A 116724-nucleotide genomic window follows, 5' to 3' on the forward strand; every position below is an offset into this window, starting at 1 on the left:
TACATTTAGGTTTAATTTCCCACTCCCATGTGCTTAACTGGAAGTGCTAAAATGCCTGTGTACAAAACAAGGTGCAAAAAGTGGTAGGAATCTCTTTTCAGATGTGCACAGCTCTAGCTGGTAATGGGCATTCAGCTTCATGGTTTATGCTACACTGCATATGCACACATTTACAGAGCAAAGGATATTAAATCCTAGAGGAAGATTTTTCTTTCACTTTCTGTACAGATCTTATTCTAAACTGTAGGCCCAAATCTACCCTGACTCGTGTCCTGTGTAGGAAAGTCAAAAATGATATGTGGAGGTTAAAAGTCATTTTAGAATTCGGTAACCAAAGGCAAAATTATCATCTTGGATTTTTGCAACTGTATTTCCTCAACATTTGCTAGACTAGTCCTGATGAGTAAAATTAACTTTCCTCCTGATGGCAAATATCACTGAAACTGTAATTTTCTTGGAGATTTCTGAAAAGGTTAGCAACTCCGTCAGTGTTAATCTTTAAAATCTGTTTTTTTTTTCTGCCTTCCTCTGAGGTGAGAAATTTAGAGGAGAAAAAGTCTCAAGAGATTTATATTTGAGGTGAAGGGAGATCGAGAAAAAATGAAAGTGGAAGAAAATAGTGTTGTAAACGCCTTGAGAATTTGTCCTACAGAAAAAAGTAACTATTTTTAGGTGTCTGCCATCAGCAGTGTGTGGCAGTATCTCTATTAAAGATACAGTGACACTCAAAGGTTTGGATCTTTTGTTGGTTTTTTTTTTAATTATTATTAATAATTTTTATTTTTTGTCTATGTTTTTCTTATTTTAAAAAAATTCTGAGCAAATCTGCAAACACTTCAGGAAAAATAAATGCAAAACAATTTAAATGAAGATGCTTTGTCATAAAAACTATTCAATACATAAGAAGGTGGAAAGACTACATATTTCTTGACTCCTTAATTAACTCGTGTTTTTGTTTGCAATTTCATAGTTTAGGAAGAACCTTATGACTGGCAAATGAGATAATTCTCCTGTAATCCAGTTGATTATCAGCTGGAAACACACTGTTGAAAATCAAGACCTGTTTGTTCTATAAAGATACCAGATAATCCCATTACTTGGCTTCTTTGCCAATATTTCTGTGAAATTCTGATGACAGCAGAGTACCCACAGAGCTACACACCATAGCAGTAAACACATAAGGCCAGCCTGAAAAGTAAATCTGAAAGCTGGAATCACAACTGATTTTTCTACAGGTGTTCATTACATAAGCTACAGCTCCTGCTGTTAAAGAAATGTGGCTGCTTCAATCATGTGATGCACAGGACTTCTTTGCCAATTGGTTGCTCACCTAAAATAATTGGAAAATGTGTTTTTTTTATTCATTAAGATATGCTTATGATCTCAAAGATATTGTAAATAGGAATCGTGATGCACAGGCTGTATGTAACCACAAAAACAATGCTACTTCTCGTGATATTTTGAATTTGTACTTTATCCAGATCTTCAATAAAAGTACTGTTAATATTTCATGTATCAAAGTAATACTATTTCTAACATAGCCAAACTATTATTTCTAAAATAAAAGAAGTAGTATTTGACATTCGTCCTTTTGACAACTGTTCAAACCACTTACATTCAATTCTAAACAGACTGAATTAAAGTGGTATGCCAAACTTAGTGTACAAATTACACAGAATTCAAAGTTATTGATTTCTGACAGTGTTTAAAGGTATTAAGCAATAATTTTTCAGCTATCTGAAATAGCTCACTTCAGTGTAGAGACAGTATATTGAAGGGAAGTTGAACATGTTTTGACTGACCAGTCAATATTCATTTAACTCTGAGGTTTAGAGCTTTGAAAAATTAAAAAAAAAAAAAAAAATAAATGTTTCCCTTTCTGAAATGATCTTTTAGCCCATGGCATAATATGATGATATATAATTCCCATAGGTAAATAACGTGGTTATTCCTCTGGAAAACAAACAAGTACAAACAAGTGCTCTTCCTTCAAGATTCCCACTTTATGTGGAAGGTTGATGAATATTGATGAAAATGCTTGAAAGAAGCCTCAAGCACACAGAAGTTCCCCTAAATCTGCACGACTTCCTTGAACATCTTTAACTTGTGCTTCGAACATGAAGCTCAAGTAGGTCCTAAACTGAAAGTGAAACAGAATGGCTGTAGAGACTGGTAAAAACTTGGGCACAGGCTAACAGTGGTGCTTTTCCCGCCTTAAGGGAAAATTAGAAAACGATTTCTCTGAAATAATATTATTTCTAAAATAAAGCACTTGCTTTCTTGGTTGACTTTACTGTAGTGAGTACTCACAAGACAAGAGTACCTATGCTTAAGCTGTGTATAAATAACACTATGAAATAAGCATAACATTGGGCTCACCATGCAAGCACCATAATACCAACACGTTCCTGTGAAGAAATTTACTCTAGCTGTCCACATCCCTAGAAACTTAGATGAGGCACTGGCAAGAACACCAGATCACTAGAAATCCTCAAGAAATGCCTAACAACTTCCAATGTGTTTGCATAGACCAGAGGTTAGTTTGAGAAAACACAGCTTCACACCTGTTTAGGCAAAGCCTACAGATATTGCTGGGATGGAATGCCATCTGAGCTACTAAACTACTACTGTATTTTGGGTTTAATTTTGTAATACTTTGCTCTGCTTTGTCTGAGCTGCACGCTGGTCTGGGATCAGAAAGAAAGACTATAGCTTGTTCCAAATGCAGTGTTTGATACAAGAGGAAATAGAGGCGTCAGGGAAACTGGGGCAAGAGTTCCATGACACCAGCGACAGAAAACAGCTCCATAGGAGGCTGAGGAGCGAGCTCTAAATCTGGAAAGCAACTGCTATGGGGAGGAACAAAAGTTAAAGGAAGAAATAATGAAGCCTATAATGAACTAAAATAGCAAAGAATAAGAATTTGGAAGCATTCTCAAGACTTTAGATACATTTTACACCTCTGTTGATGAATGCAATATTGGAAGCAGATCATCACAACCAGTTGCATTGCACCTTGCTTGTTCTTCTTACCCCACAACAGTGGTACAACCTGCTGTCCAATACTGCAGTCTGAATGTACACATGTACGAGGACAAGAAGGTAGCAAGCTTTCAGCCTACAGGCACTGGTGCTTTTTTATCAGCAGGTTTTATTGTTTGGTTTTTGGTTGGGCTTTTTTTTTTTTCCCCTTTGGTATCAGGAACCTAAAAGCTTCCCAAATCTTTGTTTAGGTATCACAGTTTTCCCGTGACACAAAAGCAAAATAAATGTCAGACGACAATAACTTAGATAACAGTGAAAAGCAGGGAGAAAAGCACTATTTTCCATAAAATACTAAAGTGAAAAAATTTAACAGGGTAACTTTAAAATTTCATTTTTTCCAACTAAAACTTAAAAGACAAAGTTAAAATGACTCACCAGAAACTTTTTAGCTTGAATTTAATCACACAGTTTATTAGGAAAAAAACATAACTGTTTTCAGCTGGATTTATGTATCTAAGGTGATAAAAAGAGTTAGCTTTATTTTATTGTTGTTCCAGATGGTAGTCAAAAGGGACTGAGAAGCGTGGGAGTAACTGCTTTCCATTTACGTGGGGTTTGGATTTAGAAAGTTACATACACCATGCAACTGCCAACTCTTTCTTAAAAGGTTCCATGGCTTGTAACACTGGACTCCACAGAGACAATGCTACAAAGAAGAAAGAAAAACTAATTCTGTGTTTTCTGTTAGCATCACTAGCTGAGAAAGCAGTTCAAAGGAAACGCAACCTGAGGATTTGTGGAGGACTGGCAGGTTTAAAGACATTCATTTTCTATATGTGATTCAGGCCATTTCTACACCAAGAGATAATTTATCTGAGCTTGTCAGGATAGGATTCAAGAAAAGAGATACAGAGTAGATCTGACCTGACTTATGAATCTGCTATTTTATTTCTCTGTCAAGAAGTATAAGGAGACGCACAGACTGAGTAGCAGTAGATTATCCTGACGCTTTGTAATCTGCGCTTTAAGAAAGACCTTTGAACTCCAGCTTCCTGGATTGAAAAAGATAAGCCACATCACAGAACTGGTACATCGATATCACTGCACAGGCTATGAGAAATAAACTGCCCAATTTCAGAGTGCTATTATTCATAATTCAAGAAACAATACAGTGATGAACAGAGTAATCTTTTTTCTTACTAGTGGCAAAAGTCTTCATGGCAGCTACAAGCACAGTTACCAATAAATCACACTGAATTGTCTAGTAGGTTTTTAACACCACTGTGTTTGTTGCTTCCAAACTAAATACCCATATCTGTGTAGACAACAATCTTTAGGAATAAACATTAAGTACATTTACATCCATCTAATTGTATGCACTTGACTATAATAGGTGTGTTAGCAGCCTAGTTGCCTTAGATTCTTCACACATTTGATGAGATAAAGCACACCATCATCACTTTAACTTTTCAATCATTTTCTTTTAAGTAGAAGTCAAGAAACCAAATCAGGAAGGAAAACTTTAAGGTAATTACAGACAGTGTATGTTTTATGAAGGCTGAAGAACTTGAATTCTTTAGCAGTGTGATAAAGCATCTGCAAGAGACTTTGTAGAATACATAAAATGGAAAGTACTGAGAATCCTGGTTAACAAAATGTGTTTTTTGGGTGTTTTTTGTTGTTGTTGTTGTCATGGTTTCAATTATTTGAGCTAGAAGTATTAGAGTCTCAGGAAGATCTGGACCAATGATCAATTTTTCATTTCAAAACTTACCAACACATATGAAGTATCCCTGACTGCCTTCCATTCTGCTCCATGCTACCTCAAGAAGCTAAGATTTTCTTACTCAGAAGAAATTCTTGGAAGATCTGAGAAAGAAAACATTAAATCAATTCTTGTAGCATACAAAAATAGCGCCCCAGATAATTAGACTCCCTCTTACTGCAGCAGAATAAATAAAAATTGAAAACACCAATTAGTCAGAGAAGGAAGATGCTGAAGTAACGGAATTTCTTGACCAGACACAACTTAAAATTCTGAAAAAGCAAAATTTTGTACCTCATTCCAGGGGGCTTATGTTAGAGAGGAGAGCAATCTCAGCCAATATGACTTAAGAAAAATTACCTCCTGGCCCAAACCAGTTGATTGTCTCAAATCTAAGCATATAAGCAAGTTACATCCAATTAGTATCTGACATCCTAACCAACAGCCATTTAAGAAAGGGCAGTCCCCTTCTTACGTACTACGCACTAAGAAGGAACATCAAAATCCTGATGGAATAGGAGAAGCCCTAGCAAAAGGTCTAGTTAAAAACATTTCTTCTTAAGAAAAGTATTCAAACAAGTTCCCCATTAAGCTTCTCTAGCAATGTCAGTAAGTACCCAAAGCTTTATAGCACAGGCTTTAAATTCTGACTCATCATTACCTCACTGTGTCACACATACCCCTTCATTCATGTCTAAATTTCCATATTGAAGTAGTTCAGTTCTCTGCCTCTGTGACCTTGTCTGGAAAACAGTTCAAGCTTCACACAGATTGCCAAGATTCTTCTAAATCTCTCATTTATTCACAATTGTTTGTATGTATCTGATCTTGAAATAGTGCTATGCTTTAACATAACATTCCCATCACATCTACCCCCACACGTACTTATAAAGATGTAACCATATGCCCTTTCAAGCTTTGTTTTGCCAGATAAGCTATTTTCATCTCAGCTGAGAAAATAGGTACTTCTTTCTTCTATCCATCCCACTCTGCACCTGCTGTGAATTAATGTGGGTCATGAAAACTGTAAACAACATTCTGAGAGGTTTTTTTTTTTTTTACCCGTGCTTTGTAAAACAATGTTAACACTTTATTGCCTTAGCTAAAAATTTTTTGTCTTCTATAATGACAATTTACTTAATGACCATGACATAACCACAGCTCATAGTCACCATAACAGATTAAACCTCTGCTGTTGGGAGTGATTATCAAGTCACCAACTTTTATCAAAAGAACATTATAATTATCCCCTAGTAGTGCTTACCATACTCTTAGGTTTCCATTCTGTCAGGCCATAAAGTAATTTGTTCTCTTATACCATAGAACAGTTTGGGTTGGAAGGGACCTTTAAGATCATCCTCCCTCTAGACCAGATTGTTCACAGCCCCATCCAGCTCAGCCTTCAATGCCTCCAGGCACAGGGTGCCCACAACCTCACTGAGCAACTTGTTCAGTGTCTCATCACCCTCACAATAAAGATTTTCTTCCCTCTGTCTAGTCTAAACCTATCCAATCTAAATCTACCCTATTCCAGTTTAAAGCTGACTCCCCTCATACTGTTGCTGCATATCCTGATAAAAAGTCCCTCCCAGCTCTCCTGTAAGCCCCCTTCAGATACTGAAAGGCTGCTATAAGGTCCCCCTAGAGCCTTTTCTCCTCCAGCCTGGAGAGGTCCAACTCTCTCAGCCTGTCCCATAAGGAAGGTGATGCTAGTCTTATTTCAATTTTGCTAAATCTATAAACAAACAAACAAATAAATATAAAAATTCCATAGGCATTTTCCTCATTTAATCAGGATTAAAAAAAACATTATTTAAATCAGGCCAAAGACCTAGAGAAATTCTACTATCACATCCCTTTCATTTTGATATTCCTAATTTTAACTTAACCCACTGTAATACGAAGGAAAGTGCAGCAATGACAGCAGAGTAGTAAAGCCATAGACTACAGCAAGTGGAGACTTGCTCAAATACAACAGCAGTAGGCAAAGAAACAAAGGAAAGAAGCTGCTTACCTTTAGAAGACCTCAGGTAAGTAGAAATCTCCAGCAAGATACCCTACACTGGCAACCCTTAAATGAGATCTGGGTAGGAGTGGATCCTGGTTCCATCCCTTCCAGTTACTCAGGAAAATTGCATGCACTTGAGCTCCCCTGGGTTGGCCCTGCCATCCCACCAGGTGTTCAGTCACTGTCTCAAACCATGATTTAGCATTTCTGCTATACCCTCTTTTAATATAACTCTTTAGTCAGTTTCTCATCCATCTTTATTTTTTCCTTTCCTCACAATAAAGCCCATCTTCTCCACCTTAAGTGATGTCTCACTAGGAACAGTATAATGCCTTATTTTGATCAAGGTAGATTAGGTTCACTGCATTACTCTTCTGCAGGACAATTATCTTATCAAAGAAAGTTATTAAGTTAGTCTGACATGATCTGCTCTTGATAAAACCGTATCGTAGTCTATCATGCTTTACATTTACCTCCAGTTCCTTGTTGTTGTTTTTTTTTTCCTTCAAAATCTATTCTAAGACCTGCTTAGTGTTGAGGTCAAGCTCCCAGGTTTGCCTTTTGTTTGACCATCACTTTTTCCCTTTTTTGAAAACAAGGAATAACTTCATTCTTTATCTGGATGGAACTAGCCCTGAGCTGAACACGTAGGCTTAGAATTTCAGCAATTGCATTCCCTACAAACTAGCATTTCTATTTGCTAATTCTTTTCATACTCTTAAATAATTATTCTGTAACCCTCAATATTTCATCATATTAAGTAGGCTATGTTTAGCTGCTAGCTAGCGTATGGAACCATTCATTAATCTGACTTAATTCCCTTTAAGTATATTTTTGTTATTCTTAGGCACTACATTATTCCCATTGAAAACAGACAAAGTATCCATGTGCTATTTTGAACATTCCTAGATTTTTTTGTAATCTCTGTTTTGTTTCTGGTATTCTGTGTTTCCTTGTATCTTACTTTTGTGCTCCCTCTTACATCTGAGAAACTATTTCATGCTTGGTTTAGTTGTGTGAACCAACTCCACTAAGTTCTCATCTCTACTCATAATCCTGTATCGCTCTTGAAAAGATCCATTATGAATCATGAAAGAATGTAGAATAAGATACTCAGAACACTGACACTTTTCTGTCTCTTGTTTCCTTCAGTGCTCTCCAGAAAAGTGCCTAAATGCAGAATTACATTAATTTCAACAAGTAAGGAATATTGGCTAGAATACAGAAATAAAACACATACTAAATACTAAAAATTTATGTATGGTCATGCCAATCAAACATTATCATTTTCAGATTACAGATTTGCAGTGATACTTTTGAATTGCTGGAGCCTGTCTTAAAGAATGTGCGGAGGAACTGGGAAGTTCCCAAAGAAGTATGGAGGACCAAACTTAATATTCTTCTTTACTGCTTGGCACAATTTTGCAAAATACAGATTAAGTTTTGAGAGAGGTGCTAAGAAAATTTGTTAATTAAACTGCAGATACTTAGAAGACAAACAAGCAAAAATAAACCACTGGTCAACTTTGGTTTGCAACAAACAGATCATGTCATGCTATTGTTATTTCCTTCCCTGAAATGCCAGCTGGCTAGATGGGTGAAACTGAATCAGCACCTGTGTTGTAGCTGAGCTCTGGTAGCTGAGCTCTGGTAGCTGAAGGATTTTTACATCAATACTGGATCTTTCATACTTCCATATACCATATTCTTATAATTAAATGAATTCTTAAATCCGAATGGCTGTAAAATAGAAGACCATACTGGGGAAAGTGTGAGCTCATCTATTTTCTTATATCTTTTCCTAGGCTTCCACTTTTGGCCATTGTCACAGACAGGCTGGGTTGTCCTTTGATCTGTGTCAGTGTAACTATGACCATGATCTTCCATATGGTCTACAGTACTTGCTTACAGTACACAGTTGATTGAAAACTTGCTCTTGGTCAATAGTTTCCAATGTCTGATTATCCAGGGCTTCACTAATGGGATCACACAGGAGCGTGAGCCAGGCCAATTCTAGTCAGTGCTTTTATTAAAGACTTGGAAGAGTGTGCTAATACACTGTGTGTAGCTCAGTCTGTAGTCTTGAGGAGGAGAGGAAGAAAGAAGGTATTTTGGAGGAAAGGAACACAATTCCAAATACCATGAGAAATGGGAAAACTAGTGTGGAACATTCACTACAGACAAGAGGATCACAAGATATTTAATAACAATCAATTTAATTCTCACATGCAGGCTAAGGAATGTCTACAAGCTGCCCAGCAGAAAATGGTCTAAGAATACGAAGAACAAAACAAGAACCTAGAACACAGGACAACCAGGCTGGACAGCAGTCTTCCTGGTGTTCCTAGAAGTACTGTCTGTGCAGCTGTTCCCTGGCCCCACATATGAGGCAGACAGTCCTGAGTGCATTTTTCTGCCCTAATTGTAGAGTTTAAATGGACGGTCTCCTGCCATGCTTTTCAGCATTCCATGCCCAATTCTGATGTCATCTAGTCAGTAGGTTTTTACTGGATCATTCTTTTAAAGATTACAAAAAACAGTGTCTGTATGTTGGACTCTTCATCATTAAGTCCTTTGATTAAATAACTTTTTTTCTTCTTTTTTTTTCTTCCTTTTTTTCTGGCGCTGGGATATCTAACAGTGTTCACCATCAACAGCAATTACTTCTCAAATAATATTTAAGCCATGTTTATTTATTTTAGCAATGAAAGAGGAGTGTTAAAAATACCATCAACAGAAGCATAATTATGATGTGATTAAAAAAAAAAATGAAGAGAGGCAGGCCAAAATATGTGAAAATACACTCAAAACCACTGTTATTCACTCTCTTTTATAACCTCTGCCGCCTCAACTACAGATACCACTTTTGTATTCATAGAACTGACTTGCTGAAGGCATTTTAAATATTCTGATTTAATTCTCGAAGTAGGAAAAATGTAATTATTTCAAAGGAATCAATTTTTTTTTCTATCTATTCTAATTCACTTTCTTTCTGTTATCTTCTTTCAATAAGCTTTAAAAGACAAACCCACAAGAATTATTTACATGCATTTCACACAATCTGTGAATAGACATTTAATGCTTCTGAAAGAAGTCACTGTAGTATCAATGCAAATTATTAATTTATGAATGTGATTTTCTAGTTGAATTTAATGTTTTTATTATCCTGACTATGCACCGTGTCCTGGAATACATATGCAAAAGTATGCCTTGAAGCCTTTCAAAATTCCAGCATTAAAGGCAAGTAATCTTCCTGAAGCATTCGTGGAAAGGGATACGAATGGGATAGAAGTATGACTATAGGTCCCTTTTATATTCCATGTTTAAAAAGGATGAAATCTATTTAACCTAACATCTGTATCAACAGGCAGTTACATTATTTACTGTTGTTAAGTCTTCATTGAATATGTTCCTCCCACAAAGGGCTGTAGAAGCATAGAATGAAAGATTCGTTAGAGTTGGAAGGAACCTTTAAAGATCATCTGGTCCACATTCCTGCCGTGAACAGAGACACCTACAGTTTTATCAGACAGCTCAGAGCCCTGTCAGCCTGACCTTGAAGGTCTCCAGGGATGGGGTATCAACCATCTCTATGGGCAACATGTTCCAGTGCCTCACTACTATTATTGTAAAACATTCTTCCTTATATCCAATCTAAATCACTTTTCTTTTATCTTGAAAACTTTTCCCCTTTCCCTATCAGAACACACAGAAAGATATATGGAAAAGAGGGCAGTTTGGGTCTTTTTTTTTTAAGCTTGGATTTTACAAAACAGTTTTTACAACCTGGAGATTGGTCAGACCTTTTCTACAATATTTAGGAAGAAAAAGGGATTCTGAAAACTGCTCTGATTATTTTGAAGGAGTAGGGACTACAGCTTATGTCCGAAAAAGTAAATAGAATTGGAACCCTTCCTACAAAATGGTTTGTAACTGAAAAATATCATATGGCCCAATTTTGATGAGAGGTTTTATTAGATCATTAAGTTTCAGTTGTTACGCTAAGAGCAAGCTTTCAGTTTTAGGATACATATTTCAGTCAAACTGAGATTCCTGTTCCTCATACAGGTGACATTTCCTTGGTTTGGGCACTTGGTCGTTATTGCTGCCTGACTCATGCCATCTGCATTTCCCAAGTGTGTAAGGAAGCTGCCATACTTATAAGCAGGAACGTGATAGATGGAATGATAACATTAATCTTATGAAAAATATTAACATAGAGATCTAACAGCATGTAGACAAATTCATTTGGCCTTGTAATGGATACCATAAAGGTTCAATAGTTGTCTAATCTTGCACTAAATACCTCTCCTGTTATGAATAAAGATAATAATGCAGTTCTAGTCCATCAAAAATATTTTTTTCCCTACGTTGGCAGTAGCAAGTAGAAACAAAGCTTAAAGAACCAACAAAAATAATTTAAAGTCATATATCAAAGATCAATCCTTTTGATTTTAAATGGCACATTATAAAATTAATTTTGAATGTAGACTATGTATTATGCTTACTTATGCGAATAGTTACTGGGTTACTCACTGTTTGCGGTCTCCCTCTGTCAGCACTGCAGCTCAACACCACGTTCCACATGCGTAGTGCACTTTGTTACGTATATATGCTGTTTTCCCAGTACAGGATAGCTCAGTCTTCAGCCCTGAACACAAAATGATAATTGTGGATTTATGCTACAGAATAGTTTGGCTTTATTCCTTCATGAAGAGTGGAAAGATATGTGGGTAAATAGATGACAAACACAAAAAGTCACCATGAGCAAAAGAAGACCAAGGAGTTGTAGGCTGCAAAGAAATTTTGGTGTAAATACGGCAGTTCAAAATTAAAGAGTATAATTTGTAAATGAAAACATTAAAAATTAATGTTGCTAATGTTAGGAACAGAAGAGGAAAATGATTTGTAACTACAATCCAGTGATTTCTAATTTCCACTTTGTATTTTTTTATATGAAGACCATAAGGCACCATCTAATCTGTAACCTGCCATTGTTTTACCTTTGCCTCTTCTTCAGCTCTGAGAAAATCAATTTTTGAAATAGTCTGAGCATGTAAAATTTAGAAATAAATTACACTGATAAAATTTTTATACTGACCTGAAATTACACACAAAATCTTTCTTTCCTTCTTCCTACACAAACAAGAATAGAAACTCATAGAAGAAACTTTACTATTAGCACAGAAGCCTGATTACAAAGGGCAATTACTAATTTTGAAGTACACAAGAAAGGCATGACCTGATTACAGCATCGTGATTAAGATACAGATATAGATTAAGATTAGGATGCACTGATATGACCGGAAGAGCGAAATTAAAGTCACCTTTCTAACAGCTAGTGATTTACAAAAGGTTTATACTATGCAGAAGTCAAGCAAAGGTAATTCACATTTTACTTTTATTCTGAAACATTTAGGTTCATACCATTGCATCCATTTCTGTAAAAGCTAGGAAATTGCACACCTTTAAAATAGTGGCCCTTATCCTGATTCTGAAGCATTTGTACATGCATGGTTCACTTAATATGACTCTGAACTGATGAGTTATTCACAATGTTAAATCAAGCACATATCTGCAGGAGTCAAAAATTATCAAGTCTTTTTTCAAAGACTGGTGCCACTTTGATTTTTTTTTTCAGTATCTGAAGGAATCTTTCACAGAACTGTTAATGGTGCTGAATGGTCATTCTCAGACAGTGAGAAGTATAGTTGGAGCCAGACTCTTCTTTCTAGGATGAGCAGTTCCTTTGCCACAATTAGACATTGAAGCACCCTTCACAAAAAACAGTCGTTTCTTTAACAAGTGACACTGAACACTATCCCAGCCTAGAGCAGCTTTTTCAGTTTGAAATACAAAAGCAGTCAAGTCTCAAAAACTTCAAAGAATGCTTTTCATTTTCTTTTCTCCTTGATCCACTGATAGAGCAGTTCATTTTCTTGAATTTTGTGAAATGACTTTTTCAGTCATCAGACCTGTGTAACAAATCACTGTCTCAATCACCAGATGCTCCCATTTGACTCATCTGCTTTTGCTTTGGCCTTCGGGTAGGAAGCCTCATTTCTGTAACATTTTCTAAATTCACTTTTGTGAACTCTTCTCCTTCAGTTGCACTTTGCTCCATTTTAAAAAATAATTGCATTTCCTGCAACATAATGTGTTAGTCTCAGGTTTTTACATTTCACCAGAACCCACATTTTCCTTCTTACATAGGGCAATGTCTTCTTTTTAAAAGCACAATTTTATAGCATGCGACTACTATAATTTGTGGTGCCTTTTAAGTAGTAAATGCTACAACATGGCATTTGTACAGAATTCTTAGTTTCATTCTACTAACTTAGAACTGCACTAAGGCATTTGTACTCTCATGTATATTGCTTTGCTTCTTGTAGTCAAAGACTTCCTAATTTCTGTTTTTCTTCTTCAGCAGTCTACTCTAAAGACAGTATCTCCTTTGAGGAAAACTCTAACAAGACAGACTGTCAATAATTCTAATCTTTCACAACATGGAAAATGCTGGAAGGATATCAAGTTCCTTTCCTCCAGGCTTTTTCTGCCTCAGAGCAAATAGGCCAACTTCGCATAGGTTTGCCCTGCAGGGAATGTAGTTAGTCTTTTTCAAGGTGTAAGAACAAATCCTGTAATATGAATTATATTCTCAACCAGCTATTTACATTTCCAGGTATTCGATCCAGTGATGTACAAATCAAAAAGCTGCAGAAGCTCAGAGCACAGTAGTCTCATCTGCAAGGCTGCCCCAGAATAGCACACAACGGGCTGGGTTCACATCTTTGTGTACAGAGCCCGACTGGGAAAGAAGTGCTGTCATTTCCCATTAATAGTGATGCAGCTGAGTTGAGCCTAATCACTTTAACTTTGTTTTTATGTAGTCAGTTTTCCCATTTTCTTGGGAATTGTATGACAATTGCAGAGTTTAGCCTACTTCCTTAACTGCTAAGGTTAGGCATCAATCTTCAAAAGACAAATAAATCTGAACAGCTATGTTATTAAAAATGGATGGTGAACACTCCACAGAAAAGGAAGATAGAAGAAAAAAAAAAAAACAGCTTTTGAACACCACGAGAACAGTATAAAGCATTTGGCCCAGGAGAAATAAAGTCAGAGCCGTTTGATCAAAAATCCCCGAATTCTAAGTGAGAATCAAGGGCTCAGAAACGCACACAAGTTTGACAAGATTCAGATGGTCAGAGGCCTTTTGACTCCCCAAACATCCTTCTCCTGCCCCTACTCTACTGCCCCTCTGCCAGCCCATTTCCATCTGTGTGTTTCCTGGGTGCGCTCCCTCAGCACAGCTGTGCCATTGTGCTCTTCCTGACCCAGTTGTTCATGTTTCCCTATCCTGAAGTTTCACCCTGAGCTCTCACTTCTCACAGTCTGTGGTCATCTTTCCAGGTGGCTTCCCTGCACAGTGTGCACAGCTCCCCCCAGAGCCTTGGAGCACCACCAGTGGGGAGGCTGAGGCTGGAGAGCAGAGCCAAGGCCTGGCAGCACTTGGGGCAGAGCCCTGAGGGAAGGGCTGTGTGTGGGAAGGGCTGCGGGAGGGTTTACGCAGCTCTGTGTATCCTCTGGCTTCAAGCAGCCAGCCCTGCACGGAGCAGAGAGCGCTCACACACCTGGACCTGCCCACAAGTCAGAAATGAACCTGGATACTTTGTTCCAACAAATTGAGCTCACAGGAAAGAAGGCAGGCGAGAAGAGGCGCCTCATACAACAAGGTCAGCCGCCATCTTGCATGTCCCACAGTGTCGGTCGCTGTAAATGGCCTCTCCGTATTCCAGAGCATGCCAACAAAAGTGGAGCAACACCACTGTAAAATCATGAGGGGAGTTTTGCTGGAAAAGCTTTTCAGGCAGACATTCCACGACTTCTTGCCAATGCCATTGCTTTGTAAGAACAGAACGTCTACAAACTGACCACACTTGCTTACAGGTTTTCCTTGTTTTGCAGTTAAATTTGACATAAACAAATATAATGAAAAAACTAACCAACTAAAAGAAGAGCTGAACACTGCAAAGATAAAATTAGAAACTAAGGTAAGTAGGAATGTTCATAGTACAAATAAGAAATACATTACAAGCCTATGAATTATTCTTGTTGGAAATAAATTCATGAACACTTCCAAGGCGTATGCTTCACCTGCTGGGATAGACAACATTTAGAAAATGTACAGTCTGCATTTCTGTGATGATCACTGCCAGCGAATCTATGTGCTTCTTGTGTGCAAAGTTCTGTCTGTAGCTTTCATAGAATCATAGAATCACCAAGGTTGGAAAAGACTTAAAAGATCATCCAATCCAACCGTTCACCTATTACCAATAGTTCCCACTAAACCATGTCCCTCAACACAACATCCAGTCTTTTTTCCTCACCAATCCAGCCCTGCAAGCTGACTATGTGCTCACTGCCTTGCTCACCTCAGGGTAGGCATGTGCCCAGATAACATTCCAAACCCTGGGAGCACAAAGACAGCAAAGGTACAAGAAAGCCATGCTGCTCTCCAGAAAAGAGCTGGGCAGGGAGCACATGAGCTGTTTGGGGATGGCGTAAGCAGCTCTTGGAGCTTCTTACAGCATTTTTTCATTTAAAGGATGCATTTATTAGAGGTTTGGAAATCATTCCCGTGTTGCCCACTGCCATTCCTTAAAGGGCTTATTTGTTTCACAGACAATATCTGGAAACATTTACTGTATTTACTTCACAAGATCTTGAGTTATATACTAAAGACCTTCCTGTGAGCCTGGGCTCAGCATTGTGCCAGGCCTTAGAGTTTTGCTAGGGACACTCTAGACAGGAGAAAGTTTCCAAACCTATTCAACACTTTTAACATTTTATTATGATTTCTGTTTAACCAAAGTGCAGTCATAAGTTCAGAATAACCATTCAATTTTGCAGAGTTCTTTCACCATTAATACCTGTAAGTACAAATGATTTAAAAATCCATTTGCTTGTTGCCTGAAAAATGAAGTCTAGTTATCATCCCCATGTGTTTATGTATCCATGCTGATGGAATGTGTATGCACAACAGGAAGCCTTACGGAGTCTCCTTTGAAGTTAGAACTGTTGTGCATTTAAATAAATGTCTTCAAGAACCTTCTGGGGATTACCTCACATAGATGTTTTGAGGACGATTATTATCTTTCCAAAAACAGATTCTTCTGTAATTTTTAAGGGATATTTTATTTACATATAAATATATACACACATAAACATTACTATGACAGGATCAGATAAAGAAATTCATAAGCAAATATTCACTGGTTGTAAAATGGGACTATAATCTTGCAAGCAGTTGGTCATGTATTCATGCCACAAAAGACCTTTAACACAGTAACTTATTTAGCCAACACATTATATCTGAGTGATGTTTGTTAGATAAAGCCTTTTGTAGTATTGCTCCTACATTTATTTATGAACACTGTTTTATGTTTATACTGCTAATTTGTTATTGATGCAGTGTGATTTACAATCAACATTTACGTGGAAGGTATAGAGCACCTGAAGAGAAGAGCTATTATTGTACGTGACTAATGGGAAGAGCTGAAGAACTGTTCCTAATTAAATCTTAAGTGCCTTAGCCGCCTAACATTCTATCTGGTATCCACAAAAATCTATTTTGTTTGCCTGTTTATTCTGACATTGATTCATTTTTAAATAGAACATGATACAGAAAATAAGTGGAATGGAAAAATGTGTTGCAATCAGACTGCATTTATGCTTAAAGATTACATAAATATTGAAATTATTAAAAGCAATTTATTTTTCAGTACAGGAATTAAGTTTACATGTGTCTACAATATTTAATGTAATTCAAATAGCATTAAGTAATGTTGTTCAGTAAGGCCGTTTAATTTGTCCCACACCAAATAACTGCACTTTAAAAGCACGGACATCCAAGCATGTACATGCACAGGGGCTTATGCCTGAGCAAGCAGATGAGCCTGAGTTCAAACATGTTTTGACATCTATTTCACAGAGACTGCCCGTGGTCAATCAAAGGTTCCCAGGAAATGCTATTTATTTTTTCTGTTCAGTAAAATCAGGTAGCATGTAATTAGAACCTGAATTATAGCATTTTGCCTTTCATGCCTCAATGACTTCTTCCAAAAAAATCTATTCCAAATGCATAGATTAAATAGGCATCTTGCAGATGGAGAACCTACACTGCAGTTAGTTATGTTCGTTAATATAATTACAGAGATATAAAACCATCTACTCTCTTAGAATTAGTATGCAACATAAATACTGCTGAGGCAAGCACCTCCTTGATGCTTAGCATGCCAGACATATCAGGAATGAGGAAGTCTGGCCTTTCCCTGTCTGATTGTCTCACTCCAGTCTTAGCACATTTGATTCCACTGTCCTCCTCCTTTTGATATCAGATGCACTTCCTCTGTGCTCTCTCCAAAATCATCTGTATTATTTTTCAAATCTTCTGATTTTCACCTCTAATATCACTACCCTTTGGTTTTTCTGTTTCTGCACGTGCAAACCTATGTAACACCTTGACCATCTAGTTTACTTCCTCTGTGCCTCTAAAGTCTGCTAGCAGTTCTGCAGTTAACTTTCTTTTCCCTAATTGTTCTGAGTATCACAGTCTGAGTCATTTTTTCTCCAGTACGTCAAATGAATGATTCTCATCCTCTAAGACTTTTCAACACTTAGCTGTTCCCCATTTATCTGCTGTTATATTTTCTCATCTGATATCAACTTCGGTTAGATAATGATGCAGAAGATGCAATGGAAAATTGAGAGGAATTCTTTAGCAAATTCTGAAAATGCAGTGGTTGAAAGGTATATTTTTCTATCAGATAAACTACTGGTTACAATGTATAAAAATCCGTTTAAAACCATATTCAAAATTAGAGTGTGAGTTCTGGGGGAGCTTACAGCCTTTATTCTATCAGTAGTTTTACTGTCACACTTCTTTGGCTAAGAATTTCAGCAACTGTCGTGAGAAAAACATGAGCACCTTTCTCATCCTTTCTCCTATGCAATACTAGCATTGCCGAGCTAATCACATCTGAGCCATTCAGATAACTCCAGTCAGAGCAGTGATGTTGGACCTCTATTCCACTGACGTTGTCTGATTTGATACGAGACGGCCTGTATGCAGTAAGACGTAGGCCTTTGTGTCAAGGTCGGATAACAGATTTTGTGTGATCAATATCTTTCCCCTTTTTAACCTGAGATTATTTTATATGAACTGCATTGATTTAAAAATACCATTTTGGGCAGACTGATCAGCAGCAAATTTGTCTTTTAAAGAGAGGACAATTTCTCAAAGTACAGTGGTAAACTGGAAGATTTTGGGTGAAAGTGGGGGGAAGAGCCGCTATGCTTTTTCTAGTCCAGAATCAGTAGCAGCTATGCCAGCTGTGTTTTAACCAGACCAAGATCCTTATGTCCAATATAAAAATATATGAAATAAAACACCAATAACCTATTTCATAACTTTTTGTTTTCTTTTGGAAGGTTCAACAGCTGTCTGAAAAAATGTTCTTCTTAGAAATTTTGAAGAAACATGAAGACAGCTTAGAGAAACAGAAAGCTGAACTTATAAACCAGAAAAGCATTCTTCTCCAAAACTTAGTATGTTTCCAGCTGTTGTATTCAAGTAGCTCATTTGTACTGTACAAGTTTATGCAGCCATAAATTTTGAAAAAAAAATTATAAATCTGAATAATCAATTTTTCCTTTCACACCAGCTTACTAAAAAATGTAACTGTAGTTAGATCATTGCTTTGACATTTAAATTTAATTCTCATTTTAATAATCTAAGTAATATATACTGCAGTTTACCTACAAAGCTGATTTCACATTCTTAATTTCAGTTTCTAATGTCTGCTATTGTGTGACTGAGTTCCATCACTGTGCATTTCCTTTCTAAAAGAAAAGCAGAAAAATCTCACCTTCAATTGGACTGTCTCAACCACTGTAAAATATACTGAGAAGTATCAGAGCAGAATCTCAGGAAGGCCAACACCACATTTCAGGAATCCTGGCATTCCACACTGTCTCTTTTAAACCAAAAACACTTAGCCCCTTTTGAAAAGTAGTTACTGCAGTGTATACAGGCAACAACATGTTCAGTTCACTGCCATGCTAACCCGAATATTGCCTTCCTCTTTCTGCTTGGTGTATCCCTGAGTCTTTAAGTAAGGTCACACAAGAGTAGCCTTCTCTGCGTATGTATTCATATCTCAAATCAGCAGATCTGAATTTTCAACATTTAGTATGAATTACCATGAAGGCCTTACTTTAATAAAGTAATATTACTTCAACATTCAAAATATTCCCTACCTTAAATATAGGAAGAAAGAAAGAAAAAGAAGTAGTATAAATATCATAGAAAAGTTCCTCCGAAGAAAGTATTCTCTGAAGAAATGTGAAATTTGATTAATTTTAATTGTGAAGATTTGAAATGTGGATAATTGTTTCTTTCTTCCTGTATGTAAAGCTGCTGCTTCTAATTTAATTTGACCAGCATTTTTTAAAGGAATGTACTATTACCCTTGTCTTTAGGATTACTTTTTCCAGAGAATGAAACAGCTCCCTATCAACCATAGCTGACTTAACAGTTAACAAGGGAAATAAAGCAAGTCTGCACAGGAGTAAACGACAACTTTATTTAACAGCAGACTGAAAAATAGTGGCCACAGTATGCTACGGACTTTAAATAGAACTTAGCTGTAATTTCAATAATGAGTTGCACGTAAAATACACAACTATATAATTTGACTTAGTGAATTTCAATATTTTTTTTTTAAAGGAAGAATATATCCTTCACTCTATAAGGAAAAAAGGTTAAAACAGCAGACAAAATGGTAGAACCGTAGGCCACGTTCATGTTCTGCCAAGTCAGGAAATGTGAATACATAACATATATAAACTTTAAGCATAAGCAACAAGCATGTTTCCATGTGCTAGCTTAACAAAGCCTTCATTTTTTCCACTTAAGCATTCAATTTGTCATTTCTTTTTTCAGACAGATGCAAAGAGAAAAATGACTGAAGAGGAAGATAATTTTACTAGGGAAGTAACAGAGTTTAATGATGAGTATGGACTAGCAAGCAATAGAGAACTTCTGATTAAAAAAAAAGTCAAGACTGAAATAAATGATTTAGAGAATGAAGCTGCTGTGTTAAAAAATGGTAAATCTTATATTAAATTATCTTACTGGAGAATGCAAATCAGTAAAATATAACTCTGCTAAACTATAATTTTAACCCATTCTCCTGCTGTCTGAAACCACCTCTTAATACAAAACTGAAAAAGAGTGGCCTGGCATACCACATTATATAAAGATTATTAAAGCCTCTTCTACTCTCCAATCTTTTCAGACATTTCCAACCATGTTTATTTGTGTTAAGAATATGAGATTTCCCAGAAATGAGAGTTAGACAGAGAAGCAATCCTTCAGCAAGGACATAGGAGTCATCACAGATCTCAAGCTGAACATGAGTCAACATCAGAATACCAGCACCATACTAACACATATAAACAAAATTCTAACCACTAAGATATGCAAAATAATCCTTCATTGTATGTAGGCCAGTTAAATTCTTAACTGGTGCTAAGATGGATGTTGCATTTCAAGAAAAAGCGTGCATGCACTAGCTAGACATAGTCCTCATGGGAACAGTGGGAATGATCAGAGATCTGGAGGACATGAGAAAGGAACGGCTGAATGAATTGAAATTATTTAACCTCTGGAGGAAGAGTGCTGGAAGATGGGTATCTCTCTTCAAATGTTTAAAGGTTTCTATATATGAAGGAAAGTCATTATATCACTAAAGTAGCTGTAAAGCAAAATATTTGTAATTATTTGCATGCCCAACAAACTGAATGTGTCAAACATCCTAGGAACATTAAAATAATTTATTTTCATAATCAGCAATTAATTATATGACGTGTGATTTCCAGTGAACTGCTTTTAAGTCAACTACTTTTGGTTATATTTATGGTTCTTTGTCACCAAATGAAAAGATGGGTAAAAGTAGTCAGGAAAATTGAAAATTATATCACGAAGACTAAACTACAATGCCTTTAAATTTAAAATATAATTGTTTACTTCCTTAGAAATGGAGACAATGGAACATAAGAATGTTCATTTAAATGTGCTCCAGCTGCAGAAGAATGAATTAAAGCAGGAATTATTTACTCTGAAAAGTGATCTCGAAGGTGTGCTTTATAATCAGTTGTTATGATAATTATTTCTGCCTTGACAAATGATTCCAAAAGATCTTTTCTGTCAAGTTATTTTTCTTAGAAAGAAATCATAGAAAAAAGATTTTATATATTTTACATTATGCAATAAATCATTTTAGGATGAGTATAACAAAAATAGTGGACTTCATTAAGATTTATGCTGAATGTCTCTGATACCAAGATGTACAGTTTTGCTGAATCATAACCTATAAATATGAAAAATAAAATTCTACTTTTGCTAGTAAAATATTTACTTACCTGGAGAATTAAGTGTTTGAGAGTGACCTTAAAATCAACGTAAGTCTTGTTTAAATACCATTAACTTGTAATTAAAGAATGTTATTAAAATTTAAATTTTAATAATCAACAGGACTTAGGCTGATAGAGACAGATGTGGCTGAGGTGATACAGCTCTGATTTGTAAACTCCATATTTGTTTTCTGACATTTGTGCATTATTATATGAAAGGCAATGCATAAAAAAGGAGCCTACATGCAAGGATGGGGAAAATGTGCTAAATAAACAAAAACACCTACAAAATAAGCAAGTAAAAAGACGCAGAAGAAGGAAAAGTTCTGTGTCAGTGGGGCTGACAGGCAATAGAGTGATTATTTCACAAACACGTAAATAACATCATAGTACATGAGTTAGGAAAGATAGACTACATATATGGTCACAGATTGTGTGGGAAAAGGAATAAGACTTTATAAAAGATTGCAATGAGTATCAATTACAGTACTAAAATCATGCATGTTCTTTACTCAGATGACTTTTCCCTACAAACAGTTAAACAGCAAAAAGTGTTAGCTAAATTTAAAGAATGCAGACCCTCTTTGAATATGGATGATTAACATATATTTGTAAGATCATTATTATTTTTTTAGACCTTGAGAAATTAATCAAGGAGGCTGAAGGAACAATGAAAGATTTAGAAGCAGAAAAAGTCCAAGTGACTGAAAAACCTCAGACCAATCCAGAATGTTTAAGGTAAGAGTCTTGTGTTAGTAGATGCTTAAATTTAAGCTTAGCTTAATAATTACAAACCAGTTCTGGTGGTAGTGACTGTTTTGTCTTTCCTATACAATATTCACTGGAAATCAGGAGTATCAATTGTGTTTGTCACAAGCTACAAACGCCTGTTGTTTCTTACAGACCTTTACCCTTACACGCATGCTGCAACAAACTAAAAACTGGAAGCAGTTGAAGGGAAGTCCCAGTCAAACTTGGAGGAAGAGCAAACTTGGGCAGTAGGCAAGTTCTTCCCTTTTTGGAAGAACAGTAGTGATACAAAGAATGTCAATGAAGTACCCCAATGCTACATGCCCTAAGTAACTGAAGCTTCCACAGGTGATGGTGATAGAATGGAGGGCCCACAATAACCTCTTCAGCTCAGCTGGGTCTTGCATATTGGACTTACTAAATGCAGATTTTTTTCTTTACCGTCCCTAACTTCAGTTCTAGTGCGACTTCTAGTTAAACTAGTTTAGAACAATATTTTGAAGACTTAAACAGAAGACAGAAGGCCTTTCACACTCTCTTAATAGTGAATGTTGCTTTCTAGGAATTGACCTCACACGATTCATTTGTTGTCTGTTTGCTCAGACTTGACATTTGCATTTTCACCATACACAACAGAATGTAACGTTCAATGCAAAGAAACTCTTTCTAGAAAAGAATTGGCCCAAATTTTTCTCTAAAAAAGTTATTAAGGAAAAAAAACAACTTTTGTTAACAGCGCAGTTTGTTTCTATACATTTCATAAGTTCTTGACTATAATAAATAAATGCAAGGTTTCTTTTCCCCTGAAATCTTTCAGTGGAGAAATAAAATGTTGCAGGGAACACTGGGGATTTTTCTGAATGATTTGTTAAAGCCCTATATGTTGTTGAATGCCAGTTTCTGAAAGAAAATGATATATCAGTCCCATTACTAACTCTCTTAACCTCTTACATGGTGCTGAGACATGGCCAAATTTCCTTCAACATAAAAATTAATTAGCTCACAATTCTGCATACAGTGGCAAAAACTTTGCATTCAACATATACATAAAGGACAATGTAAATAATAATAGCAGTTGCAATTCTGTTGCAGTTGTAAGACAGCCTGTTATAATTCACTCCCTTACATTATTCATTCGATCATGATATGTTAGGTTTTGTGATATATGAGACTGTCAACTTCTTTCTAAATAACACATTTCCCTTGGAGTAGTTTACTGCCGTAATGCCACTTAATATTCAAATTGCCATAATTAGTTTTCTGTAATGGGTTTCCTGTGTATAAGCTACAGAAGTAGCAGACATTAGATTACTTTAAATCCCCAGCTCTGCCACTGATTCACTCTGAGATCCCAACCCATACACACCTGTCTTTCTACTCAGATCTCTGTGGAACTGTACTTTGGTATCCCATAGGTGGAAGATGCAACAGGGGATAAAATATTCTGAATTTACAACCGAAGAAAGAGGGATGATGAGATTTTTTTTACTTCATAAAATGCCTAATATTATGGTCAGGATAACCTGGCACTGTTTGATAGCTGCACGTAGTGCAAAATCTAAATAAAGTGCCGCTACTGTTACTGCTGCAGCAGAGCATGTGCTCAGTCAGTGCCATTAGTCCCTCTGCAGCAGATTCTTGAGTGAACCATGCTGCCCACTCCTCCAGCTGCCCTCACTAAGAGAACCTGAGAATATAGAAGCATTTCTGTAGCAGTGGCAAGACAAACTGGAGTGATCCCCAGGACCCAAGCAAACAAGGAGGCCCTCCCAACAGGCTATATGCATCACTGGCTCTTTTGAAGGATCTTCTGCAGTCAAAGTTCTAATTAATACAATCTTAGATACACTATTGATTGTACACACTGTGCTTGAGAAGCAATATTTTGAAGCCTAATGAGACAAGTGTTTTCTTTAATTAAGGTTTTTTCCCCTCTTATGGAATCTATTGTAGGAATGTATTTTTCACATTTACTGAGCGCTGCATTTAGTATATGTTATTCAGAGAAAAATTCTTTGACATAAGACAAACAATGTTGATCAAAAATACTTATTTTTTCTGATAAATAAGCACGAAATTTGATTTTCTCTATTTTGAGTAGGAAACCACACCACTTTTTAAATGGCTAAAAATACCAATGTGTTTAATGCTTCCTTAGAACAAATGTGAGAGACAGTCAGCATCAATAACCTGATATATGTAGCTCCCAGGCCACCCTGTAACTCTGTTACTGTATCACATACCTAGTCTCAGCTTAAAAATCAATATCAAAAGTAGCTGGCAAGGCAAGAATCTTCATTACAATTAAGTATATATCTTAAAGTAAATTGTATTTCAGCTGAAGAATGTAGCCAGCTAATTCAAATTACAGCAATTTATCTTTGATCTGAGAAAAATGCCTTATACCATATCTGCAGTTTCATAAAATTTCTCCCAAATCCATCAAAGAATTACAAAAGGTCACAAGAAGCACACGCTGCTAATTCCAACTATTGGTGCTGCAATCACAGCTAGTTCTAATACATGAGATACTGAAAAAATCTAAGCAAAATTTGAATGTTGAGCACAGATGTAGCTATGGATAAGGACTAAATATAAAATAAAATTTGGATCTGGGGGGGGCAAGGTATGCAACTCTTCCAAAAATTGTCATATTTGGAGAAAAAATTAGTGGTCAGGCACTGGAACAGGCTGCCCAGGGATGTGGTGGAGCTACTGTCACTGGAGGAGTTCAAGAAGGGAGGCATGGTGGGGATGGTCAGTGGTTGGACTAGATGATTGTAGAGGTCTTTTCCAACCTTAATGATTATTAATGAATCTTAATGAAAAATATATTATGGTTTATATGTGATATAAACAATTGCATTATATAGTATGTTTTTTAAGAAATATAACAGCAGTGAAAATCAGTACTTTCAAAATGCAGCGTCTTAACATCTTGCCGAGAGGGAATGTTCTTCTTCCAAAATCCTGCCAAAGACACGATTTCCTTTTCTGCTGATGTAAGCTGGGAGGTGTCCTATGACCACTAATGATTCTAAAATATGGCAGCGATAATCTTTGTGCCAAAATATGGTAAAAGTAATTAGGGCAAGGATCACTGAACCACGACAGCAAGCTGAGGGAAACAAATCTACTAGCAACCCCAAAATTCAAGTCAGTGATGTTCCTTGAGATCCTTGAGAGTGCTCCAACTTCTTGTTAGATAAGGAAAACAGCTGTCAACAGTACTTCCAATGGCAGAAAAGCATGTTACCTGACATCTGCTGCTATCATCTGCCTATCACTACCTTCTGAACTTTCAAAATTTCACTTGTACTGCCTTGCATAAAGTAATCGTGCATAACAGGTGAATAAAGTACATTCTGTACCTGCATGAATCATCCCTAGCACAACTAGGATGTTCCACATCCTTCAATAGTTTTGTTTTTATGTACTTTTGTTGCTGTTGCTATTTGATACGCTCCAAAATGATTTATTTCAACACTGACTCTTCCACTCCTTTCTTGAAAGACAGAAATGCCCACAAATATAAGAGAACCACATCTTGCACATGCTTTTTATTTTAGAGAATTGCCCACTTTTATATTCTGGTTTAGATTATTGTTCTTCAGTTTATTTTATTATTACTTACACACCAAACCTCTGACTTCCAGTTACATTCCAAGCACGTATGTAGAACATACTGACTGCTGCATATATAGGCTTGTATATGCAGCATTAAAAGTGGGGTTCTTCATCAGAAATGATGATTTCATAGGGCATTTTACATTTTCCTAGGGCAATCTTCGGCGTTAGGCTTTTTCTTGTACTGAACTACATTCTGGTATTGCTCAATTTATTACTGAATTCAAATGAATGGGTCTTTCTATTTTTTAAACTCTTTTCCATTCTTCTTTTCATAAAAGTTCTAAAATGTTACTGAGCATGAAAAGAAAACAAAACATTGAAATTCTGCTATTTTGCTTACTGCTCCTTTCTGTAAAGCTAATGAGAGGGAGGAAAAAAGACCAGAAAAATAAGATACTTTAAGCCAATCATAAAAATTTAAAGAGCAATAAATATTCAAGATTTAAACAACCTGAATCTCCTCAATACTTGAGAAAATAATTATGTAATTAAGGCCTGTTCCAGTTAACAATACATAAACCAAAAATAATTTGTCATTTCAATTCGTTTTATTCAGTCCATAATTTTCACTCAGGAAGTTTTGAGGTTTTTGTTGGTGATTACACCTCCATTGTTAATCTCAGATGCTAAATTTTCCATGGTTGTCAGCATTCTTCATGCAGTTCTCGACAGCACAATGTGCTTTCTTACTGACCTGAACATCAAGTATATAAAGCACTACAAACAAAGTAATAGATTGAAAATACAAAGAAATTTCTATTTCTTGCTCTCTCTCTTCAAGACACTTTAACCCCTTCCTCAGTGTAGGCTCCCTAATGTAGGCTCCTCACATCTCACGGTACAGACGCATCATTCAGAGATTTCTTAAAGAAAAGTGGTCTTTTTCATGAAAGGGATGCAATGAAAATCAAAGCCTTATTTTAATCATTTGCTCTGCCAATGTCAACCCCACGTACAGAACAGCAAGAGAAAACTTTGGCAGCACCTCTCTTGAGTTCCATTTCCTGGGCCACTTAAATGGCATAAGACAGAATCAAGCAGAGCCTTTAACTGATATAAGGAAATACCTAATTATGGCATTTCACTATTATTTTAACTGTAGTTACTTATTACATTATTTTGTCAATTTTTTAGTCTTCTTTCCCATTTTAATTTTAGAATAATGTGCTGCCTTATGTAAGACAATCCAGATACAATTTTAATTAGAATTTATTTAGACTAAGAGCAGGCAATTTCTTCTGAAAATTTTCACAGTAGTATAAAGGGAGACTGTTATTTGAAACCTGAATATCTGTTCTGAATGACTGCCTAAAGCCATGTTTCTGGTGGTTTTGAAAAAACATTTTGCAATTAAATTTTATTTTAAATTTATAATCAGGAGATATCAATCTCTGGAGTAATATATGTGGTTTAAAATGAGTTTTTTAATGACAATCTTCTCATTGATTTTTAAGCTTTTCCTTTTAATAGCAGTGTCCAGTGAAACTATTATAGTTTGAATTATGTTAAAAATGCTTCAATTATAAATTGTGGTAAGGATTTACAAAAAATAGATCAAATTTGACTAACAATATCTTTCTTTCATAAGACAGCAACTGGTTAGGCAAAAAAAGTGCAATGTCATCCATCTAGATGTTAGTAAAGTATTTGATATCCCACTATTAATTAAGCTGAAGAATTTGTATTAAAAATTTTGAGCAAGGAAATGACTAATAGGAACATCAGTAATGGTACTGGAAAAAAAAAAGAGCTGGAAGAATGTAACTACAGTTACAACTGATCTTACTTAAGTTTTTCTATGTCTTTGGAATAGCAAATGTTTTAAGAAAAGAAAAGAACTCTGGTCCTTATACAGCAAAGAGAGGAGGAATGTCTTTACAACAGAAACAAAAACCAAGAAATTTTTGACAACTCCATTTGGAATCTTTCATCTCAATTTCAACAGAGATGCATTCAGCCTGGAGTGGGGAATGGAGAGCCCACATTGCAAAGGAAAACAGGGATGTGTCTTCCTAGCTCTAAGAAAATACTACATTTCTCTTAAAACAAAGCAGCCCATTATAGAAATAATTCCAGTAATAGGACAGTTGTGCCAATCCCCCTAGAGAAAAATCTCATTTTACCTGTACAGTACAGAAGTCAAAATATTCAAACTGGAAGGATGCTTGACCCGTATTTATTTTCCATGCCTTTCAATAGGAAAATATGTTCCAATGCTAAGCAGTCCATACACCCTTGGTTTGCTATCTGTGCAGAAGATCTTATTCTAAATGTGCAGCTTAATTTCATGTGTTTTAAACTTTCCATGTTTAATCAATTACAATAATAATATATTCCTTAAAGCTCTTCCAGCGAAACCACCAGTTTTGTACTTTTTTTGAAGAACAGTGTTCTTCTATTTATTTTCATTTACATTTAATTCCAATTGTTTCATAGCCTAGTATACTGTTTACATATATTACATCTTGCTAGCATTTATTATAATTACTACATCTTAATTTGTATTCTATTTCTGACCCATCGAACGTGTACTTTTATAACTTATCTGTTGAACTCAAGAGCTTGAGTTTGTGTTTCAAGATACTAAATCCCATTTAGGACTCATTTTCTCCCTTCCACAATTAATTAATAATAGTCTGAAGTTCATTGACTGCTCCAGTTGTATCAATAGTATTTTTAGTTTGATCGTGTCAGCAAATTGTAGACACCCTGCAAAATCTTGTTCTCGCTTTTTTGCTCTCAAAATACACATTAATCTAGTCCCAATACCACAGTGAGACTGCATGGCCCCAATACATTAGCTTTGGTTTGGGCCTGAGACTGTAAGCCAGTCTTTTATTCTTTTCTTCAGTTTGAATAAAACCTTAAAACCTTGATAAATGTTTCTCCTGACCTTTGTGATAAAAATTCAGGAAAATCCACGTATATACTCCTGGGTTTATATATAACTTCTAAGAGAACTCCCAGATTTGTATCATAAATCCTATTCTTTCTTTACCAGCATCAAGCAATTTGATTTATAATACTCTAATGTTTTCCCTTGTACTTACACTTAAAAAACAGAATGGCAATCATATGCAAGTTGGAGGCAGAGGGAAAGAATACTTTCTTTCTTGTCTCACTAAAATATAACCAAGAAATGCTCTGGTCCTTCTGCATTTTCAACAGTAACCAGGTCAGGTTACCTTTTGTCTTCTGCTTGGACAAAAAAGCTGCTAAAATGTATATTCATGCACCTATCTGAACAAAGTATGTCTTCTTTGAGATCCCTTTACATAAACTTATACTTAAATTGTAGGTTTGGGCTACTCAGTCTTGATCCAGTATTACAAGTCTGTGGATGATTTTCGGACGGATCTGTCTGACAGTAACGTTTTTTTTTTTTCATCACACTTCAATTCATAATACCAACATCTATTGATTTCACAATTATTTTTCCTATTTGCCTTCTGCATATACAGCTAAAATTCAAGTAGAGTGCATATCAACCACAAATGCCAATGGTATTTAATAGATGTGCTCATTTCACAGCTGCAAAATCGATCATCTTCAGTGATCTCCATCTTCATCTCTTTGTCACTTCTAGTATTCCAGAGTAATGGAAAATGGACCATTGATAGCTGAGGTCAGCCTTGGGCAAGCCAGCATTCAAAAAACATTCTGATGCTATTGTCCCACCTACTTGATTTAAGGCTAGGTTCTACTATTGCCATTTATCTTAAATAAACTTTTTCAAACTTCTTTTCACAAATAAAGGACTTCTGGTCCAGCTTTTCATTAGAGCCCACTACCTGAAATTCAGTAATTTAACAATCCAATGTTAATCCAATGCAATTACATTTTTTTTAAAGTATATTTGATGGTCTCCTAGAACCATTTAGAAAATGCTAAAAACTAAAACAAAGGACGTGCAAGGCCAAAAACTAAAATGTCTTCTCAGATTTTTTTTCAATAGATTTGCTTTCTATCATAGTTGTTAGGAGGGAATAATTGTCATATTAATCCTTGTTCTGGCAAGAGGTACATCTCTTTCCATTTCCGAAGGTGACAGAAAAGTTGCCCTACATCTAGACAGTATAGTTCCATGAATAATTGGTTTGCACATTCAATCTGATAGTGAAAAGATGAATATGAATATCCTGCTTATCTGAAATGTAAAATGAAAAAAGCTAAGTCTCCTTCCAGGTTAAGCATTATTTTGAATAGTTCCATTGTCTCACATTCCTTCTGGTAAAACTTCATCATTTATTCAGTAACTCAGGCGTCTCCAATGCATTAATTGTGTAGACAGCCCTTGTTTTGTGAATATAACATTCCTGGCACATACTGCAATTATCTAGCTTCTAAATAAGAAAAAAAAAAAAAAAAAAAAAAAAAAAAAAGGAAGACCTGAATGCAGAATCAATTGATTAATGCAAAAATTAAACACCACGTTTGAATAAATGACTTTTATCACTGCTACCCAGTGCTGTACAAGGAGCTGTGCTGTCGCCACTTTAAAAGTTTTCTAAAATATTTTAAATAAAACTTAAAAATCCATATGCAGAGCTTTACAGTTTCAAAGCACATCATCGGTAGTAATTCATCCACAATCCCAAGACACAGATAAGCACCTGTTACTGCTTATCTTCCAGTTGTTCTGTCCTTAGCGTACACCTAACATGGACAGGTATCACTCTTAGCTGACTCTTAGCACCAAACAGGCTGTGCATCAGTGCTGCAACGTCAAAGACAATGAGAGAACATTTTCCCAGAGGTGAACAGATTATGACTTTCCTTGCAGTAAGTTCAGTAACGTAGGGCTTTTGTTTCTCTTAAAGGAAGGTTCTACTATCCCACCAGCAGAAAGTGCGGAGTAAAAACACAAGGAGAGAAGGCAGTGAGGTTAACCTGGTTTAATCAACATCCAAAGCTTAACTTAGACCTTGAATTAAACTTTCCTCAATGAAATGGTCTGTAAACTAGCACTGTACTACAGTACTCTGAGTATTTAATTTCTCAGAGTTCAGAATTTCCTGTTGTTCAAACTCTTGTATGTGTTATGAATACAGAAGAAATATTTCCAGGAGGTATTTCCTGCTTTGTAATATGCACACAGAGCTGATACTGCTTCTATACTGATGGTAAGATATTTATGTTTTCTAGAGAAACAGCAAAAGAAGCTTGAGGTTCAGTCCCACACTACTATTCTAATGCCACAAGATAACATAGCTATTTTTCTCACATTGAGCTATGCCTTTTACTATTACCAAAGCCATTCAGAGATCAAACACACATTTTCTTGTGAAAAAAATCAAGCCTATCTTGGTGAAGAAGAGCATTATTTATATAAGATTAGATTTTTTTTCTTTTGTATACTACAAGAACCAATAAAAGATTGCTACCTCTTCTTTCAACCTCAGTAGAAGCAGGGTTCTGCTTTGATGCATTAGATTAGCTATTTAATGAGAACCAAAACATATACCTTTCCTCCTTCTTTCAGTCTGTCTGTATGGCCCGCAATACTCAGCATCAGTTGCTGAAACTGCATGAAGAGTAAGCAGCTTCAGCTCTCTTGTGATGCTTCCCTTCCAACAGCCATGGAAAAACTCGATGTAAAGTATTCATCAGACTTTTAAAAGCTCTGGCAGAGTTATTTCTTGGACGCTGAGCAGTAATCTAAACCAATGTAGTCACTGCTGAGAAAAGTTTCGGTGTCTACTTTTAGAATGAAAAATGTCCCACAGGTTCCTTAAACACCGATGTTCCTCTTGGAATCTCTTTTTCTATAAAGGTCTTTTTTCCTCCCAGATGAACTGCATTTTTCTGGATTTCAAAAAAATGGATCTGTGACCCTGGTTTGTAGGCAGTGCTAGATAAGACAAGTCTTCTGTCTCTTTTTGTTCTCTGAAGATATTTGGCTCAGTAGCTGCAGCACTTGAGAATCCTGTTGCTGTTTGTTTTTATAAATTGCTTCCATACTGATGGTAAAAATAGTTAGGCGCTGTTTGTAAATACTATTTCATGCCTCAAGCAGACAAGAAAAAGCTCTGATTTTCCATCTGGCTCCATACTGTTTGATTTCTTAACAGGTTTGAGCCAGTTAGGAAGCTACTGATGTCTTTAATTAAAAATAATTTCAGTTAATATTTTTAATAGAAAATTTTTACTGGGAGCATCCTGTAAGCCTGAAAGAATGGGAAAAAACCCATGCTCTTTTCAATAGGAAAAATCACTACATTAAAAGTAGTCCTTATTGTAGAGGAGCCTATGGATGGTATGGAATCCTGACTGCACAAGAACTGCCACATTGGGTCAGGCAGGGGGCTCATCTAATCCAGTGTTTCTTCACTGGCATCGACGAGCGGATGCTCAAGTAAACAAGAACAGCACCATGCTGTGTTTCCCAAGTATCGACACACCTAAACAACGAAAATGATCATTAATGAAGTAATTCGTCTAATTAAGCATTTAGTCAAGATGCACTTTTTAAAAACCTAAATTGCCGTTTTCTGAAGTTCTCCACATTGTCACCATAGCTGGCAGTGGTGAATGAAATCCAGTGCTAACGTGTGAGAGCAGCACTTTTGCCAATTACAAAAACTACCAAACTTAAATCCTGATCGTGCAACAGATCAATGAGAGTTTTCTCACAGTAGTCAAATTGACAACTGGGACCAAAACTGAACAAAATAATCCAAGCAGCAATTTGCTGCTATAAAAAAACATTGTTAATTTCTTTGTACACAGGCTTAAGAAAGAACTGGAAAACTACAAAGATGATGACTGGGAAAGCATCTATGAGACTCTTCGAGCAGAAGTTGAAATTCTGCAAATGGTATGCTATTCTCACTACATATTGTAAGTGCTTGATATTTATAAAGGTGCAATTTAAGATGATTAGCAGTGGTTTCAGATAAGCGTTTTATACTGTATACAAAGCCAACCATCCTTGCATTGCAGGTGCACTCAATTCCCATCTGTTTTAACCTATTGTTTCCAAGTGTCCAGTAGTATAAGCAAAGAAAGAGAATTCAAAGACACATTGTTAACAGAAGAAAGATCTTTACGGGGTACAGCAATAATCATTAATTTCTTGAAAGCTGCAAACTACTATGCATTTAGGAGCTAAGTTAATCTTTAACTCCAGCTGTCAGTTAAATGAAAGATGGGAATATGGAGAAATAAGACCATAATTGCATCCTTTTAGGGAAACATTTTATTTTGCCCACTCACAATTTCTTCACAAAAATCTGTTAAATTATGTTTTTCTCTAGATGTCAGTCCTAACACACATTTTTTGATTGTCAGTCTGTGTAACAACACAAAGAGAAGAAATGTTTTGAAGTCTCATTTTTGAAAACAAAAGGTTTTTAAAAGTTCATTTTGGAGCCCCTGGTTGAGCTGTATGAAGATGCAGCTGTTATTCTGCATCAATAGCGGAATATCAGTCATGGAAATTTTGTATTACTGACTCATGATCATTTTCAAATTCCTGTTGGAGGAATGTAACTTTCTTCTGCTTCATCCATTAATTTTATTATGCCTGTCAAACTTCAGAAACAAAAACAGTGTAATGTTTAAAAGCTTCTCTGTAAAGAACACAGTGAACTCATTCAATTTGATTTTCTATAATTCAATTCTTTCTGTTTTCCAGAAACTATCACAGAAGAAGTCTTCAGACAAGTGAATAATGTGTGACACATCTTATGAAGTGTCACAGAAGTTAGTCTGAGTATTGTAAAACAATTTTACTCGAGGTCTCTCAGGATTGCCTTTCGTGTTTCTCATTTGGTTTAAACCACAAGTTTGTATGTGCCTTTATTTTACATTAAGATTGATTTGTATTAATTTAAAAGTGGGGGGAGGGGTTTTGTTTGTCTTTTCTCTTTTTCTCTGTGTTCATCCGTCCTCAGTTCAACAGCAATCCATCCTTAGATTCCATCCTTAGATTCCTCTGTTGCTCATGAATGGACAACACTTCATCTGCAACACATACAGCTGAGTTACCATATTACAAACTCCATTCCCTATGTACTGTTTTTTCTCCTTTTAAGTTAGCAATGCGGTCTTATCTGGGAGGAAGACTGCTATTATCATCAATAAATAAACTGTATTAAACAGCTTTGGCTATTTACTTTATAACTTGACAATGCAGTTCTCTGATAAGCTCTCTCAAGCAGCTCAACTCAATTAATAGAGGATGGTTGTACAGAATAATTTATAACTCTGCAGACCAGTAGATGTCTCCAGTTATTGTAAACCAGTCTGCTACTCAGCATTTGTGCCATAAAACTTATTCTCTTCTCCCACAACCTATGAGGTACTGAATGCACTTCATCACTTGACAACAGACTAAACTCTATTTAAATAAGTTCACACTTCTGGGGAAGCAGTGAAGAAATTCCATTGAGTAAGGAACCCTCTTCACTCAGGAATGGGCAACATTTTTTCCACCCGAGTGAGACAAATAACTGTTCTGCACTGTTTTTTCTACGCTCAGAGCCCTCAGAGCTCTGCTACGCATCAAACTGCAAGAGGTGTTCTATTAAGAAGGTAGGAATCAAACTCTTTGGAAGTTGACCACGTTCTGTCTCAGATGTTGACAGTTTTTTTTCCTGTTCAGACACAGCTGCCTTTTCAAATTTCTGTCAAGGTTTAATCTGCAGCATCAGGATCAAAGAGCATTCCGATTCTTTCTGTTCACTAAGATAATTCCAGGAGGTTGGAACTATCCTCATTGCCAGTGCTGTTGGAGAAAACTCCTTATAAGGTTTGCCTTTTCCCTAAAAGAGATCCTCCTAAGATATGTTTAATTTTTAAAGCTGAGATGCTCTCACTCCTATGGGACTGCCTGACCCTGTAAGCTAGGCACCTACTGCTTGTGGGTTTTGGTCAAATTCAGAGCATTTACAAAGTGGCACAGTTGCACATTAGAGTGTCTAAAGACAGCAATCTTTCAGGGTTTCGATGCTGGAAGCAATTATGAATTCATAATTTGCTAGCATGGCAAAGTTTATCCTTGTCATTTTATAAATCTAATTGAGCTTGCCCACATTAAGTATATTAATTAATCAACCAGGAAAAACTTACTTTTAAACTTCATTTTTTTTTCCACATACAGTTGCATTATGTACAAGAATCCCTTGCATTTCTTTGGAATGAGCCAATATTTATACTGTTATGCAGTCCATATATGGGAGAAAAAAAGCAGAACAAACCCTCAGGTTATTACATAAAACAGAACTCAGTGGCTTCGATCAGAATTGCAAATGTACAATTTACAGGTAAATGAAATGAGCAATAGCATCCAATAGCCATATTAGATCCATAAATATGATAAATTTATGTCCCTAAGTGGCCTGAAAATACAGCTGGGCAAAAGAAATACAGCGTGCCCTTTTCAGAGTTATTTCTGATTCAACAAAACTCGTTGCAGCTTCAGATTTATTTTTTTCCTTTTTTAAATAGTTGTGAAGGTCTAAATTTTTCATTATTTTAGCAGAATTATAGCGTAAGTATAGCAACATTTGTAACAACTCAAATGGCTAAACCTCTCAGAATCAATAGGACAACAAACTAGGAATAAAGCTCACAGGAAGAAAAAAAAAGTGAAACAAATCAATATAAATCCCATTGGGCTGAACAAATCCCTCAACAGCTTTAATAAAATGTGTATTGTTGGACTCACCCAGCTGTTAGAGGATAGAAGTTAAACATACTGATTGCTCCAAGTAGAGAAATACATTTGTCACCACAGTCTCATGATTCATATAATCTGGGACCGATATAATGTTTCTGTCTTGAAAATTCAGGCAAAAAGTTAAGTAAAAAATTTGCTTTGTGAATTATCTTTAAAATTCTCCAATCCAGAAGTGACTAATCCTTAAAATAAAGAGCGAGAAAGAATCAGAACTCTTCTTATAGTTAATTAATTTGTCAAAGAAGAGAAAATTGCCAAACTACCATGAAAACATCGATAGAGTTAATGGGAATAAATCAATTATTTCACACATGACACTCTAATAAATATTATTTTTTTAAGTATAGAACATATATTGGATTGAGAACTGTGTTTTTTAGGGAAACAGAGAAATACCTCATTTTTTACAGTGGCTAAAGAACTGCTTAAGATTAAAATATTTACCTGACAGGGATTGAGATATGTCAAGAGTCATGTCCTACATGCTTTATAAATGATGAACTCCAGCTTTATCTAGGCTTACATGCCGACACCACAACACCTCTGCTCTGTGACCATTTCCCCTTAAGATACAGCTGAGCAGACTGAAATGTTTTAAAGTCACAGCTCCTGATCATACTTTCTAAAAGGCACTTCTTCCAAGTAGCAGCCCAATGCAAACAGGTGATTCCAGTGGAGAACCTCTGGAGAAAGATAATCCACCTGCAAACTAGTTACGCCAGGATTTAGACCCAGGACTTGTCATACAACTAAATCTACAAGACTGGCTGCTGGGGAAACCCGACCAGGAAGTTGTCAGCCTATGGGGCCATGCTCAGAAGCAGGAAACTCAAAGAGCAAAATACCCAACAAGCCAGAAAACAGAACAGAAGTGACAGGAAAGATGATAATTTAACAGTACCAAAAGCCCCTGATTTTACTCACTTTACTCAGTTATCTCCTTATTTTTTTGGTGCAACTGGCAGAAAAGGGTGAAAGAAACTAAACAGTGCACTTATTTTGATCCTTATAACAAGGAGTTAAACCACCACATTTCCCTGTTCTTTGCTGATTATTAACGGCCCAAATGAAAGACTGTACATAGATGAAAACCACTGAGATATCTGACCACAGAATAAACTTACAGTTAGCTAATGCAACAGTGCCCACACAAATTATCTCTAATTGGTTGATGTAAATGCAATTGAATTCAGAGTACTGACAAATTATTGTTAAAACAATAAACAAGAAATAAAGAATATATTGTGCATACACATACATTAAAAGTACATACAGCAGAGTGACGCACCGAGTTGGGGAGCAAAAAATCATAATATATGGCATGGGACAAAATGCCAATTAACGTCCCAAGTGAAAGGAGTATTTATTTTTAACATCTGAAACTGAATTATATGTATAGATCAGAAAAGGCTAGAAAAAGTACCTGCAAGGCCAACCTCTGCCACAAGGCTGTGGTGAGGAACATGAGTGCAGGTCAGTAAGGAACTGGAGCACTTAGAATTGGGTGTGCAAGAAAGAATATATATCTAAATTCGTAAAGCATCTCACTTTGATGAAAAGCACAGAAGAGACAACAGGCGGGTGTGAGAGAGTCACAATTCCTGCAATAACGATTGGAAAGAACAGAAGGAGAAGAGAGAGCTAACTGGCTTATGACAGCCTGATCTGGAGTAATGTCCAGAAGCTTTCAGCAACAGAAAACAGCCCTGGGAGATTTCTATGAGAAGATAACAGATTTAGTAGGTAAGCTGTATGCCTATTTTGTAAACTTGACAATGCAATAAACAGCTACTGGGTGAAGAGAACTAGCAAAACAGTTCCAGTTCTCTGCTCTGTAAAGAGCTGTGGCACTACAGTATGTTATCTGGGTAAAGGATCAGATTCAACATCTAACGATCTATGCCTTGGTTGTCAATAGAGTATTTAAGTAATTGTTCTGTGTCTTTTGAACTGTTCTAATCAGAGCTGACTTGCATTGCTGATATATCTCAGAAATAGTCCAGCCTTCCAAATTCCCATCATTCTCACTGTATGTGCTGGGATTTGTCAGCCTCTTACACCAATGACTTGTGTAATTATTTGGTTCTTTTACATTCAGTGAATTTGGGGAGGGAGCTGATTTTTACCAAATTTCTCTATGCTTCTTTAATTCTCTAGATATCAGACTAATATTAATAGCTCCTTTTGTGTGAAAATATCTATAGTCTGTGCTAAAATGATTAGGTTTTGAAATACCTACAGAATGACAGTTTTCAAATGTCTCGTGAGTAAACATCCTAAAGACCAGATTGGTAAAAACTTCCATTGTGTAGATATTCCAAGTAGGCAATAGACCTTATTCAGCAGGCCAAAGTCAAGGCACCATTATTGATTCACAGTCACCTTGAGTTCCCTGCTGATACATGTAGGTTTTGATGGTCTTCTTAGCATGGAATTGTTGGTAGAAAGCTCATATTTCATTTATCGTTTGACTAAAATCATACCACAAAGTGAAATACAACACTTGCATCTTCTAAAACATTGGATGTGTCATGCTAAGCTATAAGCTTTCTGCATTTCTTTACAGCCAACCTATGCAGGAACTCCCAGCTTTCTCTACTCCTTTGATCGCTCCCATCAGCCCGTTGGTCAGTTTGGACGGCTGAGAAGCCCAACAGTTTCTTTGGAAACGTGCAGTGGGAGCTGATCCTTTCCTCCTGCTAGATATCACGAGTGTTTAAAGGCACGTACACTTGTTAGAAAAATATTGCCTTAGATTTTTACATTAAAATAATATTTTAACTAGATGAAATGCCAGAAATGACTCTTTATAAATACAAAGAACATTTGTTGTTTTATTGAAATGATAATTCCTCTTACTGTGTACTAACTTCCAAGTGGTCTTGATATCACATCTTAGTGAGAAAAGAGACCATAGCCTCTCTTTCCCCTTAGAATAGAGCACTGTAATTTATTTAACTGAATTCATTCTAGCAAGAAGAGAACAAGATCCAGCCAGCAATCAAATTGGATTGGAATGGTGTTCAATCCTCTATTAAAAGGGGCATTTGAAATAATTTGGTGCTGATTAAGCTCTTTTAAACAGACTCCAAACAAATAAGTGCATAAAGCTAACTCAGTCATAAACTAAACAGTGAACAACATATTGTGTACATCAAACAGAAACAAAGAACATTCATCCTGTCTAATACCATAATGTTATGTCCCTTGGATTCTTCATACTGCGGTTCATAAATTCCTTTTGGTCTTGATTAAAAAATAAGGATAATCAGGCCATCATCCAAAGTGAAAGATTCGTACAGGGATATTCCAGTGCCATCTAGTGGACTTTTTTACTATAGTACTAATAAATTTTCTCTCCTGAGCAACAATTTTCATTTTAGTATTGTGACTAGAAAATGCTTATTGTTACTGGCAGATGCTTACTTCCTATCTCATCATTCGTACATTATGATGCTGGACACATCAGCTTTAAAATAATTCTATTGACTCTATGTATGCATACCACTTCTGTGCAAAAATCACATAAATACCATGCAGAGCAGGAATATACCAAACTGCATTACATGCAAGGAGCAGACATTCCGCTGTGAGGCCATCAATAACCTACTCAGGCTAAAAGACACCTTTTGGAAAGGGGCACAGCTTCAGTTTGAGGACTTCAAAAGGGGGGATACATCAGGCCTATTCTGCTGACTAATTTGCACAGTAATCTTTGTATAATTCATAGTTCAAATGTGTCTGCTGTTGCTTCTAGAGCTTGTTTTTTCATAAGCTTTTGCTTGTGAGATTAGAAAGCCTTTTAACATCAAGTATATTCCCCTTGTGCTAGTACTTCTGTGCTGCAAGCAAGTTATGTTTCAGACTCTTGATAAGCTTAACAAATTGCATTCTTCCTTTCTTTCAGAGCAAGGCATTTTTCCAGTGCTGAAATAATCTCTGCAGCTTTCTTCCTGCACCCATTTCTTACCCTTTTAGAAACACTGACACCCGACTTGCAGGCAATATTCTAGTACCTGTTTCATCAATGCTTATATAAACGTAAAATTGCCTTCCCACTCCTACACACTGCTCTCCTGAATAGATTTCCAGATTCCCATTAATCGTTTTTACCTCAGACATCACATTTCAAGTTGGTGTTGACTCAGTTGTTCAGGCTGATTTATAAGCACTTTTCAAAGTTGCTGCTTTCCCGAATTCTTTGCCTCCTCAATACTTATAACCTGGATTTTTGTCAGATGTGCAGCTCTGCATGGGACTATATCACCATGTTAGCATGGGTTCTGCTTGCCAAGCTCTCCGTGCTATTCCGTGCAACCACCTTTTCTAATCCTGATGTCAATCTCAGTACCATTTGCATATTGTGTCAGCAGTAAGGCTGTATTTAGATCCAGGTTACACAAAAAGCCGTATCATTACCTTGGCTTGAGCACTCTACTTTGGAACACCGTTGCAAACAGCCACACTGGATAATTATTCATCTCTGCAGTCATTTCTCAAAAGCATTGGTTTCAGATTTCAGTCCCTGATTACAGCTGTATGTGCCACGGTGTTGCTTATTTCAGAAAATTGTACTTCAGAACTCAAATGACACCACAGTAGTAGATGCGCACTAGAGATCTTAGAGATTTACTGTGATTTTGCACACCATAGCACATGGGATCAAGATGACCTACTCTGCCTTTCCAAATAACCCTACCTACTAACAGGATTCTCATACAAGCTAGCTGCTTTTCATTCATACAAGCCCACAGCTGTGTAGTTCAGAAGCAGTCTGGGTGGGAACGATGCTTACTGAATGTACATGGAGACCAAAGAGTGGATGTGGTCACAGTGAGATGGTGGGTAGTGCATTTCAGCAGCAGTATCAGGGATAGCAGTCACCTCCTCTGGGGCAGATTTTTATGAGGGCAGCATGCAGGCTCTGGTCCATCACTGGTGAGAAAGCAAAGCTAATGGAGGTGACTGTGTTGAAAAACAGTGTTTTGTAGCTGAGAATCCTCCCTATTAAATAGTGATACTGTGCTCTTTGTATCTGTTGTACTTTCCATGGAAATAAAGAGGCATTACTTTCAAAGCAACATATGCATATTTTGTTTCTGCTGTTAATGATGAGTTACTACTATAATCAATAAGTACATCAGCTAGACTAATCATTTAGAAAAATTCATTAATAATAAAGACATGCTGATGTGCTCAGGCAGAAACTGCAGTAGGTGGTAGTGTGAGCATGCACATCTTCAGTAAGTGGTTTAGTAACTGTAATAGCTGTGATAGCCATTAAAAAATCTGCAGTGCTTTCTTCTTTAACCAGAAATATTTTGCCTAAAAGAATACTGAATATCCGAAGTTAGCTTCCCAAAACAACACAGCTGTATTTCTTATTCATGACTGTACATCTATAACCAGATACATAAGGAGCATCTTAACGCTTCTCAAATACCAATAAGATTCTAAGCTAAATACACATGGAGGATACCAAAGTATAAACAAGTTGTATTCCTTTTCCCTTTCCTTCAGTCGCTTAATTGCTTCTTCACAAAGATTTTTTCATACTGCAATGTCTTAATTTGCCCACTTATTTTAGAGATCTTTGCTTTGCCTTTTCACTTTTTTCTCTGGGCAGCTCACACGTCCTGCTAACCACTTTTTTGAACAGCAGAGAGCACCATCTTCAAGTTTAGAAGGACATACCAGATTTTGAAAACCTGTATGATCACCAAAAAAGCTCCAATTTCCCTCCCTCATAACGGCAGCCCTCCTGTGAGGCCCAGAGACTTTAAAGCAGAACTTGGGATGCCATTTCCCATGCATACGGCAGTCAGAGTGCTCCACTAGAACAGGGCCAGGTTTGGATCGATAGGCATAGATGTAATCTTCATGCAAAAACACTGCCTGTAAAATGAGAATGCTCATATTTATTTCTTTATGGCACCTGGAAGTGAACTGTTGCCCTGTGGCACATATCACCACAGGAGAGATAAAAATCTCATTTCAGGCAAAAGCGAGAAAAAACTGCATTGAGAGGAGGGAGGAGGAGAAGAGATGCTCCTGCAAGGAGGCTGCAGGTACTCAGAGCAGAGCTGAGGGCGTCATTATGATGCTTGCACATGAAGTGGAGGAATGTTTTGCAGAAGTTGTGTAGGAGGGTGGCAGGTGATGGGAGCAGACATCGAGCTCTAGGCATAGGAGTGGCTTAGTAGGAGGAAGGGCACCACAGCAGGACTGACAAACAGATCGCAGCTGAAGTTACTGGTTCAGGAGTGTCTGGGGCAATATAAAGAGGGTTCTGAAAACAGGTGAAGAGCTATGTTAATTTGCCTCTCTTAGGATACCAGCTGTAAGGAAAATCATTAATTCAGAAATACCTGCAAACTATTGCTGGGAGATATTTATGATTACCAGCTGTCATTTGTCCCTGTGTCACACTCAGAGATGTAAACCATAACTCTGGCTCTGGCTGCAGCAATGCCAGGAGCTGAGAAAATAAGCACTCATGCAATCAGCATATACTCTTTCACATTTTTATCAAACAAAGCAGCACAAATACTAAAAAAGAAAAAAAATAAAAGACTGCAGTGAGAGGATCCTTCTCAAGTTTCCAGGGAAACTACCTTAACCAATGGGTTAATGAAAATCCTTTTAACACAGTTGTCTCCAAACATATCTACAATGCAATTACGTAAACCAAGTGATTCATCCTAGTGCTTCTCAGAAAATACTCGAGCAAATATAAGAAAACAGACATATTTGAAAATCAGGTTACCCTGAGTATGATTTATTCTTGTTGAACTGAATGCACACAAACAGAGCTATTCAAACCCTTTGAGAATTCAAGTAACATGAATTGTTATTTTCTGCTTGCATAGAAGATACGGGTGCGTGCCACTTTCATATGCCACATCAAAAAGCTCAAATCTACTGACGCAGGTTTCTATCATAAACCCTAATAGCAACATACAACAGCCACTTGTAATATATAACTCATATCTGTGTGCAAATATTGCTATTTACTTGCCAAAATTCCAAGATTTTATTTTATTTCTAATATGGAGCTCTAATAGGTCTCCACTGAATGGCACTGTTTTGTCAGGGTGTGTTTTACTACCAGAAAGGTAGGTTTCAGGGATTTCTCTCCTTCTCACTTCAAATATAGTTCCTCCTGCAATTTCTTCAAGGAAATAAGGCATTTTAGATTTATTATTCAGTCTCTGTGAGAGGAGAGACTCTACATGAAGTCTACATCTACATGAAGTCTACTTGTAACCCTCAAAAAAATGCAACCACTTTTCGTATGTTTTTAATATGATGCACCAGCATCAAGATCTTTCCTTCTCATGTTTGAGTGGAGCTGGCCTCTAGGTGCTGCTGTGATGCAAATAACTGGCAATGGGATGATGGACATAATGTTATAAATTGGAGCTGAAAGGTGAATGCAAAATTACCCTCAGTTTCATGGCCCTCTGTATTACCTCCTGAGTTTTACTCTGTATAAACACATACAGACATTTGTTTCTACAGCAGGAGGTGTTTCTACAACTGTAATTATGCTTATTGGCTTCCTATTAGCATCAATTTGGTTTTTTTGTTTTGTTTTGATTTTTGTTTTTATGAAGAAAGTTATTGCATGTTGGATCTCATCCTTGTATAGAAGGAGCACATTGCCAGAGCACAGACCCCAGCATAGGAACCAGGACATGTTCTTGGGGCTGATAATATAGATGAATCATTAGGTCTAATTAGGGATCATAGTGTCTCTGCAAATCAACTGCAACTGTGGATAAAGATGCTGGTATTCAGACTTCAACACAGCTAATTTTGGGTGGATTTCTCAGCAATTTAAGGGGCCTTCTAAGAAAATGAGGCCATGATTCTGTTCACAAAGGAATCATTTTTGAAATATATTATCATTATCAATTCTCTGAAAGTATATATTGCCTCACTTTGAGGTATATGAATGTTTATAGCAGACACAGGCAGAACTACAGCGTAAAAGAAATAACAACTTCAATCACTATATTTCACAAGTTTTTAAAGTTATATTGCAAAGTGAGATATGATAACAGTTGCAGTGATGAAATCCCAATGGAATAAAGGGTGCAGCTGAGAACATCTATAAAGGACAAACCAAAGACCCTAAGCTCTCATGGCTTGTCCTGTGCACAGCTCTGCCCTCTTACGGCTGTTGATAATTCCAGCTTTGGACACTGGATGTTTTACATTAACCTTAACCAACTCAAACTGCAGTTGGACTGGTCACATCCTAGGTGACCAATGCCTCCAGGACATGGAACATCCAGAACACCTGTGCTATATTCATCACAAGACAGGACAACTGAGGGCTTAGGAGACCTTTGTTGTCACTGGAAGATTTTATCTAACACACAATGTTTAAGAAGTAATTTATAAAAACATCTAAGTAGCTATTTCTTTTCATAAAACTAAATCAGACTCTGCTCTGTGAAAACAAGGCCTGCAGACTGCAATCATTGACAAACATTCGCAACTGCCCAATTGGTTTCATAGAATCCCAGAACAGAATCATGCAATCATTAAGGAAGAGACAACTAAGATCATCCAGCCCAACTGTCAGCCCACCCCCTCCATGCCCACTGACCATGTCCATCAGTGCCACATTTCCACAGTACTTGAACGCTCCCAGGGACGGTGCCTCTCCCATCTCCCAGAGCAGCCCGTGCCACTACTTCACCACTCATTGAGAGGAAATTTTTCCTGATATCCAACCTGAACCTCCCCTGGCACAACTTAAAGCCATTACCTCTTGTCCTCAGCAGCATGAACCAACACACAAACCAGCCCTGGGTGCTTTTACTCCTCAGTTCTTCACACTTGGTATTTAGTGTAACAGATCTCTGAAAATATGTTGATACCTGACATTTTTTCAGATATTTTTGTGCACCTCAAATACAAACCAAACTGTACACACACTGAAATTGATGCTGAAATGCTGGTTCTGCCTTATTGCTTTCACTTATTGAAAGCAATGGGAAGAACTTCAGCTGATGGCAAAAAGAGGCGGAGCTGGGCTCAGGTTAAGAAATATTCCAGTTAGACTTATTTAGATCTAATCATCGTGTTAATGCCTCTGTATATTGCATGCTGGGCTGATGGCAGCATTCCACTCCCACACTCCTTACACACAAAATGAGTTTGTGACCATGCCGCACGCCACTCTCATTTGGGATAGCTTTTTTCAACACTGTATTTAAAGAACAATTATCTCTGATCCTCATGGCTTCAAAATCAAAAGGCTTAAAGTTTTAATGGTAATGCTCAGTGTTTCTGAAGTTCTATTGATGAAACACCGATCCAACTGGCCTGTAAGGCAAAAAGATGCCATCCTGCAGCTCACTCAGTGCATTTACAGGAAAATAGTGCAAATTACTTACTTTTCTTCACAGCCCTCCCTGTATTGGCTGGCCTCTCTCAAATAAGCAAAAATAAGTGCTGTGCCAAAAACAGCAGAAGGCAAGAATGCTTCTGTTAAAACCTGATTTAATTCTAATAGTGCTCCCAGACCAAACTTCCTCTCTGGAGGAGAGGTAAAACAGGGACATGCACAAACCCATGGTCCAGGATAAAGGATGCCGAAAAAACAATACACAGCTTTATTAAATCATTACATGGGTTGCCAAACAAGTAGGTAAGAACCTAAAGATAGTGAGACGAACATAGCAACACTTTTACGTCAACCTGTACAGGACCAAAGTTAGAGGAAGTGCAGAGGAACAAAAACAGCGCTTGTGAAATAGCAACCAAACCCACATAAACAAGGCCACATACAATATAAAAGGCCTGTTATGAAGCCACATGGTTATAAAACTAGTTGTTTCTATTTAAGAGCAGCTAATGGCATGCATAAGCTACTACCACTGTTTGGCACCATCATTCATTTTTCAGCATGGAGTGCTCTGCTCCAAAAACTACAAACACTGAGAAAAGTGAGATGTAAGGATATTTAAATACCCAACTAACACTGAAATATACAGAAATCTGGCAGAACGCTAGAAAGTACAAAATGACTGTGTCTTTACCTTTAGTCTTTGGACTTCCAGAAATAAACAGATAAGAATTTCATCAACATACTGAAAATGCGCCAGTCAACCTGCAAGTTATTGTTATTTAACATGACTTCCTTTGTTTCAAGCAAACATTAATTAAGAACTAAAAAAAAGTCTAGAAATGTTTCTAAAGGCACAGTGTTTCAGTGATCGTGTGTGCAGATAGTTCTCCCAGTTATCTCATCAAGGATAACCTTCTATGCTACTAATGACCACCAAATTTAATTAAGACGTTTTAAAATTTAGAAATACAAATTCAAAGACCTTCAGCTAGAGCATCTATTCCACCACTCCATGTAATCCTTAAAGCGTGTAACAAAATTCATCATGATCAATTACAATTCATTTAGCATAGCCTCCTACAACAGGGTTGTTGAGAACAGCTATGGCTTTTCCATGAATCTGTGAGATCCATTTTGTATGGTATTTAACTCTCTTTTCTTGAACTAATTTCCAACTTCAAAAAGTACCAATGCAATAATTTCAAGGTAAATGGCTGATAAAAGAAAAAAAGAAATGCCTGTTATGGAAAATCACAAAAGTTGTGGATGTCTTTCACTACTTTTTGCACTATCGATAGCTAATCAGCCTTTTGAAAGTATCATTTTTTTTTCCTTTTTTTTTTTTCAATCTAAATTTGATGTTACTGAATTTTGCCAAAAGAAAGTTAAGCAGTACAAGGACTGAAAGTAGATGCCTATCTCTACTCTCTGACATAGACAAAACGAAGCAAAACTCAGAAGCGTAACAGATCAAATCTTATGGTATCTCTTGACTCACATGGAGAAATACAAGAAAAAAATGTAGGCTTCCATTGAAAGTATAAATAAATCACACAACTGTTGGCTTAAATCGTATTAGAATGCAGAGCAAGTCAAACTTTACATCTGGTGCTCTTCCTCTACTTAAGAAATATTTCTTATTTGAGTGATCCCAACGAGATTAGCATTAATAAAGATATTAGAAGCTGGATCATGATGAAGGAATAGCAGATAATCAAAAAGTAATCCATTTCTATTTCAGCAGGCAAGCAGACTGGGAAGAATAGAATTCTTAGTAGTATTTAAGTTTTTACTTAAGGAAGTAAAAGTGTTGTTTCCTTGGGGACACTCCTACAGCAGACATACCAGAAAAAGGTGACCTTTACATTACTGCTAGCACTAATAATAAAAACTATTCATACACTCCCCAAAACTCAGTTACATACCCCACAGTGCACAGAGGTAGACAGGTAGGTTCCTACCCAGAAAGCTTACTCTCTAGGCTAAGACAGGACGTGTGGTTGCAATTGCAATTCAAGATTAAAAATAAAAAAACTGCATGAGCAGCTCTGCACAATGACTTAAAGGATTTCTCCCTTTAGTCCTATCTTTAAAGTCATATTATATGCAATGCCCTGATCACAGAAGTTTCCACATGTTGCGACAGAAGGGAGGTTTCAGGAGACTGCACAAAGCTGCAGAAAGAATATTCGGCCAATTGTTCCCTCAAGAAATCAAAAATGAATGGATAAAACTTTAAGACAGAAAGAATTTTTCTTTCTGGTTTTGGTAATGAGAGGCAAAGACAGATGTCCATCTACTCTCGCTGAGTGGAACAAGAAGTTTGTTTCCCAGTTCTTCTGAAACAGGAGGGAAAAAACTAAGTTCTCTGAGAAATAAGAAGGGTGCATGAATGAGTTCTATAAAACCAAGGCAAATAATATTGAAGTAGTTAACCCAATTACAGCGAAGACTTCCAGAAGCTGACAGGGAAGTGCTGACAACCAGCAATCTTGCTGAGCTATGAGCTTTCCTGGCATTAGCAAATGAGCATGAAAAACCCATTTCATGCTTGTCTTCTGGGTACAAATACGAAGATACCTTGCCCTCCCAGCAACCTCTTCTCAAACACCGGAGGAGAGCTGTCACATCTGACTGCTGCAAAAAGGCAGATGAACTTTCTTAAACATCCCCTTCATGTTTTGAGCAAAGCCTATAGCAGTGAAGCTCCCATTCCCAGCTGGAATGATTATCTACAAGGACTTTGTGGAGCACAGCTTTGCATCTAGGACTAGGATAGCGACGCTGCCATCCTAGGTAAAACCAAGAGACCTAACCACCTTGTCACTTTAGTGTTAATTTGGCAAAGTCACCAAATCTTGTAAGTGATATGAAATTTTCCCCATCAGGCTGCCGTTAAAGTCCACATAGCAGCAGGGGGTTGAGGTAGGTTTTGGTTCCAGAAAGGATTCTTACTGTAATGGATAATTCAATTTTCTTTACCTCCCCAGAGGGAATATGCACCAAAATACTCCAGTTATAGGTAAGATCTATGAGAATGAAGTAACAATAATAATTTATTAAACCAAATAGACTACCTTAAAAGTTTGAGTGACCTACTCCTGCAGTACACTTCTAAAGTAGGAAGAAATTGCGAGGATAGAACAAAGTGAGGATTATGGGTGATAGGTGAATATGTGAAGGTAAATTATTATAGTTGGTAGAGTTAAATCAGAAGCAGGTTATGTAGATACTAATTTTGGGGGGGCAGAGGGGCTTTGTGGGGTCTAATGAATCATCCTTTCTGAGTTTGTCTGTTAATGCTTACAGACAAAAACACAAACATTCACTCCCTTTACTTTGAAGTTATATAACACATCTGAAAATACCGTGCACTGTAGCATCACAGATCTGAGCACTTAAGCTATCACCAAATCCAGTTTCTACCAAGATGACCTGCGATAACTTACATGTAGATTTTTTGTTTCTTTTTTCATTTCTTCTAAAAGACCGGTTGGCACTTTTGCTTGCTGAACCCTATTTTGAACCTAGCACCCCCTAGAACTACTTAAACCCCTCTCATATATCTATACATTAGATAGGAGATAAGAGTCATGAGTCAGTGGAAAGGATTATAAAAAAAGGGAGTTTCCCCTTCCTGCACACCCTTTACTTAGGAGGAGCCATAGTAATCCAATAAAGGATTTTGCATTAAAGTGCTGAGATGTGAGTTACACATTGGCATCTACATAGAGGAACAAAGATTTCTAGGAAGGTCTGATCAGAAATGTTAGCATAATAGTGTGGCAGTTGTCACAGTAGCCACAGTAGACAGTAGTGTGACTGTTCTCTGTGAAAAGATGTTGTAAATCTAAAAACTAAAAACTAAATTGATTGCAGTTAATACAGTTTAATTATGATGATCCATGGCAATTGGATGTGGTGGCAACCTGTCCAAGGAACTGTTTTCTCTTGGAGAGCACTCCTGTCATTTTCTCAAAGAAGAGTCAAGTAATGCATCCACTAGCAAAACTACATATGAGATAACTATAAGATGAACAAAGAAGCGAAGTCAGAGCATTCAATTACATTTTTAACCCTTTTTCATATGTCTCTGATTTTTCTCAAGTAACAGCTTATATTTTGAAAACATACATGCTACCTGATCTCTCAACACATTTTTCACGTGCCGCTGTAATCGTCTGTCAAATACAAATTTGAAAAGTTTGCTTAAGACTGAAATATTTAAGGCAGGGAACAGGTCTAAGTGGGATGGTTTTGCTTTTAGAAGTTTGGAACAGGATCCTAAATACAGGGACTCAGGCATCATGCAGATGGCTGTAGCAAAGTCAACCTGAAGCCCAACTCAGCATTGCATGGAAATGGGGCACCTAGCTGATGGTAGAAACCCCACTTCTGATGCTGAAAGGCTGCATCCCACCTCCCTGTACTTTTTAGCTTTAAATTACTGACAAATGACAGTAACACCCTATTTGAAACTTTGCATTAAACAGGCGGAGTCTCACAGCAACTCGTCTAAACTGGTTCCTGACATCTTAGCATTCCTGACACAACGATAACTCTGTTGGCACCAGGCAGTGTAGCCACAGATGCTGCACGGTGGTGGGAGGGTGAGCGTCCTCTCAGAAGGTGGGCCCAGAGCTGTCCCACTTCCCAATGGCTGCTCCAAAAGGCTCCTACAATTGCTGCAATCAGCCACGGCGGACTCTAAGAACTCACCTGATCCTTGCCAAGGTAAATGGGATACACGGGAGCCAAGAGTATCTGAGGGACTCAAATCATGGTGGGCATGGGGTATTTTGTGAGCGGTGGAGCAGAGGAGGTGAAAGGAGGACACGCATGAATCTGCAGTGAGTCCGACAGGGACGAACTCTTGGCTCCTAACAGCAAATTACCAGCTCCCGGGGACTGTGGCGGGAGGATATGCAGGACTTATTGTAGGATCAGAGCCTGATACCAGAGTTTTCAAAGGATGAGCTGTCAACATCCACAGCATAGTAAGCATGCCCTTCTTACTTTTCTTCTTTTGTCCATGTTATATTCTGCACACCTTGTTAATATGCAGAGTGTAGAAAACAAGTTACAAAGTCAAACTCTACGTGTGTTATCTCACTGACTAATGGTACCTCAGTAATTCCTCATCTTTCCTTTAAAGATAAGTTACTGTGACTAAGATTACTCATAAAATACATGCCCTACTTTACCTGAAACATGGCTGGTTCCATGTACTCTGATGTTTATGTATCAGCTAGTGATTAAGTGATCAAGTACTGATAAGTGTACAAGGATGACAGTCTTGAAAACTCGTTTTGATCTTTGCTATTGGCATGTTTTGGAAATGCAGATATTGTGCCTCTGTTCTTTTAAAACACAATCACTGATTAGCACTTATGTGAGTAATTTTTCTTTTAAAGCCTAGGAGAAACTTTACTCTATTAAAAAATGTTGTAGCAAATCCCTTACAAAATTCATTCACTTGCACACGAGTTGCAGCTCTACAGATCAAAAAGCTTCTGTTTGTCAAGGTCAGGAGGGGAATCTTTAAGAGATGCTGAGAGGACATCTTCTATACTCAGTAGCTCCATGGCAAACAAAGAATCTCAAAGGTATTTTCTTGAAACATTGCTATCTTTAGGGAAATGTTTATTCTTTTGGTTCTAGTTCATTAAATGCCTGAATTGCTTCTGTGGTCACTATTACTTCTATTACTGGACCAAGGAAACTCCTAGGTGAATTCTGGATTTATTTTTAATTAACTTTGAATTATGTTGTTTTGGTTTTTTGCTTTAGGTGCTTACAGTATGGATCACTACTCTTTTTCTTCTTGATGCAGCCAAAGGTAAGACACATAGCTGATAAAGTCCATAAGCAGCAAAAACTGTTGTGCGCAGCTTACTCTGGAATAACTACATTTTAGAAAAAGAACATGTTTCGGAATGGATGTCATAGATTTCTTCATTAGCAGTAATGAATTCTGTCATGCCTTTTAAACCTATTTAACCTATCATTCTAATTCTTTAAAGGGTTCTGCAGCAAACAGAAAGGGAACTAGAAAGGTATTGTTATATAATAATGGATTCTAAAATTCTTCCAGAAGTGTTCCCTACCCATGCCGACCAACCAGGAGCATTTATGGCAACCACAACACTTTGCCAACCAAGGCACATACACTGCACAGCACCATGCAGACAACAAGAAAATAGTCCTGGTCTCAAACATCTTCTTACCAATAGGAAATTCCATTGGGATGGATGCACAGGGACAAAAAGGAAAAACAGTGAAATACAATCCAGAAGTTCCCTAGCATCAGAGGAAAAGAAAGTGACAGAATCTCTAGTGAAGTCCTAAATTACAGCTCTGTAGAGTTTCCTCCTCTGAAAGTATTTCCAATATATGGTGCCCTACCCTGCATTTTGTACCAAGTTACAAATAGTCACGGTCTGATGCATTCTGGTTCTGTCAGCTATGCACGGTGACAGTAGCTTCTCTTTGTCTTCATTGTCTTTTTAATAACCATAAAAATGACTTGCAGTTCCACAACTGCTGTGCTATCATGGTGGATGAGAATGGCATTTAATGGCAACACCCATTTGTCATATTTGTTATTTTATTAAAGCCATCACAGAAATTGGGAAACTCCTGCCATACAGGAACAGATGACACTTCCCTGGGCTGTGCTGTGCTCCAGGCTTGCACTTAGAATTGCACAGAATTGTAGAATAGACTCCTAGAATCATCAAGGTTGAAAAGGACCTTTAAGATCATCATGTCCAACCTTCCACCTACCACCAGTATTGCCCCCTATATTGCATCCCTCAATGCCACACGTACCCTTTTCTTGAAAGCCTCCAGAGGCTGTGACTCCACCACCACCCTGGGCAACCTGTTGCAGTGCATTATCACTCTATCAGAGAACAAGTTTTTCCTAATATCCAACCTGAACCTCCTCTGGCAAGACGTGAGGTAATTTCCTCTCCTCCTATTGACATCATCACTTCCACTGAATCCTTATGTTGATAAAATTTAAGAAAGGTGGTTTATATAAGTGGTAGAGCAACTAGTAGTGTGTTTTGCAAAAGAAGAAACAATTTACATGAACCCCGGAGCATTAGCACAAAATGAAGGACTACTCTGAGCTGGCAGCAGAGGCTGGTTTGTTCTCAGAACACAGAAAGGATCCAGGGCTTTTTTGTCTTTTTTTCTGGTGGCTGTTTTAATAATATACTAGACAAATTAATCATGCTTTCTCCTGAGCTCACCAAGCTGAGTTCTAGGCTGTTCATGATGCACAAGAACACAACAGAGCCCATAATGTAAATGAACACATGTGCCATGCTGATCTGAACCATCCATTTTCCATTTCCCTGCTATTAACACTGCCCTGTAAGCTTCTTGTCAATGGTCAAAGCTGGCCTGCTGCATTCCTAGAGCACTGACACTGTTCTTCATGTTCCTCAGGAAAGGAAGTGTGCTATGACAGGCTTGGGTGCTTTACTGACAATCCCCCTTGGTCTGGGATCCCAGGCAGAGAGCTAGCAGGTGTGCCCAGCTCTCCAGCAGCTGTGAACACTATTTTCCACCTTTACACTAGGAACAACATCTGGAACTCCCAAGTAAGAAACTCTTTCTTCTCTCCTACACCTTTAATCGTAGGTCTCCCAGCAGAGGCCCTGATCTGTATTCTACAATATGTACATGGCTCAAATCCAGTTACAGTTTAATCATTATAAATCTAGAAGCAGGCAAGGCAGTATAAAAGGAAAGCTCAGTTTTGGTCCCATGTCTCAGCTGAAAAATATATTGCAGGCCCACACACATCTTTTAACAATACATTGGTCTCAGAGACTCTGCTCATGTGAAGGTCAACACTGAGCCCTAAAAGCACATAGGGAAGATAACAGAAGATTGAAAGAGAAAGTAGAAGTATTTATCGGAGATGGAAAGGAATGGATGAAAAATGAATGCTGGATGAAAAATTAAAGGAAAGTTAGAAAGGAGAAGAGGAAACTAAAGGAAAAAAATCGAGAATGACCATCACTGCAAATTTGACTTGGGCAAAGCATAAGGATAAATGAAGTAATATAATATTAAAAAAAATGAAAAGAATCTGCTTTGCTCTGGTTGTCTTGAAGAAAACTTGACAGTTACTTTGTTTGCTTGTTCTATTTTTTTTTTATTTCATAAATGGCAGTCACACATAATAGAGGCGTTAATAACTCTCTGAGTCAGCTCAGAACAAGCACAACATCTCCAACTAAAGAGAGCCTGTGAAGTTTTAACTTGAATCAATCTTTTGCTGAAGGTCTATGTGTGCTAACTTGGTCACAACAATCTTTTTAAACTTGCCAAACTATAACAAAAAATAACTAAGTGCCAAGTTTCAAAACTACACGTTATTCAGAATTTTGTTGCTAACAAAAATAATGCCTTCGCTGCTGATAAAGCCCCAAGCCTGTGATGTATGCCTGATGGCCTTCCTCATGTTGTCTGGGTTATCATTAAGATATGAATAAGATGAGAGATGAAAGTCCTATGTAAGAAAAACAGGAAGGAAGATAAAAGTGCACAGAGTCAAAGTCAGCCTTGCAGAAGATTTCTATTTTTGTGACCAATTTTCATAAAATCTTATTATTTACACAACACATTGTGCCAATGTATCTCAAAGCACTGAGGAAAGGATGTCAGTATCATTAGTTCAATTAACTAGGAGTTAATGTTGTTGAAGCCATTAGCTAACATTCCCAAGCAAAGCAGTTTAGGGTCAGGAACAAGACCCATCTGTTCAGATTTGAGAACTAAGCCTGAACTACTGGGTTACTTTGCCCTGTATCAGTGTGCACTGGCAGAGAACATTCACACTGTTGATGTTTTGTTTGTTTGTTTTGACACAGAAAATTTCTGCTTCAAATCCCTCAACTATCAAAACTTCAAACTTTCGAGCATACAGGAAAACTCGCTTCATTATACACGGCCACCTTGCTGGAGCAGACCTGCCCTGGATAGCAAGCATGTGCAGAGTACGGTGCCATCATACTTGTATTGAAAGTGCAAAGATCCACACACACTCCCAATCAACTGCCTTATGATTCCCATCTAGAACTCACTTCTCTGTTTTCTTGTTAATTCTGGGAATGCACGAAGGGGAACCTTAGAAACAAGTTCAGCTTCACAAGACTGACCTGTTCCTACCTATGAGCACAGTGCACTTTAGCCTCTTGCAAAATGCCCTTTTGCTGCATTCACCCCTGTGGTGAAAACTGTAATTGATTGATTTTCAATTCCTTGACAATAATAACGGGGAAAAAGTCACTTTCTCACCTCAGCAAAAGTTCAAGCTAAACATTTCAGATTTAGTGAGGCATTTGATCTACCAAAACCAAAATGCTCTGTTCAGCAGATTGATTTGGTTTTATTTAGGCATACTTCAAAAATGAAATTGCTTCAGAATGAGCCATCAGAAAGTTCCCCTGCCTGAAGTGTCTAAATAGAATCGTTTGTTTGAGATGAATTTGTAGGCAGAACAGTTCAAGCACGTGAACTCAAATTTGTGAATCCCATTAGATGATCCAAATGTATACATTTTCAAGACTACAGCTTGGACAATAAAAAATAAATCATTCTTTCCTCTTTTTCTAACTGAGGCACTAAGATAAGCTGATCCCCTATAACTAATAACAGCAGCTGACATAGAAAACAACTGAAACTGCTGTGTGTCAAACCTGCAGCATTCAAATCTACCTCCATTCTGCCTCCTTGTGTTGATTCTGTAGCAGTTATGGGGAAAAGGTGCATATTTACCAGTCACACAAACACAGCAGGTGCATATGGCATCATTTTGCAGTACAACTTTCTGAATAAGAGCGTAAGATTTGAGTAAGAATAAGATTTGTGTTTCTAGGACATTATTAGAAAAACACACTGCTAAATAGAATCCCCTAAGAGCAGTATAATTTTCTTTTCTTTCAAAATTAATCACCAGACAATTCCTTAGGATAAACCTGTACTCACCTGTGCCTATCCTCAATAGGAGTTTGAATCAATGATCTTTATGGGTTCCTCTGAACTCAGGATAGTCTGTGATTCAATTTATCCTCACTGCTCACCAGTGGGGTTCAGACCCACTGACAAGAGCAATCACTGCTCTCTGCCCGCAGGTTGGAGCCCACTGATGCTTCACAGGCTTCTGTAAAAGCAGCACTCACGACAGGAGCAGTATGCCAGTTCTGCTAGAGTGAGATGCAAAAATCAGAACTCACAGAACTGAAGGGAGATCCCCACATAGAGTAAAACTAATTTTGATTTGTGTCTAACCTGGAAGTGTTGTACTTCACGATTGTTTCCTTCTGTTTCTATCCCTGACAGTTCATGCTTTATGTTGAAGATGTGAACTGCATTCTGACTGACTGGAGAGGTGGTTCCAGTGGTTTGTACACGGATGCAGTCAACAATGTCCGCATTGTGGGGGCTGAGCTGGTCTATCTTGTGAACTTGCTTGAGGTACAAGTGGAACATGAATGCCAGTGGATCGGTGTCATCTTTAGATTTGATACAACACAGTCAGAAAGTACAGAACGCAGTACTACAGCTGAAAATGTTACAAACGGTCTCTAATCCTGCACAAACTGAAATGCTCCTCAGGATCTGGGTGGTGGAGAACCCGGATAGCACAAAGCCCACTGTATTCACCCAGAGGGCATGGCATAGAATCACAGAATCACAGAATCACAGAATTGTAGGGGTTGGAAGGGACCTCCTGAGATCATCAAGTCCAACCCCCCTGCCAAAGCAGGTTCCCTACACCAGGTAGCACAGGTAGGCATCCAGGCAGGTCTTGAACATCTCCAGAGAAGGAGACTCCACCACCTCCCTGGGCAGCCTGTTCCAGTGAAAAAGGTGCTGAAAACCATAGAACACTGTAGTCACTGAACAGACAGGTTCAGGGCTGGATATGAAGAGTCAGAGGAGTCATTCACCTTTTGGATAGGCGTAATGCTACTTGTGAGAGCAATGTTCAGGACAAGGGAGAATGGCTTTAAACTAAAAGAGGGGAGATTTAGGTTAGATGATAGGAAGACATTCTTTACTCAGAGGGTGATGAGGCACTGGCAGTTCTGTTCAGAAAAGCTGTGGATGCCTCATCCCTGGAGGCATTCACGGCCAGTTTGGGTGAGGCCCTGGGCAGCTGATATTGTGGGGGGCAACCCTGCCTATGGCAGCGGGTTGAAATTAGATTGGTTATAAGGTTCTTCCAACTCAAGTCATTCTGTGATTTACCAAATTCCCTTTTCCTCATTTCTATCTAAAATGCCCAATCCTAGTGGAGGTTACTGTCTTCAGAGAGTGAGTTGGGAACAACTTCTCTTCCACACCTTGGTACAAATCCACTTCCCACAGCAGAAACTTCCCACCTACAGCACTCTCCTTCATCACCTGCCCTTCCCAGTGCATACAGATCACATTCTGGTCACGAGGGCACGCTGCAATGCCTTTGGGTTGCATCTCCCATTTAGTACCCTAGTTTTCTTTATTTTCCTTTCATCTTCACAGAAAGACTATGGATACTCTCCTGCCAACATTCATTTCATTGGCCACAGTCTTGGAGCACATGCTGCAGGGGAGGCAGGGAGACGAAAACCTGGCATTGGAAGAATAACAGGTACTGAAGCTATTTCAACCGTAGAAGATTTATATTTTAATTCTGCTTAAAAAAGAACCAAAGAGTCACTGCTACCTAACAAATATGTTACAGACACTGTGCTGCTTTCCTGTAACTGTACAGCCAGCACGACATCACTCAAAGGAAGCCATTGCACATCCTATCCCATGCCACTCATTTCATGTCACCTGTCACAGCCCTGAGAAAGGCTGAACTGCAACAGGAAGGTAAATCTCTCCCTATTGGAGCTAAATATATGTTACTTTGCACAGGTCCCCAGAGCACACTGCATATAGTCTTTAGCAATACCAAAGAGCAGGAAGAAGATACCCTACAACATGTGAAATAACAGACTTGTGTAACATTAGCAACTCTTTATCATGTTTGGATCCAGGAGTCCACTCCAACATAGTATTTCAGTAGGTAAGATTGAAAATCTGAAATGAAACTTTAAACCCCCTGCATTCACTATACATCACTATGTATGTCTATGTATTCACTGTATGCCACTGTGTCATTATTGCAAATAACAATAGCTTTTTGACCAAATAAAAGTTCTCAGACAAATCTGCAAGCTTAGAGTAACATATCAAAATTTAACATCTTTCAGTGATGTGCAAGAAAACACCAAGCAAACAAAACAGACTTATAGCCACCACATCTTGTGACATTATTCCCCTATAGTAAGCCAACCATCCATCCAATTTTTACTGCACCGCAATGCCTCTAGACACCATTCTATTAAAACCTGGCTTGTTATTTTTCTGGCTGTCACACATACACATCAACACAAAATAGATTTTTACCTGAGGAGTTAAGAAGGAAATGCAATGACACATTTAGAAAATAAGTAAAGTTATTATTTACGTTATTATTCCCATCTCCTTTCATTTAGGTTTGGATCCAGCTGGACCTCTTTTCCAGTACACTCCCCCAGTGGTTAGGCTGGATCCTTCAGATGCAAAATTTGTTGATATAATTCACACTCATGCTGGTCATCTCTTCTTTGACTTTGGTAAGTTTTTACATAAAGGTCAATGCATACTCAGAGGCAGACTACAGCATATCATAACGTAATCAGTCTCCACTGATTCTGGATGTCCCATCCCTGGAGGTGCTCGAGGCCATGCTGAATGGGGCTCCGGGCAGCTGATCTGATGGGAGGCTACCAGTCCCTTCCAACCTATGCCATTCCATCATTGTATGATTCTACATATTCCAGCTCCTGGGATTCTTCAGACTTGTGGCCACCTGGATTTTTACCCAAATGGTGGGAAGAAAATGCCAGGATGCAGGCAGCTTCGTGTACCTCCAGCAGTTCGGAACATCAACGACCTTATGAGAAGTATGTACGTTGTAAAGAAGTAATGCCTCATTAGAACTGCGTCTTGAAAGGCTGAGCCAAGGCAGAGCCTTTTGAATGCATCTATTAATTAAATATCTTAGATTCGGATAATCCAAAAATGACTGCTTTCATCCCAGTATTACTGCCATCAGACATATCATTAGCAGCTTTAGTGTATCCAAAGGGAACAGCACAAGCTTGAAAACATTGATGATGATCAGATGACTACTGAACTGATAGCTGATGCTCTCCAAAGAAAGCGGGGCAGTTACTAACAGTTATTCTGGGATAAAGCAAAATAGATGTCCCAAATCCTGTCTTCTAACCCTAGCTTATAGAAATAAGAATACCTGTTATTCATAGCTACATGTTTTGAAATCTCAACCACTAGTAGGTAGCTGGCTCTCAAAAATGCTTGGTATCAACTGGTTTGAAAAGTTAGGAACCAAGACGGAAAGCTGCTATGCACAGAATTAATTGGAGGCAAAACACCTTCAAAAGTGACAACACAAAAACATCCAATTTTTCAGCAAAAATTAAGTATTTCACTATGCTTCCTTCCACGTTTTGTCATAAAAATCAAACCCAGCTCTACTGAACACAAGCAGATGGAGTGGGTTGTTCATGCAGCTCCTAAAAATAGAGATAGTGTTAACTCCTGCCTCTCATATTAACCTTGCTTTGTGCATATCTCTTCTGTTTGATAATATTTACATGTACGCAGTGCTTTTATGTAAAAAAGTGCTTTAGAAATGCTATTTACTAAGTTCTTTCTACAGCTTTTGATGCGAGAAGGAGAGAGGTATTGTGTTTCCTTTGTGTAGATGTTAAGTGAATCTGGCACTAGCACAAAGTAAGCTTACCATAAGGGCTGAGATTTTTAAATTTAAAGCACAGACTCTTTTGAATTGGTTTGAAAGAAGGAACTATAAAGAAAACATATTCTGGAAATTCAGGACACCTTGATGATCCAGGTTGTTTGTGAGAAACACAGATGAAAATACGTTTCTGTTTGTTTGTTCTTTCCCTCTGTGTAAAGAACAAAGGGTTGACCAGTTGATACCTGGTCAACATCAACCAGCATGTCTTTAAGATGCATAAATATTGATGAGCAACTATAGGTGAAATTTTGATTTCACTAGAAACTGTGCCTCCTTGCAATTACTTCAGTGCCTCCACGACATCACCCTATAATTGAGCAAAGTCCCCCCACACTGCAGCAGAGTGGAGCCTATTTTTATAGCTTGCCATTGGTATATTGTGCTTCTATAAAGGAGAGGCTTCAGACTAATAAAGACAGTACTTATAACAAGGAATACAAATTACACTTTCTTCTGCTCTGCATTAGCAGCTCACAAATTTCTCTCAGAGGGCAAAATGCACTTATTTCAAATAAATCTGACAAAATCGAGGACACGCTGCCAAGCATCTTGCTTTTCTGAGCATTTCACAGAATCACCAATGTCAAATGACCGCACATTTTTCAGAGCTTAAAAACACTGAAAGCCACTGAAGTTAAAATAATTACTATAATTATCTTTAATTCTAGAAGTGAGTGGAAACTGTGGTTTTACAAATTACCACGTTGTGATAATGGTAAGCAAATGAAAACTACTTCATAGTAACTACTACATGTTTTGCAAATGCTGCAACTATGAATTATTCCAGTCTTTGAAATATGAAAGGGAAATTCTGCTAAATTCTCCTCTGTTCTCATGTAAAGTTCAGGCAGTCAAGTGTGTGCACTGCAGGACTGGGGGCTGTGAGAGGGCTGTCAGGTGCATCTCCACCTCCATGGGCTTTCACCTGGCACACACATGGACAGCACCTTGCTTTTCTCTATCGGAAAGACAGATGTAGACACAAGAGTGCTTTGTGCCATAAAGACCCACATATGCGGTTCTGGCCTGGATTTTATGGTAGATACGCACCTTTAATCTTATCTACACGGGGTTTTTCCCAGCATATAGATCTCTTGGATGTGGACATAAAAGAAGCCTCCAGTATTATGCTGAAAGTATTATCACTCCAAATGGATTTGTTGGCTACCAGTGTGAAACGTACCGAGCTTTTATATCGGTGAGTATCAGGTATGTGTTCATGAAGGAGGTAGGGTTACAGCCCTGCTCTTCTTTCCCTAGTAATTTCTGAGATGGCTTCTGGACTCCAGGTGATATAATCAAGGCTGGCTCTGCAGGCCTACTGACTGCCCTCATCCTCACAGCCAAAAAATGGGAAAAATATAAAAGCAGCAAACCCCAGAACAGATCCAGAAGAAAATGAAGACAATAAATGTGCACACTCTAAGCAGTTACAAAAACAAGATGAAGATATAAGAAGGCTAGCAAGGATTGGATTCAGCTGTGTAGGTTTACAGCGAGGGGCCTGGGCTTGCTGAAGGCAGCCCGCTTAAACCAGTGCTATGCAAATCTGCTGAAACCCATCATCAAGAGGATAGGTACTGGATTTTGTCAATGGCTAAACATCTGTAAACAATAGTAAATACCCACAGCATTTAGAGCAGAGGAGAGAAATATTTATACAGCACAGCAGTGCCACACACAAAACAGCCCCAAATGATGCACAGTGGAATTAGTTACCACCAGATGTCCCCACATAGCAGCAATCCCAAAGCCAGTTCTTCCAGTCCTACTGTTCAGCATGACACCATATAGAATGGATATGTTATGTTATGGGACTTCTTTCTGGTCATTCCTGGCTGTGCTCCCCTCAACTCCCTGTGCACCCTCAAACCCTTGCTGGCAGGGCAGCACGAGAAGCTGAAACATCCATGGTTCTGTATAAGCACTGCTCAGCAGCAACGCCAACGTCAGTGCTACCAACATTATTCTCATCCTAGATCCAAAACACAGAACCATACCAGCTACTAGGAAGAAAATTAACTCTATCCCAGATAAACCCAGGACATTCTGAGAAGTTGCCGTTACTTGTAGAGATTTTGTCTCATAACTTGGAAGTCTGATGTAACTCGGGTCTTGAATAAAAAATTGCACAGAACCCTGTGCAATTTAGCAATGAGAGGGAAATGATTTTGCCAACTGAAGAATAGACAACAGATGATGCTCTATCTAGTGCTCAAATACCCAAGGATCCACACATCCAACTTCTTAAAGAACCTCCAAGTAACTGAATATCACAAAGATTTTTTTTTCAGCTGAAATTGAATACATGCTTACCCTCATCTCAATGTTCAACTCACATAGTCTGATTGATTTTACAGAAAAAAAAAAAAAGCAGACAGAGCAAATAAAATGCAGCCCCAATCTTCGGTGTTCATGTGCTTAAATATCATTGCCATTTGAATGAGACACTCAGCTGGAGCCTCCTTGCCAGTGTGATACCCACCCCACAATTATGAGGCCACCTCAGTGGACCCTACGGTAGATAAAAATGTTCCCTGTGTCATAGATCAGGCAGTAAGATACTGCATACAGTAAGGCCTTTATTCATGATCTCTGCAGAAACATAATCAGGCCAGATTTGCAACTCATTTTTTTCAGGGTTTTTTTTTTTTTTTTTTTTTTTTTTTTGCGTGATGAAGCAAGGAGGCTGACCACCTCAACTCCTTTCTCCACTACTCTGATAAATACTGAACATATATTAAGAACTCAGAAAAAAAAACCACCTTTTCAAATAAACTGGGGGAAAAAAAGACTGAAACACCCTGTTTTATTGTACTTTAAGCTTTGGAATTAAAATGGATAACATCTTGTAACAGACACTTGTTTTTCTCCAGGGAGCCTGCTTCCCATGCCGGAAGGGAGGATGCCCACTGATGGGACATTATGCTGATGTGTTTTCTCACAAAACTGAAAAGGAACAGCAAAAGGTTTATTTAAACACAGGACCCCACCCTCCATTTGCTCGTAAGTGCTGGAGTTTGGGTGATGAATTAGGAGTGGCAAGGAAGTCTACAGTAAGAAACACATTTCTACAGAAATCCAATGGAGAAAGAGATGCTCAGAACAATATCTGGAGTTTTATATATGTTAGGAATATGGAATAACAGCTCTGTTTGGAGAAGGGCGAGATAATTATGAAATTGATGCCTGTGGCTTAGAAACCCTGCCAAATTTTGTTAACTAAACAGTGGATTCAAAAGCTCTGTACAGCTGGAGGTGGAGGAATGTTGTGCTGAAAGCGCAAAATTTCAAAGCAAAAAACTTGTGTTGTTGTCATGGACAAAACCTTATAAACAAGATAATTTCAGGGCATTTTTGCAAAGCTCATCAAGTCATTATGACAAGGGGTAATAAGGAAGTGTAATTTTAATTGTGATTAATTTGAAAGAGCTGGGAAATAAGGAAATTTGTAAATAAGATGTAATCCATCCCAGATGATGAACTCCGAGAGTGACACATGAGTCTTTGAGAACATCATTCAGTAGGCACTAGAATACAAAAGCAAAACTAAGTACAAAAAAAAAATCTTATGTCTCATCTTGAGAAAAGCAAAAAGAGAAAAAAATGAATATGAGCACAGAGAAAGTAGGCATTCCTTAAATCTGAATGAATACACTGATGTCATCACCTGCACTGTTGGGCTTATATAAAGCACGGCCCGAAGTGGGTGAAGAGATTCTCCTTTACTGGTGCACGCTAAAGCTGGTAGAAGAACTTCCAAATGTGGTTACTTGGAATCAATGTGCACTACTGTATGTGAGGCTATGCTTCTGCCTTGGGATGACACGGATGTTACAGGATCTTCTGAGGTTAAGATGATTTAAGAAAATATATAATTCTTCCTATTTCAGAGCTATAGCACCACCTGTGAGACCCCCCCCCCCCCCCAAATTCTCCAAAGTGCAAGAAATTACAAATTGAAAAGAGAGGCAGCATGGAGGGTAGCCCAAAGCAAATTACTTAGCAAGGCCAGGAGGCCAGTAAAGGTTAGAACTGTAGTTTACACCACTGTCGAGGAAATTACTATCACCAGAATCACATAGAACTGACATTTGCCTTAATAAAGACAGAGGTATTTGTCAAGCACATCTGTGCAAACCTCTCCTCTCCTTGAAAAACACTGAAACATATGAGAGAAAGAAGCCCCTTCACAACCACCATCTACTTCCTTTTGTTTTCAAAGGCTGGCGAAAAGAGATACGTGTCAGACTATCTGCAACAGAAACCATGAAGGGAAATATAGATGTAGCCTTGACTGGAACTAATGGGATCAGGAGGAAATACACAATTGACAAGTAGGTGCAACATGACTGGGGGAAAACTTGCTATTATACAGAGTTTATAATATATCTTTTTAGGTCTCATCTTGTGCTAGGTGATCTGTGACCTACGCTGGTAATGAAAGAGCTAATCAGCGGTCAAAGGTCTCCATGTTACAGATTGTGGTCAAAACGTGCTTGCTGCTCTCTCTCTCTCTTTCTGTGTGTTTTCTTTTCTTTCTAGACGAAGGTTAGCACAGCAAGGAGGGTGAGAGCAGAGTTCTGTGGCCCAAGGGGAGGCTACTGCCGGTCTCAGACGTGTCTTCACAAATCAAAAATGGCAAAGCTGAACGATGTACAATCATGTGACCATTGCATGTTAGCAGTCAGAAAGGCACAGGAATTGAAACAACTGACTCATTTGCATGCTTCATTGTTGTGCTTTTCTTTTGGCAGGGGAACTTTCAAGCCAGGCAACACATACTTGAACTATATTGATACAGACATTTCTGGGAACATTTCAAAAGTTGAGTTTCGCTGGAGTAAGCATCTAGGTCATGTACACCAAGGCTGTATGGGAGCAGAAGAAGTCATAATAATATCTGGGGGAGATGGAAACGTGTGAGTATACAGCCTAATTGTGTTTTGTTCTGTGGCTCTGGGGAGGAAAAAAAAAGAAATAGAAAAAGTCCTATTGTGCTGACAACCATTTCCTCACATTTTTCTCCCATTGCCAGGTCTGCGTTCTGTGGCCATGGATCCGTGCAGCCGAGCACATGGCAGACCCTGATGCTTTGCTAGGGCTGGGGGAGAAACGCCACGGCTCTGGCTACGGAAAACCATATTGCTTCAGCCAGACTATTGGTGAAGCTCCTGCAACACAGATGGAAAATTTACACTGCCCAATACAAAATCTCTATTTCAAAATCAGTGCTGTCTGCTTGTATCCAAACAGGGGAGCTACACCAGCCTTCCTCCCTGAAGAACAGCATTTTAGCAACACATCCAAAAGACTGCTTAGGAGCTGGGACTGTGTACGAAGTTGCACAGTACATCCTGAGAAACTCGAGCATCACAGATTGCCACCTGTCAAGTAGGACAGCTGAACGCACATTCAAAAAAAAACATTTGATGGTTGCCATTTTCAATCACCTGCTCTACTGAGCTCTGCTGAACACTGGATGAGCTGAAGCTCTTTCTTTGTACCTGGAATGGGTACCTTCTTTATGTACTACTAATAATGTACTATTGAGGATACTAAATTTTCTGGCAGCCTTCAAAGTAACAGGTTTCTTTTTACCAATGAAGCTGAATTTTCCAGCTGTACTTCGCCCTTCAAAAGGGCAACGACCTTTAAGACCTCCCATGGTTTTAGGGAAATTACATTAGAAAAATATTTAGGATCATAGTTATTCTCCCTGTGTAGGGAACATACCATATTCTTTTCTGAGATACAAAACTTCCCCACGTTGGAATTCTGATGATGCTGAAGTTAAGCCTGAGCTGCAGTGTTTGCATTACTATAACACTGCCCTCCCAAACTTGAGAACATTTTTATTATATTATCTAACAAATCAGACTACCAAGACTATATTTTGTTTAATATAAGCTTCCCACAAAATTCCTTTTGGATTTTGTTACCCTCTGTGATTTAGGAAATACAGCTAATTGTTAAACTTCGTAATAGGTTTGTCATTTGGGCACAGAAATCCTATGTGAGAATCATGTTGGGCAACACTGCTCTGTCCCATCCCAACAACTGGCTATTCCAGAATAGTTCCACTGAGGTTCACCAGGAGGTGTTAACGACTTGAGTTACACAAGGCTAAACATGAGTGATAAACAGGTGTGCTTTAAATTAAGCAGCAATAATTCTGAGATAACAGACTCCAGTCACCTCTTCTGAGACTCGCTTAGGAGGTTTGTGGCAAAGTTCACAAATATCTGCCCACCTTCTCAGGTTCCCTGCCTCGGTACACTCACCATTTCCACCCATAAGGTGAATAGGATCCAGAATGATCCATGAAGCGAGCTCATTCCCCTCCTCCCGTTAGGCAAACTACCCAGGCAAAATCCCCTTCTGCTCTGTGTGGGGACTCTCCTCCTTTGCACTTCCCTGGAGAAGTACAAAACAACCCTGCAGGTACTTGTGCATAGCTGGGAAATAGCTGTTATCAATAATTACACCATCTTGGGCATCTGTCATAAATCAGGCATGGCTCTCTGCCCAAGTTTCACAAACAAAGCAGATGGAGGGAGCGGGAAAGGAATATTTATTCTCACTTTCTTACACTCAGGACCTTAAGCAAACAAAATGTAAATATTTTTCCTGAGGTCACAAAAAGTGTGTGCAGCAGGGCCAGGAGCCGTGCAGAATCACCTTGTTTAATGAAGGCCATGGCCTCTAACAAGAAGGAGATAACATCCTGTTGAATTCAGGAGTTTTTGAAAGACAAGCCTTTCCTCTTCTCTCTATAATCGGCTGTGCCTTCATAGCAGTTCTAAACATTAATTAGATGTTGTTATGAATAATAAAACAGATTCTTCCTTTTAAAAAATACAACCTTTCATTTTGTTTAATTTTAGCTGTTGATTTCAGCAGCTTTCTGATGAAACATAGCAACTCATATATCACTTAAAAATAAGCATTTTCTCACCCAATCAGTGGAGCTAAAAATAAAACACAATACTTTCCCCTCCTTGTCTTATGCCACTTTGTATTCATATTATAAACTCTATCTTGAGTTAATTTTCACTCTTTGGTATAGTAAACAGCAGCACTGCACATTTTTCCTGACACATCTATAAGCAGAGAAGAAAGGCTTTTTTTTATGAGGTAAAGATGAAAAACAGCTGGTTTAGTTTAGCATCTAGTATTCCTTTCCTCAATTTCTTTTTGTAATTAAAAATGAAAATTGTTGCTTTGTACAGAAAATTACTTTGTACTGTTGGAGCTGGCCAACATAATGCAAGGGCTTGATATTTCACAAAACGCCTATAAAAACAACTGGGAGAGGTGATCGTTTCAGATCTTCATAACAAAGTAAGCCAACTTTTTATCACAAATTAAATTGCATCTTTAAAATGTCAAGTGAGATGTGCAGGTTGAAATGTTTGACTGTCAATCTGAAAGGTGGTCTTTTTTAATCAAATGCACTTTGTTTGTCTAGGGCTTTTAAGGACGTCTGATGATAACCATCCAGTCTTATAAGTTATTTAAATATTCTGTAAAACTGAGTGATTCAGAATTACAATAGAAATTTCATCTAATTCTCTTTAAGTATTTGTTCACTACAAAAACTATACCAGAGGTAAACTACTCACAAAGCCACTGGAAAGTACTCAGCCTTGGTCCATCTTTTGTCACAGGAATAACACCAAAGAAACAAAATCCAACAAACCTCTTAGATCTTTTACAGAAGAAAGGAACAGCAATGTATGCAGTCCATAGTACTAACTCTCAGTTCTGCTTATAGCATATGCATTTGCCTTATAATTAACATGAGAAAAAAAATAATTTTAGAAGGAACTATACTTCTCAAAAAGTGATGAAAACAAGAGCAGTTTGTATCAGAGGAATACAGTAAAATCATAGAATTAGGCTGGTAAAGACCTTTAAGATCAAGTCCAAACACATCTAATGCTACAAAACCACCACTAATCCATGCCCCCAAGCACCATGTGTGGATACACATCTCTTATACATCTCTAGAGATGGGGACTCCACCAACTCCCTGGGCAGTCCATTCCAATGGCTAACCACACTTCCTGTGAAGAAATTCTTCCTGATAACCAATCTAAACCTTCCCTGGTGCAACTTGAGCTTGCCTTGTGTCCTCTATTTCAAGCATAGCATAATTCCTCTTTCCAAAAAGTTGAGTTTATCCAAAAGTCCCCCATAAATACATAGGTTACTACAAAAGTATATATATATATCCTGAAGTATTATATATCCTATATATTTCCATGGAAGAAACAGATACAAAGAACACAATCACACTATTTGACAGAGAAAATTCTCAGCTACAAAACACTATTTTTCAGAACAGCTACCACCATTAGCTCTTGCACCCTGGTACATCTGTCTTTTCAGATAGCATTTCTGAAGGTCTGTCACCTCATTCTCTTCTCTTGCAACTCCTCATGAACATTTTTATAGTGAACTTATTTATCCTCACTCCCACCCTACACTTCCCTCAGTGATAATTACTGAATACTTTTTCTCCTACAATACGCTCCAACTTCAACTTCCAAAGACGTGCTTGTTATACAGACGGTAAAATAAAATCTTTGGAGCAGGATTTTGCTGAGATCTTCTGTGCAACCCGTGGTTCTAGTGGGGACATTTGACATTGTTCTGGAACCAAAGCACAAATCCTAAAATGGGCATTCCCAACACTTATTTCAGTTATCCTTCCAAAACCAAAGCTGGCTGGGATTGAAATTGCCATTGGGAGCCTAAACAAGTGTTCACTGACCCATTGCCAAGTTTGACTACACAGACTGTAGACAGACTTCTTCCTTTGTATTAACACAGTATCAAGGGCTTGACAATTTCAAATGGGCTCCAGGCTGCTTCAAGTTATGCTCATTCTAATCATTAAGGAGCAGATGTTGATAGCACGCCCATATCTACCTTTGACAGCTTTTATCCATGGTAAAACAGAGCCAGGAATATGCCATTTATCTTTCAGTATCAAGGAGCTAAAATATTCCAGAAGGAGCATGCATCATTGCCAACTCTGTCAGGAACAGAGCACACCTACATTGCTGTGTTACCGGAAACCATACCTCTCCTCCCAGCTGCCACAAGATTGGATGGGGCAAGCACCTTGCAACACCAGAAACATAAGCAATGTCTCAAAATACAGGTTGGCATTGGTGTCAGTCCTCTTTCATCCCATACATTTTTGTCACTAGGGAATCTCGGGGTATAACATGCAGAGTCCAAGACAAAACCTAAAGCCATTCTTTTTGTTTCTGCTGCTTCCATCAAATAATTTAAATGTTTCAGTGTTAATAGGAAATCAAGCATTCAAAAGAATGACTTCACTCTTTTCTCTTTCAGTTCTGTCCATTAGACGGAAAGAAAGGCTCTCTTTCCCTACTGATTTTCCCCCTCTCCTTGGTTACTTCCATCACCATCTCTACAATTCTCCCCAGTTGCTATTTTCTTAACAAGATACTATGGTCCATAACTCTTCATCTAACAAACACAGAAGTTAACGTTCTCTCTGCTTGCTTTGAGTGATTCCGTGACGAGAGAGCATGTACTATGGAAGGTCATAAATATTTATCATCTCCAAAATATTCCTTTTATTGCTGCTGTGGACCACTGAAGGGGATGAACTAAGGGAAATTGGTTTTGCAGCTATTCAACATAAAGTTTGTTCACTTGATCAGAATGAGCACATCAGAGTTTAACAATAGAAATATCAAGAAATTCTTTTATTCATGGCTCTCCCACTCAGAAACTGAAGGTAAGATTCTCCAAGACGAGTGTTTTTTGTCTATGCATATTAGCAATTCCCTAGGGTTTGCAGTAACAGAGTACTTCCAGGTGACCTCCTTTCAAGCTGAGAAATTCATTAACCAGCTTCAATCTAAAATTGAAATAAGAGAGAAAAACGTTGCTTTTAGAATTTTATTCACTTATCTTGTTATGAAAGCCTTGGTAATTTATACATCACTGCACTTGAAGCGCAGATGCTGAGTTTCCTTTGGAAAACGTGATTTTCTGAGTGTTTTGATTCCTACTAATGTGAAGGCCACTACTATCAGAATAAATGTCCTTGATAATTTTCAGGCTGACATTTATAAAACCATCTGGATGCATTCACTTACATGTTGTCAGAAGCACCTGCAGAAGCCAGAATTTTCTTACCATCCATAAAAATCTGCTATTCCTCTAAAGTCATAAAAATAGACCAAGAAAAACTGGCCATTCCTAAAACATGATTGATCTACAAAATGCTGTAACATGGGCTATAAATTCTTCTGGTATTAACTCCAGCTTGTCATTCTGGGTACATTAATTTAACCTGTTCCACTGCACATGCCCTCTGAAATTCACTGAGAGTGAGACCATGTGGAAAACGTGTGTGACCTTCCCATATTAGCCAGGCTACCTCTACTCTACACACAAAACAGATGAAAAAGAAAACTGAAGAATGCAGTTACAAACTTAAATTCATGCCAAATGCTGTTTGCAGTTGTTTGTGTACATTTGTCCCAGGAGGAACTGCATCTCCTGTTTCTTAAGAGCCCATATCTCTGCTCATTTGTAACTGTGGTGCTGGGGGGCTCTGCAGCACCGGTTAACACACACAAAGTGCCCACTCTGTGGAAATTGCAGACAAATATCTGAGCAAACCCTGCAGTTATGGCCTCCTAACAAACATTTTAAAGGGGCCAGGTTTTCACACAGACATGTTCAGTAATTTTGGAAGATCTTTCATCACTAATAGAAGCACTAGGTGTACTGGCTGCTTTCCATACAACCTACATGCCAGTACGTTGACAAATGGGGCACATGACAGTCCTTATCTCTTTTATGTGGCTCCCCAGCCTTATGCCTTCCCAGACTTATCTAAAGAGCTCTATCTGTCTGATACAGGTCCCGTAAGTGCTGCCTAATTTCTATCTTCCAGTCAATGTGTGTAAATTAGACTGTAAATCACTTCTTATTAGCTAGATCTCTTCTAGCTAATTTCTTATCTGAAATTACATACTAGTCTTCAGTCTGAGTGGTAATTACATATGAGATCCCAGCACCGACCAACCACTGCTTCCTCAAAATTCCTCTGATAATTCTCTCTAATATTTACCATGTACACGGCAGTGGTTTGCACCACTTCACCACCAAACAAGAATCAAACCACAATCCAAACCTTCACGTAGGCTCTGCAAAGAGCGACACGTACTCATAACACGTTTTTCTACAATGAATGTCAAGCGTGTTATCATACAGAAAAAATGCATCTTTGCTGGTATTTCTGAATTTATATCATCTCTCAAACAACGCACCTATCTCAAGACCACAAACTGGTTTTTCACATAAACCTTAGGTTCAACCCAGGTTACTTCCTGCCCCTAAGCATTTTGTTGAATCACTCCCTGTGTAAGGACGAATGTCACCAGTTCAGTTGCATGAACAGGTAGGTGACTATTGCAGCACTCATCCTGTAGGTAGCAGTACAGCGATTTGAGGGCTTGCCCAGGAGCTGAAAGACCTGGGTTGTGACACACTCCTGAACTCATTCAGACCCACGGCCTCCAGGGCAAGAGGAGAAACTGGGACTCATATGATGGACAAGGCATCTAGTCACTAAGCCATTACAGAGAAACAGATACACACGATTATCACCATCCTCTCTTTCTCCTCCTGACACAGTACTAAATGAAAGTGCCTGTGATTTATCAGTGGGGTCAATATGTGCCAGTTTTGTTCAGATCACGCCAACAGATGAGAAAGTTTGGTGCCTATTTTGTAAACCCCACGTTCTAGAAGGACACAAATTAGTCAGAACTGCAGAGAGTAGACAAAGCTTGAATAACTTTACTAGCAAAAGTTAAAAAATTGTCAGGAACCTATATTCTCCCTAAAGTGTATGACAACCTTTTCTACCTTCCCCTGTTGAGAAGAACTATGTCTCTCTCTGCAGAAACCATCAGCAGGCTTGGTTATGCAAAAATGCACAAGGGTTTGTTTCACTGAGTACAAATATCAGCTGGATCACAGATGGCTGGTCCCTTCCAGTGGGTAACACAGGACATAAAAATTAAGCTCCTACTCTGAAATGCTTCATAATGGAGGCTCGATCCATTGCCTACAACAGCAGCCTCTGACAGCCAGCCTCTTCATGGAATCATAGGATATCCCAAGTTGGAGGAGATCCATTGAGATCATGAAGTCCAACTCTTGGTTCCACAGCTGACCACCTGACAAGACTGAGAAAACTGTCCAAACACTTCTTGAACTCCAGCAGCATGGTGATGTGACCACTGCCCTGGAGAGCCTGTTCCAGTGCTTGACCACCTTCTTGAAGAACCTTTTTCTGATACACAACCTGAGCCTGCCCACTGCAACTATCACTGGTCATGAGAGAGAGAAGATCAGTACCTGCTGCTCTGCTCCCTTTCATGAGGAAAGGTGCAAGCTGTGATGAGGTTTCCCCTCAGTCTCCTCTTCTCTAGGCTGAGAGGTTGTCTGTTATGAATGTCCTATACCTATATTGCTTTTAAGTGGCAAAATGGCCTCACGTTCCATTTATTCAAATCCATAGCAAAACCTTCAGAGGCAAAATTTTGATGAATTAGAAATGATGCGAGAGCTGGAGAGCCAAGAAAAGGGAATATATATTACATCCAGCAATAAGAGTATCACCCTTACAGAGCTTCTTGCTCACCAACATCAAACCAGTAATTAGGCACCGTGTGGGCAGGTCCGCACCCGCGGTGGTGGGACAGAGTCCAAGTGAAAAGAGCCAGGAACAGTCAGGGCTTGGCAGGAGCCATCCGAACACAGCATACAAAGCAGCAACATGGTGTGCAAGCCAGAGTGGTAAGTGGCTGAGAAATCTGTAGGATTTGGGGTGACTTACTAACAGCTGCTTGGGGCTCACGCTTACAGAAAGATGGAGTGGCTTGAGCAGCAGTCCTCAGAGCGATTCCGAGGTGACTTTGGAGGTAACTACAAGGCTGAAACCTTTTCAGTTCTAGGAAATCCCAATGGGACATGATCGTTTCTGGGCAGCTAAGAAAACTGGGTAGGGTCAGTAGAGCTAAGGTAATGTAACAGATATTGTATCTCTGATTTAAAGAGATATCAAATGATGGTATTTGTACATGGAATGTGCACTTTTTAAAGCAAAAATACACGAGAATACAAATAATAGCTGAAAATAATAAGTAAGTATTATTAGGAGTATTCTAAATACTCCTAAGAGGGAGAAGGGAAGTGAGGAAGAATTACTGAACTGTTACATGGAAGAAGGAGGCAGATAAGACGTGTTTTAACTGACCACCACGTACGGAGTAAGTTGTTACCAGCAAAAACTATTCTGCACTTTGGAAATGGCCAAAGGCATTGGTCATAAAGCTGACTGATATAACAGTAACCTTTTTATGAAGAACAGAGAAGTCCTGGAAAGACTTGCAAGTGGCTGGCAGTCAGCTGGAGGCTCCCTAGTCAGCATAGATTTGGCACAGTCATCTCCCTAAACTGAATCATAGCTTTGTCTCTGCATGTTTTACTGTCTGAACACCAGTTTAGGAACGAGGTGAGAATGCTTATTTAGGAAGTCAAAGCAGATGCTGAACTGTGAGAGTGTTTTTAATAGGTTTTCTTTATTACTATCCTGCCATCTCTTTGGATTCTGCACTTTTTCTAAGAGACTGACAAAAGCGCCCTGAAGTCCAAATCTGACTGCAGTTGCTAGCAGTGAACAAATCTGTGTACAACTTTGTGTATATACTTCCCTTTAATGAAGCGCTTTCCACATTTAATGACTTTAGAGAATAACAGGCATCAGCATTCTGTGTCATTGAGGCTAATGCCCTAGTTTTCTGTCTCAGCTTCATTTTAAGCAGTCAGTAGATACTCACACAACTCTACTATTCAGACCAGACGATGTATGTGAACCTTGCCTTGCTTCAATTGCTGTTGTGATGTGCAGTAACCTGGAGGAATGAAAAGGTTCTTGGACATCCTTTTCTTACTGTGATGTTAAGCGTGTGGGTTTCAGCGCTATTCATTTAGGATCAGTTTCCTCACGGAAAACCTAGCTGAACCTAAAAGCTGGTGAGCCAGCTGGAAAGGAGGCTGGCTAATTGCCCAGATGCTCTTTTACTTATTGTTACTTGTTTGTACTGAAGCAGAGCCAAAAAGCCTTCATCTGGAACCCAACTAGGGGCAATTAACAACCACATCTGAGGGATGGGGAGGAGACAGAGATGAAATTAAGTCTTCTACCAATTACGCCAATTATGCTGCTCACCTCAGTAAGCTCACTGCACCACCAGCACTTTGCCCACTGCTGTGCACACAGGCTTTCAGCATGTGAGAGGCACAAGAAACACTCTGCTGAGTGTGAGCTGCTGAGCAGAGACTGAGCCTGGAAAAGGTGGCAATCTTTCTATATTTGTACAAAGACCATCTCTACAAAATACAAATAAATACAATTAAATTACAAAGAAAAAGTATACTTTCAGGTAATTACATACGGTCTAATACATACATGATCCCTCTTACCAGGTCTACAGATACTGTTGCAACTACTGATACTATTTTATCCTCTACTTCATTTATCCTTTTGTGCATCATTACAATGTTCAGGAGTGCAATTAGCAAGTGCTATCTGTATGCCTCAAATCCATGCAGAAATTTAACATGAATCTCCTCTAGTCAGGGCTTGCAAGCAAAATTCTGGATGTAGCCTTTGCATTATCAGGTGATCAGTGCACCAGACTACCAAAATATGTGAAAGGCTAAAATAAAACACTGGAAAAGCAGAAATTAAAATAATATTTCCTGTTCAAGGATAGTGACAGTGTATAGGAAGTATGACTGCTGCATTCAGGCAGGAAAGATGGAAAAACAGAAACACGAACATTAAAATGAGTTGAAAGAAGGTATAAATGCAGAATTGGAAAAAGCAGATAAACTGGAAAGCCAGCGTGTTGCTACAAGGAGAGAGGACACTCAGTCAGCTCTGTCTGCAGATGAGAATGAGCCAGCACTGCAGACTGTCTGTTCCAGCTCTGCCTCTGCTTGCCTTGAAAGCAAAGGCTGCTCTCCATCTCAGCACAGACTTTAGCTTTCTGTTTGGCCATAGGACGAAAAAGCGTAATGTGTTCTCTAGAGCTGTGCCACTTCTCACTGTCACATTAAAATCTGATAAAACCCTATCCTAAAAGCAGATGTGCTTTTTGACTCTAGCTTTTTTATTTTTATTTTTTTTACTCCAGCTGGATGCTATTTCAGGAGAACAGAGGAGACTTCATTATTACTACGGGTAGTTCTCGTTCCACCACTGCTGCTCTTTCAGCACAGCATTCGTGGCCAGTGGTAATACCAGTGTTAAATGCTCACATGCAACGTAATGCCAAGAGCTAATTCTCATAGAACCCTAATTAGTAATGATTCATCAGGAGCATTCAGTAACAGTAGTGTCAAAAGCCAAGCTAAAAAACACGATTGCATTTTGATTGTGATGTTATGAGATCATGCACAGGAGCAAGAATTGTATCTGTGAATCCAGGAACTGCCTACTGGTTGTTCCCCGTTATATTCTGCGTTGCAATAATTACTCAAATTTTAATCTAGTTAATCCACACATTCAACTTTTAATCTACTTAACTGTTGTAATAACATACGTATATCATTTTAATTTCTTAACTAAAGTATCGAGTATCAGAGCATCATATTGGAATTCAAGTATCACGAGACCACTAATACTGATCTCACAAGGGTGTTGTATTAGGCTGTCACATCATATAATGGAATTCAATTACACAGCTTTAATCTTCTGTTTTTCACACATTTTCTTTCCTGAGTATTCAGTGGAAAATCCCATTATTCTGCATCAGGCTGATACTGCACTGAAACTCCACCAATCTGGGATGTGAAAGTCCTCAACTTGTTCTTCTTATTCTTCTTATTACTATTATTTTACCTCTTAGGATATCAAATTTCTTCAGATCACATAGGTATGTGCTACTGTAGCTACTTGGCAGCTATAAGCTACCAAAATTCACTGATTTTAAACTATATAGCACTAGCAGCCATTCTACAGGTCTGGAGTTATTGTCTGATCATAGTATCAACATCAACACTTTTCTTCTGCTGTGAAGAACACCAGCTGGTTTTGGTAAACAAAGAAAAAGAACAGCATAAACATTTCAGTTCAGCTGCATCATTGTGTTTTGCCCAATTTTTTTTAGTAATGAATCAAAATCAGGGCATCTGTTTACTTCCTCCATACATGCAATATTTTTTCTTAATTCATGTCTTAAATCTACTGCCCACAAACTATATGTTGGCATTGCTGCTTTCCTACAAAATGTTTGATTTAACTTCTAATTCCCAGTTATCCACATTCCCCATTTTTGTTGCTTTGTGTTCTTTCACGTTACCACATTTCACCTATAGATGTTTAACCTCCATCTTTTCTATTTTTTCAAGCATGTAACTACCAAATCTGCACCAAAGAAAACAGAAACCTTTTTCTGCCGTGTAACCACTAAGCACTGAAGGATACAATAAGTGTGATAAAAGAATGGTGAGTAAAATTCTTAGCAATTACATACACAAATGTATTTTGTTTTGAATGAAAAGCAATTTTCTACAGTGAGATTATTAAGTTAAAATTGCTGATAATTAAAAAACCTGACAATTGGTTTTTTTCCCCCTGGAACAGACTGTGTCTGTGTTTGTGCACATGTCCTGGGAGGTGTGTAGGTACATGTGTGGGACAGTCATTATTCAGACTTCTTCATATCTCACAAGCCATCCACTGGTGGCTCATGAATCACATGTTGAGCAATAGAAGGTGAAGCCATTGTGAAGGATAGCTACTCAACCAGCACACATTTTGTAGATTACAATCTCAACCTATGAACTTTTGTTGTTGTTGTTGTTGTTGCCTCTAAGCTGAACAGCTGTTTGGAAATGGCTAGTGCTGTTTTTGGCAGTGCACATCCCATTTCTCTCTGAGTAAAACAGCTGAGTTGAGCATTCAAGGACCTTTCTGCCATCAGTGCTGGGCTGAGTATGTGTGCACAAACAAGTCATTCCTGTTCATCTGGTTCAGCTCTAAGGCTCTTAAGTGCCCAGAGAGGGAACTTTCCCCCATTAAATCCTATACTGCCTCAACTGTTTTAGAAAGAGGTAATATCTTAATATTCTTCCACTTCTTTCGCTGTTAGGTTGAGATAAACCAATAGTGAAAACTCAACAGCTAAAAAATTAGCATCTCTTCAAACTACGCACAGAACAGAATGAATCAGCTTTCCACACACAGACACTAAACAGAAGTTTTCTGTATCTTCCATTACTTCCCTACCTGTTCACTTCCACTTTCTGCTTTCAAAGATAGAGTCTTTGAAGAGAAATTGATCACTCTTGTTTGGCAACAACCTCCCACATTATTTAAAATCACTAGTCATTACTCATCCATTTTCTTCATAAGCTTATTAATTTTCAAGCTGCCTTTCAGATTTCAGGTCTGTAAAAAGAAAATCTACAGCTCAAAATGTTTGCTTTATAAGCAAAAGCAGAATGTGGAAAATGTGAATTGGGTGCCATATAGAACACCTGGAAGAGGAAACAGTGAAGGATACAAATGTGGGGAGGAGAATGGCGAAATACGTGGGGCGCCTGCCATAGGAAAGCCAAGGAAGGAAAGTGCAGAGGAAAGAAATCTGAGTAAAGAAGGAACGTGAAAGTGCAGAATTGCAAGGGACCTGGGGTAAAAGTAGAAAAACAGCCCAAAGAAGCTGCCAGGTATGCAGACCCATCAAGTTACGTGGATCAGTGTTTGTTTGGCCACATCTCCTATCTATCTGCTCTTGGCTCGTACTCACTACTGAGGTCACTCCCTCAGCAACCTACATCCACCAGTGGATGTATAAGAAATGCAAAGAACAGAAAACTGAATGAGTAGGAAAGTTCAGCTGCCTCACCTTGCTGGCAGTGCTCCTCCTAACACAGCCTAGAATACCCATAGACCCCAAAGCACGTTGCTGGCTCATGGTCAAGCTGGTGTCCATCAGAACACCCAGATCTCTTTTTGCAGAGCTGCTTTCCAGCCGATTGCCCCCCATGGGTACTGGGTTACTCTTCTTCTGCCACAGGTCTTTGTGTTACTCTTCATGTTACAAATAACTATTTGTCTTTGCAGGACAAAAAACTAAATAAAACACCCAACTTGTATATTCAATTTGCTTTAGGTGGTTGGAACATGGATTATTGCATTTTATCTCCTTGGCACAGTAGCAGGTGAGATACATTTTCTATAAACATTCTAACAAGGAGATTACTTTTGGCAAAATAATATAAAGGAGTTAATTACTAATGCCTTTGTTTAAAATTAAGTTGTGGTATGATTTATGTGTCATTTTATGGCAGTGTCAATTACTATGGATGAAACAGATGCTAAAGGCTCCACCTCATTTCAATTTATTTAGAATAAAGTACACAAAACTTTGTGCCCAAATTGCACAGAGTAGAATTGCACAGTTACAGGCCCTCATTCTATCAAGACAGTGCACAAGTTGCCTCTACACATTACAGCTATTAACAAAGAATGGCTCAGCAGCAAGGTTCTTAACACAACAGACGGTGCTAAAAGAGAAAAGCTGAGCTTAAGGGAGCAAAAGACCTATTCAGTCAAGAAAATGCTAACACATTGAAAGAAACTATCATCTCATTCATTATACAAGACTGCTGCGTATATATATCTGTTCCTACAATGAAGTACAGTGCTTCTGGGCAAGAAGCGTGCAGGGGCAATTCTAACACACATTCCTAAACATACTGTGTTTTTTTTTTTAAATTTTTGATTTAATCCTTTACAAGACAAGAAAATCTGTTGGACTTGATGACCTTTGAGGTCTTTTCCAACCAGAATGATTCCATGATTCCACATTATCTGCCTGTAAGCGTCCAAAATACAAAACAGTTCTTTCTTCTACTCTAGGTGACGAAGTTTGCTACCCCAGGCTTGGCTGTTTCTCAAATGACCCACCCTGGTCTGGGATACCAGGGAGACCTCTGACAGGTCTGCCTGAATCTCCTGAAGAGATGAACATCAGCTTCTCTCTCTATACCAGGGAAACAGGAAATAACTCACAGGTGACATTTATTTTTTAACATCAAGAACTGTCTAAAGCTACAAATGTTTATCAACTTGTTAAAAAGTCTACAGCACTCAACATAGAAAATGAGTCAAAATGAGAAGATAGTCTGAAGGTATAGTAATGAATAAACACTGAAGTTTTGGGGGATAAAGCATGAAAACAAAATGTGGTGAAGGAACTCAGAAATTCAACAGCTTTCCTGGTATTTCCTTGCATAAGGATGTGGCTTTTCTTTTTTTTTTTAACAATATCTGGGGCCACGTTCTTCCTTGAAGTCTGAGTGATTGTACACCCTTATCCACCTCTCTATGCTGAAGTTAAGACAGAACAACTCAAATTGCCTATGCCCTGAGAAATCTGAGCTAAGCAATTGTGTAGGAATTGTAAGATGTGGGGCTAGAACCACATCAATCCAGCTAATGCATGAAGAGCTGCTGAACTCCTTGCAGGCTCCCAGAGCAGCATCCCTTGTGCCATGCAGGAATGTTTATGATTCTTCTGCCATGAACTACAAGGGCAGAACTGCCTCAGGCACCACAGCTCTCAGCAATCCTGGTTGTCATGCCAAGAGTCCAGCTCAGCTTCTCTTAAAGGAAAGAAGTTAAACCTGTAGTAAATTTTTACAGCTTGCACAGTAGGGACGCGTGAACACACAGCACGCACTCAGCAATGGTTACTCATGCATCTTGGCTGTTGACAAAATAAGTCAAAATATACCTTGTACTACTTGCCAGCCACTGAACTTCAACATATCTCTGATCTAGGGCACAGCCCTTCCACACCCAGGCTCCCTGAGCTCACACTACAGATGCTGCATTTATTTAAACACAATACAGATGGTCACAGATCATTCAGAGCAAAAAGAAGATGTATAATTAAGCAGCTGGCAGCAATTTGTGGTGGGCCAAGGTCAGTTTCACCACTACTGCATGCAGCTCGGCATGATATTCTTTCAGCTTTCCTCAATTGACAGGAAAAAAAAAAAAGGAAAAAAAAAGAAAAAAAAAATAGAAATAGAAATATCACCTGCACAGAGAAACAAGCTGTTTCCTAAGCGTAGAGCAGATTATGGAAGCCAAAGCTCAGGTCATAAAAGGGCAAACAGAACCAGGATGCATGACGTTTCCAGAGGAGCTCAACCAACTCCGGCCAACAGGCATCATCAGATACCACAGCACTTTTGGGCTGTTTCCTTTGTATGGAGGTTATTGCTGCACTAAGGAAAACAAATTAGAGCAACAGAAACCACATGGGCTTCCTTGGAAATGTAGTGGGACTGAGAAAGGTGAGATTGAGAAAGGTGAGATAGGGGATCCCTGGGACCCTGCACATTCAAGACAGATGTGAATCCTACGAAGCATGACTTAGATGGTATTTCAAAAATATTTAAAAGCATAAGTACTTACAAGAGCTTGATTTTTTGTTTGCTTGTTTACACACAGGTGATCTCGGCAATAAACTCCTCAACCATCCAAAACTCACATTTTTCCTCACGTAGGAGAACCTCCTTCATCATTCATGGATTTAGCAGCACAGGAAAAAAAGGCTGGGTGGTAGAAATGTGCTTGGTATGAGACAGCATTCTCTCTTTTCTATCGGTGGTTGTATTTACGTTCTATCATTATGACTTAGACACTAAGGTTCACCTCCTGTTTTGAAATTCATGAAATAGTGGTGGATGCCAACAAAGAAATTACTAACCAAAGTCAGAATGTTCCCATTCTGGGTGGTGCTGCACTGACAAGGCTTCTTGGTCATCTCTGACATTGTGCTACTCTAGAGAATTTTCATCCCCCAAGCTCTACAAATAAGATCAAAGCAACCAACTGAAAGCAGATGTCCCGAGCCTCTACACTGGTGTCATAGTCAGATTAGGCAGGCCAATTCACTGTGTCTCCTATTGGGAACCACTGAACAATCTTTCAGCCAAAATACCTTTCTAAATTCTTGTCCTCCTCGAGTTTCAGTCTACAAGCACTCTTCTGCTTCAGATATATTCAGCTGACAGTAAAAGAAAGAAAGGGAAAGAAAGAAAAGAAGCATATTTTATATTTCAAATATGAAATGTGGAAGTTAGAACAAACCAGAACTGCTGCAGTCTGGCCAGCAGAGGGTACAGTGTCAGAGGATACAGAGAATAGAGTCAGCCTTGGCTGTGACAAAGCAGTGTCTTTTGTAAGTTCTTTCTTAGCGTTAGCAGAGAAAAGATAAGATGGAAAAAGACCACTGCTGAATGCTGCCACAGCTCTGCAGAACTATTGTGTTCATTAATCTATATGAAAACTTTTAATCCAGAATGCCACATTTCTAAATTTTCCTGTCTAAAATAAACAGTAATTCTATCTGCCTCACTAGAAGCCATTTCATGGTATGCCTAGAGGAGAGGATGGAGTCCAGGATTCAGTGTCCTACTACTCCAAGGTTCTCCTTTTCTTGTCATTCAGCTTTCACCATTTAGCACAGATTAATTTTTGTTTCTGCTCCTTATTTTTTCTTTAAAAAGTAGTAAGTAGTTAAGTAAGCCTTAATCGTAGAAATCTAGAACTGCAGACTTTAATACCAGATTCTTATAGTGGAAAAAAAACTGCAAGATTGTGGCCAGTGCAAAAATGAGCGGTGCATTAACTGTCTGCTGAATTAGAAACTTTCCAGTTTGCTCTGACCCATTCCAGTCTAACATCTCTTTCTCAGTGTTAAGTACATTTGGTAAACAAGTTGACTTCCCATACTATTTAGTTAAGATACAGATGACCCTCGTAAAACTGCACATAGCAGCTCCTGTGTAGTTGTGTGGTTTTTCCAAGTTATTTAAAATACATATTTCAGTAGCTTATAAAGCTACTGATAAAGCTTATAATAAAACATTTTTTATTACAGTCTTTCACAATTGAGACTTTGGGAATGAACGGCTTATTACATTCTGTTTTAGAAGAAGAATCATTTCAGTGTCACACAGGCTACAGTGAATAATTCTGTTCAGTAAAGAATGAGAAAATTGTGTGAATATGTTACTATTTAATGTTTATTCTGATATCATCTTAATCCTTGTTTGCTATTTTATGTTTCTTTAAATACTCTGCTCTATGTGCTCCCACATCAGCTGTTACTGGAAGTAGAAAACATGAACTGCATTGCTGTCGATTGGAAAGAAGGTGCAAAAGGCACCTATGTCTGTGCAGTGAACAACATCCGTGTGCTTGGGGCTGAGGTTGCTTATTTCATAAAAACTTTACAGGTAAAATAATAACAGCTTTACAAGCTACAATTCTTAAGGAAATATAGAGGAGTGAAGATGATTTGCTTTGATTTCAAACTTTGTCTAATAAGGACAGCTAGTGCTTCAGGAAGATCTGTACAGTGCATACAGTTGAGATCTAGCTAATTCTACTAATTATCAACTCCGTAAGGAGTTCTCACAGCCACAGAAGTCTCCATTCAAGCTTAGTGCGGTTGAAAAGAGGTGCCAATTGATTAAAGGCCAGTAGGTGGCAATATCTCCCCATTTCCACACGATGATACAGGTAACAGCATTCAGTGCAAATGAGGCTACATACGTTCAGTGTTTACAAGAGGTTATGACAATAATACACGTGGTTATAGGTAAATCAGCATCTCAACAGCACTGAAATGAGCAGGAGCTGGAAGCACCACACAGAACCACTTGCTAATGCCACTTTAGCTGTCTGCAGGCACAGTAAATTGTCCTGGTGCTTTCTAGTTGTGAAGCTCGCGTTCACTTTTACACACACAGCACAGAACTGCTCAATTGCAAAGTTTAATACCAGCGTTTCCCTCTGACTTCAAATAGAATTAGGACTGCTGAGATCAGACCCTGCTTGGTTGCAGACTTGATGCTAGTCAGTAGGCATTTGTCTTATGTTGTAAGGGATATTCTGGAGGCTGAAGGCAAAGTATCAACTTTATGAATACCTGAGTATCATAGAACAGTTCTCCAGAGGCCACTGACGGTCAATCTCCTGTTTCTACCTAGGGAGCTCTAATAACTAGCTTCACACCTTTGTTTCTTTGTTTTCCTTCCTGGTGTAAAGTCCCAGCTAACTTGAAGTTGGGTCCAGTTTCTCATGGGATCTCTTCATCTGTCTCTTTTCATTTAAGATCTCCATTAGTGTACCAACTTGCAGTCTAGACCTCTTTTCCTTCCATTTGCAGGCTGCATAAATGATCCCTAGCTCTTTTCCTAAGTTTTCAAACTTCTGGAAACTTAAGGAAAGTTAAGCTGCGTTGTAAATACATGAACTGCAGTGAAGATTATTCAAAGGATTCTGTCATCTGTTGATAAGCACAGATAGACTGATAGTAAAGATCTGTTAGTTCAGTACATAACAAAATTAATTACAAAACAAAAAAGCTCATGCAGTTAAGCAGCCAATACCTGCTGACTTTGAACATCACAAACCCAGCATATGCCTGTATGAAATGTGTTCCCTGCAGGCAGCATACATGCTGATTAGTTTCCATTTCTGTCTTCAAAGCACATGTAATACATCAGAATTGCAAGTCTTGCATAGGTGACACTTGGCAAAGGGGAGAATGCTTATCAATGCCCTAAGCTGGTCAGTAAAATGCCTCTGAGTGATATGATCACATTTTCTAAGCAGGTACATGAGAGAACAGACATTAAATGAGAAAGAGCTCCATAACCAACTCACTGAAGAGAAAGCAAGATCATAGTGATGGACCTTAAAATTAGGGGTTAATCCAAACAGGAAACCTTTGTATTTTGTTACCAGGGGTGACTGAACATGTAACCACATAACAAGGCTGTGATAGTGAATCCATCAGCACTAAGCATTTAAAATTCTAGATTGGACCTTTTTCTACTAAGTCTTAGGGTAATTAAAACAGTAATTATCTCAAGGAATTCTCACACTTTGGCTAAGCAGGAAGTGAGCCTAGAGGTTCCCAAAGGCCCACAGTGTCAGACACCTCCTTACTTGCTATTAAAAGCCTGTGTTCTTGTCTCCCAACCACCACCACCTTACTGATCAGAAACTCTTCAGATACTCCCCTCGTGAGATCCACTTAATTGGGCACAGCCTGGGCGCGCACACAGCAGGAGAGACAGGCAGAAGGGTCCGAGGTATCCGGCGGATCTCAGGTAGGCTGCTCCTTGGGATGCACACCTAACAGGGTACGCTTTTGATAGAGAGAAGCTTGTAGCATGTAGCTTGTAGTCTACAGACCAGAATGAAATCATTGGTAGTGCTGCAGACACCATATATGAGTAAGCAGACTTTGTGCTTCTCAAAAACAGGAATAGATATTATTTTTCTTAGTGAGGTTTAAAGCTCTTTATGAGGAGGGCTCTTTTTTAGTATGTTTGCAGCTTTACTGTCATCCACCGGGCTGCATCAGCACCACACAAAGACAAGCACCACATCAAAAATCTTTAGTCTTCCTATTCAGTGTGCTTGGCAGGTCAGCAATAACATCACTTGTAATGGAATACTTCCTTCTCAGTAATATGATGTCATTATGTATTCTATTGGAAAATGTTTTGCTTTTACTGGGATGAGTTTGCAGGAAGGTTCACAAACCCATGTTACTGCACAGCCGGTTCAGCCTAGCTTACAGTTCACATTATTGTTACTCAACATGCCTTGTGTAAGGTTGAATGTCTGACATTGTAAATTGTCAAAAAACATTAACATGCTATATGTCTCTTACAATAAACATGGGGTGCTTTTAGGCTTGGACCCTGCTGGGCCCTATTTTGAAGGCACTCCTCCCGAGGTGAGACTGGATCCTACAGATGCCGACTTCGTTGATGTTATTCACAGTAATGCTGCTCACTTTCCTGCCACAGGTAAGTGTTCATGTGCAAGTAGCTGCAAAGATAAGAATACCACAGAGATACCCTGAGACACTAACAACATCACGTGTGCTCCTTAGGGTTTGGAATATATAACACCACTGGTCACCTTGACTTTTACCCAAATGGAGGAACTCTAATGCCTGGATGCAATGATTTACTTCTGGAAATGAAACGAAGTGATTTTGAAGCTCTAATTGCAGGTAAGCATGCATTCCCAACACATTCAGTATTCTATTTTCACGAACTGTGAAAGCCTCTATTCCTCTGGGAGAAAACAAAATTGAACAAAATTGATTTTTTTTGCCGGTTTGCTCATAAGTAAGAAGAGGAAATAAGAAATAAAAGCTAGATCAGAATGGCGTTACACAGGGAACCCTACAGGGCAAGAGTAGTCAGAGGCATCACACAGGCCAGGGTTTTGCCTCTGCAGTTTGAAATCAGACCTGCAGAGCATGTAAAAGGGTTTGGGAGTACACAAATCTAACACCCTAATGATGTTTCCAGGAGATGTATCCCAGGCTGAGGGAGGTGGCATGGCTGAAACTTCACTGCAACTCTGCCTGAGACTCCATCAGGCTTTTGAGTGATAGGCAGAGAAATTCTCTCTGCTCTAAAAGCTTTTTAATGCTGTACTTAATGTAACTTACTGCAACATCATATGCACAGACTATATATACATGGATTTATAAAATACATGTATAAATACATATGAATACCTTACTAGCCCATGCTGCTATTCTATTCCATGCCTCATGCCGAGGCAAGTACAAGTGTTGTACAGGATAACAGGAAATTATTTAATGGATGCTCATAAATTTTCTCCCAACAGACACCACAATCTTTGGAAGCTGCCATCACTCACGCAGCCATGAGTTTTATTTTAAGAGTATCCTCTATCCCACTGGATTCATTGGATATCCCTGTGAGACATACGAAGACTTCAAGTCAGTAAGTATATCAGCCTGGGAACAAATGAAATATAAAGAAAATTATCAAGATAGATCTCACACACAGCACACCTGAATGTGAATAATTCTGCTTGTGTCACCTAGCTAACAGAAGACCTGAGCTCAAACACCAGCTCGAGCAGTGCAGGCCAGGAGGAGGAGGCAAAGCACTCAGCAGCTCTATCAGCTCTTCCACTTTGGAGAATTAATCCTAAAGCAAAGCTGATACCACCGAAATAGGGGGGAAAAAATTAAACCCTATGCAATTCTCACCCTCTATGCAAATAGCATATAGACTAAATACACAAGTTGGCTCTGAAAATAATGCCTGCTCTTTATCTCCATGGAAATTACAACAGATAGAAGGAGAACAATCACATAATTTGATAGAGAAAATTCTCAGCTGGAAAACAATATTTTTCTGCACAGTCAGCACCATTAGGCAGTTCATACAGATGAACATATGGAGATGCTCTTTATTTCGTGGTGTGACAGCTGTGCACAGCCATCTGGAACGTGGCTTGTCTTTCTCGTCACTGTCACCACTGCTGAATTGCACCACCCACTCCTCACTGTGCTCACATCCACTGTTTGGTCTCCAGAAGCATTCAGCAAGTGTCAATGAATGCCAATGGCTGCCATTTTTTCTGCGTGGAGGATTTCACTTCCACTCCACTGCTTCATATGCACTTCCGTATCAGAAACCATTATGTCAGATTGTCCCTCTGCTGCCATCTATTGCGCAGCAACAAATGTAATGCAATAGTGGTGGGAAGGTTCAGCCTCTACTGCCATGCCACCAACGTCCTCCTCTGGCTAACATAATAAAATAGCAGGCATTACTTTCAGAGCAGCCCTGATACATGTGATCCTTTTATCCCCCATATAGCATAGCAGACAGGTTCTCTTCTACTGGGAAAGGGAAAGAATGTTCATATTTTTTCCTGTGCTCTAGCTGAAAAATAAACTCCCCAAAACATTCAGACCATCACATGCACGCATGTCACGTCTACTTATTCCACGTTCCACTCATGTGTGTGCAAGTGCAGAACATGATGTCTGGTTTTATCCGGTTTCAACAACAAAATACAGCAATGCCCAAATTTGCAAGGTCTGAACAGGATCTTGACCCTTAATATTGTCACAGAATGAAAGATGTACTCCTCATTAACTGCTGCCCTTATTTTTCCTAGGGAGAATGTTTCCCATGTCCCAAACAGGGCTGTCCAATGATGGGGCACCACGCTGACAGGTTTCCATACAAACTGAAGAGAGTAAACCAGAAGTATTTTTTAAACACAGCAGCAGAGCCACCTTTCGCTAGTAAGTGCAGAACATCTTTTACAGTTATTCAAGTTGGAAAGAGATGGCCTTGGCATGATTTATAGTCATGCTCTTCTGATACAAACATTGGCTGAGACTTCTGACTGAAAAAAAATGCTGTATTATCAAAATTCAAGACTTTCATTTGCCTTCATGAATGAATTCTGACTAGGAAAATAGAACTTTCCAGGATGCTAGCAGTTTTAGATCTATCAATGACAATCCAGTTTTATTCTTTTTTTTTTTTTTTAATTTATTTTATTTTGATGCAGGTTGGAGACAAAAAGTATTTATCAAACTGTCTGGTGTAAAAAAAATGAGGGGAGACATAAACCTGATATTCCATGACACAGAGGGAAATACAAAAGAATATGAAATTGCCAGGTAGGATAAATTAATGTTCCTCTATAGCATTGAATGCTACTAACATTAATATGTAAGCAGTGCAAAGCCTTATTTGTTGCACGGTCTTGTTAACATTCGGTATGAAAATAAGCTATCATGTAGATAAGATCTATAAGGGCAGAAGGATAGCTGTGACAAGTAGAATTCACTTTCTTTTTCATGAGCTCTGTGATTTTACAGTGAAATAGGAACCTGACCTAACAGGAGAAGGGTCACATTTCTAGGAATTGCTCATGAAAAGAAGAAAAACTGCACCTTTTCTACTTATGTCCTTCTGGCTGTGATCACCTGTTGCATACTCACGTTAGCACAGCAGCTCCCACGCTCAGTTGGACTGCATCACACACTGATGTGTTCCCCCCATGCCAGTAACAGACTCCCCACACTGCCAGTAACTTGCCGCACAAACTCACACAAGGCAAAACTGTGCCTGAGCTCTTCAAACATGCAAGGTGGAGGTGTCCTTCCTCCCTAGGATTTACTAAAAACTATTGCTTTCACCTTGATACCAATGGCATGTTAACGTGGGCTGCACAGTGCTGAGGGCACACAGACTGCTATGGCCATCCTAGCTCTGCTGGATCACATCCTGATCGTCTCCTTGCCATATGCCCACTGAAGCTTTCCAGTACTGCTTTTTGTCTTCTCTCTGCTCAGAGCGTGCCACAAAGTCCTGGTCCAGTGCCTGTGCTGCTGAAAAGAACAGCGAGTGTGCACATTTCTTTGTAACAAAGGGAAAAAAGCTTAATCATGTGGTGAATTCATTTTAGTCCAGCAGGTCTTTTATCATTACATCACTGCTGTCTGCATTCTATTTCCAGCGGAGTCCTCTCTGGTGACAAAGTTTATACAAAATACCTCGATGTTGAAATCGACCCCAAAAAAACTAAAAAAGTTGAATTTCTCTGGAATAAAACCATATTCACTCTGCTCTGGGCAAGAATGGGAGCAGAAGCGGTCAATATAATACACGGAGAAGATGGACGTTGGTGAGTATGTCCTTTTGACAGATCAAAAAGAATAGGAAAGGAACTCAAAACTCTAAGAAATGGGATTTAAAAATGGTCGTGATATATTGGACACGTGGTTTGCAATCAGCAGCACAAACTTCAGTACTTTCAAGGACAAGATACTCCTCTTTAGACAGAAACTGAAATGTTCCAACGCAGAACAGTGAGTAACTGTCTGGAAAGGAATCCATCAGTGAACAATTTAAGGAGCATGTTGTGCCACAGCAGAACAACTACAAACCAACAAGTCTCATTCCCAGGTGCATTACTACACAGTATAGAGAATCCAGAGAGTAATTATTCTAAATTAATTGGCTGGGCTGAGAATGTAACGAGGAGTAAGATCATGTATGATGTACACAGATTGAAGTCCAGATAAAGAGCAAGAGATTTAGACAAGACGGTCTGCATAGAACAGGTGGAGGAGGTGTACACCTCAAGACAAAGAAGTTGAGAGTGGGGCATAAAGACAGATGGACAAGTTGTGAAAAAGCACAGTGTACTGCTTCACATGGCTATGGGTTTAGGTCAATAATTGATTGGTATATTTTACAACAGAAAAAAATAAACGTTAGATGTCAGAAAAATCTTTCTTATCATTTGGCCTTGGCACGGATTATTTAGATAAGGTCCCCAAAGAAGCTGCAAGGCTGTGGGAAACCTAGTGAAACAGATGGCCTCGCTTAAGAGGGCTTAACAAGGTGGTTTTCTGACTCCTTACCTAGAGCTCTACTTTTGTGAACCTAGAGATGAATTACATCTTTCTACCAAAATCCAAATTTTACAGCTTCCCCCATAAGAAGGAAATTCGCCTTGTCACTGATAACATGTGAATGCCAATAGGCTTTTAGGAAGGCTTACATGGGATTATGGAGCAAATTAACCTCAAGGTGAGAGCTGACGTCTTTTCTGTGCCTTTCCCTTGATCAAAGCTTTTTCCTTCCCAGGTCAACTTTCTGCGGCCGTGGAACAGTGACATATGGAGTTCCCCAGCTACTTACACCTTGCTAGAGGTCACCAAGAGCAGCTGTTCTGTACCCCACAGCTGAGTAAATGACCAATGTGTGGCAATGACAGTGTACAAGGCTATTAAAGCAAATTCTTAAGCTGACTGTTTCTCTTTTAATTTTGACAAATGCATTTGGAAATTCTGAATTTTTTTCAAGTCAAATTCAAGTTTGTTGCACTTCTAAATATGGAAGCAACTGAAAATCATGTATACTTATAACACCAACACGGTCTTGCTCTAATAGTATCCCGAGAATAGTAGGTAAAAACTTCATTTTAAATGTATTTTGAAGGTTGGAAGAGGGAGTAGAAGCATACTCCATCCATGTTGTGAACACTCTGGTACTGCAGTGCCTCCAAGAATGGAGACTGCTTCTCAAATTTTTGGCTAAGACAAAGTACGGTATCCATTAATTTGAATTTAGGTTCATATGATACTGTTCTGTGGTCAGATGTTTGAGAATAACAGATGAGCTAGTTCAGATTCCTGCATATATTTATACATATAAATAGGGAGAGGGAATACATTATTTCTTCCAGAAAGTTTTATATTTAGCATGATATGTTTGACCAAGCCATTTTTAACTTGAAAAGTACCCAGACCTAAGAAGTAGACTTCGAGCAACAAGACTTTGAATAACTCCAGGCTTTGTAAACACTGGGACTATTTCACATTGAAGCTAACATTGCCATTCTGCAAAGCACAGTGTGCATGAGCCACCTGGGGTTTAGGAGACCAAGGCAGTTGGCATTTTTCCAGTACAAAGACCAAGTCCAAACTTAATGACTAGGAAGAAAATGAGTTAATCTTTTATTCCCTCCCATTTCCCCATTCTGAGAAGCAATGCACAAGCTAGATAGACTTCCAATAAATTTCAATAGAAATACAATATTTTGAATGTTTGCAATGGGTATAAATATTTAAATAAAACCTGCAAAAAAAAAAAAAAAAAAAAAAAAAAAAAAACACCAACCAAACACAACCCAACTCAGTATAGTATTTTTGCCTAAACACTAACCTAACAAAATTAAAAGTACAGTTAAACACAAGTCTGATATTCAGCCAAGACAGATCTGCAGCCATCAGCGCTGCAAATCCCTCAGGCTTAGCAGGCGGCAAAGGAAGCACAGACAATGCCAGGAAGGCCCACACCACATCCCAGGAGCAAGCTGGGGCCTTCCTGCTGCATGTGAAATCATTCCACTGATGGATCTGCTTCAGGCCCTCTTCTTATTTTAAATACCAGCATCTTCCACACTAAAACATAGCTGGTTCTTTATTTGCCACTTGCTTTCTCAAAAGCCATCCTTCTTCTGACAGCCCCTGAACTGAGAGGCTCCAAGTGCCTGAGCAGCTCTACAAAGAGCAGTGGCTGGGCCACGAGATACAGGTTTGTCCAGTTTTTCAGTTTGTCACATTTTTTTCACCACTTTGTATCAGAGAAGCTGACTACTTAGTATAAAATCTTGCTCAAACCCTTTCCATTAGCTCTTACATTAAACTGGAAAGACTGTTCCTACCTCATTTTGAACAATTATTCAGTTCTAATAGGACATTTGATGATTCTTCTGCATCACTGATAGGAAGATACTTAACAAAAAATTGCTTCTTCAATCAAATATTAAACACTGAGATCTAAACAAGTATCAGAAGTAATGTTTTGGGGAAAAAAAGAAAACTTTTAAAGAAATGGAACCATAAAATCATTTGGGTTGGAACTCCAGCTCCCCTGCAATGAACAGGAGCACCCACAACTCGATCAGGTGCTTAGAGCCCCATCCAGCCTGACCCTGAATATCTCCAGGAATAGGGCTTCCATGTGCATGACAACACCTGATACGCATGCAAACAGCTGGTATCCAGTTGGTCTTTCCCTGAGACAGAGATTAGCAAATATCTGTTCTTGAAAGTTATGTGTAATGTAAGAATAAAGAAAAAAAAAAGTGGACACTTACTAGGTTAAAATTTGCTCTGTATTCTGCTTGTTTGTTTTTGTCCACTTATGCCATTGTAATACTGCTACAGAACACAAAGCAGCCAGATCCCAGTGTCTGGGTGAATTTTGTGTGTTATCGGTATATATTTGCAGCATGGTTTCTGGAAGTTCATTACTTAGACAGACGTTTCCACAAAACTTGGGTTATAATGGGAGAATATGAGGCATCCACAGGGGCTGATGCCCATTGTTCTACATCCCAGAACTTCAAAATGGAAACAAAAGAGACACTAGAAGAAGATCAAACTCTTTCATTAGGAGAAGATCTACAGACAAATATTCCTGATGGTACAAGGCTTCTCTGAGCAGAACTGATATCAGAAAGTGGGCACAAAAGACCCACAAGGCAGGAGCATTCCACACACACAACCACTTGATGTGGGTTAGAGAAGCAGTCTTAAAAACTTATCACCTAGGAGACCCCCACATCCCAGCTACACAACACTAAAAACAAAAGCCTTCCCAGCTAAGAGAATCCAGTTCTTCACAACATAAATTACTGCTTGTGAATTGCCCTACACCTGGAGCAACAGTCTCATTCTGGGTCCAGCACATCAAGTCAAGAAATCTACGTACGTCAGTTTTACACTTCAGAGATAAATCAGCCCTAAAGACATTTTCCAGTTTAGATATAAACTATAATCTGAAATAAACAAATTTTACTATCTTTCTAGGAACATTTCCAAGGATACAGCAAAGTATAAAGTACATGCAAAGTTTGCCCATTACAGCATGAACTTCCTACACTGCACAGTAAGTAGTTCAGGTTTGGTGGCAATCCTTTTGTCTTGTCAGGTGAATGGCTTAAAGGGGAATGGTAGCACACGTAGGTGTCCTTATGTTAGTTCTAAATTAGCAGGCATGCAACTTAGTAGCAGGACAGAAATCATTCTGGTCTTGAGCTAAGCCACTAGCAGATTTTGCAGCACCATAAGCTTTGCTGGAGCCAGGTAACATAAAGCTGACTCACATGTCTTGTGTGGCAGTCATAGGGATAGGCTGCAGGAAAGAAAGGTCAGGACCCTTTTCACCATAAGAAAAATCAGCACCAGAAAGACAGGTGGGCTTGGTAATCAAGCAGGTTTGCAAATCCTAGCTGCTTCTTTTTCCTGCTGTTCTAGATGCTTCGAATTGGGATATTCTCGCTACTTCTTCTCTGCACAGTCAGGGGTAAGTATATGGGGTTATTGTTTATAAAGCCTTTCTATGATGCTTGACTTTGTGAGATATTTTTCTGCACTCACACAGAACGGGTGAGCAACGGGGTGGCTTCTTCCTTGGTGAAAACTGTTGATTTTGAGAGCTGAGACAAGGCAACAGCTGGACTTTGCACTATTTAAACTGGAGAATTCTCAACAGGCCGAGAGATGTCTAGAGAAAAGAGTCTGTATGTTATGACTACTAGTCTGCTCTTTACTCATTCAAATATTCTTGGTCTGATCTGTATGCTACAGGCTCTGAAGTTTGCTATGACAGAGTGGGATGTTTCACAAATGATAAACCATGGTCTGGAACTACACAGAGACCAATTTATGTATTACCCTGGAGCCCAGATAAGATAGGCACCCAGTTCTTCCTTCACACAGTAGAAAATGGTAATAAATATCAGGTAAGAACTGATGTGGTTTAAATATTGGTAAATTACAAAACTTTTACATGTCTGTACAAATGAACAGAGTTCAGCTCTGCACAATTTTGATGCACTCTTTACAGAAAAGAGTTTTAAAATTTTAATAACTGGACATCCACAACAGGAGATATCTGCAGTTAACTCTGCAACAATTGGGAGCTCAAACTTCAAAACAAGCAGGAAGACGAGATTTGTTGTTCATGGATTTACAGATGAAGGAGAAGAAGGCTGGACCGCAGACCTGTGCCAGGTACGTACCGCAGGGAAATCCTGTCTCTAGGAAGTTCCTCAGTTGGTATTTATAAATGTATTGCTGTACATTGTTTGCTTTCTCTATTTCTAATCACTATATTTCATACTACTCCTAGTGATAAGAAAGGGAAAAAAGGGGACATATTTCAGTTGCTAATAATTTGAAAATAAGTTGTTTATTTTACTTATTTACAATAAGTACGTTGGGGAAAAACATTAGGGGAAATGCATGAAATTCTTCACTTTAGTGAGGTGAGTGACAACAGGATTTGGCTCAGCGAGTGTCTTTTTCCTGCTCAAAACAGCTCAAATCTGGAGCTCTTTGCTTTCTATCAATTTTTGCACTGACTCTATAGTTCCTCAAGTTGTTTCTTCATTTTTCTCCAAAACAGGGCTGCAATTCAAATTTGTGGCCTTCTCAAATCCTCTAAACATGATTTCCATTGCAGCTGCTAAAGAAAGCTGCTAGTCATACAGCACACAAAGCAAAATAGCAGTTCATGGCACATGAACTATATGGACAATGCTTTTATTTAAGTATTCACACAACTTCAATTTTCTTTAAATTATATATTCCTAATTTACTTAAAAGAAAATTATAAGGAATATAGTTAAATTCCACTAAAATCAAGTATTTCACATTTATTGCATCCCTATTGCCTGCTTCTCTTTTTTACTAGCTCAAAAGAAATTAAATTTATTTGACAGCTTCTTGATGGAAAATATCTATGTTGATTATCATTTTAAGGACATGTAGGATTGACTGTTGGACTTGTTCATACTTTGTTCCAACTAACAGAAATAGACTGATCTTTTAATAACTTGCTGTTTTGATTCTTAAAATGTTCCCAAATGTATTCATGCAGCATTTATGAATTTGGCTGTATTAAGCACTGTGAGTCCATTTCAGATTGTACTTCTGTGGGACTATTTTTATGTCTTTTTTTAACTATTTTATTATTATTGTTATTATTTTCATTGTTTTTACAAAACAGAGAATGCTTACAGTGGAAGATGTGAACTGTATTGCTGTAAGCTGGAAAAAAGGGGCAAGATGTACATACTCTCAGGCATCGAACAACGTCCGTGTTGTAGGCGCCGAAATTGCATATTTCGTCAACGTGCTCATAGTAAGAATCTCCTCATTATATAACTAAATATATAAAGCTGATCTGGAAACTTTCATGAATGTGAATGTAACCAGCAACATTATTTTTTTTCTACTTAGTGATATTTTTGGAAGTTCTGCTGGAAACAACAGACTTATTTCTGAGTTGGAGAACTATGTGATAACAGAAGGGTTAGTCGACTTAGAGGACTGAAGTTCTCCAAGATAGCTGAACAGTTATTCCATGGATGTTAATATCTGTATTTTAGATTTAAGTATTTATACTGGCAAAAATGTACCAAAACCCTATAGGAGCCTATAAGAGTTTTCAGCCCATTTTTAACTCTCTCTGTTGTTGATAGAAACTGAAGTAATAAATTATTTTCTAAATATTAATTTTTCAGGATGAATATTCATACTCTGCAGCTGATGTCCACATCATTGGTCACAGCCTTGGTGCACACGTGGCAGGAGAGGCTGGCAAGAGGAGGCCAGGGATTGGAAGAATAACTGGTAAGGAAGGGATCTGAGTCCCGTACTAAAGACACCATTGCTTAACGAACAGCACAGGAGCAATGCTGTAATGCAGCAACATTCCACTGTCATTGCTATGAATGAGCTTTAATTAATTGCTATAAATAATGAATGTACAGTCAGAAGCAGCTGTAGCTACAGTTATTGGGTGTTATTAAAAAAAAAAAAATAACTTCTCCTGCACTCCTACACTTACTGTATACAATCTTAATGTTATTTTATATAACACATCTAGATCTTTTCTTCCATACATGATACAAACATTTTTCTTTCAGGACTGGACCCTGCCCAACCTTATTTTCAAGATACTCCAATTGAAGTCAGGCTGGATACAACCGATGCAGAGTTTGTTGATGTTATCCACACAGATACAGCTCCCCTAATTCCCAACTTAGGTAAGCGTTCTGCTTTACTGTATTAGGACCTCATCATCTGTGCTCTGTGCACTTGAGAGTCGTGATCAAGACTCTGGTGTGTTGATTAGTGCACAGGCAGAAAAACATACCATTACAGTTACTGAGAACTTAAGATAAACTTAAGCCAACAGTTTGAAGAACTGTATGAGAAGCGTATGAGAGAAGACAAATGTTAAATGTATTTACCTCCACTTTAAATACTCCAGGTTTGGGAATGGCTGAAGCAATAGGACATCTTGACTTCTATCCAAACGGAGGAGTGGAAATGCCAGGCTGTGATAAGAATCCTATTTCGCAGATTGTAGATCTTGATGGCATCTGGGAAGGTGAGATGGTGATTACATTACAAATTCAGAGGAAGATCAGCTTCAAAGTGTACTGACTTAGCATTCCTTCACTCAGGTGTTTTGTATTAACTTTTCATGTATGCACCATCAATGACAAATACCCAGTGCAGTGAAAACCAGCATGTTCAAACATACCACTTTCCTATAATTATTGTCATGCAGGGATCAAATAACAAATAAGACAAAGGGTTTGATCTGGAAATCTCCTTTAAAGTACTTAGAAGTAGAAACAAACACTACTTAACCCTTCCTAAAAATTGTGCAGGGTCTGTAACAACACATACATCTTTGTTGGTGGAAAGGAACTTTAAGACTCCCACTTCTGGTTTGGGATCTTCAGCTGCAATTCTTCAGTAGAGCAGTGCATTTAATTATAATTTTTTTAGTTAGCTATTACAAATCTGGGTTGCACTGAAGCAGCGTAATTGTGTCTATTTTCAGTCACCGAAAAAGATTGGCAAGTGGCGACCCTAATACGCTTTTAGTTGTTGTTTCCTACAGATTTAATTTTTTAAAAATCTATTTAAAATTTTTTTATAGTATAAGCTTAAACTGCACATAACAGAACATTTAAAAAGAAAAAAATAATTCACCTCTAGAAACCTTTCAGTGCATGATCCAAGATTTACATGGCTGCAAACACCTTGAATTCTCGAAACCCATCAACTTATTTGTGATACCTGGCCTTTTTCTCTAGGTTTTATTCAAAGCAGCTGGAAGCTTTTTTTCTTTCTTTTTTTTTTTTTTTCTCCAAAGAGTAAACTTGGTATCAGTAATAGGGAGTTAAAGAACAAAGAAATAGGTGTTGTATATCTTCTTTTTTTGAACCTAAATTCAGGAAAAGAAAAAAGAAAAAAAAACAGCAACAAAAGGAAAGTTTTCATTATTTTAAGAGTTTCTCTTCTTTAAATACCTTCAAATAACAATAATTTCTCAGGTGGAGTAAACCAGCACTGTCCTAGGGAGTTCACTGTTAGATGTTGGCATTTGTTTTTCTTTTGTTACAGTAATACAGCACTGCCTACAAAAGATCTGCTTTATGCAGCTCTTGTTTCTATTGTGAAACCTGGTCTGCTTACTTCCTGGGAGAGGGAAGAGGGCCTGGACTGCCAGCTCAGTCCTTGCAAAGCATTCCAGATTCACACCTTGCACCTGCTGGATCAATAACTTTCTTCAGATCATCAACTCATTTCAACAGCAAGGTTCACATCTCAAGTTCACAGCTTCAAGAGTAGCAATGAGGCTTCTGAGGAGGAATGACCCATTCCAACAGCACAGCAAGCACAACGTGGGTCTCTTTCAACAGAAATGAGAACTAACCTGAGAGCATCTTTTCACAGGAACTAGGGACTTTGTGGCCTGCAATCACCTGCGCAGCTACAAGTACTACTCTGACAGTATTGTCTACCCTGATGGATTTCTGGGCTATACTTGCAGTTCATACGATGCTTTTCAAGTAAGTATGTTTCAATGCCTCACCATGGGCCGTTTCAAAAGCAGTGCACTTGTCAATACATCTGAAACTCTATTTACACTAGCTTTTACCCAATGGGTGCACATGTAAGATAAGTGACAGACACCTTACAGTGGCTTAGGTGACACGAGCTAAAGTAGGAAAAGATAACAACGAACCAGGGATAGCCCTGGTACACTACTGCTGCCCTAAGGTATTACTGGAACTGGTGTGGCTCCCCAAGCCTACTCTGGTGCATCAAACAGGGAACAGATAGGAAGGAGAGCCTGCCCCAAGGATCAGCATGTCTATCTGTTAAAGAGCAGCAAGAGGGATCTCATACTATAGTAGATAAGCTTTCAAAATAACAAGAATTATAATAATATGTAATGGCCCTGATGGGGTCAGTCTATGGTGGAAGTACTTTGGTGACTTAAGATGGCTACAAGGACAAAGCACATTAGTTGTGGACCAAGGGCAGGGAACCCTTCTCTGTGTCAGAATGGGTGATACTGAACTACCTGAATGTGGCAGTGAGGCAATAGGCTCATCATATCCCGCAGGCAGCAGAGAAAGAAGAAAGCAGAGCAAGGAATATATAAAGGTATATAAAAGGAATAAAATTGATCTCCATACATTCTGAGTAGATGATAGAGGCTTTTCAGATGACTCTGGGAGAAGGCAAAAACCTGTTTCTATCACAAGGATACAAAGCTGCTTTCAGGACAAAACGAGCTTTGTTTTCAGTACAAAGCCTTTCTTGAACCAGTTTGGAGGTAATCCTTCTCATCTGCTGCTGAGAGAGAGACTCCTCCTTCTCCATGTTCCTCTTCAAGAATACTCAAGGATATCACTTGTGCAGCTGGAATGAGCTAGATGGCATGAGAAAAGACATGGAGTCCTGACAAATCAGAGCCTTTCAGAAATCTAACTAGCTTACACAGTCTTTCTCTAGTCACATAAACGGTTCCTTGAAACTCATGGTTGCTGTGATTCATGACCAGTTAAAAATAAGCGTTATCGCTAATAATTTCTCTGGGCTGTCTGGATGACTTTGTTAATGCGTGTATTTCATTTCACTAGGAAGGCTGCTTCCCGTGCCCAAGTGACGGATGCCCAAACATGGGTCACTATGCAGATAAATACAAAGGGAAAATTTCAGGTTCTACTGTGAAACTTTACCTGAATACTGGAGAAGCCAAAGATTTTCCTCGTGAGTTTTGATTGTTTCCATTGCTACTACTCCTTGTAAAAATGCTTTGTCTTTCACATTTCACAGTTAATTTTAACAAATGACCTCAGAGCAGTGCAAATGGCTCTTCAGTCTTTTGGGCCTTTTGCCCTCTTCTCTTCCAAAACTAACGATATTTGTGCACACCAGTTGGTCTGAAAGATGTCAGACTGTAGAGCCAAGTAGAAGTTGATGTTTGCTGGGCTACACTACAAGGTACATGCAGGAAGGATGATAGGCAATGCACATTAGTCACAGAAATATCTTATTAAATATTTAAAGTGTCTGTGACCATGGCAGTGGTTATAGGCAGAAAGAGAGGCCTGGAGAAGATGTGAAATCTCCAACTTTGGAGGCAGTCAGAACTCCATTTGTCAAAGGCCATAGAATCACAGAACGGCTTGAGTTGGGAGGGACTTCAAAGATCATCTAGTTTTAAACCCCCTGCCATGGGCAGGGTTAAGAGCAACCTGTTTTCAGAAACGGATGGACAAAATTACTTCCTTTATAACATAAGTTATTCTAAATGTCTCTTAAAATGTCTTTTGCTTCACCTTTGTAAAGAAGAATTGGAGGGAGAAGAGCTACTTTTGTTAGTTGCAGGCTAAAAGAAAGTTCCCACTCATAAGAGTGAGCATATCAGATATTTTTTTTGAGCTTATTTTACAGTATGGATCAGCATTTGATTCCCAGCACTTCTTTCTTTTCAGCTTCACTATACATAACAACATTTGGGGTCAAATTCTCAGGGCTATGTTTATTTACCACAGTACAAGCTAGTGTTTTTATTAGTTCCTTAGTTTTGTGTGTTTCTTTTTTCTTTCTCTTTTCTTTTTTCTCTTCCAGAAAGTAGTACAAATGTCTGCCCATTGCTCATGTTGATCATAGTAAGACATAATAAATAATGACAGATCTGACTCATTGGTGTATGGTTGTAACTCAATGAAAAACTGTCAGCCCCATGTATGACAGCGTTATGTTAACTCCATCCAGTCCAGGCAGCCTGGGATGTAGCCTTGAGCTGAAAGTACAAGTCAGTGATAGTTTCTTTTGCTTTTAACTATGGTGTACAGAAAAAATATATATCTAACCCAACTTGACATTTTTGATGTTTTGATACTGTTTCTCTCTCTTGGTGCTATCCAACTTACTGTATTTTTTCTGTGTAGTTTGGAGGTACAAAATATCTGTGAAACTCTCTGGAAGTTCTAAAGTAACAGGATATGTAAATATTGCTCTGTATGGCAATAATGGAAACACGAGGCAGCATCAGATTGTCAAGTAAGTTCAACATTCAATGGAAAATAAACTTATCTTCTAGAATGTTTAATTCATTTCTAATAATATTTCCTTTTTAACTAGGTCTCATTTTGCAGAACAGATTCTAGCCTCTGTTACAGCTCCTTGATGTAAATGCAGAGACAATTCAGTCACTCTGGATTTATTTTAAAAAGGAAAAGCATGCAGAATTTTAAAACATTTGAATTTTAAAATGTTGGAACTTGGTGCAGTCTCAAATTGCTTTCTCTATTGATGTGATGGGACATCAGCGGCCAGATTATGAACCATGGTGACCCAAGAGACCATACACGTTTGACTCAGTCACAGGGCTGTAAGTTTGAGAACCTGTGGTAGAGAATCAGGCAGCAGCTTGTGGTAATCCTTTTGGTCAACCAAATACAAAACCTGTATCAGATAAATCAATTTATATTATATGAGATTTCACTTATTTGCAAAATAATATAAACACGCTCTACTCATATAAGCAGCAAGACACAGCTCTGCCTTCTCCATGGGGACTGTCCTGTAATTGCACCTTCATAGTAAACTGTGACTGCAGCACAACAAGGCAATCTGCCTTTTCTTCTGACAAACTCCAATTTTTTGAATGAATTTCATAGGAGAATAGAGAATAATGTTGTTACCATGATACAAGCGAAACAGTGCCTTACAACCAGCTTTCTACTGACCTTGCTACCACAGCCAAACAGTTGATGTGACTAGTAATTATTAAATGCCAGAAAGCCTCACATATGCAATACGCTATTTTTCACAGGGGAACCCTCCGACCAGACAACACTTACACAGCCTTTGTTGATGCAGAACACAACGTTGGAGAACTTACAAAGGTTAAATTTCTTTGGAACAACAATGTGATAAATCCAACTCTGCCTAAACTGGGAGCTTCAAGTGTCACAGTGCAAGTTGGAGAAACTGGACAAGTGTGAGTATATCTGCTGTGAAAATCCCAGCAGCTATTTGTGAGGGCAAAGGACAAAATTATATGAGGGACAAATGCATTTGCACAAGAAAAGGTGCTCAAAGCATTGGAAAGAAAAGACTCTAGGGAACACTTTTAACTTCCTTCCTTTCAAGATACTGCTCATTCATGATTCCATTCACTACTATTTCAACTCTCTACCTTAAGTAACTTTGAAGAAAAATTAGTTCCAGTCTTCAGAAGGGTAAATTTCCTGTAAAAACCTTTGGGTGAGAAAGATTAGCACCGGCTTAGATTATCAGCATAATTCTTGCCAACTTCCTATTTGCTGCCTGCAAGAAATGGCTATGTCTGAGCTTGCATTTGGATGTCTGATTCAGTGTCAGTGGGAATTAGAAGATTTCCATTAATATCGATGGTCATTGAGATTGTGTTAGACAAGACAGAGAGGCAATAATACTTCTAACATTTCAGTGAATACAGAAAATATTTGGAAGCTGTACTTAAAAAGCAAAATACAAATTGATATGAGCTAAAACATACTTCTGTAGACTCTGTGGAACAAGGCTTGGATGCTCAGATTATAGAAGTAGATTTTACTGATCCAATGTAACTTGTGTGTTTGGGCTTTTTAAAACAAAACCCCTCATTTTCTTTATCATGTATGACTGGGTGTCTAGAAGAAGGGGTACAGCATATGTTCTAGGCCCATATGCAAATGCACAATTAAATGTAATCACTTAAAAGACAATATTGCAGACAGAAATAGTTTCAAGCAAAGCAAAACAATTACGTCCCAGCAGCATTGCCTCTCAGCAGAGGTAGAGCAGTTGTAATTTCTACTCATGGAAACATGTTGCTGACCAAGCATATTCCTGTAAATAAGCACTTGTTCTTCTATTGACTCGTGCCCTTGCACGTGGAGTTGTGTTCATCCATCTGGGGATGGTAGTGATGGTAGCACAAACACTGAGGGGGAAACAAAAAAAGAAGAAAAGAAACTAGAAGTGGAGGAGGACAGCCAACTAGAGTAAATACCATCCATCAGTACTACCACCCGCAGTAGTACTTCAAACAGGTGCTTAGAGTCCCTTCTGTTCTTCTGGGGGAGCGTGGTTGAGTCAAATGAAAAGTCTGGTTGAGATAGCAAGAAAAATCCCCATGTATAATCTCAGTAAATCTCAAGAACTCAAGACATTCATATGTTTTTGTTTTCTTCAGATTCAATTTCTGTGGTTCTGAGACAGTGAGGGAGGACGTTCTGCAAACCCTTACTGCTTGCTAACATGGATGCCCAAAGCCTCGCCGCCAACAAATGCTGGTCAAGCATTAAAGACCAGAGTCTGCAGTCTTTACAGTTACAGTAATGGAAGCTTCACATGCTGATTAATAAATTGTATCTTTTAGATGCAGACATGCAAAAAGAAACCTTCCTTGCTCTAGCATGCTAACGATCAATCAAAATAAATAATAATTATCCAGGAAATTATAATATATGAGGGTTTTTATTTCTTGGGGGGTGGTACGGGTTTTGTTTTGCGAGTTGGTGGTTGTTTTGTGTCCATGGATGTCTCTCTGTAGACAAGCCTGTAAAATACATAATTCTTAGAGTAGCTTTAGGAGTGAATGAGCTAATGCCTATTGAAAAAAAATTCCTGATTTCGGTATGCTTCATGATAATTTCAAACAAGGGGAAGAAAGGGGGGCAAGTAATGGAATCTGGTATGTGACTTCTGGGCAGTGCCAGAAGTGAAAGGAGACATGCTGGTAAGAAGAGAGAGATGAGAGGATTAAGGAAGCTGATGTTGTTAACCAAAATGAAGGCTAAGCCTGAAATAGTTTGCAATAAAGACGTGAGCAGAGGAAGAAGGGTGAGCAGTTTACAAAATGGGGACAAAATTTTTAATTAGCAGTGAGAGATGGGATAGTGAACACAGTGGATAACTGGTTGAACTAATGCTGAACTAAGCTTGAACAACAGCATCCAAACAATTAATTTAAGAAATCTGTACATAAGATTTCAAATGTTAGTGAAAATTCACTAGAATGCTTATCATCAAAACAATCACAAAATTATCCTAAGATGCCATATGTTGGCGCTTGACCTCAAGCAAAACTGCCAGACGACAAAGTAGCCAAGTTACAAAATGTGGAATGCAATGAGAAAGCCACTTCCTCCTCATCTCTGTGACAAACACTATCAGCTAAAGTGTAGATAGCTCACAAATTCAGTTCTGCCCCAAAGTAATCCAGTCTTTGGTCCCTCAGCCTGCTGCGGGGACCCCACTCTCAATGGACAACACAGAGCTTCAAGAGCCTGGAGACTCACTATTCCTTGAGTCGCTTTCTTCTAAGGATTTTCTCCTGAGGTTCCCCAAGGCTGAGGCCCTCTGCTCCTCCTTTCTGCATGACCTCTCAATAACCTTGTCCTGAGCTGGAATAAATTCCTTAGGTCAGAAACAAACCATTCCTTGGTTTTACCCAACTGAAAAGAACATCCCTCAGCGTTTCCAGTTTTAGTTGGAGATGCGCAGACTTACTTTCACGTTTAAAAAACTTTGTAAATTGCACCCATGATTCCTGCTCAGATTAAAAGGCAATATTCAATTGTGTTACCTTGAGAGCACAGCACAAACCAAGTTTTGTCTTGAGAATCACTGTAACATAAATCTCTGAGAGCTTACTTTATGCAGGATGGTAGGGAATAAATTTACGAATTAGAAAAAGAGAAATAGATGTGTGGGGAACTAATATGCTAAGACAATTTCTCATTCAAGTTCTCTCAAGAGCAATATAAAGATATTTTCCACTCTGATGGTGCTACTTGTGCCTTCCACTCGTTATAGAGCTTCCTCCCCTCCCCTCTGCAGCTCCTACTGGCAGCATCAAGTGCACAGCAGAGAGGGGTACTTTGTGTGTCTTTTTCCCAGCCAAAGCCTTCCCTAAGGGGTATAGGCTAACATCTATTTTGCCTCCAGTTTTCCCCTCTCTAGTCAGCCTTACTGTAGTAGAATAATAGAATCACAATCAGTTCAAAGATATAAATAATTTGTCTATACTGGGGTATCAGTAAGACCAGTTTTCAGTTCCTCCTGCAGCCTTTCTCAGCCTTTCTCAGCTCTCTGCATCTTCTTGGCTCTAGGTTTAGAGGAGGCAGAGGATCCAGCCAAGGAGCTCTGCACACTTTCACAGATCACTCATTAACCAAGGAAGAGCACCCTCCTGTTCCAGGGAGGTGAATAGATGAGGGGTTTGCCCATACACATACAGCCACAAACACCAGAACTAGCATTTGGTGCAAGGCTTCCATGCACCCTACTTCCTTTGCCATAACCATTTTACTCTTCTAGAATTTGGCTTCCTGATCTCAGTACCTCCTGCCAAGGAATCCTCAACAGGGTTATTAACTTCCTAACACTGCAAAAGAGTTTCTCCTTTGTCTTTTGTTCCCTTACCGTAGTATAAGCAGATTCTTGCCTACACAATTGTTTTGACAGCCAAGATATTCTCTGCATTATCCTTTGCCATAGCCACTTCAGCAGCCCATATAATTTTAACAAACACCTAACAGAATCAAGTCATTAAAGCTGACAATAGTATAATAAAAAATCTCCTTTTAATAATGAACTGGAGCTGCCGTCATCTTGTTTTAGAAGAGTAAAATCTCTCCCCCCTCCTGAACACTTTACAAAGCTATTACATAAAATGCAATGTTAAATGAACAACAAATTACTTTCCCTTTAGCTAGCTTTTAATGCTAATGGTGCTATTTATTCCTGACCTTTTCAAATATTAGATTTTTTAAATGACAACATAAAACGAATTCTTGTTTGAAAACGCAAGCGACTTTAAACCACATGTTATTACTTGTAAGTACAGCATGCACATGCATCATTCATTTCAGTGTCCCATTTATGGCTAATTGGTATATATTTCAGTTGACATATATTGTTCTCCTGCAAACGTGTCAAATTCCTTAACGATGTCGGTGACAAAAGCATAGTGCTTGAGATATATAAATTACGCTCTTTACCATATAATCATTCTTATCTATTGGGAATGCTATTTGTGACAAATCACGTTCAAAAACACATGCTAAATTGATTATTTTTTTTAAACTTTAATATCACACCATTCGTGGTAAGTCTTTGATTGAATCTTTAAATGTGGAAATGTTTTGATTTTTATCTGCAACGTTTTGCAGCTTTTGAAAAGCTCTCTCTGTTTATTAAAGGAAGAGTAGCGCAGCGCGGATCTTGAAATGTATCTTTTGTTATCAGCATAAGAAAACAAATGGGCTATAATTGTGGTTATAGAACGAGTAATTTGGTGAACAATGCTTGGTACTATAGTTTAGGTTTTATAATTCCAACCAGAAATTACTATTATTTTGTTGGTGGGCAGCATTGCAATCAGAATTTTAAATGTGAGAGCCAACTTGGGCCATGTATTTTCACTACATTTTAGATTGCCTTGTGTAATGTATTTCTCTCACATGCTATAAATCATCTGAGAACAATAAAAAAATTGAAGATTTTGTGTGACTCTAATTATTACTGAGATATAGCAGTGTTCTTTGTTGTCTTTAGACAATGCTGCCTATAATCATTACTTTGCTCTGTAAATCAGTAGAATAATGAGGTTTCTGTCTTTCAAGAAATATTTGAGTGTATCTTAATTTGACATTGATGTATTCTTCTTTCTGGACCTCCTGATGTTTTTTTAATCTAGTTTGTCATATTAGGGCTTTCTTCACCTAGCCACAGCTGACAGTGCTTATGTACAAATATTTATTACCATACCTTTCTGGGATGTGTCCTTAGAGGCTGCAAATAGGAATTTTATGATGTTATGCCTGAAGGCTATTTTGTTCTTAATTTGTGTATAAATCACAAGCTGTTTTGCTACACCCTCATGTTTCAGAAATGCATGCTCTGTATGGTGGCATACAATTCTGGTAAAACGAGGCTAAACATGTTAAAAAATATCACTGCTTTTTAAAATTGCAAATAGTTTCTTTGACAAAACAGAGATTTACTTGAAGAATATACTGTATTTTGTCCAAAAAATGAAAAAGATGTGAGTTCTGATATGCAATTTTTTCCCCTGGAAACATTCTAAAGTTTGAAGGCAATGAAAAGTGGGGAATATATCTGCCTTTTTAATTGACCAAAACAGAATACATCAGTGTGGGCTGAGGAAGAAGGTTAATGTGATGCTCCCACAGCCCTACATGAAAAAAATAATAGTACTGGCCTAAATGCCACTTTCTTCTAAATTGTGACTGTATATAAACAGAAACAAGTTGCAAACAACTCTTTAAATTAGTCTAAATGCTGTACTCACTTGCATAGTAACAACTGAGTGGCAACTACTGCACTTGCTGGCATACTGAAGACATGTATTATGTGAGACCTAAAGACAAAAGTTGTATTCAAGTCCCTCTTTGTGCTATGGCTCATGTAATTACTGTTGCGGTACATATCGTATGAAAAATCTTACCTTTAATTGCATTAAGTGGATAATTGCTCCACATCAAACCAATTAGGGAGGTGAAGGGAAAAAAAAAAGGATCTAAACCTGCAAAGCCATGCACTCTTTCACAATGTAATTTTAGATAAACATAGTCTCACATGATCTCATTAAAAACAACAACAAAGAACGATATTAATGGCTCGGATCCCTCAGTTCGGGGTCTGCAATTTGAAGGCATGACAGGAGCTCTGGTTTACGTGGGAGCGCTGGTTGTTTCTCCAATCTGGGAAGCAAGTCTCGCTTGGGAGAGTGGCATCCCTGGCTCAGAGGCAGAGCAGCTGCCGTTGCTGGTGAAGGCCCAGTGCCAGGTCTGGCGCTGGTGCAGCTCTACTCAGGCATAGTTTTTGGAGTTCTTTGGGAAGGAGGAATAAAGTCATCTCCTCAGTTATGTGGTACGCTAAATACACTACAAGCACACACATGTCTTGCCCAAGGAGCCCATCCCTCCTTCCCTGAATGCCAAGCACTCTGCTTGCTAAACGCAGCCGCAGTCAGGCTAAGGAAACCTCCAAAGAGGCTACTTAAAAAAAAACCCAAATTCCTGTCTTAGACTTGTGATCTTTTTCTTGAGAGCCTTAATTCCTTAGTAATCAACTGACCACCTCTTATTTGTGAGGGAATAAATATCAGTATGAGAGAAGCGCTAAGGAAGTTCTCCACCACCTCCAACCAATCTGGGCTGCTCTCAGCTCCCCAGAAGGGCTGAGGCCTGACCTCACACCTCTCTTATGACCTTACTCATTTCCTCTTCACCGGAGGGGAAGGATAGCTGTGCCATCTGACCATTCGTGCCCCTTCAGAGGCACAATAAATCTGATGGGGCAATAGAGAAGAGGGTGGTTTTGTTACCTCTACAACCTCACTGCAGTAGTTGAAGTCCAAACCTTGTTCCTTCCATGGGAGGAAGGGAAGGAGGGTTTGGAAAAGGATGCTTCTCCACCTCACTGAACAGAGGCTACAAATCTTCACTTTAATTCAAGAAGGAGTCAAAACATCTTTTCTGAGTGATGAAAATTGTCCTCTCAGTACCTCCCACTGAACCAGAACTGCAGAAAGGACACTGAAGAGCAGTTTATAGCACAGATGCGCCCCTCCTTGCTGGATCTGCAAAGGTAACATCATAGCAGCAGAAAAGGGCTTATTTTTGTTGCAAGGGGCATTTGTAGGGAATTAACTTCTTTTTAACCAAGGAAATTGTTGAGAGTGAAAAGTGACTGCACTAAAGGATAATTCTCCTTTTGACCCGCCGAGAAAGAGGTGCCTAATGAAAATATATGATCACGGACAGTGTGAAGATAACTGTCTGATCAGATAATGGAATTGTTTTCAGTGATAAGAATGAATCCATTACTAATGCAAATAACGATAATAATTATAATTTGCAATACAGTAAAAATCAGCTAGTCTACCTCCTCCTCTGACAGGAGACTGTATAATAAATTATAGGCTGAGAAAAAAAAATTCAAAGGGATAAAGGTTAAAAGAGTAAAAAAAATCTGAAACTTAAATGCTTAGCAGGGAAGTCAAGACCTGAAAGCAGAAATTGGTGCTATTAAATAAAGTGATTGTAAAGAATGAGATATTATGGAATTGATTAACTAACCAGAAACGAAACGCTTCCTTGTATCACTACCTCTTGTCACAGATTTCAATAATTCTGAAAGAACAAGAAAGAGAATAATAAAGAGAAAATTAATCATTTAAATATAGGTGAATATGCTAATAGAATTCTAGGAAGATTAATATAACTTAACACACCAAAAGATCCCTGAAGCATTCAATAATTTTGGGGGATTTCACCAGCAGTTCTTGCTTTAGTGTCCACGAAAGCTCTTCTATCACTCTCAATGAGGATTCCATCAAAGGGTTTACTAGGCATATTTATAGGCTAGATCTTTTGGGGCTCTATGGGCACATTTTGATTCTCACACCAATCCTGTGATTTTCTTTGTTCATAAGAGGGCTTTTGGTTATGAAAACAGTGTGGAAAACGTTTCATCTCACCTTCCAGGGAGAGGAGAAACAGATCTTCTCTTAGAAAGTTTGCACTACAGTCAGCTGTTTGTTGTTTACAGCAATTCTGGTTTCTCCATGAGTTAACAAGAGTTGAAAACAGTGCCATTGTAGGGCTTACCATAAATTGTTGGCATCCTATCTGTCATATTGATTTAGGTGATGGAGCAATGGGAATCTTCCAAGACAGCTTGTGATTCCTCCACACCCATCAATTTTGAGTAAAATAGCAATTAAGTGACTGAGTCTAAAACACTGTCTTCCAACATCTAGATTCTGATTTTCCACAGTACAGTACGTCCTGGAAGAGCCACAAAAGCAGAGATTGAGAATTTAATGACAGGGAGTACATAAGGAAGACTTAACAGTAAAGGTGCTGACATCTAGTCCAAAGTGGGGGTGACTACGAAATGAAGCTGGTATTCTGCAGTTTGAAAAGGGCTACTTCATTGCTTTTGAAATCCACAGTTGCAAGTGCTACAGCTCAATGCACCCTGCCTAAATCTCCGCAGAAAATCTTTCAGGAAGCTGAAGATTCTTCATCCTCTCTGAAACTGCTAATTGTGGCATTTTTCATGTACCTGAAAAGTATGACACTCTTATATAAAGCACAAGAAGTCAACTGGCAATTCTATAGCACAGAATTTTAAAGAAAATGCTTTAATAATGCCAATTCTAAAAGCAAAATGAGTGCAAAACTCATAGTATGTTTCATAATCATGGTTTCTGGTTACTTCATAAATGCAATTTATCAAAAACACACCCAACTAATATAACTTCAACTATTGCAACAAGTTCCTAAGGCTTAAACGTGCACCCCTCAGATTGCACACCACAAGGCCTCTAATCAACGTTTGCAAAAGTCTAAAATACAACATGCCTCAACTACTCACATCACATTGTCTTTTTGTTGATGCTTGGTGAGATGTGCACAACAGGAGTCCTCTGAGTGCACACAGACCGACTTCAGCATTTGTTTCTAAATGTCTTTCCAGCAACAAGACAAGAAACCAGCACCCACTGTCTAAGGTTCAAAGCTACCAATGGCTCTGGGAAAAAAAAAAAAGAATTGCAGGCCTACACAATGTTATTGAAAGACCAAGGGTTTAATTAAAGAACTAGATGGCCATGGCATTCAGATATGTCAAAGCTATCAAAAGCAGGAAAGGGATTAAATATTTGTGTGTTCTCTAGGAGTATGACAGCCACAAAGATTCAGAGCTGACATTACACAGAACTTCATGAAGGCGAGTACAGCGAAATACAAATAAACTGCCTGGGGAGATAGCAACATTGCAGCAGCACCCCTGAGACAAAGCAAAATAACTACAAAATTAAGTTTTGGAACACTCTCAGTCACGTTACCTGATTCTTACAGTTATCAGATTGCAATGCTGAACTTGTTTGCCTATACTGTTGTACCTATTTTGCTGCCCATTGATGCACTACTTGCTAAAGACCTTTCCTTGGATAGTTGTGTGTTCCCAACATCCTGTGGATTCTTCTGCTATTTGCAATCTTGTTCACTTATACAAGGAACACAGGGAGAATTAATGGAAGTGAAGAAGGATGCAGTAGCACTGTTTGTGAAAAAGTACAGTTAAGTACAGGACCCTCCACAGATGCCATGCAGGACCAGCACCTTTTCTATTACATTCAGCTTTGCTCACAATTACTCTCCTTCATCTTCTCTGATTTTGAGGAGTCAACAGACACATAAGATGTGAGGGGGTAATGGGCTAAGAAAACAGATTAACTATGATCACCACTAAATGGTAAGTAAGATGATAACTCTGTGAACAAGACATTATACTGCAATGTCTGAATGGCAGCCTTAATATGTGTTAGCCAAGAGTCAACACCACCACAAAGACGTTATGCAGTGTGTTTGTGTCAAGGAAGCATCAGGTCAGCACTGAGGTTTGTCCTTTGTACTACAAAGGAAGAGGATATGTTCAGTTTAGTGTCCAGCTAAACTTATCAGCTTATGGCAGAAGGAAGTTCTAAGCAGAGGAGCAGAGCTTATTCCTCCAAGGGAAGGTAACACCCGTTGTCATTATGAAATAGAAAGTCACCTTATAACTTCTTAGATCACATTGGGTTAGCAGTTCAAACCCTCTGGTACTCACAGCTGTCAGTCTCCTCATTACTTTACACTTTGAAGCCTTCCCTGATTTGAGATATGACTAACATATCTGTCCTCCCACGTAGCCAATATTGTATTTCTCATTCCCCCATGTTTATGTAAGCTCATCTGTGGACAGATAGAAGTATCATAGCAGCCACAATCTATCAAGTTCTTAAAATCCATTTTCTTCCCATTGCATGGTAACAAACACACGCCTATGCTTGGTGACTTCTGCTCTAGGCACAAAGCCAGCCTGACCCAGGATAGGAGCACCTGCTAATCTTCTCTAAACTATTACAGTCCTCAAAAAAATGGGAAAATAATACTACTTCAAAATTTTAGCCAGCACTTATACACTTACATGCTAAACAAAGAAGGCAAATTCTTGGCTTGCAAAAACTGTTTGCTATTAACTGAGTTACTTCATATACACTGAGTCTCTTCATATCTCTTAGGAATGTGCTCAGATGCTTTTGATATACTCCTTAGTGATGCTAAGATTTATTATTATTATTATTTTTAATTCCAAGTAGCTTCTCAAAATATACATACTTTCTAATAAGCTACAAAGGAAAGTGAAGGCTTGGCCAGCAGCCAGGATGGGCTGGACTCAAAGCTCCCCTAAAGTCAGTACAAACCCTTCTGTTGAGTTTAATAAGATGTGAAACGGTCCCTAATCAGTGAAAAGGCTTCCTCACCTAAGTGTTTGTGTCATTTCCACTGCACTGTCAAAACTATTACATGGGAATCCACCTCCAGGCTGCCAAACAGCAGTTTCAACAGGACACAGGTGATGTCCAGTTTCAGACTGCCAGTTTGCACGCTGTTTGCTGTTAAAATAGCCGCTCTGTTCAGACACCAGTGTTTGTTGGTAGCAGCTGCATGAAGCAATCTGGAAAAAAAAAAGAATAGTGACAAAGTTAAGAGCTACAGCTAAGGAATACTTTATAGGAGGGACAGATTATAAATGTAGAACAGGTTTCATGGGCATCTTTTCTAAGTCTGAAGTACAATGAAAAATACCAGTGCAAGATTCTATTTGATTGAGATGAAGGAAGAAGCAAAAACCTGGACTATAGTTAAACCCGAGTTGATGCAAAGTATTTTTTATTTCTATAGAAAATATCTATATAAAAGTCAGTAGAAGAATTCCAGCCCGTTTGTAGTTAAAACATAAGGGACATCATGTGTTCCTCAACAGCCATAGTTAAGGTTACAGCAAAATTTGTTGTAAAGGGAGGAGTTAAATTCTCTTGTAATAGGAATTATGCAATTTACTGCTAGCATTTTTCTATTAGAACAGTGAATTAACATTCAGGACAATTAGACAGAAATGCTTAGCACACTAAAATTCAAGAGATTAAAAATGCATTCTCTGGGAATTCAGACTTAGAACCAACATAAAGGTTCCTTTTTGTCTCCCAAGAACATCAAATTTAGCCCTGTGGAACACTACAAGAAAAATCTCACAGACTCACTTTCTTAAGCTGCCCTACACGTAACAAAACTACCAGTCCTCATTGAGCTTATACAGCTTGTCCAAGATAAAAGGAATACATTTCCTGCATTGCCTGTTTGCCTCTGTCAGACAGTGTAGCAGATGCTGTGCCAGACTTCTGAGCATATATCTAATGAAGGCAAGAAGCTACATGCACGTTAAAACCAGGTCCACATGCTAAGCTATGGGCATGGTAGCAGAATTGTCATGAACTCATCACATCGTGAGTGGATCATGAACATTTTCACTTCCCAAGAGGCTTCTCAGCACTCCTGGTGCTTGCTGTGATTAATTTTTGGGATAGCAAAAGACAACATTATTTTGCTGCAAGAAACTGCAGTTTGCACATAGACAGATCAATGGCACTGTAAAGATGTAAATTCTTCTTTTGCTTGAGCATTCATTTTCAGGTCTCTAACTTAAAGGAATAAAAGCAAACAGTTATGCCAGATTTTGCCTGGCCAACACCTTGTTGTCTTTCTGCAGCAGTCAAACCACAAAAATGTCTCTCCTTGTTAGAGGTGAGGAAGGGATGAATGAGAATTAATAAAACAGAATTTGCACCTAAAAAAAGTAACTACAAGCTCTCCAACATCAGCATGAAATGAGATCAGAAAATAACAGGAATGAATATTAGTTGCACAAAGCATCTGCAGTTGTTATCAATTTATCCAAACTACATCTGTTGAAAACCAGGCATCTCTTGAACTGAAAAAGGGACTTCAGATTGGATCTGCAGGAGAGGGATGCTTGAGTGAAGTTTGTGGAAATGGGACACTGCTGTCAGATTGTTTTGTAAGTTGCCTTATTCTGTGGTTATTAACACCAAGCATGAAAACATCATCCACACATTTTAGTAAGGATTTCTGCAATCCTGGTAGAATCAACGTAAGATTTACACAAATTCCTTCCTATCAAGATGTGTCTGTAATTTTAAATATAAGCACTCCCTATAAAAAAATGTGCAGATTTAGAAAAGTCCAGTGAAAGGCCCAAATTCTGCCAATGAATGCACATAAAGGAAACTCCCCTGGGAATCAGAGCAATGTGCTAGAACACTGAAAGCAAAATTTCATTCTTAATGTGTTCCTGAAGACTGTAATTATATTTCCCATTGTACTAGTAACATTAATTGAATGTTTAGCTGAAATCAAGTTCATTACAAGTTAAATACAGTACCTAGCCTATTAGGATGGTGTTTATAATTATAGTCATAAAGCACTTGTAAAACATCTTCATTGCAGCAAATAGGTGGAAGTTGGGGTGTAGCACTGCTACACATCTCAGCTCATTCTCTGCATCTTTCATCTTTGAGTAGCATTGTGGCATAATGTCATACATGTCACTGACACATGTCCATAGCTAATGCCAGCCCTCCTGCATTTTAGGGACACGGCCTACAACACTTAGGAAAAAAATGTATCATACAAACCATTATGCAAGTTGTTCAGTGCAACAGCACATCACTAAACATTCCTATACCTAGAAAACCACACAAAAAAAAAAATTCACACTAAATATATATATATAGATATATATAATAACCAGGTATATAAATATTTACCTGGTTATTGGCCAATTTATTGGCTGATACTACAATATTAGCAAAAAAACAGCCCTTCAGAAGGCTATGAGACTACAGTACTTTCTGATATGGCAATTTTTAGGACACTTTGAGGGAAATGGTTTTCTCTAATAGGGTTTGTACCCATGCTACTGACATGAATAGCAGCTGATTTTATTAGTGTAAGTCACTCATGAATTGTAATTGCTTTAATTAACACAGTAACAGAGTAAAATTTATCATTATGTATTTAGTGGTCTCTAACCTTGTAGCATTTTTATTATTCATTCCAAGCAAACACTCCTGCAGAAATCAATGTTTACATGAAAACTTAAATGATACCCACTGTACCTGAATCAGTTTTCTTAACGAAATGCTGGGTGTCTGGCAAACATCTACCTTGAACATATTCCAGACTATAAACGTCCTGGAACCAGAACAATAATATGCTTCAATGTGGCACAAAAATCCTTTCAGCTGAGATGTTGCATTTGAAAGGAAAAACTAAATCACAAAAGGAAGAGAACAGTAATCTATACAGAGAAACAAAAATAGCTTGCAGTCACGTGCTTCTACTGGTTGAAAAGAGAGAAATAGCTAAATATGACATTGGAGGACAATGGGAACTAAAACCACAACCACACCCAGGTGACACTTGTGAGGCCTTCAGGTAACAAGTGGAATAAAGAAGACAGAGAGTTGAAACGGATTTACTTTGTAGGAAGATGTTAAGTCACTATTTCAAAACCATCTTTAACACGAAAGTGACAAGAGGGAACTGAACTCTCATAGCCAAAAGAGCAGATGGCTTCCTGCAGGGGGCTGAGAACATCAGGCCAGTACCTGCAGTTAACAGTGCGGGCTCAGGTATGGCTATGGCTGAGGGCCATGGCTGAGCTGGAGCACCATGGACATCTCCTCAGCAGTGGCCTTCCCAGAGGAATGTTGGATGCATCTGCCTCCTCAGGTCCAGGTGCAAATACCTGGGAGTTGCAGTTATACACCAGTGTTGGTAGCAACCTAGAAGTTTGTGAAAGAAACCCACGTGCTGATATCCTCTAATACTAGTGGCTTACCATTTCAGAGGAATCTCCCATCCTTCCAAAAGCAGTACTCTGTGAAAACACATTAAGTCTTTCCTGTAATAAAAACATAAACCATTCAGTTTTGCTTCTAGAAATGTTGCATTTTCCCTGGATCTGAATACCATCCAGATTTTCATCCTCAACATCCTGCCTGTTTGTTTCCATGGGCTGTAAGAAGGGAACCTCCACACACACGGACTGGTTCTTTTACATTTTCTACACTATTACTTTTTCTACTTATCATCAATGACCTTTGTGAATTTTGTTGAGAATGTCACGAAAGAAATGCCACGAATCAGGAATTCAGCCTCAAGCATATTGATTTCCCAGCTTTCATTCTGATTCAGAGCATCATTACAGGAAAGACCTAAACTGTTTCTGATACTGTCCAAAGTCTTTCTATCTTAACACCAACAGTCATCCTATTCAGAGCTACACAAACTGCAGTAGGATTTCGGTAATCAACAACAGTAGAAAGTGACCTCAGGTCAACACGGACTCCAGGTGTCCACACATCCAGAAGGAAGAAGAAATCTGATATCCAACACTCATGCATATGAAGGTGTATCTGACTGCAAGTATAACCACTTGACCCTTCACAGCCACTTTCATCAAAGTAGAAACACCCAAAAAGAAAAATTAGTTTTACTGCATTTTATTTGACATGGTTGAGGACACAAGAACACTCAAGATACAATCCAGAGAAGTTGTGAACAGCTCCAAACATCTGTGAAATCTGAATTTATCTTGCACAGGGGTGAACAAGACCACAATGGTTGGTTTTATAATATAGTTTAAGACTATTTCGAGCAGGTGTGTATTGTGACGTTATGCCCAACAACTTTTATACTATTCATCCGCTTAAGCCATTTCGTATGATAAATATGCAGCTTATCTCAGCGATTAATTCTCTGCAATACATAATTAGCCTTCTCATAATAATGCATTAAAACTCCTGTATATATTCACTGGTATGAATATAGCAATATTAACCATCCTAACCATTACTGCACATGTATCATATTCTAATACAAGTAATCATTCTATCACAATTCGTTGCTAACTTTCAGCCTAGATTTAATTAAGTTTGACTCAAACTTGCAAGTCCATGCTTAGAGCAAAACTTCAGTCAGAGCTTTTGGCTTTGCCTAAGGATGGCAGGCCTTGTCTTTTCAACATTAAGTTGCACAATGTCATCCGAAATCCCTACCAAAAATACAGGAAACTTCCTGCATAAGTATCAGAACTACTATTCTAAAAATGACTCATAATTTCCTAATAAATTTCATATTAATTTTACAGCCTAACATCCTCTATCAAAATGGGCATCCATTTCTCACTTACAATGTAAAGTTGTTCAAATGGGTTATAAACTACAGATCATAGCATAACATTCTACTTACAATTCTAATTCCTTAGAGGGACAGGCTAATTTTCCACTCTTAGATTTAAAGAAGACAACGAGGACAATTGGAAGTTTGCTCAGTAGTTCAGTGTTCTGCATAGAAGAGCTAGATAGTGCTCTCACGAGACTGAAAAAGGAAGTGCAAAAAATGCAAACTCTTCACATTTTACAGTTACAGTAGAATCACTTTAGCAACAAATGCCTGCTTGGATCATGTCAGAATCTTACAAAAGGCGAATAAAAAAGGGCAAAGAATCTCTACCATGCGGGGAACTACACTTCAAAAGAGCTGCAGAAACTACTGCTAGCATTCCCAGCAGACGGGCTGAAAACAGCACAAAACCCAAGGGCTGCAAGATCCTACAGTTCACCTCCTCTTCTTGGTGGGGGATTGCAGATCTTAACTATATCAAATTCTGCATTAACCTAAGGCCATTGGAAACAAATCTTGTTTAATTGAAACCATTCAGTTTTAACATAGGATGCAAAAACAGTGAAGCCTTCTTTTCTTTAAGAATTTAGTGTTTGGTAGGAAGTAGTGACAGACAGAGACTTGCAACTACTGTAAAGCAGTGTTACCTGGCTCTGGAAAGTGTATATATATATATAGTTCTCTATATATAGAGAGAGAGATATATATATAGAGATATATATATAGAGAGAGAGAGAGAGAGAGAGAGAGAGAGAGAGAGAGATACTATATATATAGAGAACTATATATATATATATTCTTTTTTTGTAACTAGAAAAGATCCTTAGTAAAACTCCAAAACCTAGAGAAGAAGCTGTATATTCAGATCATACAAGCTAAATATAACTTTGTTTTACAGGAGGATTCATCCATTATTATGACGAACTGCTGGAATGGTCACCATCTGAAACAAAGAAATGAAATCCCAGCAAAATACAAGTGCATCTGTGTAATATGCTTAACTGGTGTGACTTGCATTGCAGGAAGAATGTTGTATTTTCTGACACATCAACATTTCTTTCCTATTATTATAAGATCAGCCTTTTACATTTCATATCTTACCATCTTTAAAAGCCTATAATTATGGAAGCTGATTGAGAAACTATGTTATTTAAAATTAACAGCTGAATGAAATCAACAGCGGCAAAGAGCATTTTTATACAAGAAAATAGCACTGTAGAAAGAAAGAGTCTGTACAATATTTAAATATTGTATATACATAAAATTATATTGTTCATAACTCATCTTAAAGTTTCTCCTGTTTGTAAACCATGGAAAGCAATACACAAAAAATCCCAGTATTTAGCTTTTAAAGCATTTAGCAGGCAGCAGGAAATTGAATGCTAGAAAGCACACTTTGTAATTATAGGAAAGTATCCAGCCAGATACTGTGACTCCATTCTCCATAGTCCTTTTATTTTTTTTTCTTATTTTTTTTTTTCTTTTTTTTTTCTTTTCTTTCTTTCTTTATTTTTTTTTTTTAAAGCTGAATGCAGAACAGATTTCATATTCTACTAGGGAATTCTGCAACAGACACAGAAAACTCAATGGCAAATGCAGCAGACCAGTTCTGCAGCTCTTGACAGTGGCAGATCTCCAGGATAAACACGGAAAGCTTAAGTGCAGGATTGGAATGTAAATCAGTGAAAACATTGATAAAGCTTTCATTTCCCAAAAGTGTCAGTAACTGATAGAACTCATGCTCAATTTATTAGAAAGGAAGGTTTAGTTTAAGAATTAAAATTGCAAGTTCCAAAAATATAATGAATTCCAGCAGGTAATCAGACAGCTCTATATAAATGCTCTGAAAGCATCAGCATTTGATGGTTATTCAGGTTAGCATCAGTCTGCCAGCTGGGAGTGGATTTAAAACTGAAGTTATCAGTTTATCCTCCTGGACAGCCATCATGTAACCGTACTTCCAAATATGGGAATTAACGAGAAAAAAAATATGACTATGAGTGAAGTGCAAAGTCTTAAAGCTTTGGAGGAGTAACTCCATACACCAGTATATGATGGGGGTCAACTGGCTGGGAAGCGTCTACGCAGAAAAAGACCTCAGGGTCTTGGTGGACACAAAGTCTTCATGAGCCAGCAATGTAC

At 38.4% G+C, this 116724-nt stretch overlaps 4 protein-coding genes across 4 annotated transcripts; all 4 read left to right on the forward strand.

Moving 5' to 3' along the window:
• Nucleotides 1-14415: 14415 nt before the first annotated feature.
• Nucleotides 14416-33285, forward strand: CCDC172 (coiled-coil domain containing 172). Its single transcript, XM_042863601.1, has 8 exons — nt 14416-14494; nt 14727-14812; nt 18252-18368; nt 19765-19930; nt 20859-20960; nt 21872-21974; nt 32346-32433; nt 33253-33285. Exons 1-8 carry the CDS (start codon nt 14416-14418, stop codon nt 33283-33285), a joined length of 774 nt encoding a protein of 257 aa, XP_042719535.1.
• A 16033-nt stretch (nt 33286-49318) lies between these two features.
• On the forward strand, nt 49319-63942 carry LOC122175691 (pancreatic triacylglycerol lipase-like). The gene is made up of 13 exons (XM_042863555.1): nt 49319-49396; nt 50453-50501; nt 52121-52275; nt 53554-53679; nt 55025-55159; nt 56210-56318; nt 57214-57333; nt 57541-57663; nt 59627-59742; nt 61421-61550; nt 62770-62881; nt 63302-63464; nt 63583-63942. Exons 1-13 carry the CDS (start codon nt 49319-49321, stop codon nt 63940-63942), a joined length of 1776 nt encoding a protein of 591 aa, XP_042719489.1.
• A 7539-nt stretch (nt 63943-71481) lies between these two features.
• Nucleotides 71482-88236, forward strand: LOC122175692 (pancreatic lipase-related protein 2-like). Its single transcript, XM_042863557.1, has 15 exons — nt 71482-71533; nt 73814-73913; nt 75093-75126; nt 76796-76844; nt 77545-77699; nt 79147-79272; nt 80805-80939; nt 82715-82823; nt 83415-83531; nt 83618-83740; nt 84370-84488; nt 85681-85810; nt 86083-86194; nt 87037-87204; nt 88173-88236. Exons 1-15 carry the CDS (start codon nt 71482-71484, stop codon nt 88234-88236), a joined length of 1593 nt encoding a protein of 530 aa, XP_042719491.1.
• Nucleotides 88237-90947: 2711 nt separating this feature from the next.
• Nucleotides 90948-100914, forward strand: LOC122175781 (pancreatic triacylglycerol lipase-like). The gene is made up of 13 exons (XM_042863722.1): nt 90948-90983; nt 91352-91400; nt 91685-91839; nt 91985-92110; nt 93108-93242; nt 93625-93733; nt 94030-94149; nt 94377-94496; nt 95858-95973; nt 97054-97183; nt 98371-98482; nt 99258-99425; nt 100644-100914. Exons 1-13 carry the CDS (start codon nt 90963-90965, stop codon nt 100705-100707), a joined length of 1425 nt encoding a protein of 474 aa, XP_042719656.1. The 5' UTR covers nt 90948-90962; the 3' UTR covers nt 100708-100914.
• Nucleotides 100915-116724: the final 15810 nt, after the last annotated feature.

Source organism: Lagopus leucura, unplaced genomic scaffold (genome assembly GCF_019238085.1).
Source record: "Lagopus leucura isolate 7727_CA_CO unplaced genomic scaffold, USGS_WTPT01 Super-Scaffold_741, whole genome shotgun sequence".
Lineage (NCBI taxonomy): Eukaryota > Metazoa > Chordata > Aves > Galliformes > Phasianidae > Lagopus > Lagopus leucura.

Excerpts from the sequence above, each read along its gene's own strand:
- CCDC172 (XM_042863601.1), top strand. The coding sequence starts at position 14,416 with ATGAACCTGGATACTTTGTTCCAACAAATTGAGCTCACAGGAAAGAAG. Across the intron at positions 18,369-19,764 it reads GCATTCTTCTCCAAAACTTA|ACAGATGCAAAGAGAAAAAT; the intron begins GTATGTTTCCAG and ends TTCTTTTTTCAG. Across the intron at positions 19,931-20,858 it reads AGCTGCTGTGTTAAAAAATG|AAATGGAGACAATGGAACAT; the intron begins GTAAATCTTATA and ends TTACTTCCTTAG.
- LOC122175691 (XM_042863555.1), top strand. The coding sequence starts at position 49,319 with ATGGCTGCTCCAAAAGGCTCCTACAATTGCTGCAATCAGCCACGGCGG. Across the intron at positions 49,397-50,452 it reads CTCACCTGATCCTTGCCAAG|GTGCTTACAGTATGGATCAC; the intron begins GTAAATGGGATA and ends TTTTTGCTTTAG. Across the intron at positions 59,743-61,420 it reads CGTACCGAGCTTTTATATCG|GGAGCCTGCTTCCCATGCCG; the intron begins GTGAGTATCAGG and ends GTTTTTCTCCAG.
- LOC122175692 (XM_042863557.1), top strand. The coding sequence starts at position 71,482 with ATGGAGTGGCTTGAGCAGCAGTCCTCAGAGCGATTCCGAGGTGACTTT. Across the intron at positions 73,914-75,092 it reads CACAGCATTCGTGGCCAGTG|CACTGAAGGATACAATAAGT; the intron begins GTAATACCAGTG and ends GTAACCACTAAG. Across the intron at positions 87,205-88,172 it reads CACGGAGAAGATGGACGTTG|GTCAACTTTCTGCGGCCGTG; the intron begins GTGAGTATGTCC and ends TTTCCTTCCCAG.
- LOC122175781 (XM_042863722.1), top strand. The coding sequence starts at position 90,963 with ATGAACTTCCTACACTGCACA. Across the intron at positions 91,840-91,984 it reads AAAATGGTAATAAATATCAG|GAGATATCTGCAGTTAACTC; the intron begins GTAAGAACTGAT and ends CATCCACAACAG. Across the intron at positions 92,111-93,107 it reads GGACCGCAGACCTGTGCCAG|AGAATGCTTACAGTGGAAGA; the intron begins GTACGTACCGCA and ends TTTACAAAACAG.